The sequence below is a fragment of the Mytilus trossulus genome, chromosome 5 (genome assembly GCF_036588685.1).
Source record: "Mytilus trossulus isolate FHL-02 chromosome 5, PNRI_Mtr1.1.1.hap1, whole genome shotgun sequence".
NCBI classification, from domain to species: domain Eukaryota; kingdom Metazoa; phylum Mollusca; class Bivalvia; order Mytilida; family Mytilidae; genus Mytilus; species Mytilus trossulus.
The window spans coordinates 81,266,115-81,410,293 of NC_086377.1; the positions used below are offsets into that span (position 1 = coordinate 81,266,115).

At 33.6% G+C, this 144,179-nt stretch overlaps 3 protein-coding genes and 1 long non-coding RNA gene across 4 annotated transcripts; 1 reads left to right on the forward strand and 3 right to left on the reverse strand.

Moving 5' to 3' along the window:
- Positions 1-43,046: 43,046 nt before the first annotated feature.
- LOC134719204 (uncharacterized) lies at positions 43,047-64,405 on the reverse strand. Its single transcript, XM_063582213.1, has 10 exons — positions 64,135-64,405; positions 61,321-61,427; positions 57,934-58,387; positions 54,153-54,925; positions 53,108-53,138; positions 52,190-52,461; positions 51,568-51,595; positions 49,919-50,242; positions 48,756-49,049; positions 43,047-46,500 (listed from the first exon to the last, which is right to left on the reverse strand). Exons 1-10 carry the CDS (start codon positions 64,388-64,390, stop codon positions 46,166-46,168), a joined length of 2,874 nt encoding a protein of 957 aa, XP_063438283.1. The 5' UTR covers positions 64,391-64,405; the 3' UTR covers positions 43,047-46,165.
- A 2-nt stretch (positions 64,406-64,407) lies between these two features.
- On the reverse strand, positions 64,408-77,749 carry LOC134718364 (uncharacterized). The gene is made up of 6 exons (XM_063580861.1): positions 77,633-77,749; positions 72,054-72,278; positions 66,306-66,381; positions 65,085-65,327; positions 64,478-64,605; positions 64,408-64,422 (listed from the first exon to the last, which is right to left on the reverse strand). Exons 1-6 carry the CDS (start codon positions 77,747-77,749, stop codon positions 64,408-64,410), a joined length of 804 nt encoding a protein of 267 aa, XP_063436931.1.
- A 743-nt stretch (positions 77,750-78,492) lies between these two features.
- LOC134719202 (uncharacterized) lies at positions 78,493-81,143 on the forward strand. Its single transcript, XR_010107541.1, has 3 exons — positions 78,493-79,031; positions 79,784-79,852; positions 80,619-81,143. It is a non-coding gene; the product is annotated as an uncharacterized LOC134719202 (long non-coding RNA).
- Positions 81,144-94,738: 13,595 nt separating this feature from the next.
- Positions 94,739-103,946, reverse strand: LOC134718365 (serine/threonine-protein phosphatase 6 regulatory ankyrin repeat subunit B-like). The gene is made up of 7 exons (XM_063580862.1): positions 103,932-103,946; positions 103,447-103,470; positions 102,423-102,512; positions 97,717-97,815; positions 96,830-96,931; positions 95,961-96,062; positions 94,739-94,771 (listed from the first exon to the last, which is right to left on the reverse strand). Exons 1-7 carry the CDS (start codon positions 103,944-103,946, stop codon positions 94,739-94,741), a joined length of 465 nt encoding a protein of 154 aa, XP_063436932.1.
- Between the last annotated feature and the right edge of the window lie 40,233 nt (positions 103,947-144,179).

The window sequence follows — 144,179 nt, forward strand, 5'->3', positions numbered from 1 at the left end:
CTGAATTTTAATTTAAAACAAAATATTTACCGCTTAGACGGCAATTTGTGCAGGTTTGTATATAGGGATAAAATGTTAGGAAGACATACGAAATGAAAGTATATCAAACATTTTAATGATGCAACATTGTGGGTAAAGTTTTTTATTGGTTAACGTCACCAATTTTTGTGGCATCAATTAATAGTTGATGCTTCGAAAACGTTCGTCAAAATCAGACAACGTATGACATATTTTAAATGCGTCGTTTTACGTTGTTTTCCATCATTTTCTTAAGAATGTAGATAACAATATTGTGTTTTAAGCGCCGACGGCATCAATTAGTGATTTGATACTCCACTAACATGTCACCAATAAACTTAATTTGCGACCATAAAATTACTAAGAGGGACGAAAGATACCAACGGGAAATCACCAATTGATGCCGTCGAACTTAAAATACAATACAGCTATCTCCTAGTTACCAACACGCAACTGACACCGGTTGTCAATAGTAATGCTAGTCAGAACGAGGAATCCTTCATATGCCAGTTAACATCATCATAATCAAATATACAATAGGACAATTCGTTCTTATATAAGAAAACCTTGCCGTGGACAAAAAGAACAACTGGTCACTATGTATATAGTATTTCAAATTAATTTTGTACCGCCTCTTACATATGTAAATTCTATTCCATACACTTAAAATTATCTGCTGTGATAGCAATTTTGTTCATATCAAAAACATAATTGAAATAATAGTATTGTAATTTTTGCTTGTGTGTGTCTTCCAGATTCCACTGCAAACACAATTATGATTTTTTTTTAGGGGGGAGGCTGTCTCAATAAATTTTTTTTGCTTCTAATTATCATGATCATGTAATGATAGCGAATTTTTGTATTCAACTGAATTGTATAGAAAAGAGTTCAAAAAAATGCATCAGACACCAGCAATCTGAAATATCTCATCAGGACAATAAAAAAAAAATTGACTCACAGATGAATACAAGTAATGTTTACCAATGAAACACGACCAGTCTCCCAAATAAAAAGACCACACTCGGGAAATATATGTGATAAGTCAGACTGTACATTTACCAATGAAACACGACCAGTCTCCCAAATAAAAAGACCACACTCGGGAAATATATGTGATAAGTCAGACTATACATTTCTGTTATTGTTGTTCATTTAGTTCGACCTTGCAAATATGTATAAACAAGATAAGTACTACTTGGTCAAAGTATAAATTGAATGTAGACTCATCATAACAGGAAGATGAAGGGTGTGATTACTAACGATTTGAACTTGACATCTTCCGTATGTTACAAGTGGAAACATAATTTTCTCTACATCAGCTTGGTTCGACCTTATTCATTTATTATTCAATGCTTTCAATTTTGGTTTTGGTGTAGTATATATCGACTAAATTACGAATGGGGGAGGCTGATAATTTGAACACGTTTTATTTTAATCTTAAGTAATAACAGTATTTACGCAATGCGATAAACACAACACGTTTCGAAATCTTGAAAAAAAGCAAGGGATGCATACATGTATAATTTTCATGAGTAAAAATCAAGTTTAAAATCTTGTTTATTATGAGTAATAAGTTTTAACTTTTGGACCTAGTTGGAATTTCTTTCGTTGATTTTATATTGTAGTCGTGTGGTGTGTTGTCATTTTGATGTTATTTTTCTCATGGCTATCAACGAAGGAGGTGCATGCCACAAAACCAGGTTCAACCCACCTTTTTTCCTTAAAAAATGTCCTGTGCCAAGTCAGGAATGTGGCCATTGTAATATTATAGTTCGTTTATGTGTGTGTGACATTTTAACGTTGCGTCGTTTGTTTTCTCTAATTTTTTAATGTAAATTCACATCGCGATAAGACGTGTCCCGGTACTTGTTTATCCCAAATTCATGTATTTGGTTTTGATGTTACATTTGTTATTCTCGTGGGATTTTGTCTGATGCTTGGTCCGTTTCTGTGTGTGTTACATTTTAGTGTTGTGTCTTGTTCTCCTCTTTATTTAATGCGTTTCCCTCAGTTTTAGTTTGTTACTCCGATTTTGTTTTTTGTCCATTGATTTATGAGTTTTGAACAGCGGTATACTACTGTTGCCTTTTTTTTCTCGTCAGAATTTAGGTGTACTGTGTGTTTTTATGTCTTTACATACAGGTATTAAACTGGTTTTGTGGGGCATAAGTTTGACGAGTGGGTCTTTTTTTCAATTAGATTAAACTTTATGCATGTGAGGGACGAGTTGACATATCTTTATTTAGCAGCAGCAGATAAACTATTCTCCTTCAGTTCAGTTGTGAGATTTTTCAATGTTGCCAGTTGCATCGATTCGGCTGTATCGCACAGACAAGTAAGTTATTTAACGTGACACAATATGATGCAGTTATTAAATTTAATTTTATCATGACTTATTTGGTATTTAACAGTTATTTTGGTGAACAGTTAGTTCGACATAGCTTTATAACCTTGACATGTGACTAAATAAGTGGATTAGTACCAATAAACACTTTAATAAAATTGAGAATGGAAATGGGTAATGTATGAAAGAGACAGCAACCCGACCATAGAAAAAAAAACAACAGCAGAAGGTCACCAACAGGTCTTTAATGTAACGAGAAATTCCAGCACCCGGAGGCGTCCTTCAGCTGGCCCCTTAACAAATATATGCTAGTTCAGTGATAATGAACGCCATACTTATTTCCAAATTATACACTAGGTCCTAAATAAAATAATACAAGACTAACAAAGACCAGAGGCTCCTGACTTGGGACAGGCGCAAAAATGCGGTGGGGTTAAACATGTTTATGAGATCTCAACCCTCCCTCTATACCTCTAGCCAATGTAGAAAAGTAAACGCATACCAATACGTACATTTATAATTCAATTCAAGAGCCGTCCGACTCTGATGTCAGAAGATGTAACCAAAGAAAATAAACAAAATGACAATTATGCATAAATAACAACAGACTTCTAGCAGTTAACTGCCATGCCATCTCCAGACTTCAATTAAACTGATTGAAAGATTATGATTTCATCATATGAATATCAGGCACAATCCTTCCCGTTAGGGGGTTAGTATCATACCATCATAACATATATGAAAACATAAATTTACTGCAAGAATGTTTTTTTGTATAATTATTCAGAAGGTATATATAGGAAGATGTGGTATGAGTGCCAATAAGACAACTCTCCATCCAAGTAACAATTTACAAAAAGAAGGGTTTGTTTTTACTTAAGACTCTGAAAGTGTTTGAAATAAGCATTCAACGTGTGTATGCTCTGATAAATCTAGGAATCATATAATATTTTCAAAAAAAGTCAATAAGGCTACTTATTAAATGGTTGTTAAAAAAATCGGATGTTATGTAGAAAGTAAAATAACGAAAATACCGAACTCCAACGCAAATTCACAAATCGAAAAGTGATTTATCAAATAGCAAAATCAGAAACTCAAACACAGCTTACGAATGGAAAACAACTGTCATAATCCTGATTGTTTTTACAGGAATTTCCTACTGTACAAATAAGTGGATAAACCTGGTTTATAGGTCGCGTTATATGTATGACTATAAGGTTCTACTTGTGATAAAAGATACATTACCAAAGTATATGGGTAATCATTCTTAGGCAATGTTGCTTCTTTACGTTATCAACATAATTTGAAAAAATGTTCAAAGAAATGTTTAAGTGACATGTGTTTTTAACATTTAACAACATTTTGAAATTTTGTGCATGCGTCTTGAAAAAGATACCAAAGGGACAGTCAAACTCATAAATCGAAAATAAGCTGACAACGCCACTGCTAAAAATGAAAAAGATAAACAGACAAACATTAGTACACATGACACAACAAAGGAAACTAAAGATTAAACAACGCGAACCCCACCAAAAACTTGGGGTGATCTCAGGTGAAAACGTTACGTATATAAAATTGCGGAAACATATCTAAACATCATTTTGATTCATAATGTGTTAACCCAATTCTTTGAAAAATGTAGAAATGATTTAACAATATACTCAAATAACATATTGCTGTTATCCAGATTTACTGGTTTAGTGCCGACAGCGAATGTTACAAATTCAAGCTAAGGCTATTACCGACACTTTATAGACATGATGCTAACCAATTTTTGAACAAGTAACCAGCAGTTTGATAAACTGTTAAGATTTGAAAATATCTCACATTTTTACAACATATAAATGCGTCTGAAGATAATCAATACAAAATAAATGAGATGTGTTGAGGATTGCAAACAAACTAACTATCCACCAAGGTCAAGCTGATTTTTTTTGTGTGTAAGCAAATACAATTAAATAGAGAGAGGGGCATACTGATTTATATGGTGATATGCATGTCCAATGAGTATTATGATTTATATAGGAGGAATACCAGGTTATTTAGATAACATTTATCAAGTTTTAAACTTCAATTTGTATGGTCAATACTATAAGGTCCTGTGTAACCTTTCGTTATTCAAGCTTGGAATACTGTAAATTCATAAATTACTGCGTACATTTATTGTTGCAATTTTGTCATTTAACACTAAAATTCGATTTTAATTTCTACGATATTGAGAAAAATACTATTTTCTGCATATACAAATTTTCAAAATGGGAGTTTAAAGTGTTGCAATTATAACTCGGTTGCATATATCTCAGTAATAAAAACATCGGAATAAAATTCTTAATTTACAGTTACCAAATCATGCCAAATGATTAGGATTGCTTATTATCATTAATTTGTCAAGTGAGCATAAAAATATTAGTATCAATCGATGTAAAATACACATTCGACTTGATCGACATTAAAAATGAGTGAAAACTGAAGCGTGAAGTTTATTCCGAAATTTTGCAAAGATTACCTTAACTGGATTGCAAAACTTTTTGGAATTTTGGTCCTTAATGTTCTTCAACTTTGTACTTTATTTAGCCTTTTAACTTTTTTGGATTCGAGCGTCACTGATGAGTCTTTTGTAGACGAAACGCGCGTCTGGCGTATATACAAAATTTAGTCCTGGTATCTATGATGAGTTTATTGATAAGGTTTCAATGTTTAATCCATATATTTGTTGTTTTATGATTCGTAGGCAGTTCTTTTCTTTAGTTCTTCTTCATTTGTTCAAGGTCGGACTAGGCGCATTTATCTCTGGTCATATTTGAAACAATCGGTACAGAATCAATAAAATTGGGCAGATAATTGTATTCAATCGGATTTGTGACTCCTATTTTCACTTTTGTGAATCCATTTGGCTGTTTAATAAGCGTTTTTAGATACTCGTAACTTATATTACATAAAAGGGCAACATCTTTTGTCCAATATCAGATGAAAATATATCTAATTAATTTAGTTTTATTTAAGATATTGAATGGCCTTGAATTGATGATTCTCTACATAATATGATAACTAAAACAGTTTTAAAAGGTGCTTAAGGTTAAACGACATTTATAACAGCAATACACGTTTGACTGGTTTATACGACGTTAGATGGTCTAACTACTGACGCCTCTAATTTCGTCCTTAATATATACACTGTCTCCAATACATTTCGACTGGATAAAAAAAAACTACAAAGACTTGCTTTTCCTATATTACTGATTAAAAATTTTCTAGACTGGAACAAGATGTGAACAATTGCAAGTCAAAGTATGACCTTCAACATCGAGCATAAACATCTGGAAGATACTAGGTATTGTTTTACAGTTCAATTTATTGATCATAAAGGGAGATTGCATGGAGTTTAAGGGCATACGATACAGTAGAGATCCCTCGTTGATTTTTTCCTAAAATTTTGATAGTAGGTCAATTTGAATGTGTACTTTCCGAATATGAAAAGAAAAAGTACCTTTATGACTTATTGTTTGAGATTACTTGGCTCGAAATTTGCATATTTGAAAGAAAATTCCCGAAAATTCATAAATAATGACAATACTTTTAAACATAAAGTCATAACTTCACCGGTTTTTTTGTAAAACGTTCCCTTGATCCATGGCGTCAAGTTTAACAAGTTTAAGGTTAAACCAAATAATTTTTTCCCGGATTTAGATTGATAAATGCGAAATAATGAAATTGACCATATTTTTGCGTCTTTTCGGAAGTGCAGAAAAAAATTGATCGTTGATTTTTTCTTGACATTTGGGCGGAGTGTTCTTGAAACAGTACTTGATTGATTGCAAAAGAAAAAAAAATATGGGTTCATTTGCTGTTTTTTTTCAATAAAAGCCATATACCTGAATTTTTTACGATGTCTGTCAGTATGGCGCTAAATTACGTTATATAAAGTTTTAATCGCACCAACGTCTTGAAATCATTCCCGCCGTTCCCGACTATGCTGTCAAGTATATGAAGGTGTTTTCCAAAGTATTGATACTTATCATAAAAATTCATAAGATGGTTATTCGTAAAATCGCTAAACATTTGTGCTAAACATGAGGCTATACATTTACGAAACGGAATTTGGACAAGAACCTTTTCATAATAAAAAAAAGGATATAAAAAGGATCCCAGCAGATCACTTTATCAGATGTACGGCAAAACAGAAAAAATCTTATAGAAGTATACTGGTGCTGCTCCGTCCGACATTAGCTTTAAATTGCTTCATGTACCGAAAGATGATAGCCAACATTATTGCAAAGGCCCTAACATGGTAAAATGTGAACCAAAATTAAAAAATTAAGTGAGGTGATACCATTAATTAACAACCGTATAACCGCCAACAATGACAAAACCTGTCAGTTTTAAAAGGCCCCGACGTACTTGGATTTTTTTCTTTTTACATTCAAAACATATTCATCTTTCAAATTTAGAATATAAGGAGTACTGTTTGTCCTATAGTTTGAGTTGTTTTGTGCAATTTCATGTCATAATTGCCTCAGTGGACTGAAAATGAAGTTGTAGTATAACATTTAAAAGAAAGTACAACAGCTAGTATTAGAGAATAATATTCAAGGATGTCTTTATCAATAGATAAGTTGCATTACCTTTCATACGGCGTAACTGTATGAATATTGGCGTACTTGTTTGTCTAGAAATAGAGATATATTGAAAACACTTTATTCGTTCTTCTGTCCGATCGTCTAACTATAATTGTGTTACTTTTCTCAGAAACAACGCTACTGCATGACTTCATATTTGTTCATAAGCTTGACAGCGACGAGCTTGAACGTGTGTACACTTTCTGATCTGTATGTCTGTCTGCAATTAGTGTACATTTGTCGATACTTCAAATTATATCTCGCAATACCATGAAGTTCAAAAGGGAGATGCTTATACAAATAAGAAGACGTGGTATGATTACCAATGAGGCAAATCTCAACCAGTGACCAAATGACAAAGACGTTAACGACTATAGGACATCGGACAGCTTCAACAATGATTAAGACCCATACCACATAGTCAGCTATGAAAAGACCCTACATGACAAATGCAAAACAACTCAAACGGGAAACTTACAGCCTGAGTTAAGAACAAAACAATGAACGAAATTCAAATATGATATACAATAACAAACGACACCATTGAATTGCAAGCCCTTTTAACAGCATGTGAACGGACGTTTTCTTGTTTTGGTCTATAAAATCCAGATTGATATACACAAAAAATAAACCAAATGAACAAACTAACGTGTGACATTCTGCATCTATTTGCAACATTTTGCTTAAATTCAAAACAAAAACGACACCAATGTATTTTTTTAATCTTTTTAACGGACTTTTATTGACACCTTTTGTACATACAAATATACACATATAATATCATATATTTAAAAAAAAAATCAATTAAACTCTGCAATTTTTTTTATGAACCAAGGCAAGTCCAGAACAGGATGAGAGACTTCTTTATTTACAATTTTTATTTACGAATATGGGTGTTGTACGACCTTGCCAACCTATGAGGGTCTCGCATATGCAGTCGGTTTTGTTATTTTATTGGTTGTCTGTTAAATTCGGCCGTACAATAACAATTGACCATTCAATTTGCAGTCTGCCCAATGCTATACAAATAGAAAAAAATAAAGACACAAACTATTTTGATTCTGATTATCTTTCAATTCAAGATTGTATTATTGACTACATTATCAATGAGTGAAAATAAATGTTCTCGTAATGAAAAATATTGCACAGCTGTACCCCACGCCGTAGTAATTACTTGTTTGTATATGAATTTCAAATCTCCCAACACTAGACCCGATTCAGCCACCCTTCGCGCCATATATTTTGTTAAAATTTTCTAATTAATCACGGGTTCATATGTTTTCTTTTTTCTTTTTGTTTCATTAAAATGACATGTTGATATCATAAATGCTCAATTAAATATTTGCCGCTGGACGTTAAATAGCTTTTAATAGATATAGGAAGATGTGGTATGAGTGGCAATGAGACAACTCTCAATCAAGGTAACAATTTATAAAAGTAAACCATTATAGGTCGAGGTACGGCCTTCAACACGGATCCTTGGCTCACACCAAACAGCAAGCTATAAACGGCCCTAACATTACTAGAGTACAACCATTCAAACGGGAAAACCAACGATCCAATCTATATAAAATCTATACTCATAATTAGCTATTGCAGCTTTTGTCATGTTTGTGGTGATGTTAGAAATAGCAGGTCCTTTTGTTTTGTAATGTGTCTTATTTGTTAAAATGTTATTCAACATGTTACAGTTTAAGCAACGAATAGTAGGATAGCTCCGAAATCCTTGCAATTTTTCTTTCTCTTAGTACGTTGCGCAGATTCCGTTTGGCCGTACAGTTTCGGCAGTTATTCAGTGTTTTTGCCAGAATAAAAAGCTCAAAAATTCTTCTTCCGTCTTTCCATGTTATACTGTCAGAATTCTCTGCTGTGTCTTTTACCTTTTCTTCAATTCGTCATGCAAAGCTGTATTAGATTTATGTTTGTTCATATCCAGTATTTCCTTTGATCTCACTGCTCTATGGCAGATTTTGCAGTCTTTTAGAAACGACATAGGCGCTTTTTTAGCAGGTACTTTTTTGAGATTCGCGAAACCTGATTATGACGTCAGTGAATATTCCGCGAAAATATGACCTAATTTAAAGCGACGTCGCGAAATTTAACGTTCTTATTACAAACATCGCAAAATTACAACGATCTGGTTACCAACGTCGCGAAAACAACACCAACAGGTTTTAAAACATTATCATCTGCCCCTGCTACTGTATCGTGTTCCCTTAACATAGGAGAAGAAGAAATTGATAGTAATTTTTGGCGAAAGACTTTAAACCTACTTTGCATTAAATTCTGGAAGTTTTCTTGTTGCCTTAAATAGTATAATCCTCAGAAAATTCTCAATAATTTTTTGGAATGAATACAGGTTTTCAATCAAATTTTCATGGATCCACTTGTTAGCTCTCACCCTGACGAGCCATAAGAGCTGTCGGTATCCTGTTGCACCTACCGCCCGTAAACTTTCACATTTCCAGTTTTTTACCAAATTCATACGTGACAGGATTATTATGCTACTAACCGGTGTTTAAGTTAAAAAAAATTCCACAATACTATATTAATTTTGAGCGTCAATTTGTTTAGACAAAACAAAACTGCAAAAACTTCGAATACAAAAGAGTATCTTTTTTTAAATGTCATTATTTTAATTATGTCATCCAAACGACGTCACCCGATCGGCAATGTCGTGTGCCCTATTACTTTTCCTCTGTTTCTTTAATCTTATTCTTATTATTATTTTTTTTCAACCTACTTTTGTGTGGCAGTTTTCTCAGAGTCAATGGAACCAATCTTAATGATACTTTACTGTAACAAAGACCACTGACTTTAGAGTTTCAGTCCACCTTTTGAACTATAAAATGGGTGCCTTTACCATGGAAACAGCAAAAATGTGGAAAAAAATCAAAATAGCAAATCCATTCAATCTTTCATTAAAAGACCCAACCTGATGAAACTTTATGGGAATGTTGCCTGACATGCCAAGATGTGTTGACCATATTTATCAATTACAAAATGGCTGCCATTACCATGGAAACTTGATATACATTTACCATTAGACTCTATGGTAAATTCTAAAAAAGTTGCATTTACTCAATTATAATGGTAGGTCAAATCCATTGAAACTTTTATGGCATATTCTCTAACATGAACCAATGTTGCATCTGTAATTAAAAAAAATGGAATTGTCTCTGTTACCATGGAAATCAGCAAAAATGTAAAAATGCTCAAAAATTGATGAAACTTAATGTGATTGTCTGTCAAGTGTGCATGAGACTTTTGAAGTTTGAATTTCCAAAATGACCAACGTTGCCATGGAAACTACAAAAATGTCAAATACATGTATTGTCAAAATTCTCCGAACTTAATGAATCTTACTGTTAATTTTAACTGGCATGTATAGATGAGACTTTCGACTTTGGAATTTTCAAAATGATTGCCGTTGCCATGGAAACAGCAGAAATGTGAAACTTTTAACAAAGCTCTAAATGACTGAAAATTTACAGAAAGATATATATGAATAAGAAGATGTGGTATGAGACAACTCTCCATCATCACAATGAATAATTAGTTATCAAAGGAACCAGAATTATAAATTATTAAATGTGTATTAAATTAAATGTATAAAATTATTATTATAAAATTATAAACAATTATAGTTCAAAGCACGGCAAGAACGTCAAATTTGAATTGATCTTTGTTTATATTATCTGTCTCGTTTTGTCAAAAACAAAGATAATCAAAAGACATATAGAGGGCAGTATACAGACTCGAACAATAGAAACAATTAAAACATACAGCCAATTGTTGAGAAGTATTATTTTTTTTCAACAACTTTCTGTGTTTCAGGTTCAACCTAGTTGTGATTTCACTGTGACAACTCTATAAAACGGACGTCAATTAAAGAATCCAAAAATTGCACGTCGATTTGAGAACAACAAAAAAAGGATGTCGAATAGACGAGCAATTAGCCGTCGATTTGCAATGTTATTTTATTGTGATGTCAGATATGGACATCGATTCAATGAACGGACGTCGATTAGAGACCGGACGTCGATCTAAGTCTTACAAATATATACGGTAACACGTTGCCATTTGTAAAACAACCACGTAGGTTATATATTAGACTACACCCAAAATACAACAAAAAAATCCAGTCATGCAATATGTAAGATAACATTTGGCTGCTCGGTAAATGTATAAGTCAAACTTGGCAAATCTAGTACAATAATAACAATCGGCCAATTATAATCGCCTAATCTACACAATAACCACTTCGGTAATAAATAACATGAGCAGTGGCAAATCTGAAAAAAAAACACTTGTCCGAATGGGTAATGTAATATATAACACTTCCCAATCTCCATAATTACCACTTGGGTAATATGATAGACAATACTCTGTCATTCTAAAAATTACCCCTCTGGGAAAAAAATCAGATAACCCTCGGCAAATATACAAAAAAAAAATATTACTTAGGTAATACATTAGATAACATTCAACCAATCTTCACAACAACAAAAAAACACCACTCGAGCAATATAAGATAACAATTTGCAAATCTAAGGAATGACTACTCATGTTTTATAAAACTAGACCAATAACTCAACAATAAAGATGTTGACACTCGGCCAATGTACAAATGACTACTCGGGTAATTTATAAGTATATTTTCATATATTCTGTCACATTACATTAAGTTCGACTTTGAACACAAGGTTTTAAATATAAGCAGCATAAGTACTGCGTGATAACATTATAAGTTGACTCATCATAACAGGAAGACATTGGTTGTAAATATAGATATTTACACTTGACATCATCCGTAGGTTTTAAGTAGACACGTTATATTCTATACATTAACTAATTTCAACCTTATATATTGTACGTTTTAATACATTTTATTATGAGTGTAGTAAATATTTAGTATATTATGGGGTAATATGAAAATTAAAAGTTATCACCAGATGCAACACCTATAAACACAACTTGTTTCGAGAACCTATCAAACAAGAGGGTTGAATCAATTAATTTCATCTCATCAAACAAGTTCATCCAACAGCAAGCTATAAAGGGCCCCAAAAATTACTAATGTAAAACCATTCAAACGGCAAAGCCAACGGTCTAATATATATAAAAAACGAGAAACGAGAAACACGTATGAACTACATGAACAGACCACAACTACAGTACATCAGATTCCTGATTAAGGACAGGTGCAAACATTTGCTGCGAAATTAAACATTTTAACGGTACCAAACCTTCTCCCTTTTCTGGTACAATAGTATATACATTGTAATCACAACATAGAAAAGACATACTATAAAATATCAATTGACTTTTCGACGGAATATATCCTTTGCTGTCCTCCCTCTGTTGTTTTCAAAAATCATTGTTCTATTACATGTTGTCTGGTGTCATGGAGACAGACAACATAAGTAATCGATGGATTTTATTATATGTTTTCTGTTGATATTGAGACAGGCAACATACGTAATCGATGGATTTTATTATATGTTGTCTGTTGACATTGAGACAGACAACATATTCAATCGATGGATGTTATTATATGTTGTCTGTTGACATTCAGACAGACAACATATTCAATCGATGGATTTCATTATATTTTGTCTGGTGTAATTGAGACAAACAGCATATTCAATCAAATGATTTTATTTTATGTTGTCTGGTGTCATTGAGACAGAAAACATATTCAATAGACGGATTTTATTTTATGTTGTCTGGTGTCATTAAGACAAACAACATATCCAATGAAGGATTTTATTTTATGATGTCTGTTAACATTAAGACAGGCAACATATTCAATAGACGGATTTTATTTTATGTTGTCTGTTAACATTAAGACAGGCAACATATGCAATAGACGGATTTTATTTTATGTTGTCTGTTAACATTAAGACAGGCAACATATTCAATAGACGGATTTTATTTTATGTTGATTGTTAACATTAAGACAGACAGCATATTCAATCGATGGATTTCATTATATTTTGTCTGGTGTCATTGAGACAAACAGCATATTCAATCGAAGGATTTTATTTTATGTTGTCTGGTGTCATTGAGACAGAAAACATATTCAATAGACGGATTTTATTTTATGTTGTCTGGTGTCATTAAGACAAACAACATATCCAATGAAGGATTTTATTTTATGTTGTCTGTTAACATTAAGACAGGCAACATATTCAATAGACGGATTTTATTTTATGTTGTCTGTTAACATTAAGACAGGCAACATATGCAATAGACGGATTTTAATTTATGTTGTCTGTTAACATTAAGACAGGCAACATATTCAATAGACGGATTTTATTTTATGTTGATTGTTAACATTAAGACAGACAGCATATTCAATCGATGGATTTCATTATATTTTGTCTGGTGTCATTGAGACAAACAGCATATTCAATCGAAGGATTTTATTTTATGTTGTCTGGTGTCATTGAGACAGAAAACATATTCAATAGACGGATTTTATTTTATGTTGTCTGGTGTCATTAAGACAAACAACATATCCAATGAAGGATTTTATTTTATGTTGTCTGTTAACATTAAGACAGGCAACATATTCAATAGACGGATTTTATTTTATGTTGTCTGTTAACATTAAGACAGGCAACATATGCAATAGACGGATTTTATTTTATGTTGTCTGTTAACATTAAGACAGGCAACATATTCAATAGACGGATTTTATTTTATGTTGTCTGTTAACATTAAGACAGACAACATATTCAATAGACGGATTTTATTTTATGTTGTCTGGTGTAATTGAGACACACAGCATATTCAATTGCTGTGTTACATTGCATATAAGTCAAACTTGGCAAATCTACTATAATTTCAATCGGCCAATCTACACAATAACCATTTTGGTAATAAGTAAGATGAGCAGTGGTCAATCGGACAAAAGTAACCACTTGTCCGAATGGGTAATGTAATATATAACACTTTCTCTATCTACCTTTGATAACTATATCCATAATTACCACTTGGGAAATATAATAGATAATACTCGGTCAATCTACAAATTAACCACTAGGGAAAAAAATCAGATAACCCTCGCCAAATATACAAAAATAAATATTACTTAGGTAATACATTAGATAACATTCAACCAATCTACACAAAAAATAAGTATTTGCAAATATATGGAATGACTTCTCATGTTGTATATTTTATAAAACTGGAACAATAACTCGGACATATTTATGATGACACTCACCCAATCTATAAATGACTACTCGGGTAATTTATAAGTATATTTTCATATATTCTGTCATATTACATTAATTTCGACCTTGAAAACATTATTATTCATTATAAGTTGAATGTTGACTCATCATAAGAGGAAGACATAGGTTGTAAATATAGAGATTTACAGTTGACATCATCCGTAGGTTTTAAGTAGAGACGTTATATTCTATACATTAGCTAATTTTAACCTTATATATTGTACTTTTTAATATATTTTATTATGAGTGTAGTAAATATTTAGTACATTATGGGGTTAAATGAAAATAAAAAGGTATCACTAGATGCAACATCTATAAACACAACTTGTTTAGAGAACTTATCAAACAAGAGGGTTGAATCCATTAATTTCATTTGTTCAAAGAAGTTCATCGAACAGCCAGCTATAAAGAGCCCCAAAAATTACTAATGTAAAACCATTCAAACGAGAAAGCCAACTGTCTAAAATATATAAAACGAGAGACGAGAAAGACATAGGAAATACATGAACAGACAACAACTACTGTACATCAGATTCCTGACTTAGGACAGGTGCAAACATTTGCAGCGGGATTAAACGTTTAAACGGTACCAAACCTTCTCCCTTTTCTGAAACAATAATATATAATCACAACATAGAAAAGACACACTACAAAATATCAATTGACTTTTCGACGGAATAAATCCTTTGCTGTCCTTCCTCTGTTGTTTTAAAAAATCATTGGTCTAGTACAAGTTGTCTGGTGTCATTGAGAAAGACAACATAAGTAATCGATGGATTTTATTATATGTTGTCTGCTGACACTGAGACAGACAACATATTCAATCGATGGATGTTATTATATGTTGTCTGTTGACATTGAGACAGACAATATATTTAATTGATATGTTATATTGTCTGTTGTCTGACGTCAGTGAGACAGACATCATAATCCATTGGTGAAATATGTTGCATGTTGTCTGACGTCATTGAGACAGACAACATAAATAATCGGTGAATTATGTTGTATGGTGTGTGACGTCATTGAGACAAACATGATAATCAAACAGTGTATGTTATTGTAAGTTGTCCGGTGTCAATAGGAGGGACAACATAATCAACAGGGGGAAATTATCTGGTGTCATTGAGACATACATGATAATCAATCAGTGTATTTTATTGTATGTTGTCTGGTGTCAATGGGAGGAACAACATAATCAATGGGTGGTTATTATCTGGTGTCATTGGGACATACATGATAAGCCATCGTTTGATTATATTGCATGTTGCCTTGTGTCATTGAGACAGACATGCTAATCAATCGTTTGATAACATTGTATGTTGCCTGGTGTCATTGAGACACATATGATAATAATGGTCTGGTAAAACAGTCGCTGAACGTCAGAGTAATCTTGGACTAGTCTAATAAGTGATTATTAGGAACTTTTTGTATCAAATGATGTGATATAGCTCTAAACTTAAAAACCTTTACATCAATGTACTTTTCGCCATTTATCTAAGAACATAAAATATTAAAGACATGTTTATTCCTACTCTTGGTTAGCAAGTTGTATCATAGGTTCGATGGTCTAGGTTTAGAATTTAGCATCACATTTTGCAAAATGATTCACAGCCAGCTTGCCTTGTTTTATCCTAAAATGTTACCGAACAACAATATTTTAGTCTCATTTTAATTGATCAGTTAGTTGATAAACATTCTAACAAATATACAAGGTCCATGATAAAATTGAAATCCCATTAAAACTTTTAAAATAAATTAAAATGACTCATCTACATTTTACAAAATATGTTCACTGTTTATCAAATATAACATACATAGCTAACGAATCTATGCCGGATATTAAAAACCAACGTTATAAGAATGCAAGACTATGTAAATCTTTGCGTTGAAGCACAGTTGTTTTTCAAAGGCTACATTATAGAAGAAAACATATAATAGTATATCTTTTCTAGCAACATATAGAACAAAACAATCTTACTTACCTTCTTTGGCTATTAAATCTACATCACGCTAGTTGAAAATAATGTCGTCGCCTTTTAAACGTAATACCTTAAATTGAATAGAAGAGCAGGAAGCAAACAGTTATTCAAAACGAGGCAATGATGAACTGCTCTTCCATCAATTGTACATACATGTACTACACAAGTCATTTAAGTGTAATACAAAATCGTCACTCTAATTATCATAATAAATATTGACTAAAAATGACAAAATGAATATTGAAATTCAAAGATGGTTTGCAAACACATTTTTGTTCAAACAAATGAAAATAATAAAAACATAATTATATTAATGACTTGAGTCCAATGCCCGTTTCTAAATGTCATCATAAACACTCAAACGAAAAGATGGACTAATCAATCTTCCTGTAATAACTAAGGAATCAAAACACCCGTTTCAAGAGACACAATACTTTTGATAAAACATTTGGATAACACACCAGTGAACGATACGTACAACAAGAGATGTACGCGCAAGGACAACGTATTGTCAGAAGAATTAAAGTATTTATATAATGGATGGTCTAGTTCACGCATGGTTATCAATTTAATGGAATTTCATGTGACTGTTATACAAGTCAGAGGTCTAGCTAGCTATAACCAGGTTCAATCCACAATTATCTACATAAGAAAATGCCTGTACCAAGTTAGGAATATGACAGTTGTTCTTCATTCGTTTGATATTTTTGAGCTTTTGATTTTGCCATTAGATTAGGAACTTTCCTTTTTGAATTTTCCTCGGAGTTCAGTATTTTGTGATATTACTTTTTTCTATAAAATGTCCGATCTAGCATATACAACCTTAATTTATACCTAATGTTCTATGTCATAGACTGATATACTAGTAACAAATAAAATTATTCTTTCTAGTTCATTACATCCGACATTAAATAAACTCGTAGTTCGAACCCAAATTAATAAATTCCTTAATGTAAATTCTTCGATAATTCCGACATGAAATAGAATCTATAGACTATAATATAATATAATAGAATATAATCCTGGTACCTTTGATAACTAATTATACAACTATTTTCTGTTTAATTTTCAATTTTAAAGTTTAACTTAGGGTTTGGGCTTCTATCTATTATTTCTTAAGTCGCTTAGATATTAAGATACACATTGTTTCGGTGATTGATGGATGTATATTTTTTAATGTCCAGTGGCATATATTAAGGGTGAGGATTTGATTGTTCAAGACAAGCTGTAAACTAAATAAAAACATGATACATCTTGGTATTAAATTATTGTATTATATAACACTGGCAGGACGACGAAAAGGACTATTTCGAATATAATGTAAAAATATTTATCTATATATTTCAAAATACATGAGGTAATTAGAAAATATAGAAACGTAAACAACATAAGAAAATGGAAGCTTGTTAAACACATATCTATTTCAAATCTTAACTTATTGGACAAGTTTATAAGCCTGAACTCTCAGACGGATCCACACATGTTGAGGGGAATCAAAACATCCAAGTGAGTCTATTAAAGTTGTCGAAAAAAGCAAATTGTCCTGGTTAGTTTAAACATATTTATTTATAGTGGATTGGGAAACACGTTTTGCAACTTATATTAATTGGATATAGGAAGATGTGATGTGAGTGCCAATGAGACAACTCTCCATCCAAATAACAATTTAAAAATGCCTTTCCACTTTGCAGGTGCGAGTGCTGCCTTGTAGCAGTATTAGCCTACTCTTTTTCGAAATCTACAAGGGTGTCTTTAGCGTGCAAGAGATATGGCTCTCTTTTAACATGGGTCAGCCATTTATCGTCCCCTTCCGACGGACTATCATTGTTTCCTCAAGACCATACTCGCAAATGGCGTCAAGGGAGAGCCGAAAATTGAGTCCCTGAAATTTTCATCCCAGATGGGAATCGAACCAGGAACCTTTGTGTTAGTAGTCCAATGCACTAACCACTACACCACGGCTCTCTGCAAATTTTCCTAGTTGATGTAGGAATGCTAAAATTAGCTTTGATAAATCGATCAATTCTAGATTTAGCATTCTGTTTTTGTCATTGAACCCTATGATCTAATAATTCCGTAAATAGAATGAAGTTCTCTTCATAATGTGACGATAAGAAGAACGCATGTTCACAATCTAAATAATAATCTAATCAGATAATACAAACACACTTCTGTATAATATCGATTACAGTTGTTAAAATTATTACAACCATATTTCTAACTATGCATGTGATGTTGATTTAAAGGGGAATTAGTTAATATTTTGTCGTGATGAAATTGTTCGTTATACAAATGTTCGACGTTGAGAATACGTGATTGCATCAGGTTATCCGCTACAGTTTCGACTGGAGTTTCTGCTACTAATCTGACGAAATTCTCGGTCAGCTTCCTCTGATCACATGCGTCCATGTAGACAGTTTGTGTTGAAGTTTCAAATTTCTTTTATATAGTTATAAACAACTATATACGTGGTTGCAATGTATGCAGTGGTGCTGGTCCTTTTCCGCTAATTAGTCGTAATATATCGCAAAAACCTACATTCGTGATTGGTGGTTGGTGGGAGAGGTTTTCTGTTTCGATTCTTAGGTTACTATTAGTTGGGGATTCCCCTATGTACAGAAAACGGAAGATGGTGTACTTTTTATTTTGGGTAACGTAGCCGCTATCTAGGAATCTTAGAACCTTAGGCTTTGAGATATCTATGTTTTATCTGTTGGTCATGGGATATTCTGTATGATAATTGACTTTAATGTTCACTTTTTTTTGTCTTTGTTTTATGTTCTACACATTCCTTGACATCCGTTTCATATGTATGGTTTATATCGATGTTCTTCATAACGAAATTAATGGCGGCTGTTCATCTATAACGGACGATTGTATATCTATCAGATATAGCCTTAATATACGATGGTCTTATTGATGTGGTTCTCGCGTGCAATATATGTTTACATTCTTAAACATTATACGGATGTCTAGGGTTCATGTCAAACAAACGAAAACCAATCAATTTTGATAGTTCTCCAAAGGGTTCGTTCAAATAATGCATAAACGTACATTGACCCATAAAGGTTTACTTTTATAAATAGTTACTTGAATGGAGACTTGTCCTATTGGCATTTATACCACATCTTACTTCATTTAGAATGACTGAATGTTAATTTTATTGAAACATTGTGTAAAATTCATTGTTTTTATAATTAGATTTTCCTTTTTATCAAATATTAAATTTCTATTGTAAGAATACTAACTTGTATATGACGAGGGGGTGAAATTAAAAAAAAAGTGTCACCCGCTCAGCCATGTGATAGAGTAAATTAACACTCTCGTATTAGCCAATCAAAATATGGCATTTTAACGTGAAGTATAGATAAAGGCAACAGTAGTATACCGCTGTTCAAAACTCATAAATCCATCGGCAAAAAACAAAATCGGGGTAACACACTAAAACCGAGGGAAACGCATTAAATATAAGAGGAGAACAACGATACAAGTACATGGCATATTACAAATGTCACCATCCTATTAATGCTATTAATAGAACGCTAACAATCCCAATTTGCGTTTAAACTTTTAATTTGACCGGTGAAAGAAACTATCACTTATTACATTGTTAATACTGCATATTAATTTGATTAATATAAGAATGACTGAGCATTATTTATTACTGTTTTTTTTTCTTTTTTAATGTGACTATTACACTTTAGAAATTGACTGAATCACTATACGACTTAACGTTTCATTGTAAACAAGAAAATAACAATGGTAGCCTGAATAAAAGTTGCTTGATTATAATTATGTTTTCTGTTTGATTTTCTAATCAATACCAGGCAGTTTACTACATGTATAATTTCAGTCATTAGGAATAAATAAAATAGAGAAAGGAAATGGTCAATATGTCAATGTGACAACCACCCGACCATAGAGCAAACAACAGCCGAAGGCAACCAATGGGTCTTCAATGTAGCGAGAATTCCCGCACCCGTAGGTGTCCTTCAGCTGACCCCTAAAATATGCATAATAGTACAATATTTGTTTTCGATAATTGTGCTTTTCATCAAACATGCCGTTATTTTTTTGTTTCAATTGTTCTACACTTTTCCTTTCGGACCTTTTCTAATTTATGATACGGTATTGCTTTTTCTCATTTTTAAGGTCGTACCTTGAACTATAGTAGTAACTTTAACGACATTTGGTCTGATGGAGATATGTGCCATTAATAAAAATACAATATCTCCTCATTTTTATACTGATTGTAATATATGTCATAAACAGAAGAAAGCAAATCTGATTACAAGAACATGCATCTATTAAGTTTATTCTTTGTTTTGTTTTACTTCACTTTGAACAAACAAATGCTGAATCTTAATTCAATCTTTATTACAATGCATTTTAGTTTTGTTGGTACAAATTAAGTTGTTTCGCACGAGGACGGGGTTTATAATGAGCTTTTAATGAACAGACTGCCTTTATACTGATAGTTGTCGTAGGTTGTTTTAGGATATTATTACATTGGTTGTAATGAATTACATTGATTTCCCGATAAATAAAAACCGATAACTTCACATGTGAAATAATAGTTATCAAAGGTACCAGGATTATAATTTAATACGTCAGAAGCGTGGTTATTTTACTCCCCGGACATCATACAACAAGACGCTTGGTCAAGACGTTTTCAATAACGTCGCATCAAAACAAAATGTGAATGTGTATAAAAAGATATACTTCCTTACATGTTCTACTTTAATTTCCTGAAAACGCTATTTGCCAATGTTTAAAAATAATGATTTATTGAAGTATTTAAATATTGAAAAAGATTAACTCGTGACCAAAAAACACTGTTCAATAACTCGTGCGCTACGTGCATTTGTGAATTATTGTGTAGTTTAGTCACTCGTCGTTCAATATGTGTCTATATTTGAATTCTTCGATAAGTTATTCTATAATGATTATTCTCAGGTTGCAAAGGTTGGTCACACCACACAGTTAACGGCAGTTACCATGGTAACATCATATAATTTAAGACACACCCTTACTTGAAGTTTGACACATGCTGTATCTGTTTAAGTTTTCATTTATTGAGAAAATATATTGTATTATAGGGAAAACTGTCGTCGCCTTAATTCACCGTTTCAGAATCTAAAGCACCATGGGTAATTTTATTCTTCCTACCCCAAGATGAAATTAACGTCACGTCATTTGTTAAATTTCTATTGTTTATGCAATTTTAACCAATCACGACGGGGTGGTGTACACTTTTGAAATAATACACATGATGCATTAGATTCTGAAACGGCGAATTAGGCTACAGTTTCAACATTAGTTAAATCTTAAACAAAATGGCTTTGTGACAAAATAACAAGCTCGAGTTAGCGTATACTTCTATGATTATTTACATTATGACAGCATTGTGACGAGGGACAAGTAATGAAATTTCATTACTGCAAAAACAATTATAGAGCAAATCATTTATCTACTCGCATGACGTTGTCAACCCGTTCCTTTTTTATTTCAATCTTGACTTTCGTTTGCTATATAGTCTACCCATTGTTAAATAAATGAAATGAGTTTACCATGAACAAAACAAAAATACCAAGAAAAAAAGTGAAGATTTTTTATCATATTTTATCAAACATAATTTTTACTTTCAAAATCTAATAAATATATTAATGTTCACGCAAGGTCGAACATTGTAGGCACATTTTGCCATTTTTATTGTGAACGTGTTCTTAATAGACGTATGGAATAGTTATCAAGGTACCAGTATCATAATTTAGTACGCCAGGTGTGCGTTTCGTCTACAAAAGACTCATCAGTGACGCTGATATTTATTTACATAGAACATATGCAATAAAATTGTGAATCGAAATGGGGAATGTGTCAAAGAGCATGAAGAGACAACATTCCGACCATAGAACAGACAACAACAGAAGGTCGCGAATTGGTCTCCAATGCAACGAGAAAGTCCCGCAGCCGGAGGTGTCCACCAGCCAGCTCCTTAACAAATATATATACTATTTCTGTGATAATGAAAGCCATACTAAACTCAAAATTACACAAACAACTTAAATTAAAAATGATCTAAGACTAACAAAGGCCAGCGGCTTCTGACTTGGAACAGGCGCAAAAATACGGTGAGGTAAAAATGTTTTTGAGATCTCAACCCTCCTCCTTAATTATATCTACTAACAACATTTGTTTCAAGATATAATTAAGGAGGAGGGTTGAGATCTCAAAAACATTTTTACCTCACCGTATTTTTGCGCCTGTTGAGTTTCAAGATCAAATTTACAACAACCATCTGTAAATCGATTATAAAGGTCAATTCTACCAGCAGCATATGTATGTAATTTGTCAGGCGTATCAAGTAGAACATGTTTTATTGTTAGCCTGTATATAAACTGTCTGACAGCCTTCGAGGACCTTACAAGGTATGTACATACTAAATAAAGTCGCCTTAGTATGCATAATTAGAAAGAAAGTAACGTTTAAAAAAACAATTTCACGTAGTTACTGAACCATGAAAATAAAGTCAAGGACAATGGTCATATGGTACATGGAAACTTCATAACATAAGCCATACATGTATACAAAGTATAAGGCATCCAGGTTTTTCACCTTCTAAAATATAAAGCTTTTGAGAACTTACATTTGTAGTTGACGCCCCTGGATCACTATCTTCTTGTCAAGCTTTGTTTACATGTACAACAGAAGTGACAGGATCGACAATAAAACTTTTTTATTTATCAGATTGATAATTTAATTGAATGTTTATCGATTTATTTGTCAACTATATTGAAATTGTTCTCAGTTAATCAATGCAAATTTTAAGAGGGACTTTCTTGCAGGTTATTTTCATGTGGTCAAGATATAACTACTGATTTTTATATGATAACTATCAAACATGGATGAAGGTTTACACTCATCAAAACCGCTGATGAATTCAATGTTAGAGCCGATGTTTCACTAAAAACGAAACCACAGTGTCAAAATCAATACACATTTAAATAGGAGCTCTTTTTGGTAGAGCGGTCTTGTGAAACCATCTGTTCATGTCGGCATGATATTACTACCATGTTATATATGATCCCTATCATATGCAGATGGAGATTTACACTCATTAAAACCCCTGGTAAATTTAATTTTCAACCTCTACTGTCTAGAATGATTGTTTGATTAGGGAATTGTACAAATAACCAATGCATTTGATTCGCCGCAAAAGAACCTTTATTTTCATCAGGTCTTCTTTCTACTGATGAACATAAGGTTGAAGAAAAGTGCATCCCTTTCATTGTTCGAAAACAATCTTCCAGCTACCAGTTTTTGATGCTCAGTTTAGTTTTTTATGTTGCATTTTGTAAACTGTTGTTTGTCTTTTGGTCGCATTTATTTTTGCCATGGCGTTGTCAGCTCGTCTACAAATTATGAGTTTGAATATGACTTTGGCATCTTTCACCTCTGTGTGATTTTGTGGATGGTTGGACTGTCAGTCTCACAGTGTCGATGCTGCTTTGATTTCTTGGCACACAAATGAATAGAACATGCATGTAGTTTTGTTTTTACCTTTAAGGGTAGTAGAATGCACAAAAGTTTAGACATATCACAAGTATTATAAAGGGTAGTAGAATGCACAAAAGTTTAGACATATCACAAGTATTGTAAAGGGTAGTAGAATGCACAAAAGTTTAGACATATCACAAGTATTATAAAGGGTAGTAGAATGCACAAAAGTTTAGACATATCACAAGTATTGTAAAGAGTAGTAGAATGCACAAAAGTTTAGACATATCACAAGTATTATAAAGGGTAGTAGAATGCACAAAAGTTTAGACATATCACAAGTATTATAAAGGGTAGTAGAATGCACAAAAGTTTAGACATATCACAAGTATTATAAAGGGTAGTAGAATGCACAAAAGTTTAGACATATCACAAGTATTATAAAGGGTAGTAGAATGCACAACAGTTTAGACATATCACAAGTATTATAAAGGGTTGTAGAATGCACAAAAGTTTAGACATATCACAAGTATTATAAAGGGTAGTAGAATGCACAAAAGTTTAGACATATCACAAGTATTATAAAGGGTAGTAGAATGCACAAAAGTTTAGACATATCACAAGTATTATAAAGGGTAGTAGAATGCACAAAAGTTTAGACATATCACAAGTATTATAAAGGGTAGTAGAATGCACAACAGTTTAGACATATCACAAGTATTATAAAGGGTAGTAGAATGCACAAAAGTTTAGACATATCACAAGTATTATAAAGGGTAGTAGAATGCACAAAAGTTTAGACATATCACAAGTATTATAAAGGGTAGTAGAATGCACAAAAGTTTAGACATATCACAAGTATTATAAAGGGTAGTAGAATGCACAAAAGTTTAGACATATCACAAGTATTATAAAGGGTAGTAGAATGCACAAAAGTTTAGACATATCACAAGTATTATTAAGGGTAGTAGAATGTACAAAAGTTTAGACATATCACAAGTATTATTAAGGGTAGTAGAATGCACAAAAGTTTAGACATATCACAAGTATTATTAAGGGTAGTAGAATGCACAAAAAAGTTCATCGTAATGTACCACGACCTTGTTGATTAAGATTTCGTATCAACTTCACAAATAATGCATGATGATCTTGATAAATAGATTCTGCGTACTGACGTTGTTTATCAACGTTACAACGTGTTATATTGTTCTTTTATTTGTGTTTGTTCTTTTATTATTGTTTATTTCACTTTTTGGTCTGTTTTCTGTAATATCTATTTGACATGGCTCGGTACTTAAACATCCCGTCAATGTGTTGTTTGTATAATCTTTTGTTTTTGTTGGTTTGGACGTGTGACTTTTTGTGTTTCTTTGGTACATATAACGTGGCTCTGTACTTGTAAACATCCTGTCATTCTATCATAATGCCATGAAATTATTTTTCTATCATAATTTTGAAAGTACTTTCAACCAAATTTTTTACTTGCGTTGTGGTATTAACCATATGTGGATTTTTCAAAATTCTAAAGAACTTCCTGATAATTTTAAATGTCGGTGTATTTTGTGAAATTAGTTCTAACATTTTTTTTTTATTTTTCAACCCTGTATACCACCATTTCCCATGTAAAATTTTCATTTTGAAAATACTTAAATTATTTACTATTTCTTCCTGTGTGACATTTACATTCTGCCGTCAAACACGCGAATCTACCCTAGAGTTGATGTGAATCTAGTTACAGGACTTTAATTATTTCATTTCTTTATGAGTTGATTTAAAATACATATAGAAGTTTGCAATGAATGTGGTTGTTACATTTGATAGATGCTTTTTATGCTTCTTTGTTAAATATTTGTTTGCGTTTGTTTTAATTGAGATTGTGACACAGTGATGATTGCTGTAATCCTATTTTGACAAATACAGTTCCTGCATCGTTGTAAATATAATGAAATTTGATTCGAGGTCATACAAGTGTGAGGCTTAGCGCTATAAAACCAGGTTCAATCAACCATTTTTTACCTTTAAACATGTCTCTACCAAGTCAGGAATATGACAGTTGTCGTCCATTTCGTTTGATATGTTTTATCATCTGATTTTGCCATTTGATAAGGGACTCTCCGTTTTGAATTTTCCTCGGAGTTTTTTGTGATTTTACTTTCTTTGTACTATTATTTCTCTGTTTGTCATTTTATTTTTTTTTGCCTTGGTGTTTTCAGTTTATTATCGATTGATGAGTTTTACCGTCCCTCTGGTATATTTCGCCCCCCTTTTCAAAAGATTGTCGTTTGAAAATATTTTGGAAATCATTTTGTACATTTGCTTACGTTTTGACTGATGATTTTATACATGTGCTACCTGGAACGATTGTTTGATTAGTGACTGGTAAACATGTGCTACCTGGAACGATTGTTTGATTAGTGGCTTGTAAACATGTGCTACCTGGAACGATTGTTTGATTAGTGACTGGTAAACATGTGCTACCTGGAACGATTGTTTGATTAGTGACCTGTAAACATGTGCTACCTGGAACGATTGTTTGATTAGTGACTGGTAAACATGTTCTACCTGGAACGATTGTTTGATTAGTGACTGGTAAACATGTGCTACCTGGAACGATTGTTTGATTAGTGGCTTGTAAGCATGTGCTATATCGAACGATTGTTTGATTAGTGACTGGTAAACATGTGCTACCTGGTACGATTGTTTGATTAGTGACTTGTAAACATGTGCTACCTGAAACGATTGTTTGATTAGTGACTGGTAAACATGTGCTACTTAGAATGATTGTTTGATTAGTGACCTGTAAACATGTGCTACCTGGAACGATTGTTTGATTAGTGACTTGTAAACATGTGCTACCTGGTACGATTGTTTGATTAGTGACTGGTAAACATGTGCTACCTGGTACGATTGTTTGATTAGTGGCTTGTAAACATGTGCTACCTGGAACGATTGTTTGATTAGTGGCTTGTAAACATGTGCTACCTGGAACGATTGTTTGATTAGTGACTTGTAAACATGTGCTACCTGGTACGATTGTTTGATTAGTGACTGGTAAACATGTGCTACCTGGTACGATTGTTTGATTAGTGACTGGTAAACATGTGCTATCTGGAACGATTGTTTGATTAGTGGCTTGTAAACATGTGCTACCTGGAACGATTGTTTGATTAGTGACTTGTAAACATGTGCTACCTGGTACGATTGTTTGATTAGTGACTGGTAAAAATGTGCTACCTGGAACGATTGTTTGATTAGTGACTTGTAAACATGTGCTACCTGGAACGATTGTTTGATTAGTGGCTTGTAAACATGTGCTACCTGGAACGATTGTTTGATTAGTGACTTGTAAACATGTGCTACCTGGAACGATAGTTTTATTAGTGACTTGTAAACATGTGCTACCTGGAACGATTGTTTGATTAGTGACTTGTAAACATGTGCTACCTGGTACGATTGTTTGATTAGTGACTTGTAAACATGTGCTGCCTGGAACGATTGTTTGATTAGTGACTGGTAAACATATGCTACCTGGAACGATTGTTTGATTAGTGACTGGTAAACATGTGCTACCTGGAACGATTGTTTGATTAGTGACTGGTAAACATGTGCTACCTGGAACGATTGTTTGATTAGTGACTGGTAAACATGTGCTACCTGGTACGATTGTTTAATTAGTGACTTGTAAACATGTGCTACCTGGAACGATTGTTTGATTAGTGACTGGTAAACATGTGCTACCTGGTACGATTGTTTTATTAGTGGCTTGTAAACATGTGCTACCTGGAACAATTGTTTGATTAGTGACTTGTAAACATGTGCTACCTGGAATGATTGTTTGATTAGTGACTGGTAAACATGTGCTACCTGGAGCGATTGTTTGATAAGTGGCTTGTAAACATGTTCTACCTGGTACGATTGTTTGATTAGTGGCTTGTAAACATGTGCTACCTGGAACGATTGTTTGATTAGTGACTGGTAAACATGTGCTACCTGGTACGATTGTTTAATTAGTGACTTGTAAACATGTGCTACCTGGAACGATTGTTAGATTAGTGACTTGTAAACATGTGCTGCCTGGAACGATTGTTTGGTTAGTTACTGGTAAACATATGCTACCTGGAACGATTTTTGATTAGTGACTGGTAAACATGTGCTACCTGGAACGATTGTTTGATTAGTGACTGGTAAACATGTGCTACCTGGAACGATTGTTTGATTAGTGACTGGTAAACATGTGCTACCTGGTACGATTGTTTAATTAGTGACTTGTACACATGTGCTACCTGAAACGATTGTTTAATTAGTGACTTGTAAACATGTGCTACCTGAAACTATTGTTAGATTAGTGACTTGTAAACATGTGCTGCCTGGAAGGATTGTTTGATTAGTGACTGGTAAACATATGCTACCTGGAACGATTGTTTGATTAGTGACTGGTAAACATGTCCTACCTGGAACGATTGTTTGATTAGTGACTGGTAAACATGTGCTACCTGGAACGATTGTTTGATTAGTGACTGGTAAACATGTGCTACCTGGTACGATTGTTTGATTGGTGACTTGTAAACATGTGCTACCTGGTACGATTGTTTGATTAGTGACTGGTAACGTGTGCTACCTGGAACGATTGTTTGATTAGTGACTGGTAAACATGTGCTACCTGGAACGATTGTTTGATTAGTGACTGGTAAACATGTGCTACCTGGTACGATTGTTTGATTGGTGACTTGTAAACATGTGCTACCTGGTACGATTGTTTGATTAGTGACTGGTAACGTGTGCTACCTGGAACGATTGTTTGATTAGTGACTGGTAAACATGTGCTACCTGGTACGATTGTTTGATTAGTCACCTGTAAACATGTGCTACCTGGTACGATTGTTTAATTAGTGACTTGTAAACATGTGCTACCTGAAACGATTGTTTAATTAGTGATTTGTAAACATGTGCTACCTGAAACGATTGTTAGATTAGTGACTTGTAAACATGTGCTACCTGGAACGATTGTTTGATTAGTGACTTGTAAACATGTGCTACCTGGAACGATTGTTTGATTAGTGACTGGTAAACATGTGTTACCTGGAATGATTGTTTGATTAGTGACTTGTAAACATATGCTACATGGAACGATTGTTTGATTAGTAACTTGTAAACATGTGCTACCTGGAACGATTGTTTGATTAGTTACTTGTAAACATGTGCTACCTGGAACGATTGTTTGATTAGTGACTTGTAAACATGTGCTACCTGGAACGATTGTTTGATTAGTGACTTGTAAACATGTGCTACCTGGTACGATTGTTTGATTAGTGACTGGTAAACATGTGCTACCTGGTACGATTGTTTGCTTAGTGGCTTGTAAACATGTGCTACCTGGAACGATTGTTTGATTAGTGGCTTGTAAACATGTGCTACCTGGAACGATTGTTTGATTAGTGACTTGTAAACATGTGCTACCTGGTACGATTGTTTGATTAGTGACTGGTAAACATGTGCTACCTGGTACGATTGTTTGATTAGTGGCTTGTAAACATGTGCTACCTGGAACGATTGTTTGATTAGTGGCTTGTAAACATGTGCTACCTGGAACGATTGTTTGATTAGTGACTTGTAAACATGTGCTACCTGGTACGATTGTTTGATTAGTGACTGGTAAACATGTGCTACCTGGTACGATTGTTTGATTAGTGACTGGTAAACATGTGCTACCTGGAACGATTGTTTGATTAGTGGCTTGTAAACATGTGCTACCTGGAACGATTGTTTGATTAGTGACTTGTAAACATGTGCTACCTGGAACGATTGTTTGATTAGTGACTTGTAAACATGTGCTACCTGGAATGATTGTTTGATTAGTGACTGGTAAACATGTGCTACCTGGAACGATTGTTTGATAAGTGGCTTGTAAACATGTTCTACCTGGTACGATTGTTTGATTAGTGGCTTGTAAACATGTGCTACCTGGAACGATTGTTTGATTAGTGACTGGTAAACATGTGCTACCTGGAACGATTGTTTGATTAGTGACTGGTAAACATGTGCTACCTGGAACGATTGTTTGATTAGTGACTGGTAAACATGTGCTACCTGGAACGATTGTTTGATTAGTGACTGGTAAACATGTGCTACCTGGACCGATTGTTTGATTAGTGACTGGTAAACATGTGCTACCTGGTACGATTGTTTGATTGGTGACTTGTAAACATGTGCTACCTGGTACGATTGTTTGATTAGTGACTGGTAAACATGTGCTACCTGGAACGATTGTTTGATTAGTGACTGGTAAACATGTGCTACCTGGAACGATTGTTTGATTAGTGACTGGTAAACATGTGCTACCTGGAACGATTGTTTGATTAGTGACTGGTAAACATGTGCTACCTGGAACGATTGTTTGATTAGTGACTGGTAAACATGTTCTACCTGGAACGATTGTTTGATTAGTGACCTGTAAACATGTGCTACCTGGTACGATTGTTTAATTAGTGACTTGTAAACATGTGCTACCTGAAACGATTGTTTAATTAGTGACTTGTAAACATGTGCTACCTGAAACGATTGTTAGATTAGTGATTTGTAAACATGTGCTACCTGGAACGATTGTTTGATTAGTGACTTGTAAACATGTGCTACCTGGAACGATTGTTTGATTAGTGACTGGTAAACATGTGCTACCTGGAACGATTGTTTGATTAGTGACTGGTAAACATGTGCTACCTGGTACGATTGTTTGGTTGGTGACTTGTAAACATGTGCTACCTGGTACGATTGTTTGATTAGTGACCTGTAAACATGTTCTACCTGGTACGATTGTTTAATTAGTGACTTGTAAACATGTGCTTCCTGAAACGATTGTTTAATTAGTGACTTGTAAACATGTGCTACCTGGAACGATTGTTAGATTAGTGACTTGTAAACATGTGCTACCTGGAACGATTGTTTGATTAGTGACTTGTAAACATGTGCTACCTGGAACGATTGTTTGATTAGTGACTGGTAAACATGTGTTACCTGGAATGATTGTTTGATTAGTGACTTGTAAACATGTGCTACCTGAAACGATTGTTTGATTAGTAACTTGTAAACATGTGCTACCTGGAACGATTGTTTGATTAGTGACTTGTAAACATGTGCTACCTGGAACGATTGTTTGATTAGTGACTTGTAAACATGTGCTACCTGGAACGATTGTTTGATTAGTGACTTGTAAACATGTGCTACCTGGTACGATTGTTTGATTAGTGACTGGTAAACATGTGCTACCTGGTACGATTGTTTGATTAGTGGCTTGTAAACATGTGCTACCTGGAACGATTGTTTGATAAGTGGCTTGTAAACATGTGCTACCTGGAATGATTGTTTGATTAGTGACTTGTAAACATGTGCTACCTGGTACGATTGTTTGATTAGTGACTGGTAAACATGTGCTACCTGGTACGATTGTTTGATTAGTGGCTTGTAAACATGTGCTACCTGGAACGATTGTTTGATTAGTGACTGGTAAACATGTGCTACCTGGACCGATTGTTTGATTAGTGACTGGTAAACATGTGCTACCTGGTACGATTGTTTGATTGGTGACTTGTAAACATGTGCTACCTGGTACGATTGTTTGATTAGTGACTGGTAAACATGTGCTACCTGGAACGATTGTTTGATTAGTGACTGGTAAACATGTGCTACCTGGAACGATTGTTTGATTAGTGACTGGTAAACATGTGCTACCTGGAACGATTGTTTGATTAGTGACTGGTAAACATGTGCTACCTGGAACGATTGTTTGATTAGTGACTGGTAAACATGTTCTACCTGGAACGATTGTTTGATTAGTGACCTGTAAACATGTGCTACCTGGTACGATTGTTTAATTAGTGACTTGTAAACATGTGCTACCTGAAACGATTGTTTAATTAGTGACTTGTAAACATGTGCTACCTGAAACGATTGTTAGATTAGTGATTTGTAAACATGTGCTACCTGGAACGATTGTTTGATTAGTGACTTGTAAACATGTGCTACCTGGAACGATTGTTTGATTAGTGACTGGTAAACATGTGCTACCTGGAACGATTGTTTGATTAGTGACTGGTAAACATGTGCTACCTGGTACGATTGTTTGGTTGGTGACTTGTAAACATGTGCTACCTGGTACGATTGTTTGATTAGTGACCTGTAAACATGTTCTACCTGGTACGATTGTTTAATTAGTGACTTGTAAACATGTGCTTCCTGAAACGATTGTTTAATTAGTGACTTGTAAACATGTGCTACCTGGAACGATTGTTAGATTAGTGACTTGTAAACATGTGCTACCTGGAACGATTGTTTGATTAGTGACTTGTAAACATGTGCTACCTGGAACGATTGTTTGATTAGTGACTGGTAAACATGTGTTACCTGGAATGATTGTTTGATTAGTGACTTGTAAACATGTGCTACCTGAAACGATTGTTTGATTAGTAACTTGTAAACATGTGCTACCTGGAACGATTGTTTGATTAGTGACTTGTAAACATGTGCTACCTGGAACGATTGTTTGCTTAGTGACTTGTAAACATGTGCTACCTGGAACGATTGTTTGATTAGTGACTTGTAAACATGTGCTACCTGGTACGATTGTTTGATTAGTGACTGGTAAACATGTGCTACCTGGTACGATTGTTTGATTAGTGGCTTGTAAACATGTGCTACCTGGAACGATTGTTTGATAAGTGGCTTGTAAACATGTGCTACCTGGAATGATTGTTTGATTAGTGACTTGTAAACATGTGCTACCTGGTACGATTGTTTGATTAGTGACTGGTAAACATGTGCTACCTGGTACGATTGTTTGATTAGTGGCTTGTAAACATGTGCTACCTGGAACGATTGTTTGATTAGTGGCTTGTAAACATGTGCTACCTGGAACGATTGTTTGATTAGTGACTTGTAAACATGTGCTATCTGGTACGATTGTTTGATTAGTGACTGGTAAACATGTGCTACCTGGAACGATTGTTTGATTAGTGGCTTGTAAACATGTGCTACCTGGAACGATTGTTTGATTAGTGACTTGTAAACATGTGCTACCTGGTACGATTGTTTGATTAGTGACTGGTAAACATGTGCTACCTGGTACGATTGTTTGATTAGTGACATGTAAACATGTGCTAGCTGGTACGATTGTTTGATTAGTGACTGGTAAACATGTGCTACCTGGAACGATTGTTTGATTAGTGGCTTGTAAACATGTGCTACCTGGAACGATTGTTTGATTAGTGACTTGTAAACATGTGCTACCTGGAACGATTGTTTGATTAGTGACTGGTAAACATGTGCTACCTGGAACGATTGTTTGATTAGTGACTGGTAAACATGTGCTACCTGGAACGATTGTTTGATTAGTGACTGGTAAACATGTGCTACCTGGAACGATTGTTTGATTAGTGACTGGTAAACATGTGCTACCTGGAACGATTGTTTGATTAGTGACTGGTAAACATGTGCTACCTGGTACGATTGTTTGATTGGTGACTTGTAAACATGTGCTACCTGGTACGATTGTTTGATTAGTGACTGGTAAACATGTGCTACCTGGAACGATTGTTTGATTAGTGACTGGTAAACATGTGCTACCTGGAACGATTGTTTGATTAGTGACTGGTAAACATGTGCTACCTGGAACGATTGTTTGATTAGTGACTGGTAAACATGTGCTACCTGGAACGATTGTTTGATTAGTGACTGGTAAACATGTTCTACCTGGAACGATTGTTTGATTAGTGACCTGTAAACATGTGCTACCTGGTACGATTGTTTAATTAGTGATTTGTAAACATGTGCTACCTGAAACGATTGTTTAATTAGTGACTTGTAAACATGTGCTACCTGAAACGATTGTTAGATTAGTGATTTGTAAACATATGCTACCTGGAACGATTGTTTGATTAGTGACTTGTAAACATGTGCTACCTGGAACGATTGTGTTTGATTAGTGACTGGTAAACATGTGCTACCTGGAACGATTGTTTGATTAGTGACTGGTAAACATGTGCTACCTGGTACGATTGTTTGGTTGGTGACTTGTAAACATGTGCTACCTGGTACGATTGTTTGATTAGTGACCTGTAAACATGTGCTACCTGGTACGATTGTTTAATTAGTGACTTGTAAACATGTGCTACCTGAAACGATTGTTTAATTAGTGACTTGTAAACATGTGCTACCTGAAACGATTGTTAGATTAGTGACTTGTAAACATGTGCTACCTGGAACGATTGTTTGATTAGTGACTTGTAAACATGTGCTACCTGGAACGATTGTTTGATTAGTGACTGGTAAACATGTGTTACCTGGAATGATTGTTTGATTAGTGACTTGTAAACATATGCTACATGGAACGATTGTTTGATTAGTGACTTGTAAACATGTGCTACCTGGAACGATTGTGTTTGATTAGTGACTGGTAAACATGTGCTACCTGGTACGATTGTTTGGTTGGTGACTTGTAAACATGTGCTACCTGGTACGATTGTTTGATTAGTGACCTGTAAACATGTGCTACCTGGTACGATTGTTTAATTAGTGACTTGTAAACATGTGCTACCTGAAACGATTGTTTAATTAGTGACTTGTAAACATGTGCTACCTGAAACGATTGTTAGATTAGTGACTTGTAAACATGTGCTACCTGGAACGATTGTTTGATTAGTGACTTGTAAACATGTGCTACCTGGAACGATTGTTTGATTAGTGACTTGTAAACATGTGCTACCTGGTACGATTGTTTGATTAGTGACTGGTAAACATGTGCTACCTGGTACGATTGTTTGATTAGTGGCTTGTAAACATGTGCTACCTGGAACGATTGTTTGATTAGTGGCTTGTAAACATGTGCTACCTGGAACGATTGTTTGATTAGTGACTTGTAAACATGTGCTACCTGGTACGATTGTTTGATTAGTGACTGGTAAACATGTGCTACCTGGTACGATTGTTTGATTAGTGGCTTGTAAACATGTGCTACCTGGAACGATTGTTTGATTAGTGGCTTGTAAACATGTGCTACCTGGAACGATTGTTTGATTAGTGACTTGTAAACATGTGCTACCTGGTACGATTGTTTGATTAGTGACTGGTAAACATGTGCTACCTGGTACGATTGTTTGATTAGTGACTGGTAAACATGTGCTACCTGGAACGATTGTTTGATTAGTGACTGGTAAACATGTGCTACCTGGTACGATTGTTTGATTGGTGACTTGTAAACATGTGCTACCTGGTACGATTGTTTGATTAGTGACTGGTAAACATGTGCTACCTGGAACGATTGTTTGATTAGTGACTGGTAAACATGTGCTACCTGGAACGATTGTTTGATTAGTGACTGGTAAACATGTGCTACCTGGAACGATTGTTTGATTAGTGACTGGTAAACATGTGCTACCTGGAACGATTGTTTGATTAGTGACTGGTAAACATGTTCTACCTGGAACGATTGTTTGATTAGTGACCTGTAAACATGTGCTACCTGGTACGATTGTTTAATTAGTGATTTGTAAACATGTGCTACCTGAAACGATTGTTTAATTAGTGACTTGTAAACATGTGCTACCTGAAACGATTGTTAGATTAGTGATTTGTAAACATGTGCTACCTGGAACGATTGTTTGATTAGTGACTTGTAAACATGTGCTACCTGGAACGATTGTGTTTGATTAGTGACTGGTAAACATGTGCTACCTGGAACGATTGTTTGATAAGTGACTGGTAAACATGTGCTACCTGGTACGATTGTTTGGTTGGTGACTTGTAAACATGTGCTACCTGGTACGATTGTTTGATTAGTGACCTGTAAACATGTGCTACCTGGTACGATTGTTTAATTAGTGACTTGTAAACATGTGCTACCTGAAACGATTGTTTAATTAGTGACTTGTAAACATGTGCTACCTGAAACGATTGTTAGATTAGTGACTTGTAAACATGTGCTACCTGGAACGATTGTTTGATTAGTGACTTGTAAACATGTGCTACCTGGAACGATTGTTTGATTAGTGACTGGTAAACATGTGTTACCTGGAATGATTGTTTGATTAGTGACTTGTAAACATATGCTACATGGAACGATTGTTTGATTAGTAACTTGTAAACATGTGCTACCTGGAACGATTGTTTGATTAGTTACTTGTAAACATGTGCTACCTGGAACGATTGTTTGATTAGTGACTTGTAAACATGTGCTACCTGGAACGATTGTTTGATTAGTGACTTGTAAACATGTGCTACCTGGTACGATTGTTTGATTAGTGACTGGTAAACATGTGCTACCTGGTACGATTGTTTGATTAGTGGCTTGTAAACATGTGCTACCTGGAACGATTGTTTGATTAGTGGCTTGTAAACATGTGCTACCTGGAACGATTGTTTGATTAGTGACTTGTAAACATGTGCTACCTGGTACGATTGTTTGATTAGTGACTGGTAAACATGTGCTACCTGGTACGATTGTTTGATTAGTGGCTTGTAAACATGTGCTACCTGGAACGATTGTTTGATTAGTGGCTTGTAAACATGTGCTACCTGGAACGATTGTTTGATTAGTGACTTGTAAACATGTGCTACCTGGTACGATTGTTTGATTAGTGACTGGTAAACATGTGCTACCTGGTACGATTGTTTGATTAGTGACTGGTAAACATGTGCTACCTGGAACGATTGTTTGATTAGTGGCTTGTAAACATGTGCTACCTGGAACGATTGTTTGATTAGTGACTTGTAAACATGTGCTACCTGGAACGATTGTTTGATTAGTGACTTGTAAACATGTGCTACCTGGAATGATTGTTTGATTAGTGACTGGTAAACATGTGCTACCTGGAACGATTGTTTGATAAGTGGCTTGTAAACATGTTCTACCTGGTACGATTGTTTGATTAGTGGCTTGTAAACATGTGCTACCTGGAACGATTGTTTGATTAGTGACTGGTAAACATGTGCTACCTGGAACGATTGTTTGATTAGTGACTGGTAAACATGTGCTACCTGGAACGATTGTTTGATTAGTGACTGGTGAACATGTGCTACCTGGAACGATTGTTTGATTAGTGACTGGTAAACATGTGCTACCTGGAACGATTGTTTGATTAGTGACTGGTAAACATGTTCTACCTGGAACGATTGTTTGATTAGTGACCTGTAAACATGTGCTACCTGGTACGATTGTTTAATTAGTGACTTGTAAACATGTGCTACCTGAAACGATTGTTTAATTAGTGACTTGTAAACATGTGCTACCTGAAACGATTGTTAGATTAGTGATTTGTAAACATGTGCTACCTGGAACGATTGTTTGATTAGTGACTTGTAAACATGTGCTACCTGGAACGATTGTTTGATTAGTGACTGGTAAACATGTGCTACCTGGAACGATTGTTTGATTAGTGACTGGTAAACATGTGCTACCTGGTACGATTGTTTGGTTGGTGACTTGTAAACATGTGCTACCTGGTACGATTGTTTGATTAGTGACCTGTAAACATGTGCTACCTGGTACGATTGTTTAATTAGTGACTTGTAAACATGTGCTTCCTGAAACGATTGTTTAATTAGTGACTTGTAAACATGTGCTACCTGGAACGATTGTTAGATTAGTGACTTGTAAACATGTGCTACCTGGAACGATTGTTTGATTAGTGACTTGTAAACATGTGCTACCTGGAACGATTGTTTGATTAGTGACTGGTAAACATGTGTTACCTGGAATGATTGTTTGATTAGTGACTTGTAAACATGTGCTACCTGAAACGATTGTTTGATTAGTAACTTGTAAACATGTGCTACCTGGAACGATTGTTTGATTAGTGACTTGTAAACATGTGCTACCTGGAACGATTGTTTGATTAGTGACTTGTAAACATGTGCTACCTGGAACGATTGTTTGATTAGTGACTTGTAAACATGTGCTACCTGGTACGATTGTTTGATTAGTGACTGGTAAACATGTGCTACCTGGTACGATTGTTTGATTAGTGGCTTGTAAACATGTGCTACCTGGAACGATTGTTTGATAAGTGGCTTGTAAACATGTGCTACCTGGAATGATTGTTTGATTAGTGACTTGTAAACATGTGCTACCTGGTACGATTGTTTGATTAGTGACTGGTAAACATGTGCTACCTGGTACGATTGTTTGATTAGTGGCTTGTAAACATGTGCTACCTGGAACGATTGTTTGATTAGTGGCTTGTAAACATGTGCTACCTGGAACGATTGTTTGATTAGTGACTTGTAAACATGTGCTATCTGGTACGATTGTTTGATTAGTGACTGGTAAACATGTGCTACCTGGAACGATTGTTTGATTAGTGGCTTGTAAACATGTGCTACCTGGAACGATTGTTTGATTAGTGACTTGTAAACATGTGCTACCTGGTACGATTGTTTGATTAGTGACTGGTAAACATGTGCTACCTGGTACGATTGTTTGATTAGTGACTGGTAAACATGTGCTACCTGGTACGATTGTTTGATTAGTGACTGGTAAACATGTGCTACCTGGAACGATTGTTTGATTAGTGGCTTGTAAACATGTGCTACCTGGAACGATTGTTTGATTAGTGACTTGTAAACATGTGCTACCTGGAACGATTGTTTGATTAGTGACTTGTAAACATGTGCTACCTGGAATGATTGTTTGATTAGTGACTGGTAAACATGTGCTACCTGGAACGATTGTTTGATAAGTGGCTTGTAAACATGTTCTACCTGGTACGATTGTTTGATTAGTGGCTTGTAAACATGTGCTACCTGGAACGATTGTTTGATTAGTGACTGGTAAACATGTGCTACCTGGAACGATTGTTTGATTAGTGACTGGTAAACATGTGCTACCTGGAACGATTGTTTGATTAGTGACTGGTAAACATGTGCTACCTGGAACGATTGTTTGATTAGTGACTAGTAAACATGTGCTACCTGGAACGATTGTTTGATTAGTGACTGGTAAACATGTGCTACCTGGTACGATTGTTTGATTGGTGACTTGTAAACATGTGCTACCTGGTACGATTGTTTGATTAGTGACTGGTAAACATGTGCTACCTGGAACGATTGTTTGATTAGTGACTGGTAAACATGTGCTACCTGGAACGATTGTTTGATTAGTGACTGGTAAACATGTGCTACCTGGAACGATTGTTTGATTAGTGACTGGTAAACATGTGCTACCTGGAACGATTGTTTGATTAGTGACTGGTAAACATGTGCTACCTGGAACGATTGTTTGATTAGTGACTGGTAAACATGTGCTACCTGGAACGATTGTTTGATTAGTGACTGGTAAACATGTGCTACCTGAAACGATTGTTTAATTAGTGACTTGTAAACATGTGCTACCTGAAACGATTGTTAGATTAGTGATTTGTAAACATGTGCTACCTGGAACGATTGTTTGATTAGTGACTTGTAAACATGTGCTACCTGGAACGATTGTTTGATTAGTGACTGGTAAACATGTGCTACCTGGAACGATTGTTTGATTAGTGACTGGTAAACATGTGCTACCTGGTACGATTGTTTGGTTGGTGACTTGTAAACATGTGCTACCTGGTACGATTGTTTGATTAGTGACCTGTAAACATGTGCTACCTGGTACGATTGTTTAATTAGTGACTTGTAAACATGTGCTTCCTGAAACGATTGTTTAATTAGTGACTTGTAAACATGTGCTACCTGGAACGATTGTTAGATTAGTGACTTGTAAACATGTGCTACCTGGAACGATTGTTTAATTAGTGACTTGTAAACATGTGCTACCTGGAACGATTGTTAGATTAGTGACTTGTAAACATGTGCTTCCTGAAACGATTGTTTAATTAGTGACTTGTAAACATGTGCTACCTGGAACGATTGTTAGATTAGTGACTTGTAAACATGTGCTACCTGGAACGATTGTTTGATTAGTGACTTGTAAACATGTGCTACCTGGAACGATTGTTTGATTAGTGACTTGTAAACATGTGCTACCTGAAACGATTGTTTGATTAGTAACTTGTAAACATGTGCTACCTGGAACGATTGTTTGATTAGTGACTTGTAAACATGTGCTACCTGGAACGATTGTTTGATTAGTGACTTGTAAACATGTGCTACCTGGAACGATTGTTTGATTAGTGACTTGTAAACATGTGCTACCTGGTACGATTGTTTGATTAGTGACTGGTAAACATGTGCTACCTGGTACGATTGTTTGATTAGTGGCTTGTAAACATGTGCTACCTGGATCGATTGTTTGATAAGTGGCTTGTAAACATGTGCTACCTGGAATGATTGTTTGATTAGTGACTTGTAAACATGTGCTACCTGGTACGATTGTTTGATTAGTGACTGGTAAACATGTGCTACCTGGTACGATTGTTTGATTAGTGGCTTGTAAACATGTGCTACCTGGAACGATTGTTTGATTAGTGGCTTGTAAACATGTGCTACCTGGAACGATTGTTTGATTAGTGACTTGTAAACATGTGCTATCTGGTACGATTGTTTGATTAGTGACTGGTAAACATGTGCTACCTGGTACGATTGTTTGATTAGTGACTGGTAAACATGTGCTACCTGGAACGATTGTTTGATTAGTGACTGGTAAACATGTGCTACCTGGAACGATTGTTTGATTAGTGACTTGTAAACATGTGCTACCTGGTACGATTGTTTGATTAGTGACTGGTAAACATGTGCTACCTGGTACGATTGTTTGATTAGTGGCTTGTAAACATGTGCTACCTGGAACGATTGTTTGATTAGTGGCTTGTAAACATGTGCTACCTGGAACGATTGTTTGATTAGTGACTTGTAAACATGTGCTATCTGGTACGATTGTTTGATTAGTGACTGGTAAACATGTGCTACCTGGTACGATTGTTTGATTAGTGACTGGTAAACATGTGCTACCTGGAACGATTGTTTGATTAGTGACTGGTAAACATGTGCTACCTGGAACGATTGTTTGATTAGTGACTTGTAAACATGTGCTACCTGGTACGATTGTTTGATTAGTGACTGGTAAAAATGTGCTTCCTGGAACGATTGTTTGATTAGTGACTTGTAAACATGTGCTACCTGGAACGATTGTTTGATTAGTGGCTTGTAAATATGTGCTACCTGGAACGATTGTTTGATTAGTGACTTGTAAACATGTGCTACCTGGAACGATTGTTTGATTAGTGACTGGTAAAAATGTGCTTCCTGGAACGATTGTTTGATTAGTGACTTGTAAACATGTGCTACCTGGTACGATTGTTTGATTAGTGGCTTGTAAACATGTGCTACCTGGAACGATTGTTTGATTAGTGACTTGTAAACATGTGCTACCTGGAACGATTGTTTGATTAGTGACTGGTAAACATGTGCTACCTGGTACGATTGTTTAATTAGTGACTTGTAAACATGTGCTACCTGAAACGATTGTTTGATTAGTAACTGGTAAACATGTGCTACCTGGAACGATTGTTAGATTAGTGACTTGTAAGCATGTGCTGCCTGGAACGATTGTTTGATTAGTTACTGGTAAACATATGCTACCTGGAACGATTGTTTGATTAGTGACTGGTAAACATGTGCTTCCTGGAACGATTGTTTGATTAGTGACTGGTAAACATGTGCTACCTGGAACGATTGTTTGATTAGTGACTGGTAAAAATGTGCTACCTGGTACGATTGTTTAATTAGTGACTTGTAAACATGTGCTACCTGAAACGATTGTTTAATTAGTGAATTGTAAACATGTGCTACCTGGTACGATTGTTTAATTAGTGACTTGTAAACATGTGCTACCTGAAACGATTGTTTAATTAGTGACTTGTAAACATGTGCTACCTGAAACGATTGTTAGATTAGTGACTTGTAAACATGTGCTGCCTGGAACGATTGTTTGATTAGTGACTGGTAAACATATGCTACCTGGAACAATTGTTTGATTAGTGACTTGTAAACATGTGCTGCCTGGAACGATTGTTTGATTAGTGACTGGTAAACATATGCTACCTGGAACGATTGTTTGATTAGTGGCTTGTAAACATGTGCTACCTGGTACGATTGTTTGATTAGTGGCTTGTAAACATGTGCTACCTGGAATGATTGTTTGATTAGTGACTGGTAAACATGTGCTACTTGGAACGATTGTTTGATTAGTGACTGGTAAACATGTGCTACCTGGAACGATTGTTTGATTAGTGACTGGTAAACATGTGCTACCTGGTACGATTGTTTAATTAGTGACTTGTAAACATGTGCTACCTGGAACGATTGTTTGATTAGTGACTGGTAAACATGTGCTACCTGGAACGATTGTTTGATTAGTGGCTTGTAAACATGTGCTACCTGGAACGATTGTTTGATTAGTGACTTGTAAACATGTGCTACCTGGAACGATTGTTTGATTAGTGACTGGTAAACATGTGCTACCTGGAACGATTGTTAGATTAGTGACTTGTAAACATGTGCTACCTGGTACGATTGTTTGATTAGTGGCTTGTAAACATGTGCTACCTGGTACGATTGTTTGATTAGTGGCTTGTAAACATGTGCTACCTGGAACGATTGTTTGATTAGTGACTGGTAAACATGTGCTACCTGGAACGATTGTTTGATTAGTGACTTGTAAACATGTGCTACCTGGTACCATTGTTTGTTTAGTGGCTTGTAAACATGTGCTACCTGGAACGATTGTTTGATTAGTGACTGGTAAACATGTGCTACCTGGAACGATTGTTTGATTAGTGACTGGTAAACATGTGCTACCTGGAACGATTGTTTGATTAGTGACTGGTAAACATGTGCTACCTGGAACGATTGTTTGATTAGTGACTGGTAAACATGTGCTACCTGGAACGATTGTTTGATTAGTGACTGGTAAACATGTGCTACCTGGTACGATTGTTTAATTAGTGACTTGTTAACATGTGCTACCTGGAACGATTGTTTGATTAGTGACTTGTAAAAATAGACAATGATATTTAGTCACTGCAAATGATTATTTATTTACATCAGGTGTTATTCATCTTTAAAAGAATGTTTCTACTGATAAACATGGGCTATTCTAAGTATGTACCTTTCATTTTTCGAAAAAGGGTTTCCAGCTTCTAGTTTTTTTAAGTCTATGTGTTTCTCAATTTATTTTTTTATGTTGCATTTTGTAAACTGTTCTTTGTATTTTGGTCGCATTTAATTTTTGCCATGGCATTTTCAGCTTGTCTTCGACTTATGAGTTTGAATATGACTTTTGTATCTTTTAACTAGTTTCTGTGTTTATTTATGGTTGGACTGTCATGATCACTGCGTCGATGCTTCTTTCATTTTGTGACACAATAAATAAGAACAAGAACCTTTATTTACATTTGATTTTACCTTGAAGGGTAGTAGAATGCACAAACAGATTATACATATATACACATATAAGATTGTTCTTACACACATAAAGTGCTACAATAATCACATCAACAACAAAAACACAACTGTATCATATATCATATTAAATTTGTAAATAACAAAGTTTCTAAATATTTAAAATAAAACAGTTGTATTAATTTATAGTTAACTGTTTGAAGGCAAAATGTATAAGCATTGAAAAAGGCTGGCAAATTAATGACAAATCTGGTATAAGATTTTATAGTACACATTTGGGGTGATTGAGTGCAAGGAAAAAAATATGAAGCATGAAATCAAACTATTATTATTGTTGCAAAATCATATCTGACAAAAAGCCTCACCCTGGGGTTATTGAGTATTTCTTTATTCAGCTGTTTTTATAGTGATTATTTGGGTATTTGGTTACCAGACCAAATATTTTATGAATATTTAATTATTTGATAATCTAGAACTGTATTTTTTATTATTTGATTATCTTGTTTAGAAAAAAAAAATAAGGATTCTGTGATTAAATTTTTTAAAAAATTGTGATTATATGATCACTCGGACACCCCCATGAGGGGCCTCACAAAATCTAATCTCTATTGAATATAATTGAATATAATAAAAATGTTAAAAGGGCAAATCAAACAGAAAGTTGTATAGCATTGCGCTTAAACACAAACAAACAACACATGGTGAAGATAACCGTACTTGGTAGAGACACACAATTTGATTCGGTGTCCATAAATGTTGTGTGATATATATGTTCTCAAACACTTTCAAATATTTGATTATATAATATAATCAAACAATAATCACTGATTTATTTGGATTCAAAATCCGTGTTTCTGATGTATGAAAAATAATTTCATATGATAGAACAGATGCATTATGTCAAAAACATTGTTGTTTTTTTAGCAATAACTATATTTACATATTATGAGCATATCTTTGCATTTTTGTTCAAAACCTTATTGATGAAGAAACATTTGTATTTACAAGCTTACATTTAAAGTAGCAAGCTACTGTCAAGAATTTAGAAATGCATGAAGGACAAGATTGGGTCTCTGATTTAGTTATTTCATATGTGCATACTTTAGTATCCATTAGACTTAAATTTAGAACTAAATTAACTATTAAGGTATTATTGAACAGGTTTAAGTGATTGATATAAAAAGTTACGAATGAAATGAAACTCGTAATAACTCATTGCAGCTATGTAGGTTATTCAAAATTTATTAAAATAGCGTATAAAATATATTGTATCTAGGGGATATATATACTATTGATATATTTTTTGTGTTGTAAATTTACTGGTATGATCTCTAAAGTTCATCTAAAAGATAAACACCTTGGGAATTTAACTAGTATAAATACACATGAGAAGCGACCAATCTAAATTCTGAGTATGACCAAACGTGAAGGGTGAGAAAGTACATAATTTGTGTATCAGTTTAAAATCTTATAAGTTTGAGGTATATAATTGTTAAAAATATGCTGCACAGACTTACGTTTTGACCTTTGAAAAAAATAAAAGTGCTAATGAACTTTCCATTCTTGGACATGTTGGATACACATTCGTACGAAACTTCAGTGTAAAAATGGTACAGTTAAAGCTGTAAAAGAAGCTGAGAAATTACACTGTTTATATTTACAGAAATGCAACCTTTGTAAATGGGGAACTACAAATATAGATGGCTACTTGTATACACATCACAGAAAGAAAGAAATTATAATAGCCATGTATTTGCAAACAATTTCAATCTAGCAGTTTATCAGTTGATCTCTGTCCGACATGTAAATGGTATTATTTAACTTTACAAATATTGATAAGTTTAAATTTAATTGATTTCTAAACACAGCTAGTTTACCCACCAGCATGACAAATTAAGTATACTCTACTAGTTTTTACAATGAACGGGTTGATGCCACTGCTGGCGTTTGTTACGTTCTAACAGGTATAACCAGTGCAGAAGTTATGACATATCACATGTGCAAATTATCTGTTTACGACATTTTGTATTATAAAAAACACTAAGGTTGGTTCACCTAGACGTTTGTGGCCTTAATAAACTGTGGCAATTCGGGTTATCAATAATTCTAGTAAAATACTTAAAAAATATTTGCTTGAACAAACGTGTTATGACTGTTTTATAATTATCATATTTGTTTAGGAACGAACACTGGTAAAAAGTAAAATATCTCAAAATACAGACCTCGGAGAAATTTTCAAAATGAAAAGTCCGTAATCAAACACACTACATGAATGGATATCAACTTTCATATTCCTGATTTTGTACAAACATTTGCTTATGTCGAAAATGGGATATTGAACCTGCTTTATAGCTAGTTAAACCTCTAACTTGTATGAAAGTCGCATAAAATTCCATTATATTGACCCCAATGTGTGAACAAAGCAAATAGACATAATAGGTAAAATTGTCAAAAATAAGGATACAGTAGTATACATTGTGTTAAAGTCTAAATCACTATAAAAAAAAACAAAAAGGCATATAGACAAAGTATATTGGCAAAAACGAAAGCGATGATACAAAAATTTACCATAGCACAATAACACAATGACGGGCTGTATAATTACCGAGCCACGTCAAATGGATATTGGGATTGAAGTTTAGGAATCAACTCTCATAAAAGGGGTTAGTACATATTTTAGCTTTTTTCTTGCCATGCATGACACTCACACATGGAATATGTTTGAGATATAAGATTGTTATCACTTTTACATTGTGATTCATTCACATACTGTAAATTCAGAAACTATTTCCCAGGTTTTTATTAATGCGAATAATGCGACTGCGTGAGTATTGCAATAATAAGAACTCACATTTGTATATCTGATACATATATTGGTATAAAGATTCTCCTGACATCGCTATAATTAATATCGCATTTTTGTCCATTTAAAAAAGGCAATAATAAATGCACGCAATAATTTCTGAATTTTCAGTGGATCTTTTAAGTGACCAAATCGTGATGCATTGGATTGACAATATCTCCTTCTATTGATTGTTAACTGATGGTTTTCCTAGCTGTTTTTTTCTGAAAGAAATTACATTTATTTTATTTCAAGCATTTATGAAGGGTTGCCATATCTGTGCTAGTAACTTCTGTCTTTTCTATTTGCTCTGCTAGGTCTGCATAAATTGAGTCTTTTCGAAGTGCTTTGAGAAATTCATTGAATCCGTGTTCACTTTTACGCAACAGCATGTCCATCAAATTCCTGTTCTTTTCCTGTGGTGTTTTACCCGATTCTATCTTCTTCCCATCATCAACTGACACTACCTCTCTTGATATTAGATGATCTACTATGCTTTCATGTTGTATATTAGTGATAACATTAACGTAATTCTTTTGTAGACGAACTTTATACAATGGAACATTCCAAACTGAAAGGCCTACAAAATATAAAAAGACAGATTTTATTTTCTTAAGTGCTATAGAATGATAGAATGATGAAATTTCACAAAACACAATGTGTTCTACCTTTTTGTATCAACATCAAAGAAAAAGCAGAAAATTTACCCCAATTATACTATTCCTTCTACAGTAAAATATGGCCTTAACACATATTGTGATGAGATATATTCTACCCATGGTGTTAAGTAGATTCTCAACAATTCTAAAGATCTACTGCTTAATCTCGAATCACAATCTCTGAAATTCTGTAGCAACATTAAGACTTTTCATTTTTCTACGCTTTTCACTGCTATTTCCCATGGTCAATTGATGGATCGACTTTGCTATCTCATTAATCAGAGCTTTTTGTATATAAAAATTGGAATCGCAGATACAAATTTCTTGTTTTTGGTTATAATAATTCTTTTTTTGTAAAGAACCATACTGATTCTTCCAGAAAATATACCGAAAATGATACTACCAAAATGCTTGACTTTTTGATCGACAATATATTTGTTGAGTTTGGAAAATGAATATTCAACAGAAAGTCGGTATTCCAATGGGTACTTATTGTGCACCCTTACTGGACAATTAGTTTTTGTACTCGTATGAAGCAGAATTCATTTTGAATCTTCTAAAAGACAAAAAGAAAATCACCTTGCAAATTTCTTTAATTTTACTTTCAGATATGCTGATGATGTCCTATCACTGAATAACCCATATTTCAGCCAGTACTTACATCTGATATATCCCAGTGAAGTTGAAATTAAGAATACTACTGGCATTAGAAGGACTACTTCATATCTTAATCTTTTCTTCAATATTGACACAAATGATTGACAATGGTCAACTTCACACTAAAATCTATGAGAAACGGGTCGATTTAAAATTCCCAATTATCATTATACAGACTTCATATCCAGACGTGTGCTCCTACCCTAAAACTGCTCCAACAAAGTTATGGGGAGGATATATAATTAGTTGCATAGTGTGCTAGTGACCTTATACGATATATATGGGGTCAGTGAATTCCATATGGGGTGAGAGCGAAACCCCATATGGAATTTATTAACCCCATATATATTGTATTAGGACACTAGCACACTATGTAACGAATTTATCTCACCTACTTTCTTAACATGTGATATTTAGACAAGTGGCCTATAAAAATGATCAACTCTTCGATACCATTAGTATTAAGAATCTACTTCCATTATTCTATACAAAGAAAAATACCAACAATAACAATTTGTTAGCCTTAAATGTGTTTTATTAATTTATTTCAAATACATGAAAATATGAGAGAGGAACAAGTATGTGTCCATTATACACAGATGCTCCACTTGGATTATTATTTTCTATGTTCAGTGAACAGTGAACTTGGGGTAAAAAATATAATTTGGAATTAAATACAAAATATAATATCATCGGGAACATGTACTTCGTTTCACATTAATTGGATTTCAATTTCACCAAACACAATCTTGACCCAGGAACGAGAGACGGACGACCTGACGGAGAAATGTACAGACAAATGAACAGATGTACGAACGAACGGACACACAGACCGAAATAACATAATGCTCATGATTTGGGCAAACACACAGTTAACAATACTTCATAATTATCATTCGTCAATAAACATTTTTTTTCTTTCTATAAGCTGTATCACTATTGAATAAAGAATTACAGGTAATACCAAGAACTTCAACTTTTATTGCCTTTTTTGTCAGCAACTAACGGATATTTTAGACATTATATTATCTATCAAACGAGTTGATACGGATAGAGATGTTTAGTGTATTAACAGAGATGGCTTTAATTTTACATTATAACTATTTTAATGCATTATTTACTTTAATTTTATTTAATTGATACGTATTAATCCACAGATGGTTTGAAAGTTCATATGTTTCATTAATACAAATATATTAATACACAGCTATTGTATATATAAAGTTTATTCTTGATGCAGTGTAGATGTGTTTAGCTTAATGTGGGAAACTATTGACGAACAATATATTTCTCATATATATGCAGTGATATTGATTTTCGCATCATGCAGTGAAATTTGATTTTCTATTGTTTCAAAATGTATCAAGCCAAAAAGAAATCAAACCCATCTGAGGAACTTTTTTATCAAATCAAATACACTATGTGTTGTATGTTACACTAACATGCGCAGAGGTACCATAATATTTTATGTTTCAGTATAAACATTCGTTGCTTGTGTTCATGACCCCTTTAGACATACCTTTATTTTCAGCAGATATTAATGTTGTACTTGTTTCCTGTGCAAAACATTTCAAATCATTAGCGATATCTTCGTATCCATAATTACGTAATCCATCAACAAACACACTGTAAACAGGCTCTCTCCTTTTAATAACAATATCCAGCAATGCTTTGTTCTGGTCATCATGTCGAGGATAATGTTCAATATCAAGTCTGTCGTCTGCTGATATCACCAGATGTGTCATCATATGGTCTAAAATTTGACTGATTTGTATGTCCTGTATGATTCTGTCTGCATTATCTCTGATTTTATCTGTAATTGTAGTAATACAAAATTTCGGTTAGCATGTAAGTTGACTGAAAATATCAAAATGATTATATTTTGTATTCAGTTAGCATACTGCATGTACTGATTTCTTTTCAAAATATGTATTGTCAAGCAAACGAAAAGTCTGAACTTTAATTCAAGTTTTGAAATTGCACGCATACAAAATATGGATTATAAAAGCAACTATATGAGGAAAACAATGGAACAACAGAAACACTGAAATGCTGAAAAAACAAATGCCTCCATACATAGAAACAGATTATTTGGTATCAATCTGACGAGTTAAGGACAAAGTGCCTTTTATATTTGGTTTTTATATGTTTCTTTTACACAACTGTCACAGGTTAAAGAAAGGTTATTTTCAAGATTGGTTCTAAATATATAACTTAAAATAGCCAAAAATTTCTGACACATATATTTGCATTGAATTGACATACACTTAGACTTAACAAAGGAAACGCAGGTCATAACAAATGAAAAAAATGGAGTGCATTACTTCACAAGAATAGTTTACCAAAACTACTATACCATTTCAAAGAAATTAAATTCAAAACAAAAAAAACCTTAACAACTAGAAGCAAATATATACAAATAGTTTTAAAAAGATTCCTAGATCGATTCCAGATGCCACCTGTATACAAATTGTCTGACAAGCTACTGAGTTGACAGCAAGTGAATTGTTTTAACATAACTGAATCAACCGCAGTGGATATGGCTGAAACTTTTCAGGGAGACTGAACATATCAGAATAATCAAATCTCAGATTAAAATTCATTTACGAATGCTACCTATTCCGTAAATAAAAAGCTACTGAAAAGTTTCCATGCCTGTTTTCCGTCGCAGCATATTATTACCTGTAACTATTTCCACAGCTCTTAATGTTTTTGCATCTACGTTCCTCACAACCTCCTCTAAACAACGTACACCTTTTCTTATATTAACTAAAGCTTGTGTAATGACCCGTATTGTAGGCTTTACTGATCTGTCTTTTCTCCAAGTAAATAACACTTCCTTATTTTGGGCTGTCAAATCGGGACTACATTTGTCGATGTTTTCTAAATCCGCTATGGACAATCCGAGTTCTGTTCCAAGTTGAAAAACCATTTTTCCAATCTGTGGTGCTAGCTTGTCTAAAATTTCATCTGTAGGGATACAATCTAATATATCGTCTGGAATTCCTATAAGAGAATTTATATTTAAATAATACATGTAAGTGAATAATTTTACATGGACTCATGGACATTAGTCTAAAAGGAACTTTTTCAACACCTTGTCCTTGCTTTATTTAAATGACAAGATTTTCTGAATATCGATCAACTTTTAATGTCAAATGTTATTCACCATGTTTATTGACTCGATTCTGAACATATGTTTTTCTTGTATTCGCATCCAAACGTTTTGCAAATTATACATTAACCACTATTCAATCAGGCCGTTACTCACACTGCCAAAAATCCAGAAAAAATCTTTTCCTGCAAATGATGTTTTAAACAATCATTATATTATCTAGGACTGGATTTAGCTGACATGAACAACACGATTGGTGCCTCATGAGGAACAGGTTCTGCGTACCCTTCTGGCGCACCTTAGATCACACACAATGGTAGGTAGTGTTCATGTGGCTTAGTCTTTAGAATGTTTAGTTTTCTGTGTTTTGTTTTGTATACTATTGTGTTTCTGTTTGTCCTTGTCTTTTTTAGCCCCGACATTGTCAGTTTATTTTCGACCGATGAGTTTGAATGTCCCTCTGGTATCTGTAGCCCCTCTTTCTGAAAGTGCTGGTTGTAAAATGCTTATCACAGAATACACAATTATTATCAGCTCAGTTAACTTTTTAGCTGGCATGATTCAAATCAAACGTTTTTTCTATTACAAGTATTTGTTGATATGTTTAGAAATTATTACAGAAATAAAGTTCCCTCAGGCAAAACGGACCTTTCAAGGATTTTTCTAGGTCCTTTTTAGTCATCTTACTTCCCTTGTAAACAGTCTCTGAAAATTTACTTTCTTCACAAACACACTTACAAGTGCACACTACAATGTGTTATCTCAGTGAATGACAAGAAATCAAAGGGGCATATATGATCACTAGCCAAGTCATTGGTCTAGTAAGAGTAAAAAATAATGACAAAGTGATTATAAGAAAAAAATGCCCATTAATTGACAAAACATCACTTTCAATATCAACCCTGTTTGTGTTTTTTCCTAAACACAACAATTAACAAACACAATTCATGTTTATGCTTCTGTCGACTTTATTTCTATGAGAATATGTGCATTACTTGACAATATATGCAGTTTCTATGATTGTAAACTGAATGAAAGACATTAGTTAATAAGAAGAATGAATAAACGGACACAGCACTATAGCCTAGCCCACACTAAGTTTGACCATGGGTTAATAAAGTCACTGTTAAGCATCATTTCTGTTGACAGTACAGTAAAACAAAAATACTAGATTTCGTTTTAAGTTCATGAATATCTTAAGATACAGTTTACTTACTAGATTTCACTTGTTTTCTTCTCCTGACCTGAAAATAAAGTCGTAAAAAACTGTATTGTAACTATTTAATATTATTCTTCCGGTGTATCTTAAATGATTGCCGCAATTCAATTCACGAATACGTATCATCAGCATTGTTTTATCATACAGATGTAAAAACATGTGTATAATATCGCCATTGTTTTAGGACCATTTTCGAATAATATGGAGGTATTTGTTGTATTTTGTTATGTTTACATAATTTGATAAATAGTGTCAAGTATGACTGTTTATTTAAAAAAAAAGTTATCCAATAATTAAGAAAACAAATAGCACATGTTCATATCTTATATATCTGGGTCATTTCTCCTGCTATGTCGGCAAGGCTTGGGAAATAAACCCGATGCATATTTAATGAAATATTATTAACAGTTATGTAACAAGATATCAATTATTGACACTTCTGTATTTATGTAAGCATTCCAGTGATCTAATTGTGAAATTTAAGTACATATCTTTGATGTAAGCGGCTCTTAAACTTCGATTTGATGTTTTCAAAATCGTAGCTAATTTACTTCGAAGTGACCATTATTGAAAGGGAGATCTGCAAATGCAAAAAACACTTTATCTCTATATAGCTTACCATGCATAATGTGTGTGTTGTTAATTTCATCTCTTTCAAACTTTTATCTAGATCTCCAAAACATATTGAATAATTCTCTTTCAAGTGAATAAGTGTCAAAAACTTGACCATCTGTGTATTTCCTGTGTAATTCTTGACAATATCTCTCCAATCTATCTCTTCCATTCCAAGACGAAGTGCTAATTCATGTATCAAGTCTTCCTCACAAGTACCAGAAAGACGAAGCAACTCGGGGTTACTTGGAATTTGATCTAAAGAATATTCACTCAAACCTACAAGTTGTATAAAACGTAAACATTGTAAAAAGATAGTAATAATTATGTAAATGTGATGATACATTACTAGAACACTATTAGTCAATATTAGTAAACATTGATAATAGATAGTAATAATTATGTAAATGTGATGATACATTACTAGAACACTATTAGTCAATATTGGCAACACATATGAATAAACATCCTAACAATATTGGTAAGCAAGCCAACCAACTTTAGACTATAGCTAACATGGAGTAGTGAAACATGACAAAAACAGGAAGGGTTTATATGCTAGTCAACTCTTATATATATCATGCATATAAATTCATCATAGATACCAGGATTATTTTGGGATTTACGCCAGACGTGCGTTTCGTCTACAAAAGATTGACTTGCTGTCTCATCATTAACGCTTGAATAATTGCTGAGATTTTTTTGTGCTAATGGAACAAAAAGTTAGCCGATACACATTTCAATTCCACAAATGTTTAGAACTGGATTATTGTGAATCTTACTAATGTTTTGTATTTATGTTATCTGCTCACAATATAACTTAAATGGAAATGACATATACTCCTAAGAAACATATTTAACTTGAGAAGGAATTATGATATTTTTGAGATCTTTTAACCGAAAAAGAAATAGTCGATACATTTACCTGGACAACTAGGATCACACTGCATTTGTTCCTATAAGGAAAAAAAAACTTTTTTTTATCCTACAAGTATTCGTAGCTAACGTTATCCGGCTAACATACCAAGAAACCAAGAAATCTGCTTCTAAGTTATATGTTATTATAATGTTAGACTAGAAATGATTTACATCTGTCTTTTCAGGGCCCTTTATAGTTGAATATATGGTATGTCTTTTTCTGATTAGTGAAAGCCATACCACGACCTAGCATTACGACTTTGTCAATTGATCTCTGGTGGAGAGCTTCCTCATTGGCAATCATACAACATCTTCTTGTTTTCATATTAATCATAATATTTGGAATTACAAAGTTACACCAATGAGACTACCACAAATACCTTTATCTGACTTTTTTGGAGGGATTGTATGGTTTGTTGTGCGACCTTTTAATACACTGATCGTGTTGTCCTACCTATTATGACATTTTGAGTAAGTGTAAATTTGCATAGTGGTTGAAGCAGGCACAAGAAAAGAACATCATCATGCATAGCAACTGGTCTCTTTTTGTAGTTCGAAAGATTCTCTCAGTTTTGTGTTTTTTACTTCAGTTTGTAAGTTGTAAATGAATTTTCGAGATTTAAACATCATTCTACTCAAAAAAAATGTCTGCGCCTAATGTATACTATTCATTACACTGTGTCTGTGAATTGCAGCACATTGATTAGGGGTTTTATCAAATAATTGCTACACTGGCATTGCTGTTAATTATACTCCAAAAAGTTACGAAAAATATTAGATGGAAAGCTAGAGTTGAAAAAAAAAATGATTGTTATCATACTGATGAATAAAATTGTCCTTGTATTTTTTTTCTTTTATGTTTCAGCTTTAAATTTTGCGATTTGATAGGGGACTTTCCATTCCGAATTTTCCTTAGAGTTCCGTATTTTTGTATTTGTTTTTTTTTATTTATTTCTTTATAAAGAAACAAACCAACTATATCATGTTCATAAATATCTGTCTTTTATGCATCATAAGAAAATATTCAATATGAAAATAATTAAAGTACATACCAGTTTCTGATTCCAAACTCTCCAGTTGTGTTTAATGTTTTCACCATGTTCGCAAAGAAATTCCTCTGTATCTACAACCATATATTCTTCTGGAGTAAAACAGTTTAATTTTGAGCAGGAATACTCAGTGTGGAATGGTAACTTGTTGTTGGCTTTACAATGGATAGTTGACTGATAAAATTCAGATATTCTCTCCAAAGTGACAAACAAACAATCCCGGACACTGGTGGCTATATCAGGTATTATCAGGCCCTTGGAGCGCTTGTGGACAAGGTGCAGTAAGATCTTATTTCCTTCTACACAGACAACAATATCATGCTCTTTATCAAATGATAACCCAACAAACCCAGAAAACATAAGTTTCCGTCCTTGGTATTCTTTTAATGTCCACATACTCAGACATGCACATATTAGACGGTTTGGTAAGGCTGGAGGTATGATGGTTCCTTTGAAAACAAAGGCCAAACTTAGTGTCCTCTCTGGTGTACATTCTTGTTTCAAGAAATCTGTATCATTTCTTTGGGTAAGCATACAGGGTACAAAGAAGTTTTCTATTGGTAGACGACTTCCTGTTTTTGTATCATATCTCCGTTGTTCGGATACGATATCTAGATGTATTAGCATATCAAATATGTACTCTTTAAATGTTAAAATCTGACGGAATTCTTCTTGTTCCCAAATCTGGTAGAGGTCTACTTTTTGTATCATTCCATTTTCAGACATCTTTTGAAAGGTTTTCCTTGTTTTATTTTCTTTGGGCCAAAATGCAACATCTATAAATATGAAATAAAGAAGATGTTATCAGACTTAATATATAGTTTATATTATGAGGTAATACCGGTCTATAAAAGCTAAATGATCAAACAATTGGTATCGCTCACTTAGATCATCACTGGAAAAAAACAAATTATTCTAATATTTAAATTGAATGTCTTTTATGTCAGGATTTGATGATCAAAGTTGAATTATTTACCATTTGGAAGAAAATAATCTGAAACAAGGCTTGCATGTGCTGTGGGAAAACTGCAAGTTTTCAAATGTTTGCATGGTTTCTACATGTTTTATTAGTTTTGAGGTAAGTTCCCAAGCTGTGATCCTTTTCGGTGGGTAATTTATTAATTTTGAGGTAAGTTCCCAAGCTGTGATCGTATATATAAAGAAGACAACTATGTTAAACACACTGAATGTGTTTTTTTTTCCTTGACAAATTCATGAAATATGATATTTATAAAATAGAAAAAAGACAGACAAAATATACCAGAGGGATATTTAAACTCATAAACTGAAAATGCCATGGCTAAAAAAGAAAAAGACAAACAGACAAATATGATATTATAAAATAGGGGCAAAATATTACAGAGGGACATTCATACTCATAAACTGACGTTGCCATAAATACGACATAATCCGTTATCATCTGTGAAACGAATATTTAATTAGACTATTTACCGGATTTGTAATCACATAAGCAACACGACAGGTGCCACATGTGGAGCAGGATCAGCTTACCCTTCTGGAGCACCTGAGATCACCCCTAGTTTTTGGTGGGGTTCGTGTTGTTTATTCTTTAGTTTTCTATGTTGTGTCATGTGTACTATTGTTTTTCTGTTTGTCTTTTTCATTTTTAGCCATGGCGTTGTCAGTTTGTTTTAGATTTATGAGTTTGACTGTCCCTTTGGTATCTTTCGTCCCTCTTTCATAACAGTCAACCAACTCGTGATGGTGTCCGTAAAAATTACTTTCAACTTCACCGTTTGGAACTATTGGTTTAATTTAGCAGGAATTTCTGCTCTATTGGTGAGGTCTCACATTTCTGGATGAAATTTGTTCCCTTATATAAATAGAAAGTGACACAGATACAACATGATGGGAGAACTAAGTATTAATAGTTGATATTTCATGATTATGAAGAATAAATGTCTGCAGACTTTCAGACAATTGATTAATCCAGGATATCTTCCATTAAAATACAAGTTTCATTTAAATCTGTGTATAAAACTTGTTGTATCTTTTGACAAATATTTCAAAAATGGGAACCAATGAATAATTTTTAACACTAGGCATCAATATGGGCACTTATACCATTTTGCAATTGTGTTTCATTTGTGGTCAAAATGCATTGATCCTGCAACAAAATTGAAAATACAAACATGGAATGCCCTTAAGAGACAACTACCTGACCAAAATGCAGAAAGCAGTCAAAGGCCACCAACACATCGAAAAAATCTCGTAACCCTAGGGGTGCATCAGCTGGTCCCTAAACAATAATATATGTTAGTTTAGTGAAACTGAATGTCACACTAAGCATGTCTACATTCACCTTCTATAAAAAGCCTAGTATAAGAGTTTCAGTTTAAATATATAAAAACTACACATTGTTTTCTTAAAACATAATTGTGTTGGAAATCAACTCATAACGAGATAGAACTACTTGCATTCTCAAAGTTTTTTAGCATTGTTCAAATATATCTTATATTTTGAAACCATGTAGTTCTATAGTCATACCGATACCTTAATACTAAATAAATATCAGTTTCAGTTTAAATTGAAAAAAAATATATTATATTTAAGTTTCATAAAATTTTGATGAAGTAAACTTAAGAAAGAGAACAGAAACGAAAAATTCTGCATGCTTCCATTTCTAAGAAGTATAACTCTAGAATGGTAAAAGGGAAGGCACCAAAATTCAAACTTGATTTTTGTTTAGTGGTAATAAGCATTTTGTATAGAATTCATAAAGTTTGGTTGAGGCAGGGACTTTCTATACTAACCGGACTAGTCACTTATAACGATATCTATACACATTATCAGACTGATCTCGGCTGTAGCTGATGTCACTTGACTTTATAGCAAATCATTTCACATTTACGAAGTATTTTACATGAATACAAATAAACTATATATTCAAGTTTAACAAAAAAATCGTTTTTATGAAATTTTATACATTTTGTCATTGCAAACTGCTTTTCATGTTTTTCAAAAGATTTCTCGTCTTTTAAATATTGATCTTTAAACTTTGAGGAATTTGTTCGTTGAATTTTCAGTGGCTGCCATCTTGTGTGATATGTTAACCATTTTACACAACTGGGGTGTGCTTCAAAACGATACGTCTCAGTTAAATAATTCATCATTCTTTCAAAATCTTATATTTTTTGTCATCTTAAATCGCCATTAATCAGATTTTATATATACAACTAATAATAATTATACAATTACAATGTACTGTGAAGTACGCAAATATATACTAGCATTGTATATCAGAACTAAGTTTATTGTTGGATGGTAGCTTTAAGCAGGAGGCTGAGTAATCAGTTAAAATCAATAAAGACGAGTCCCGTTAGTATAGAAAGTCCCTGGTTGAGGCAAACTTAAGTAAGAAAATGGAAAAAAAAAATCAGCAATTTTCCCATTTATAAATTAAAGAGACATAACTCTAGTATAATAAAAGTGACGCCACACAATTCAAATCTGATCTAAGTATCTAAGTAAACTCCTCGGTTGCCTCCTGCCGTACATTACCAATTAAAAAACAACATTTTCATTCAGAAATCTGTTAAAAAATTGCATGCATTTCACAATTTTTAACAATGTGGATAAAAAAAGATTAATCATTTTACTAATCATATTACATAAAAGTTCTCACATACCAACATAAATATTAGTATAAGATATTATCAAACAGTCTGTCACGCTCTAATAAAAGGTAGGTAAACTCTTTTTGGATATTGGAACATTTTTACATGCAATATTTATATTCTCTACACAATGAAAATACACACACCTGTGATAAAAGATCTCATAACTTCCACCATAAGAAGAGGGTTGATCATTACATTATCTCTCAGCTGGGGGGTATCGAAATAAACAATCTTCCCCAGGGAATGATGAAAATGTAGGAAATCAGCCAACTGCTCAGGGGACAGGACAGACACCTCGCTGATAGCATTTAATTCTTTAACTTCAGCCAATGACATTATTTGTTTTCCTTCTGCCACTAGTTCAGCGATCTCTAGCTCTAGTGGAACACAAGCATTGGGCATTCTTTCACCCCAGCATGGGTGGTCGAATGTAAGTTCTGTTATTGTTTTCTTCAGAACTTCTATTTCTGGGTCGGCTTGATCTTTGGCATTGACAAATATTAGAGGTCTAAGGACCAGATGATGTTTTCCCTCGTGGTCTTTAAACAACTCCTCAATTCCTCTGTAAAGCTCTTCACGTCTGGTCTCAATATTCTCCTGTTAAACATAAAAAGTTGACAGATTAATACACTGTAAAGATACTGTATCGCTCACCTGGTGATGTAAATGCATCTTCAATGGTGGAATAACAACAACAACAACAATACTTTATTTTAATAGAGTTCTTTGTCTAATACGTACTCCTATTTATTTGTATTGTAGTCCTGTAATATTATGTTGTCATTTCAATGTTATATTTAACATTGCCATTAAAGTGCGAGGTTTGGCATGTCACAAAACCAGGTTCAACCCACCATTTTTTCCTTTAAAAATGTCCTGTACCAAGTCAGGAATATGGCCATTGTTATATTATAGTTCACTTCTGTGTGTGTTACAATTTAACGTTGCGTCGTTTGTTTACTCTTATTTTTGAGTGTAAATTGACATTGCGATAAGATGTGTCACGGTACTTGTCTATCCCAAATTCTTGTATTTGGTTTTGATGTTATATTTGTTATTCTCGTGGGATTTTGTCTGATGCTTGGTCCGTTTCTGTTTGTGTTACATTGTAGTGTTGTGTCGTTATTCTCCTCTTATTTTTATGTGTTTCCCTCAGTTTTAGTTTGTTACCCCGATTTTGTTTTTTGTCCATGGATTTATGAGTTTGAAAAGCGGTATACTACTGTTGCCTTAATTACACAATAAGCTAATCTTCCCTGAGGTCCTCATCATGAAAAAGCGAACAAAATGCAAACATATACATTGCATACATTAGTATAAAAAGTCAAGTATGATAAATATGTTCAATACAACTTGATAAAATGTGATGAAAAAATAAACATGATGACATAATTAGTTTTTATTAGTATTTATACAGCTAGGTTGATTCCAATAAATGATCTGTTATAAATGTTGTATTTGAAAGAATTAACATTTGTAATATTTCTTCACGGTATTGGCAAAGTATTCCACATGAACGGTCTAGAATACATAACATTTTTTTTGAACAATTCTGTTTTTGGTTTAGTGAGTATGATGTTTCCTTGAACAGCATTTCTCAAGGGGTATGTATTTCTGTCTGAAACATAATTATACTTGTCAGTTAGATATGATGGGGCATCATTTTTAATGCACTTAAATGTCATCACAAACTTGTGATATTTTATTCTGTGTTCAACTGTCAACCAGTTTAAGTGTTTGAATAAGGGCGAAGAAGGAGCGAAAGGGTCGGTTTCTAGTACTAATCTAGCTGCTCTCTTTTGTAATTTTAATATCCTTTTTAAATCCTCACTGCTACAACTAATCCACACTAAACAACAATAATCAATTGGTGGCAAGATAAAACCATTATAGAATATTTTTCTGCATTTTAGATTTAGAAATGTTTTAATCTTTAATAGTAGATATAGTCTAGAGGATATTTTTGAGCACATCACATCAATTTGGTTTGTCCATGTGAGGGAAGGGTCAATTTTAATGCCTAAAAGACTTTCGCATGTGGAAGATTGTATCACTTGATTTTTAATAGTTAATCAACTCTCATTGTAATGTGGCTTTGCTCTTTGCTTCGTTCCAATAATCATATATTTTGTTTTATTTTTATTGATGAACATATTGTCATCATTGCACCATTCCTCAACACCATGTAAATCTTTTTGTACCTTTGAGTGTAGAGTTTGATAACAATTACCAGACAGATGTAAAGTTGAATCATCTGCATATAACAGTGAAACAATTTTTCATATAAAAATGAAGGTCGTTTATGTATAATATAAACAGAAGGGGGTCTAATATGGAGCCTTGGGGGACACCATACTTGATATAATTTTTTTCAGAATGAGCATTACCAATTTGTACTTCTTGAGTTCTTTCATTCAAATATGATTTTAAAAAAGAAACAGCAGTATTATTAAATCCATAAATTTCAATTTTTTTACAGAGAATATCATGATCTACTAGTACTACATCAAAAGCTTTCTTAAAATCCAACAGGACTGCTAAGTTGATATCACCATCATTCATAACGCGTTCTACAATTAGATTTATCTGAAATTTTCAAGTGACATACATCTTCTCTCAAAGGTCAATTTTACACTTTTAACCTAGATCTTATACTTTCAAAGATAACAGACAGAAACTGTCATCAGTTGTTAAATCTTACATTCCAAGGGAAATAAAATGAAAAGGGTATTTTGAAAGAAAAACTTGCTATTGATATTTTTGTTTTGTAATTCATTTTACCTACCTAGTAAAGAAACACAAGTAAACAAAATAAGACACAATTAATAAGTCGGCAATAAATCTAAAACAGGTCAAGAGGGTATTTGCATGAACATAAAGATATTGTTTAATTTCCGTTTTTTGTTGATAAAAATTGTACTCATTTTAAAACAAATCATGAATCGTCCGTCCTCATGCATTCCCTGTCACAATCTTTAATTTCACAAACTCATCAACATTTGTATTACGTTTTGGAATTTCAAATAGTTTGGCCTCTAACATCACTGAAGAGACATTTATTGTTAAGATGTGCATCTGGTGCAGTACCACTAAATTCTAAACTTTCATATTGTCAACATATTTGTTGAAATAAAACTGACTTAAAAAGAAAATACAAACTTTAACATTTAAACTGAGCAACTGTTTAAACTCAATAGACCATGACCGAGAGTGACACGGTAAAGAATCTCCATGACAATGAGATATATCAAATTGAATATTAATACAAATGCTAACCAATATCATTTTCTTATCTATAAGTGTTTCTTCATATATTCTACTCTAGTTATAGGCCCTGTAATCTGATCTTAATATTCTATTACCCACAAATCAATTAGGATCTTGTTCTTTCGAAAGTGTAGCTTTATACGAAGTTTGGTCAAGTTAAGACATATGGGCATATTATCATTATGTAAGCAGTTTTTACACATTATTCAAGTGTTTCAAATGGCAATGACTTACTACTATATTTCTAACATAAGATCACTCACCATTGGTACTTTGTCCTTGTGAGTGGCAACAAACAAGATTTTTGGAATGCCTGCATATACAACCTTACAATAGGTCAGGATGGAATTGACCCAATATTGCAAGAATACTACAAAATAAAATCAGAATCTGTCATAAAAAAAGTATAAACTAGAGGTTCTAAAGAGCCTGTGTCTCTCACCTTGGTCTAAGTGAATATTAAACAAAGGAAGCAGATGGAATACAAATTAATGACCAAATTTAAATATAGTCGAACTATTGCTTATAGTATCTAACAAACAAATTTAACCATGAAAACTAAACATTGATAAATGATCCATGACAATAAGGTCAAGGTCAGATGATACATGGAGACTGACATGTACATCATAAAATATTACCATACACCAAATATAGTTGACCTATTACATATAGTATTAGAAAAATTCGTGAGGGTTCCGAGGAACCCAGTGTCTAGCCTACTTTTGCTGTTAATCGCAGACTCAACAAAATGAGGAAAAACATCAATAAAAATTTCCCTCTCGATACTGTCTTTTGATTGAAAGAAGATTCCAAGTTTGGTAAAACAATCCAGGATAGTTTATGAATCTAATAAATGTTGTATAAACTTTAACTGCAGACTGTATGTAATGTTAACTAGAAGAAAAACTAAGTCCATTGATAAGTAAAATACGGAAAAAGTGAATTTTGTTTTACAAAAATTACTTCTGAATAATATCTTATGATCAGAAACAAGCTTCTGTCTAAGTTTGGTAGAAATCGAGGATAGTTTAAGAACATTATAAAAAAAATTATAAAAATTTTAAAAACTTAAACCACAGAGTGAATGTTTTGTTTCTGGCAAAAAAACTAAGTCCATTTATAAGTAAAATACGGAAAAGTGGAAATTTATTTTTACAAAATATTCTTCTTGATACTATCTTATGATCATAAACAAGCTTCTGTCTAAGTTTGGTACAAATCAAGGATAGTTTATGAAAGTTATTAAAATTTTTAAAACTTTAACCACAGAGTGAATGTAATGTTTCCTCGCAGAAAAACTAAGTCCATTTATAAGTAAAATACGGAAAAGTGGAAATTTATTTTTACAAAATATTCTTCTTGATACTATCTTATGATCATAAACAAGCTTCTGTCTAAGTTTGGTACAAATCAAGGATAGTTTATGAAAGTTATTAAAATTTTTAAAACTTTAACCACAGAGTGAATGTAATGTTTCCTCGCAGAAAAACAAAGTCCATTTATAAATAAAATACGGAAAAAATGGATTTTTTTTTTTACAAAATTTACTTCTGGATACTTTCTTATGATCATAAACAACCTTCTGTCCAAGTTTGGTAGAAATTCAGTATAGTTTAAGAAATTTCAAAAACTCTAACCACAGAGTGAATATTTGTGGACACCGCCGCCGCCGACGACGCCGACGGAATGTAGGATCGCTTAGTCTCGCTTTTTCGACTCAAGTCGAAGGCTCGACAAAAATACTAAAACTCAATGAAATGAAAATGAGGTTAAGGTCAGATCACACCTACAATACTGTGCAATTGAAGATTTCTTGCTATTGTGCAATACTGTGCAATTGAAGATTTCTTGCTATAGCGCAATACTGTGCAATTGAAAATTTCTTGCTATTGCACAATACTTAATATAATAATTCACATACATGTATTTTGTTTGGTGTGTATCTCCTGCCATATCATTATTATTTGCTTTTATATATATATATATCAGATATAAACAAATTAAAATTAAAAAAAATAAAGAAAAAAAAACCAGAAAAAAAAATCCCCCCCAACTTTTTTGAACCCCTTATGATTCATCACCCCAAACTCAATCCCAGCCTTCCCTTCGTGGTATAATACCTTGCAGTACAATTTCAGAGAGATCCATACACTTGAACACAAGTTATTGTCTGGAAACTAGAAAAAAAGCTTTTTTGTGTCCTTTTTGGTCCCAAATTCCTAAATATTTAGGGCAACTGCCCCAAAACTCAAACCCAGCATTCCCTTTGTGATATGGAACCTTGTAGTATGATTTCAGAAAGATTCATACATTTACACAAAAGTTGTTGTCCTGAAACTAGAAAAATGCATGTTTTTTTTACCCTTTTTGGCCGCTAATTCCAAAAATTTTGAGGCAATTACCTTCAACATCAATCCCAGCATTTCCTTTGTGATATGGAACCTTGTGGTACAATGTCAGAGAGATCCATACACTAACACACAAGTTATTGTCTGGAAGTTACAAAAATGCTTATTTTTGGCCCCTATTTCCTTAAATGTTGGTACCATAACCCCCAAAATCAAACCCAACCTTCCTTTTGTGGTATTGAACCTTATGGTAATATTTCATAGAGATCCATTTCTTAAACTTAAGTTATTGTGCAAAAACCAATATGTCTTCCGACGACGACAACGACGCCAACTTCATACCAATATATGACCGCAAAAATATAATGTTGTCTGTCAATAAATGCAACACTCTGTTCATGCTTATGATAACATCATCAGCTCCTTTTTTGTAAGAATTTACTCATTCAAAAATCTAAAGCACTTTCCGACGTACAAAAATTCAAACCTGGTATCTTTGATAAATATTATTGTCTTACCTCATATCAATGTTTCAAAATGTGAGACATATTGAGGTTAATATTGTAGTTTGTAACAAGCTCAAAGTGGCAATGTAAACAAGTTACGTAAACATTTAGAGTGGCTTAAATATTTAGACAATTTCAATTGTTTTTTTGAATTATCACCTTGCTGTTATAGAAATGTATCCTGTTTGCATTATCTGAGTGTAAATAACATGCACATTACCTGCTGGCGTTGGCGTCATGTGCTGCCCTGGAAAACACATCACATCAGGGACCTGTTCATGCAAATCTTTGCTCCCATCAAATACTACAAGAAACAATGCCCGGAACGTCATGAAGGTCTGATGTGTTGTTAGATAAACATATTGTCCACCAAAATCCCAGAAGATAAGACGTCCAACTTTCATCTTATACTTTCCACTTTTGAGGAACTTTTCCATTTTCTTTCTTATTTCTTCTTTTGTCATTCTTGTTCTCATTTTCTTTTCCGTCTGTTTTACCGTGTGGGGCACTTTTAGAGATTGTGCTGCTGCAGACTGTTCTGAGTGCAAAGGGGAAAGTGTAGCTTTGGCATAACCAGTTGGGCTTGTATCTGAAGCTTTGATGAACTTTTTGGTTAGTTCACTCTCCTCCTCTTCTTCCAGAGAGGTCATTAAAACCTTATGGTACACAACATCCAGGGCATTAAAAGAGTCTGAAATTATATTTAATACATCAGGCAAATCAAATCAAAATCAGCTGCAGGCTGTCAAAACGAAGTGAAGAATGTAAGAAAAATCAGTAATTAAGATTAGAATGAAATTGTATCAGGTGTAACATTCACATAATGCTATTAACACATTTTAAAGAGAGTCATATTTTAACTGATTGATTGATGAAATTATTGATTATGGAAAATAATGTTAATTCATTGATTAATTTTAACATTTAAATTCAATTTCAAAATATAAAAACCTTAACATCGTTCTAATAAGATTAGTAAATTGTTAAGATTTTCATACACAAATCAGATTTGATATTGAATTAATATGGTGCGTGAATAGAAGGCACAAAAAATGGCTACAATGTGAAACTATTTAAATCAGTGCTATAACATGTCTGCTGAAAGCGCAGTCCATGCAATAGAGTATATTTTTAATGTGGTCAGATATTTGTACTTGTCCTCTTTCTCACCTGGATCAACAAGAATCCACTCTTTTGACTGAATGTCGAGGCCACAGCGACCTTCTACCAGAGAAATCCCATCAGTTGGATGTCGTCCTTCTGGTAGGACATCCCCAGCTAACAGCTTCACAAGAGTCGTTTTCCCAACAGAAAATTGACCGGTTACCATGCATCTCATATCAAATGATTCATAGCTGCCCTTCCCTAATAAACGATTTAACATGGCAGACTGTTGCCCTTTTCCGATGGAATCTAAAAAAAAATAAAAAATTGGAAAGTTTTGATGTGTTCATGTTGAGAAAAAAAATGTATCCATACACAAACTCATAGATAATTTTTCCTCATTTGTTGGTTAATATGTTGATATGTCATTTTTCGATATGTCAATGTGTTAAATATGTCAGAATGTCTTTATGTCTTTGTGTTGATGTATTAGCCTGTTTGTGTATTGATCTGTCAGTGTAATGATGTATGTTTGCTAAAGTGTTGATCTGTCAATGTTTCAATATGTCAATGTGTTGATGTACGAGTCTGTTAATGTATTCAGCTGTCAGTGTGTCTATATGTCAATGTGTTGATGTTTGAATCTGGTTATATGTTGATATGTTAGTGTTTCAATATGTCAATGTGTTGATCTATCAGTGTGATGACAAATGTGTGTTAAAGAGTTGATCTGTCAGTGTGTCGATATGTCAATTTGTTGAAGTTTGAGTCTTGTAATATGTTGATCTGTCAGTGTGTCAATATGTCTGTTAATGTGTTGATCTATCATCCTGATGATGTATGAGTGTAAAAATGTTGATCTGTCAGTGTTTCAATATGTTACTGTGTTGACGTTTGAGTCTAGTGATATGTTAATCTGAAAGTGTGCCAATATGTCAATGTGTTGATGTAGGAGTCTATTATTATGTCGATCTGTAAATGCATCGATATGCCAATGTGTTGATATATAAATCTGTTAATGTGTTAAATCTGTCAGTGTGTCAATATGTCTACGTGCTGATGTATGAGTCTGTTTATTTGTTTATTTACGGACATGCACAGATTAAACAAAATTATGTGATCTGTAATCAATCAATCTTCATCAATAGCCTATTTCACTTTTCCCATCAATTTGCTGGGTTTTTTCATTATAACATTATAAGCAGATATCAAGGTTTCCTTATATTAGAAACAAGTAATTATAAATCATTTCAGCCAGTATCTGAATAATTAACATTAGAGCATTACCTTCAACTACTGGTGCTGCAGGTTCCTGTAAATGGGTGTCAGGAGTTACTTCTGGTGATGTCTTTGACATGACAGTCTACAAAAGAAAAATATGCTATAAACTATCATGCCCCATGTGAAAACTTGTCAAATAGTTTAATACATATATAAATTCTAATAGCCTTTCTATCTGCCAGTAGATTTAAAGAGGGTTTCATATAGTCGAGTTACAAGTTGCGAGTTAAGATAGTCGAGTTGCGAGTTAAAAAAGTCGAGTTGCGAGTTAAACAAGTCTAGTTGCGAGTTACGAAAGTTGAGTTGCGAGTTACAAAAGTTGAGTTGCGAGTTAAGAAAGCCGAGTCGCGAGTTAAGAAAGTCGAGTTGCGAGTTAAGAAAGTCGAGTTGCGAGTTACGAAAGTCGAGTTGCGAGTTCAAAAAGTCGAGTTGCGAGTTACAAAAGTCAAGTTGCGAGTTACAAAAATATTTTTGAGGATCGATTCACATTTGATAAACAAAGCATGCGTGTGTAAGTGATAAATTTGTCCTGGTAAAATATGTCTGGGGGGACAAATATATAAAAAGTCCATGGTTACAGAATTTACTAGTATATTTAGTCCGATGTTATTAATATATGTCCTCAGACTAATTTTCCTAGGTAATCATGTCCTATAAAATCCTATAATATTTAATTACATTTAAACCATGGAAATTTAGATGTTATGTTTTAGTAATGTTTAAGAGTTGCATAGTGTTATATTTTTGATAAAATTTATGTCCCCAGGCTAATTTTCCTATGGAATCATGTCCATGCCATTAATAGTCTTAGGTTAAAATGTCCATGCCCTTAATTTTAAAAGGTGAATATGAATGTAATATGTTTTAATATTGTTAAAGACAAAACGAAAGAGTTGTGTATCAATCTGTTTAAGAAAATTTGTCTCCAGACTAATTTTCCTAGGAAATCATGTCCATGTCATTAACTATTCTAGGTTAAAATGTCCAAGCCCTTAGTTTTAAAGGTAACTATAAATGTAATATGTTTTAATATTGTTCAATAGTTGTGTATCAATTTTTTTATTTTTTTATATAAATAAGGCCGTTAGTTTTCTCGTTTGATTTGTTTTACATTGTCATTTCGGGGCCTTTTATAGCTGACTATGGGGTATGGGCTTTGCTCATTTATGAAGGCCGTATGGTGACCTATAGTTGTTAATTTCTATGTCATTTTGGTTTCTTGTGGACAGTTGTCTCATTGGCAATCATACCACATCTTCTTTTTCATATAATACGAATAATATACAGTTACTGTCTTTTGATGAGGTAAATAAGCGGTTTTCTTGACCCTTGAAAAACATGATATTCACTGAGGCCGACAGCCGAAGTGAATATCAGTTATTCCAAAGTCAATTAAACCCCATATTTACCGAAACAAAAGACAGTTAACTGTTTTGTTCCATATTCCGAGAAAAGAAAATGTATTTAATGACAAACATATACCAAAACAAATTTTACATGAAACATTTTACCATACATTACGTTGCATGTAAAAGTGTGTGACGTTTAGCGCGGTGAATAACACTTTCTGAAGTGAATATGCTTTTTTATTCAAAATCCAATTCATATAGAGAAATTTACTAAAATGATACCAATATGGAATAACGCCGTTTATTTGGACCAAACTTATGATGACACTGAACAATATAGAAAGCAAATGGCAAATGGCACGCAATAAATCGGGCCTTCTTTATCATGTTTATATACTAGCATTTCAGAGTCAAACGTACGAGTGACACACGACTGTTGTGCGACAGTCGTTCGACAGTGACACAACGGTAACACGCATATTTCCATGACATGAAAATCTGAAAAATAGAACCAAAAACTCACGATTGTTATACGACAGTCGCACGGCTTTCACAAGACTCATTTGCGACAAACCCACAACAGTATAATTACAATTCTTTTTTCCTGTACTGTACCCATCGTGGAACCATCGTAGACATGTCGTAGCTGATGTGACCTCTCTACAAATTTTTTTGACATTTGATTTTGCAGGACAACTTTTTTATCGATTTTCCACGACAAAAAATCGTACGATCTGTTGTGATCGGGGCTTTACATTTCGAACATCTCTATGGACGTCATGGCAGTATAACAGTTACCTCCTGCATCAGATGTTATTACCATAGTATCATCTTTAGTTTCCCGAATATGGAACAATCCAAATTGAATTCTTAGAAAACTAACTGAAACCGTTTTACTAATTAATTCATAATTGACAATCTCAAACGTGTGAACACTATATAATTTTAAACCTAAGTGACTCAGTTTTATAAGTTACCCAATACCCAGGAGGAATACTTTACAAAAAATCTTATTCACGATGTAGCACTAAACATTTTAAATTTTCCAATTAAACCTTACCTGTAAAATGGCGCAAATGTAGTTTTTACAATAGTATCTTTGATGGCTACATGCATAGACCAAAGAATAAAATCGGGGAATGAGTCAAAGAGACAGCAACCCAACCAAAATATGCAATTCAACCGAAGGCCATTTGGTCTTCAACACAACGAGAAATCACACACCTAGAGGGAGCCCCAAGCAGGCCCCGAAACACAGTGTTATATATCTTTAGATCAAGAATATTTACGCCATTCTATGCTCCTAAATATAAAGATGAACCAAAATAAAAAAAATATACAAGAGCAACAAAGGCTAAAGGTTCCTGACTAAGGTCAGACACAAAAATGCAGCGGGTTTAAAGTTTTAAACTTGTTTTATGCACGCACATCATTTCCCCTGTATCTCTAGCCAATGTAGACATATATAATTTTAACGTCCAGAATTTTGAGTGTCTGACTGCCAAAGAATAAATTTTGCGGTCCCTAACGATTATTGCCAGGCTCGGCAACTCGACTTTCGTAACTCCCAACTCGACTTTCTTAACTCGCAACTAGACTTTTGTAACACGCAACTCGACTTTTTTTAAACTCGCAACTCGACTTTCTGAACTCGCAACTCCTCTTTCGTAACTCGCAACTCGACTTTCTTAACTCGCAACTCGACTTTTGTAACTTGCAACTGGATACTCGACAACAAGTGAATCTCAGATTTAAAGGACAATAACTTTATATTTTACAGGAAGTTGAAATGCGCAATGCAATCACAACTTATTTTAACTAGACACAGACAATTATCTTGAATGAACCGTAATCCTTTGCTTATTTCCATCTTTGATTCAGTTGTTTGCATCTATTTGTTATAATAGGTACGTACAGTCATTGTATTGAACAAAATAATTTCTCTTCGCCACATAATTTATAGATAATGCATAGTGATGCACGTTGACTAAATATGAAAGTGCATATGTAGTTGTCTCCCTTACTAGTATAATCGGTTTCAGAATGTTCATTGTTATTTCCCTTTTTTAAAACTATAAATTTCATGTTTCTTTATTTAATGATTTACATGATGTTTATTCAGTACCTATTTGTGAATTTGAATAGATATTAGTATTTTGAATTCATTGGTTAACGTTATTCATTTATATTCTAAAATCTAGTATTTGCATTGTCACAAATCATTTATAACCTCCTTTGACAGACGTTAGGCCTATATATTTTATATGACTGGTTTGGTGTAATTGCATTGAATTGTCTGATGTCTGAAGTATACAGTCCAACCAATGAAAGCTGTACTGAATGCAAATCTTCCTTTAACTTATTGGAAATCCGAAATAAACTTTTTTATAATTGAATCAGTGTTTATAATGTACAGATTGAAAATATATTATTGATATTGAATAAATACTGTATCATATGCAGTTTATACATGTATTTCAACCAAAAACGAGGATATTTTTTTGGTCAGGTAAATTAATCAATGAACGATTGATTTCTCCAAGAAGAAATTTAAGGTCTCAAATGAATAAACTACACAGAGAGCAATTGCTATAGTATTGATTCAATGGGACAGGTAAACTTACAAAAGTTTAAATACCTTGGTCAAGAGCAGACAACTCTGTGGTTCGCAATAACACATAATAAACTGGTATATAATCTGTTTATTGATGGCATTGTAAAATCAAAGCCTGAAAGGCTGTAAAAGCAATTGCTGCCATGTTTATGTTTTGGGGACTTTTTTTTCATCCACATATATTTAAGAATTAAACATGACAGGAGTGTTGTCTAGTGAGAATTAAGAAGGTTTTAACTTAATATCAATTAAAGACTTTAGCAGAAAGTCATTTTTAATATGTTTTATATTTCACAAGGAGACAACACGTTTACCAGGCTAAAGTTGGGGTCAAATATACATGTGCTGAAACATATAAACTCCAAGAGAAATTATTATGGATTATCCCCTAGTAGTGTTTGTAACTGGGCAATAATTTCCTTTATTGATTTAATTTTCATAATTAATTTAAATTTAACACTTCAGTTAAAATATTTCAACTTTCCAGACGCAAATGTTGAAAAACGGGAAAGAAACAAAATATTTTATAAGACATAAACATGTAAAAAAAAAAATATATATTTCAGCTGACTAAAAATATTTTCATAATGTTACTTTGTCATCATTTCTTAAAAACTAAGTCCCAAACATTATTGCTCAGTTGATATGTGTCATCCTCATGCGGTACGAGATAACTATAATTCGCATGCAATCCCGAAAAGAGGGGCCATCAGAGACAAACATGACATTAAATCGTCATTATACGAACAAGAACAAACAGCTCTAAGTTGCTTTGATATTTATCCAATTTTCAGGAAACATTGTGAAAAGGATCTTCAATATTTCGAAAACATGTGAAATAAAATTGCAAACACGGTGGACCGTCGAGGGTCAACAAACGTAGTAGACTCGTCCATTGGAAAGACGAGGATAATGGTTTCATCAATTGTCATGCATACCCAGTTTTGAATATGATATCCAAAAAGGATGTACTTTTTTTAATCTATGAAACTAGAAAATTCAAAATTGTAAATATCTCTTCATCTGGACTTGGCATCTGTCACGTTTGGACGGGTCCGTTTCATTAGTAAGGTGATCGATAAATCTTACGGAGTTATGACAAAAAAGGAAAACAAACTTATTGTTATGTGTTTCAACAAGGGTTTCGTTCCTCCGAATTATTTGCGCAAACAAATCAACAAAATAGGTCAGTTAACTTTGTCTATTTTTAGATTACAGGTAATCATTTGACACTACGTATAACCTGATAACCTGTGTAGTGATTTTGATTTTACGATAAATTTATGAATGAACGACAATTTTATGAATGAACAAGAGCACCTGACCTCTTTCTTAAAAGAACACCAATTAAACATATAAAACCGTATATTATAAAAGATAATTCAGTCAAATTTTCAATACTAAATCAACAACTGAAATGATTCCATATTTTGTTGAAACATCGTACGAACGGAAAACGAAATCGCAGGTATAAAAATGCATTTTTTCACTCGGACGTCTATGTTTTTTTGATAGTCAAACGGTTGTCCCCCTAAATACAAAAATACATCTACAAGAACGTATGCTGAACTTTCTTAAATCCACTAACGTTTTTCAAAAGTTTCAAGCTATGTATTGCATTAGAAAACATACATAGGTGTTTAAGAATGACAGACCAGGAGCCTGTTTAACAAAATACTATGGCTTGATCTGGGCGGAGTCTCTGATCTGGGTCACAAAGATGGCCATACGTGACGGCATGAAAGCAATTGCTTTAAAAACAATCTAAATAAAAATTTATTATATTTAAACTTGCCAAAGTTTATCAAGGGCAATGCCTCCAACTACACCACAATCATCAATACTGGGACCAACTACCGTATCCCCAGGACCAACAAATTTCACCTCTGGACCAACAACCTCAGGGCCGACAACAAATTCCACCTCTAGACGAACAACCTCAGGGCGGACAACAAATTCCACCTCTAGACCAACAATTTCTGGACCGACAACAAGTTTCACATCTAGACCAACAACCTCTGGACCAACAACAAATTAATAATTATATATTCATTTAGAACGCCGGAATAATTGCTTGCTAATTCTGTTTCAGGTCTTCATATTTAGAATTTAAAATAAAAATTAAGTCACGGTTATATATGATGAACTAATTTATTTGAATAAATAATTTGTTATATATATGCATAGATAATCTATAATTATAGTTAATATTTAAAGAAAAATATTCAAAAACTAGCCAGGGTCGTTTCTACAAAAGCGTATTAGGGATGTAGTAAAAATGAAATCGGATTACTGATAGTATGTTGACATCTCATATCTTAAAATCTCTGTGAATTATATTTTTGTTTCACTTATTTTGATAATTTACCAGTTTAATACACAATTATCTCTATCCAATAATATATGAATATTTGGGGGTTACGTGTACCCTAAGAAGTCCAATTATGCCACGCGTACCTGCATGACGCAGACACTGCCTTTATTATAAGCTGAATTTCACTCGTTTCATTTTCTTAAAAGAAATGATAGTTTTCGCGATAGCTCTTAGCCTGGGTAAAAGAATAACACTTAAAATCGATCAAAATGTATTTCAAGCTTAAATTGTATAATAAGAACATTTGAACCTCTGGAAATGGTTGCATAAGTTTTTGGTTTTTTTTGGAACGTTTTAAAAATCTAAAATATGTTCCCAAACATTTTCAGTTTGTCATAACCAGGCGTGGTGTTCTCGGAAGTATCCTTTCGTTTGAAAAAAGTAAAATCACAAAAATACTGAACTCAGAGGAAAATCAATTCGGAAAGTCCTTAATCACATGGCAAAATCAAATAACAAAACGCATCAAAAACGAATGGACAAGCACTGTCATATTCCTGACTTGGTACAGGTATTTTCAAATGTAGAAAATGGTGGATTGAACCTGGTTTTATAGCTAGCTAAACCTCTCACTTGTATGACAGTCGCAAATTCCATTATATTGTCACCGATGCGTGAACAAAACAAACAGACATAATAGGTAAAAATGTCAAAAATAGGGGTACAGCAGTCAACATTGTGTTATCATCTTAATCACTATAAAAACAACAAATGTAACAAAGAAGCACAAAAAGGCATACATCAAATTAACATCCTCAGTTTGATTATATTATACGATTATATTTGTCTATGTAAAATGCACCCATCAAGGAAGGAGGGTATGGGTACTGGTGTAAAATTGTGCGTTTGAAATTCGCACAGGTAGACATGAAATAATTTTGTCGTTCAAAGTATGACGAGATGCATAAATACAGTCACGCAAAATAGATATAACAAACACTGACTTAACAGTTAAAGTAATAATAATAAATAAAATAATAGTGTGGTTCAAAGTATGAATTGATACATAAGTACAGAGTCACGTAAAATGTATATCACAAAAAAAGTTGGTTAACAGTAAAAGTAATATTAATAAATAAAATAATTTTGTCATTCAAAGTATGACAAGATACATAGGTACAGAGTCACATCATAAAATAATTTTGTCGTTCAAAGTATGATGGGATACATAAGCACAGAGTTACGTCAAAAGGATATCTAAAAAAACAGACAACAGTAAAAGTAACATTAATAAAGACAAATGAAAGAATAATATAACACGTAATTAAGACGATAAACAACGTCAGTACGCAAAATCTATACTTCAAGACCATCGTGTATTATTTGTGAAGTTGATACGAAATATTTATCAACAAGTTCTGGGTACCTTCCGATGAACTTTTTTAGAAAAAGGACGAGAAGTTCTTTGACATACCCCTGGTTCATCAACTTTCTGCTCAGACACTGGTGACGTTTTACAAAGTCTGAGTAGGAGCTGCAAGCTCTTGAATACCGAATAAGTTGGGAAATGTATATTCCATATGCAGGTGAAGTTGGTATGTTGCTACTAAGGTGGGGGAAATTGACAATTTCAAAATCAAAATCGTCTCGTTTGTCATAGATTCTGGTACTAAGATGACTGTGTATGTCAAACTCGAGGTATAAGTCTAAAAATGAGGCGGATGAAGCCGTGTCTGTTGTCTCTTTAATTTCTAGTTCTGGTGGATATATTAATGGAACCCAATCAGAAAAGTTTGGATTGTTAATGGAAAGAACATCATCAATATATCTGAAAGTGAAATTAAATAACCTGGCTTCTTTGATCTTCTTGTTTTTGACAAGTGTCTGAAGGAACTCCGATTCATATGAAAACAAGAAGAGGTCCTCAAGGAGAGGCGCGCAGTTCGTTCCCATAGGAATGCTGACAGTTTGTTGAAAAAGTCTACCTCCAAACTCAACAAATATGTTGTCGATAAGAAACTCCAGCATAATGACCACTTGTTCTGTTGTGTAGAGGTTTTACCTTTTTGTTTGTTTTTGAAGACACACTATAAGACAGATTTTGGGATGGACTTAAGATCATTTTAGAGCAATGATGCATCTCAAGTTTGAACGTTCTGATCATATCTTCCATTTGTTTTTAATTGATTGAATTAATGATTCAGGGGCAGCAACCCAACAACGGGTTGTCCGATTCAAATTTAAAAACTTCGCCCCTCTTTTCCAAAATCCTGGATCCGCCCCTGAGCAATGCATATATCACATAGCCATCTATAAATAAATTCATCATAGATAAAAGACCCCACAATGACAAATGCAAAACAATTCAAATAAGAAAGCTAACGGTATAATTAACGTACAAAATCATGAACAGAAATCAAATATGTTAAATAGCAACAAAAGACAGCCACCAAATTACAAACTAATGATATGGGACCAGCACATACATAATTTGACAGAAAGCACACGTGTACAGTACTTTTATTTTACAGTATTTGAATAGCCTTATCTTTAGAAAATTTAGAATCTTTACGGATCATTCTTTAAATGCTTTAAAGGACTTATTATTTTGTATCTTGAAAAAAAAATCTCAAGTCTACACAAGGTTAAAAGAAAGCGTCTGTAACAGAAAATAGCATTTCTCGTAAAGGATGTATTTAGATTTTCATACATTTTTTGTAGTTCCCAACCCTTGTCCCTCTCCGTTGGAAAATCACATATCATCCTACAAGTACAAATGTACATGTACATGTACCTGACAATGAGAATAACTGATACAGATTTTTGTAATACCAGTTGTAATTCATTACAAAGTATTTATCAAACAAAGAAAGAACATGTTAGAAAGAACGACACGTTAAACAATATGAATACACTAGTTATATCGAATCTCTGATAGATTCTCCGTAGAATTGATTTGAAATCAATTCATTAAATATTATTGCACATTTTTTAAATCGTAAAACGAACTTGCAATTCGCCGACATATTTTCCGTATGCAAGTAACCTTAGCGTGACCTTTCTTGTAATTGATCGCAATTCGCATCATTATGTCATTTAAATAAACCATATTTTGATTGTACATGTGGAAGTGCATGGTGGTCATTCTTTTGAAATAATTAGTTTCAGTGAACTGGTAAAGGTTACCAGTGGCGGATCCAGAGGGGGGGGGGGGTTCCGGGGGTGCGCACCCCCCCTTTATTTTTGCCGATCAATGCATTTGTATCGGGACATGTTTTGCACCCCCCCCTTTTGCCCTGGGTTAGCACCCCCCCCCCCTTTCAAAAATTCCTGCATCCGCTCCTGGTTACGACCCTTAAACGTCTCTTACAAAGATGAAAAGTGCATGAAATATTGCAAAAATATAACTACTATACAAAAAGATTATATTGGAATAAATCCCTTAAAAAGCATCTAACGTATACGAAAATCACGAGGAATATCCAGAATTGTGCACACTTCTTTCCACCATATACCGTGGGCATAGTATGTCTATGGCTGTCCTCAATATAGGGTGGACACCACGCCCACGGCTGTCCTCGGTATAGGGTTGGCACTACGCCCATGGATGTCCACGGCATAGGGTGGGCTCCACGCCCACGGTGGACAGAGAGTGGACGGCATTGGTTTGTCCACAGTGGGCGAGTGGAAAACAAAGTTCACCTGGACTGTAGTGTATATACCTAGGAGATACCAAGCTGCAGGGGTTAAAAATTGTTGTTACAGCTAACTAGCCCAGGACTTATTGGCAGCAGGATTTTACTAGCCCTGTTGGAAGAACTGCTAGTCCATCAAAACTGAGCTGCTAGCCCTAGCATGCCTTAAAAATCAAGAGCTTGCTGCAAAATACAAAGTGGGTGTCCTTTGTTTTGAAGGAGACATTATACACTGGTATCTAATAATTTTTGTTGATCTGTTATTTATTCTTTTGGTGGTTAACCTAACTTATTTGTTCCCATATTCAAAGCAGACTTTTTTTTGCGTGTTTGGGGCAACTAACGGCATATTCACAGAGCATTGTCTGTTTTTTTCCTCAGCAACAGCCAACCTTGCCAGGGGAATCATTGTGTCCCAGTTCTGCCAACTTTTCAGGAAGTGAATTCGTGATTTGTTGGCCAAATTGTAAAGATCAAAGAGAAAAAACAACTAAGTTTAAAGACTAAAGACTTTGCAGCCCTTCTGTCCTGGACACTATTAATTTTTTTCCGCGGCTTTTCCATGTCGTATTTAGCATTTTCGGGGGTGAATTTTCAGCCTCGTTACTCCTTTCATCTACCGTTTTTCGTTTTGAAACTGACGAAGTTCCTGGGGTTCCCACACTAAAATATTAAGAAATATTTTGTTGCATGGTTTTGTGCTCAACAGCTGTGCAACAAGACAGGTCAATACAACATACCCCCAAATACCATTAATTGAAAATCTCGGCTCGATAAGCAATGTACAATACCCCAAGCCATGGTATGAGAAATCGATATTTAAAGTACGAGAATTGCGATCAACACATGATACCAGACAACCCAGACATGCCAGAGTTATTTGTTCTAGTTTTAAAATATGTACAACAGGACCTGTACAAACCAGTTCCAATTCTTGGAATCCCAGATGATTTAATTGAATCGAATTGGCTAACATAGAATTGTGATGAAGGGATTTTTCACTTTCTATTTTGGAAACATCAAGATTTTTTTGTTACTAGTCAGTTGGGCATATCGGATTACACATTTTAATTGCCCGAGGCGTCGGGCTAGTGGATTTTAACCCCTGCAGCTGATGACACAAAAAATAAGAGACATCCAACAGATGAGAACACATATTTAAAACATTTGTCTTTCACATATGCCAACATGTATATTAGGCAACAAGCTTGGAATTGTCAACTTACATTGTTAACTGACAACAAATACTACAATGACATTGAAAACTACAGGCAACCGTTTTATTGTAATTTCTTTGTACCAAATCTGTTTTGTCTCTCATAATCTGTAAATATCTTTTAAAGTAAGACAAGACTATTTACCTTAAGGAAGTCCATCACTTCTTTCTTCTCCCTTTTTTCCTCTTCATCATCAACGCTGTATATTTTTACCAGATCATAAGGAGTCTTACCCTGAAATACAATCAAATAATCTTTCATTAATTATACACATATATGTCTTTTATTTCAAAAACTGTAAAACAGTAAATAATAGGTAACTGTTGCATTAATTTTACCTATGCAATGCAGAATGTTGTCTTATTTATATATACTTGAAATAAAAACCAGTGAACCTAAACCAACAACAAATATGAAGTAACATTATAAAGAGATCAATGAATAATTTTTGAGATTTTGCTGTTAAAAAAGTTATTGAGTGATTGGTGTAGGGTGTGTTGGTGAAATGTGATAAAATGGTAGTTGTGATGGTAGTGTAAGATGTATTGCTGGAGTATAATTAAATGGTAGTTGTGTTAAAAGTGTATGAAGATGTGTTGGTGGAATGTGATTATATGGTAGTTTTGTTAATATTGTATGATTGGTGTAAGATGTGTTGCTGGAGTATAATTGAATGGTAGTTGTGTTAATAGTGTATGATTGATGTAAGATGTGTTGGTGGAATGTGATTAGATGGTAGTTTTGTTAATAGTGTTTGATTGGTGTAGGGTGTATTGGTGGAGTATGATTAGATGGTAGTTTTGTTAATAATGTATGATTGGTGTAAGGTTTATTGGTGGAATGTCATTAAATGATAGTTTTGTTAATAGTTTATGATAAGTGTAAGGTGGTTAGTTAAATGTGATTAGATGGTATTAAGATGTGTTGCTGGAGTATAATTAGATGGTAGTTTTGTTAGTAGTGTATGATTGGTGTAAGGTGTATTGGTGGAATGTGATTAGATGGGACAACATCCCTAATGCGCCTTGAAATGAGGAACTCAAAAGTCACGTGTAAAGAAAAAATCTCTGTGTAGTGATATTGGACATGTTTCTATTTTTAACAAATGACTGAACTTAATTATTTGTGGTGATTAAGAAAGTAGAGGAACATAGAATAAATGTGTAAAAACTATGGAGATATTGAACGTGTTCAAAGTATTAAATTTTCAAAGAACTTATTGTGTTAAAAAGGGGATATTTTACCACAAGGAGCCGCATCACAAAAGGATGTTCGGGGTTTGCTAATTTACGGAAAAAGTAATCTCACTTCGTACCCCGAAAATTTAACTACATATGTGAAAATGTCACAGCTTCGAAACGAGCTATCATACATATCCAAGTTTACGATATGGACTGAGCTACAGGAAAAAACGTTACCATTATCGCCTATGGAAAAACAATTAAAGATATTGAGCCAATTTACAAAAAGATAAATCAGAAGTTTCCAGAGTGATCTATGGATGATTTCACCTTGTACACCCGGGAAAATTGTGAAAATGATGGTAAGTATTTTTTTATTTATACCTAGATATCCCAGATGATTTCAGATAACCATTATAGATAAATACCAGCAGATACTCAATGAATTTTTCGCTTTTAGAAAGCATTGCAGGCACGGGGCTGAACACTTTTTTTAGGCACAATTCTAACTTTGTTTACACCCCCGAGAGATCCGAAAGGAATTTGTTTATGAATTGAAAAAGGCATGAACTAACATACTAGTTTTATCTGTAAGTAAACATGACACAATACAGTCTTTGTTATGTAATTATCACTCCGGTTTACAGGAATAACTGATAATCAAGGGAGATAACACACTCCATACGAGTAAAGTGAAATACATCATCATCATGTGCTTTTATCCAATAATTTGACCCATGGTCAGTCAGTAGATATCATATGCAGTTAATAAACAGACAAACATGTACATGTATTAAAGAAATCATGAATTATTATTTGTAATGCACACTAGCAAATCACAAGATATTGTCTTTTCTCAGTGAAAAAGGGGGAGGGTCAACAAACCTTTCGAAAACAATATTGCTGCAACTTTTCAACTATTAAGCTAGTTAGCTACCACTCGTTGCTTCTAATATAAAAGATTTAAATGAAGGTTGATAAGCCACAAGGGAGAAGCATTTTTCTTTCTTTGCGATATAACGTTCAAGAATTTGATTTTTGCTCTCTCAATAATACTTATGTATTTAAACCAAATAATAACACAGCCTGAGTATTTTTTTTTGTCTTATTTCAGTTCCAGACATATCATTACTTTTTAACCTGAGATGACAAACTAGAGGTTTTAAAAGGTCCTGAATAACTGGTAAGCATTTTGTTTTATTTGGCAAGCTCTAAATTGTTTATTTATGGTATTTATGCAATTCAAATTACAGTCGGTATGTTAAAAATATACTGATATGAAAACTGTTGCTATGGTCTTGACATTAAATGAAAATGCTTGGTTACTGATCTTTTCGACTCCATATTTCAAGTTAAACCTTGCGGCAACTGTTCCTCATGTAACACTGCAAACTATAATTAGCATTATTTTGATATGTCGTTATTTAATGACGCCATATTACGTGTGATGTCACAACGTTTCCTTTAAAACCTCATGCCGATATCTCACTGATAAAAGATTTTCACTGAAATACATGTAAAAAACATTTTTTTCTCCAATACAATTATGTGAAAGAACAAGTTTTGAAAATTTGCACTTCATTGCACTCTAATTATATGATTCAAATGACTTTTACAGTAGTTTATAGTGGTTTCTACAGTATAAAATACCAGGTTTCCACTGGCTAGAATAATTAAGTATTTTGGTGTTTTTTCTTTATGAAATCTTCATTTTTGCATAATTTCTCTGTCAAAATGCACTTTTAGGCACCAGAAAATTTTATTGAATGCTTTAACAGGGTCTGTGTGTTGTAATTTCAGGTTACATTCAGATGTTTTGTCCTTCTTTTGACTAGTGAAGGTATACTGTAAGAAATTAATTATGCATACACTTTGTATTCAAAATAAATAAATATAGCGATAAATGTGTCATTGCCTTATAGTGCTGAAACAACTTTATTTTTTTTCAGAAATGGACAAAAATACACAGATTTATTCAGAATGTCATACCGATGAAGATCACATAAAAATATTTGGAAAAATCAGAACTTTGGATTGCAATATGGGACAACATCCCTAATGCGCCTTGAAATGAGGAACTCAAAAGTCACGTGTAAAGAAAAAATCTCTGTGTAGTGATATTGGACATGTTTCTATTTTTAACAAATGACTGAACTTAATTATTTGTGGTGATTAAGAAAGTAGAGGAACATAGAATAAATGTGTAAAAACTATGGAGATATTGAACGTGTTCAAAGTATTAAATTTTCAAAGAACTTATTGTGTTAAAAAGGGGATATTTTACCACAAGGAGCCGCATCACAAAAGGATGTTCGGGGTTTGCTAATTTACGGAAAAAGTAATCTCACTTCGTACCCCGAAAATTTAACTACATATGTGAGAAAATGTCACAGCTTCGAAACGAGCTATCATACATATCCAAGTTTACGATATGGACTGAGCTACAGGAAAAAACGTTACCATTATCGCCTATGGAAAAACAATTAAAGATATTGAGCCAGATGGTAGTTGTGATGGTAGTGTATGATTGGTGTAAGGTGTATTGGTGGAATGTCATTGATTGGTTGAAAGTATGTTGGTAGTGTATGATTGGTTGCAGGTATGTTGGTAGTGTATGATTGGTGGGAGGTATGTTGGTGGTGTATGATTAATTGCAGGTATGTTGGTAGTGTATGATTGGTGGGAGGTGGGTTAGTGGAATGTGATTAGATGGTAGTAAGATGTGTTGCTGGAGTATAATTAGATGGTTGTTTTATTAATAGTGTATGATTGGTGTAAGATCTGTTGATGGAATGTGATGAGATGGTAGTTGTGTCAGTAGTGTTCGATTGGTGTTAGCTGTGTTGGTTGAGTATAATGATATTGGAGTTTTGTCAGTAGTGTATGATTGGTGTTAGGTGTGTTGGTGGAGTATGATGAGATGCTAGTTGTGTCAGTAGTGTAGGATTGGTGTTAGGTGTGTTGGTGATTATAATGAGATGGTTGTTGTGTCAGTAGTGTATGATTGGTGTAGGGTGTGTTGGTAGAGTATGATGAGATGGTAGTTGTGCCAGTAGTGTAGGATTGGTGTTAGGTGTGTTGGTGGAGTATGATGAGATGGTAGTTGTGTCAGTAGTGTAGGATTGGTGTTAGGTGTGTTGGTGATTATAATGAGATGGTTGTTGTGTCAGTAGTAAATGATTGGTGTAGGGTGTGTTGGTAGAGTATGATGAGATGGTAGTTGTGCTAGTAGTGTTTGATTGGTGTTAGCTATGTTGGTTGAGTATAATGAGATTGGAGTTTGATCAGTAATGTAGGATTGGTGTTAGGTGTGTTGGTGATTATAATGAGATGGTTGTTGTGTCAGTAGTGTATGATTGGTGTAGGGTGTGTTGGTAGAGTATGATGAGATGGTAGTTGTGCCAGTAGTGTAGGATTGGTGTGGGTGTGTTGGTGGAGTATGATGAGATGGTTGTTGTGTCAGTAGTGTAGGATTGGTGTTAGGTGTGTTGGCGGAGTATGATGAGATGGTAATTGTGTTAGTAGTGTATGATTGGTGTAGGGTGTGTTGGTCGAGTATGATGAGATGGTAGTTGTGTCAGTAGTGTATGATTGGTGTTAGTTGTGTTGGTAGATTATAAGATGGTAGTTGTGTCAGTAATGTACGATTGGTGTTAAGTGTGTTGGCAGAGAATGATGAGATGGTAGTTGTGTCAGTAATGTAGGATTGGTGTTAAGTATGTTGGTGGAGTATGATGAGATGGTTGTTGTGTCAGTAGTGTAGGATTGGTGTTAGGTGTGTTGGTGGAGTATGATGAGATGGTAGTTGTGTCAGTAGTGTATGATTGGTGAAGGGTGTGTTGGCGGAGTATGAGATGGTAGTTGTGTCAGTAGTGAAGGATTGGTGTTAGGTCTGTTAGTGATGTATGATGAGATGGTAGTTGTGTCAGTAGTGTAGGATTGGTGTAGGGTGTGTTGGTGGAGTATGATGAGATGGTAGTTGTGTCAGTAATGTAGAATTGGTGTTAGGTGTGTTGGTGATGTATGATGATATGGTAGTTGTGTCAGTAGTGTAGGATTGGTGTTAGGTGTGTTAGTGATGTATGATGAGATGGTAGTTTTGTTAGTAGTGTGTGATTGGTGGAATGTGATTAGATGGTAGTCGTGATGGTAGTGTATGATTGGTGTAAGGTGTATTGGTGGAATGTCATTGATTGGTTGAAAGTATGTTGGTAGTGTATGATTGGTTGCAGGTATGTTGGTAGTGTATGATTGGTGGGAGGTATGTTGGTGGTGTATGATTAATTGCAGGTATGTTGGTAGTGTATGATTGGTGGGAGGTGGGTTAGTGGAATGTGATTAGATGGTTGTTTTATTAATAGTGTATGATTGGTGTAAGATATGTTGATGGAATGTGATGAGATGGTAGTTGTGTCAGTAGTGTTCGATTGGTCTTAGCTTTGTTGGTTGAGTATAATGAGATTGGAGTTTTGTCAGTAGTGTATGATTGGTGTTAGGTGTGTTGGCGGAGTATGATGAGATGGTAGTTGTGTCAGTAGTGAAGGATTGGTGTGGGTGTGTTGGTGGAGTATGATGAGATGGTTGTTGTGTCAGTAGTGTTTGATTGGTGTTAGCTGTGTTGGTTGAGTATAATGAGATTGGAGCTTGATCAGTAATGTAGGATTGGTGTTAGGTGTGTTGGTGATTATAATGAGATGGTAGTTGTGTCAGTAGTGTATGATTGGTGTAGGGTGTGTTGGTAGAGTATGATGAGATGGTAGTTGTGCCAGTAGTGTAGGATTGGTGTGGGTGTGTTGGTGGAGTATGATGAGATGGTTGTTGTGTCAGTAGTGTATGATTGGTGTTAGGTGTGTTGGCGGAGTATGATGAGATGGTAATTGTGTTAGTAGTGTATGATTGGTGTAGGGTGTGTTTGTGGAGTATGATGAGATGGTAGTTGTGTCAGTAGTGTATGCTTGGTGTTAGTTGTTTTGGTAGATTATAAGATGGTAGTTGTGTCAGTAATGTACGATTGGTGTTAAGTGTGTTGGCAGAGAATGATGAGATGGTTGTTATGTCAGTAATGTAGGATTGGTGTTAAGTATGTTGGTGGAGTATGATGAGATGGTTGTTGTGTCAGTAGTGTAGGATTGGTGTTAGGTGTGTTGGTGGAGTATGATGAGATGGTAGTTGTGTCAGTAGTGTATGATTGGTGAAGGGTGTGTTAGCGGAGTATGAGATGGTAGTTGTGTCAGTAGTGAATGATTGGTGTTAGGTGTGTTGGTGATGTATGATGAGATGGTAGTTGTGTCAGTAGTGTAGGATTGGTGTAGGGTGTGTTGGTGGAGTATGATGAGATGGTAGTTGTATCAGTAATGTAGAATTGGTGTTAGATGTGTTGGTGATGTATGATGATATGGTAGTTGTGTCAGTAGTGTATGATTGGTGTTAGGTGTGATAGTGATGTATGATGAGATGGTAGTTTTGTTAGTAGTGTATGATTGGTGGAATGTGATTAGATGGTAGTTGTGATGGTAGTGTATGATTGGTGTAAGGTGTATTGATGGAATGTCATTGATTGGTTGAAAGTATGTTGGTCGTGTATGATTGGTTGCAGGTATGTTGGTAGTGTATGATTGGTGGGAGGTATGTTGGTGGTGTATGATTAATTGCAGGTATGTTGGTAGTGTATGATTGGTGGGAGGTGGGTTAGTGGAATGTGATTAGATGGTAGTAAGATGTGTTGCTGGAGTATAATTAGATGGTTGTTTTATTAATAGTGTATGATTGGTGTAAGATCTGTTGATGGAATGTGATGAGATGGTAGTTGTGTCAGTAGTGTTCGTTTGGTGTTAGCTGTGTTGGTTGAGTATAATAAGATTGGAGTTTTGTCAGTAATATAGGATTGGTGTTAGGTGTGTTGGCGGAGTATAATGAGATTGGAGTTTTGTCAGTAGTGTAGGATTGGTGATAGGTGTGTTGGTGGAGTATGATGAGATGTTAGTTGTGTCATTAGTGTAGGATTGTTGTTAGGTGTGTTGGTGATTATAATGAGATGGTTGTTGTGTCAGTAGTGTAGGATTGGTGATAGGTGTGTTGGTGGAGTATGATGAGATGTTAGTTGTGTCATTAGTGTAGGATTGGTGTTAGGTGTGTTGGTGATTATAATGAGATGGTTGTTGTGTCAGTAGTGTAGGATTGGTGATAGGTGTGTTGGTGGAGTATGATGAGATGTTAGTTGTGTCATTAGTGTAGGATTGGTGTTAGGTGTGTTGGTGATTATAATGAGATGGTTGTTGTGTCAGTAGTGTATGATTGGTATAGGGTGTGTTGGTAGAGTGTGATGAGATGGTAGTTGTGCCAGTAGTGTAGGATTGGTGTTAGGTGTGTTGGTGGAGTATGATGATATGGTAGTTGTGTCAGTTGTGTAGGATTAGTGTTAGGGGTGTTGGTGATTATAATGAGATGGTTGTTTTGTCAGTAGTGTATGATTGGTGTAGGGTGTATTGGTGGAGTATGATGAGATGGTAGTTCTGTCAGTAGTGTAGGATTGGTGTTAGGTGTGTTGGTGGAGTATGATGAGATAGTAGTTGTGTCAGTAGTGTAGGATTGGTGTTAGGTGTGTTGGTAGAGTATGATGAGATGGTAGTTGTATCAGTAGTGTAGGATTGGTGTTAGGTGTGTTGGTGGAGTATAATGAGATGGTTGTTGTGTCAGTGATGTAGGATTGGTGTTAGATGTGTTGGTGATGTATGATGAGATGGTTTTGTGAAAGGTGTGTTGGAGTATGATGAGATGGTTGTTGTGTCAGTAATGTAGGATGGTGTTAGGTGTGTTGGTGGAGTATGATGAGATGGTAGTTATGTCAGTAGTGTAGGATTGTGTCAGTAGTGTAGGATTGGTGTTAGGTGTGTTAGTAGTGTATGATGAAAGTATGTTGGTAGTGTATGATTGGTGGAAGTTATGTTGGTAGTGTATGATTGGTGGAAGTTATGTTGGCAGCATATGATTGATAGAAGGTATGTTGGTAGAGTATGATTGGTGGAAGGTATGTTGGTGGTGTATGATTGGTGAAAGGTATGTTAGCAGTGTATGATTGGTGGACGGTATTTTAGCAGTGTTAGGTATGATTGGTGTAGTGTGTGTTGGTGGAAGGTATGTTGGTGGTGTATGATTGGTGAGAGGTATGTTGGTAGTGTATATTTGGTTGAAGGTGTGTAAGTAGTATATGATTGGTGGAAGGCATGTTTGTAAATATGGTGTATGGTATGGTAGTAGTACATGCTTGGTGGTAATGTTTTATGTTTGAAGGTTTGTGAGCAGTATTTGATTGGCGAAAGGCATGTTGGTAGTGTCTGATTGGTGGTAGGTTTTTAGATAGTGTATGATATGTTAAAGATATGTTGGTAGTGTTATATTGGTTGAAGGTCTGTTGATAGTGTTTAATTGGTGGAAGGTAAGTTGGTAGTATATGATTGGTGGACGGTATGTTGGTAGTTTATGATTGGTGGAAAGTATTTTGGCAGATTATGATTGATTGTAGGTATGTTGGCAGTATGTGATTGGTGGGAGGTATGTTGGTAGTGTATGATTGGTGGAAAGTCTGTTGGCAGATTATAATTGGAAGAAAGTATTTTGGCAGTGTATGATTGGTGGAAGGTATGTTGGTTGTTTATGATTGATGGGAGGTAGTTTGGTAGTGTTTAATTGGTGGAAGGTATGTTGGTAGTGTGTGATTAGTGGAAGGTATGTTGGTAGTGTATAATAGGTAAATGGTAGGTTGGTAGTGTATGATTGGTTGATGGTATGTTGATAAGTTGGTATTGTTGGTGGAAGGTATGTTGGTAGTGTATGATTGGTGGAAGGTATGTTGGTAGTGTATGATTGGTGGAAGGTATATTTGTAGAGTATGATTGATGGATGGTATGTTGGTAGTGTCTGATAGGTGGAAGGTATGTTGGTAGTGTATGATTGGTTGAAGGTATGTTGGTAGTGTATGATTGGTGGACGGTATGTTGGTAATGTATGATTGGTGGATGGTATGTTGGTAGTGTATGATTGGTGGAAAGTATGTTGGTAGTGTATGATTGGTGGAGGTATATTTGTAGAGTATGATTGGTGGATGGTATGTTGGTAGTGTATGATAGGTGGAAGGTATGTTGGTAGTGTATGATTGGTGGAAGGTATGTTGGTAATGTATGATTGGTGGATGGTATGTTGGTAGTGTATGATTGGTGGAAAGTATGTTGGTAGTGTATGATTAGTGGATGGTATGTTGGTAGTGTATGATAGGTGGAAGGTATGTTGGTAGTGTATGGTTGGTGGAAGGTATGTTGGTAGTGTATGCTTGGTCGAAGGTATGCTGGTAGTTGATGATTGGTGAAAGGTGTGTTGGTAGTGTATGATTGGTGGAAGGTATGTTGGTAGTCTATGATTGGTGGAAGGTATGTTGGTGGTGTATGATTGGTGGAAGGAGTGTTGGTAGTTTATGATTGGTGGAACGTATATTTGTAGTGTATGATTGGTGGAAGGTATGTTGGTAGTGTATGATTGGTGGAAGGTATGTTGGTAATGTATAATTGGTTGAAGGTATGTTGGTAGAGTATGATTGTTGGAAAGTTTGTTAGAAGTGTATGATTGGTGGAAGGTATGTTGGTGGTGTATGATTGGTGGAAGGTATGTTGGTGGTGTATGATTGGTGGAAGGTATGTTGGTGGTGTATGATTGGTGGAAGGTATATTGGTGGTGTATGATTGGTGGGAGCATGTTAGCAGTGTATGATTGGTGAGAGATGTGTTGGTAGTGTATGATTGGTGGAAGGTATGTTGGAAGGTATGTTGGTGGTGTATGATTGGTGGAAGGAGTGTTGGTAGTTTATGATTGGTGGAACGTATATTTGTAGTGTATGATTGGTGGAAGGTATGTTGGCAGTGTATGATTGGTGGAAGGTATGTTGGTAATGTATAATTGGTTGAAGGTATGTTATTAGAGTATGATTGTTGGAAAGTTTGTTAGTAGTGTATGATTTGTGGAAGGTATGTTGGTGGTGTATGATTGGTGGAAGGTATGTTGGTGGTGTATGATTGGTGGAAGGTATGTTGGTGGTGTATGATTAGTGGAAGGTATATTGGTGGTGTATGATTGGTGGGAGCATGTTAGCAGTGTATGATTGGTGAGAGATGTGTTGGTAGTGTATGATTTGTGGAAGGTATGTTGGTAGTGTATGATTTGTGGAAAGTATGTTGGCAGATAATGATTTATTGAAGGCATGTTGGTAGTATATAAATGGTGAAAGGTATGTTGATGGTTTATGCTTGGTGGAAGGTTTGTTGGTAGTGTATGATTGGTGGAATGTATCTTGGTAGTGTACGATTGGTTGAAAGTATGTTGGTAGTTTATGATTGGTGGAAGGTATGTTGGTAGTGTATGATTGGGGGAAGGTATGCTGGTGAAATATAATTGGTGGAAGGCATGTTGGTGGTGTATGATTGGTGGAAGGTTTGTTAGCAGTGTATGATTGGTGGAAGGCATGTTGGTGGTGTATGATTGGTGGAAAGTATGTTACCAGTGTATGATTGGTGGAAGTTATGTTAGCGGTGTATGATTGATGGAAGGTATATTGGTAGTTTATGATTGGTGGAACCTATATTTGTAGTGTATCATTGGTTGAAGGTATGTTGGTAGTGTAGGATTGGTTGAAGGTATGTTGGTAGTGTATGATTGGTGGAAGGTTTGTTGGTTGTGTATGATTGGTGGAAGGTATGTTGGTAGTGTATGATTGGTGGAAGGAATGTTAGCAGTATATGATTGGTGGAAGGTCTGGTGAAATGTATGTTGGCAGTGAATGATTGGTAAGAGGTGTGCTGGTAGTGTATGATTGGTGGAAGGTATGTTGGTAGTGTATGATTGGTGGAAGGTATGTTGGTAGTGTAGGATTGGTTGAAGGTATGTTGGTAGTGTATGTCTGGTGGAAGGTATGTTGGTAGTGTATGATTGGGGGAAGGTATGTGTGTAGAGTATGATTGGTGGAAGGTATGTTAGTAGTGTATGATTGGTGGAAGGTATGTTGGTAGTGTAGGATTGGTTGAAGGTATGTTGGTAGTGTATGATTGGTGGAAGGTATGTTGGTAGTGTATGATTGGTGGAAGGTATGTTGGTGGTGTATGATTGGTGGAAGGCATGTTGATAGTGTATGATTGGTGGAAGGTATGTTAGCAGTGTATGATTGGTGGAAGGAATGCTAGCAGTGTATGATTGGTGGACGGAATGTTAGCAGTGTATGATTGGTGGTTGGTCTGGTGAAAGGTATGTTGGCAGTGAAGGATTGGTGAGTGGTGTGTTGGTAGTGTATGATTGGTGGAAGGTATGTCGGTAGTGTATGATTGGTGGAAGGAATGTTAGCAGTGTATGATTGGTGGAAGGTCTGGTGAAAGGTATGTTGGCAGTGAAGGATTGGTGGAATGTATGTTGGTAGTGTATGATTGGTGGAAGGTATGTTGGTGGTGTATGATTGGTGGAAGGTATGTTGGTGGTGTATGATTGGTGGAAGGTATGTTGGTCCACATACCTTCTACCAATCTTACACTACCAACAAACCTTCCACCGTTCATAAACCACCAACATACCTTTCACCAATTATATACTGCCAACATGCCTTCAATAATTCATAATCTGCCAACATACTTTCCACAAATCAAACACTACCAACATACCTTCCACTAATCATACACTACCAGCACACCTCTTACCAATCATTCACTGCCAAGTTCTGCATTTGGATTGTGATCAAATTTTTGACATAATATAGTTTTTTGTCACGAAATTAATGTGGTCAAAGATCTAACAAATCTATTGCACAATACTGTGCAATGGAAGCTTTCTTCTTGAAACTTTTCAAAATTAGAAATTTGAAAAATTTTGAAAAAAAAGGAAGCCCTTCAAAAAATCCCCCCTCCCCCAACTTTTGGAAACCCCCTTGGAGCAATAACCCTTAAACTCAATCCCATGCTTTCCATTGCAATATTGAACCTTGTAGTACAATTTCAGAGAGATCCATACACTGAAACACAAGTTATTGTCATGATTGTTTGGAAGCTAGAAACATGCTTCTTTTTGGCCATTTTTTGGCCCCTAATTCCTACATATTTTGGGCAATTAACCCAAAACTTAATCCCAGCCTCCCCTTTGTTATATGGTACATTGTGGTACAATTTCAGAGAGATCCATACAATTACACATAAGTTATTGTCTTGAAACTAGAAAAATGCTTGTTTTGACCCCTTTTTGGCCCTTTATTCCTAAACTTTGGCCCAATAACCCCTAAAATGAATCCAAACCTTCTACTTGTGGTTTTAAACATTGAGGTATGATTTCAGAGCAATTGAAATACTTCTACACAAGTTATTTTCCTGAAACTAGAAAAATGCTTGTTTTGGGCCCCTTTTGGGCACCTAATTCCTAATCGATTGGGACCATCATCCTCAAAATCAATCCCAACCTTCCTTTTGTGGTATTGAACTTTCTGAAAAAATTTCATGAAGATCTATTCACTTAAACTAAAGTTATTATCCGGAAACCAATGTGTCTTCGGACGACGATGACGCAGACGACGACATCTTATTGTATACGATCCCAAAAAATTTTGGGGGTCGTATTAAAACAATCAGTTTTAAGAAAACTGTGTTCGTTCATTAAGTGTATTAATAAAAAGGTTCGTCCCTCCATGTAAACGTTAAGCACAGACTGATTTCTTCATATTTAGTTTAACCTGTTTATTATACAGGTATTTCATCATAAAGTCGTGCTTTATTATATTTCTTTATTTGAAAAGCACTTTACGCCCATATGGACCAATGGCTTAAAACATTATACATAATATACAGTTTACATAAAACAATGGACACACTTTGAACTATAATTTGTCTTTTTTTTTTTTAAATCAATATATATATACATAACATCTTCATGCCTTATATATCATGTACTGTAGTACGCCGCTAGATTAAAACTGACGTGGAAAGGTAACATATGGCCACCGAAAGCTCTTTTTTTGAGAGCCCAGGTGGTCGTGTGGTCTAGCGGGACGGCTGCAGTGCAGGCGATTCGGTGTCACGATATCACAGTAGCATGGGTTCGAATCCCGGCGAGGGAAGAACCAAAAATTTGCGAAAGCAAATTTACAGATCTAACATTGTTGGGTTGATGTTTAGACGAGTTGTATATACATTATGTACACAGCCATGTATCACCATCATTGATGGCGATCCGATGGATACATCTGTTGTAGGGTTGTCACTGACTCAGACGTACTTATGAATATAATTATTTTCTGTGACTGTATCTTACATTAATTTGTAGGATCCTTTACTATAGATAATTTAGCTGATCTGTAACAATAACATCTTCATGCCTTATATATCATGTACTGTAGTACGCCGCTAGATTAAAACTGACGTGGAAAGGTAACATATGGCCACCGAAAGCTCTTTTTTTGAGAGCCCAGGTGGTCGTGTGGTCTAGCGGGACGGCTGCAGTGCAGGCGATTCGGTGTCACGATATCACAGTAGCATGGGTTCGAATCCCGGCGAGGGAAGAACCAAAAATTTGCGAAAGCAAATTTACAGATCTAACATTGTTGGGTTGATGTTTAGACGAGTTGTATATACATTATGTACACAGCCATGTATCACCATCATTGATGGCGATCCGATGGATACATCTGTTGTAGGGTTGTCACTGACTCAGACGTACTTATGAATATAATTATTTTCTGTGACTGTATCTTACATTAATTTGTAGGATCCTTTACTATAGATAATTTAGCTGATCTGTAACAATAACATCTTCATGCCTTATATATCATGTACTGTAGTACGCCGCTAGATTAAAACTGACGTGGAAAGGTAACATATGGCCACCGAAAGCTCTTTTTTTGAGAGCCCAGGTGGTCGTGTGGTCTAGCGGGACGGCTGCAGTGCAGGCGATTCGGTGTCACGATATCACAGTAGCATGGGTTCGAATCCCGGCGAGGGAAGAACCAAAAATTTGCGAAAGCAAATTTACAGATCTAACATTGTTGGGTTGATGTTTAGACGAGTTGTATATATATATATATATATATATAAGAGATTCAAATTATATCAAGGACTCCCTGCCCTCAGTCTTAGTGACTTTTTTAAAAAGGAGCCTAATTTGCAAGTGTCCTGTTTTGTTTCAGGATTGAGAATATGTTTTAATTTATCTATATCATTTAAGTTATTATATTTATTTTCATTTAAAATTTTTTTTCTTAATTGTTCATTTATTTTACATTTAAAAAAGAAATGAAACTCATCATCTAGTACATCACAATGTGTACATAGTCTTAAATCTCTGGGAATTTTCCTGTATCTTCCAGTTTCTATTAATAAGCAGTGGTCACTTATTCGAAATTTAGAAATTAGTTGTCTATATTCAAAGTTTTGAGAAAGTAGGTATGGTTCAAAGTTATAGCTTTTCTTTATTTTTTTTAAAAAGTTGGAGTTTGCTATTCTCTTGTAAATTTAATATTTTATCATTATATAAATTTTCATAGGAGTTTTCTAGATTTTGTTTGTATATTAGCCTATTATTTTTATCCTTATTTTGGTTAACAATTTCTAAATCATTTTGACTTCTGACATGATTTACATAGGAGTACCAAGAATAAATACCTGCATTATGTAAAGTTTTTGCCAAATTTAGTGTCTCTTTTAGTAAGGGACTAGTTTCTTCCCTTAATAGTCTATCATGAAAAAGAAGAGTTTGTCTTTTTATAAAGCAATCAATAGGGTAGCTGCCTAATTCAGATCGAGCAGCTATATTGCAAGAGCATTTTTTTTACTCCTAAAGTTAACTTATTAAATTTATTTAGTACTTTATCAGGTGGACTTTTGTCAATGAATTTTAGAGTATCTACTTTTTTGTTATTTTTATCTCCTTTAATTGAAGCTTTATAAAAGGATGAGTATGCATCCACATACCATATTTCACTGTTATAAGTTAATATTGGTCTGACGAGAGAGTTAAATAAATGGTTTGACAAATTTACAGGAGTCTGATGAATCGAATTACAATATGTTTTTATAGAATACATTACTTTCATAGATTTTTTGGCTAATTCTTGTGCTGAATGAATAAGATTTCCATTCTGACTAATGATATTACCAAGAAATTTAAACTTTTCCATTTGCTCTAATTTATCACCATTATAATTAAAAGAATGGTTAAGATTTTTCCTATTGTTACTTGTGCTTAAAATCATAGTTTTAGTTTTTTTACAATTTACAGTTAACTGCCATTTATCACAGTATTGAGACAAATGGTTTAAACTTGACTGAAGACCCTCTTTAGTTTCAGACATTATCAAAATATCATCAGCAAATAGGAGGCTTCCAATATTTGTCTGTTCTATTTTCAAGGGATCACAGTCATCCTGTTTAAAAATTTGAGGTAGATCATTTATGAAAATATTGAATAGGGTGGGACTTACAGAATCCCCTTGTCTTACCCCTCTAGTTACTTCAAACCAGTTAGTGAGTTTATTATTAATCTTTATTGAAGATTTAGTGGTTGAATACATATTTTTTATTACTTGATACATTTTACTGCCGATACCCTGGGACAAAATTTTATATAATAAAGCTGTTCTCCAAATGGAGTCAAATGCTTTACGTAAGTCAACAAAACAAATATATAATGGTTTCTTTTTTAAATTTAAATATTTATTAATCAAAGTTTTAAATACAAATAGACTATCTGTAGTTCTTAATTTAGGAAGAAATCCAAATTGTTCCTGGCTAAATTTGTTTTCCATATATTTAATTATTCTGTTATTTAAAATTGAGCTAAATATTTTGGCAATACCATTTATAAGAGATATTCCTCTGTAGTTATTTGGGTCTTTGGAATCTCCCGACTTAAATATTGGCACTAATAGAGAATATTGCCATGTTTCAGGGGAACATCCTGAATCAAGAACAAGGTTATATAATTTTGTGTAGCATTTAATAGTTACTGGACTACAATATTTAATCACCTCATTTACAATGGAGTCTGGTCCAGGGGATTTTTTCATTTTAAGGGATTTTATAACTTTATTTACTTCTGATATAGTTATTGGGCTATCAGTTATTTCATTAAATCTATTTTCACTCTCTTTGTTTTTCAAAAAAAGGTTTATCTCATCTTCTGCTTTGTCGCAAGGTTTGTTCCAAAGACCTTGCTTTTGAAAATGGTTTGTTAGGTTATCTGATTTCATATTAATTTCTGTGGTATTCATATTATTTCTTAGAGATTTAAGTAGTTTCCAAAATTGTTGAGGGTCTTTAGTTTGAAGATTTGATAGTTTTTCAATCATTTGTTGTTGATATTGGATTTTTTTCTTTTACTTGCTTTTTTTAAATATTTTGCAGTTTCAAAAAATTGCTGTTTTAAATTTCTATCAAATGTTTTATGTTTTAGTTTTTTACCTAAATTATTGACTTTACTTTTTAAATCTTTTAATTCATTGTCTGACCAAGGGTTCTTTTTTATTTTACTTTTCTTTTGCTTTATTGGAACTTTTATTATACACACATGTACATGTTTTAGAGGCTACATTATCTAGAATTTCTGTTAATGATTTTGAAGCTTCATTTATGCCTTTTTCATTTCTTACAAAGTGGGTGATTTCAAAATTTTAAATCTTATTTTTCACTTCATCAGAGTTTAATGTTTCATACATCTTACCATGTGACACATCAGTCCATCTGTATGTTGTGAATTTTTTCATATTATTATTATTAAAGTCCTTTTTATTTATAATTTTTTTTATATCACATTTAAGTTTAAATGAGATCTGTACATGGTCCGATAAAAAATTCAGATCAGAGGTACAAAAATATTCTACTGAGGGCAGGAGATCCTTGCTCAATATTGCATAGTCAACTGTGCTACAGCCATTTTTAGAAAAATATGTGTGATAACCCAACGAATCTCCTAAATATCTACCATTTAAGATCCTAAGTCTTGAGGATAAACACATGTTCAGTAGATTATTACCTTGTTGGTTTAAAATATCTAAATTATTTCTTTAATCTAGATCATAGTCTTGAGGTAACATATCCTGTAAAAATTGGATACTATTATTTTCATTTTCAATGTAGTCAGCTTGTTCCCCAGTTCTGGCATTAAAGTCCCCAATTAGGGCTATATCCCCATATTTTGAATAATTTGCTATCTCAGCCTCTAAATTAAGTAAATCATCTGCAGTGTGTGTTGAATTTAATGGGGGGATGTACACCGCACAGAGATAGATATGTGTTCCTGTCCCAAAAAATGTTTTATTCAGTTTAAGCCACATTCTATTTGGTGATTGAGAGCCATCCTTTAGATATTCTATTCCTGGTTATATTTGTTTTTTTATATAAACTATAATGCCCCCGCTATGTCTCTTAGACCTTTTATTTTTTTTCCTAGATTTTGAGATTGATACAAATCCATTTATTTGTGTATCTGCACTTTCTCCTTTCCATGTTTCAAGAATTACATTTATATCAGATTTAATATTTTCAATAAAACTAGGGTCCATGTATTTATCCCCAAGACCATGAATATTCCAAGACGCTACTGATAAATGCTTTTGTTGAAAAGTCATAATTACAAAAAAAGTGAAACAAGTTTTAAATTCTGGTGGGATAGTTCCAAGAGTTTTACTAAAGTATAACAGTTATCTCCCTTTGTACATAATGTGAATATATTACACACTTAATGTTATTCAATAGTATACATACAAGTGAAAAATATTTTCATTTAAATATATATGTCAATTATATATAAATATTCTTAAAGTTTCAGAAAAAATTTCAAGCTGTAACTATTTTCAATTAAAACTTTCTAGATGTACTTGTACATTCAAATGTATTATTTAAATTTTAGTGTAAATATTGTTCTCTAAGTGCTTAGCTTATATATATCTATGTAAACCGAACAATGTAAATAAATTCTTATAAAATACAGCAAATGTATTTCTTTGTCCTTATGAACCATAAAATATGAATAATTTGAAAGGGATCCTATTGATCCTATATACATGTAGATGAAGGAATTACTACTATAAGCTACCAATATCAAGATAATACAATGTATTGTCTTTGGTTTTTTTTGTTTCAACAAACGTGAAGGAATATTATCTGTATCTGTTTACCCTCAACTATTTGTATTTATATTGTAATTGTACTTTCTCTGTTGGCTTGTATTTAGTTTTTAGAGAATAAAAAAACTATCTATCTAATAAGAATAAAACTGAATGTTACCTGTTTTGATTTCACCCAAGGACTGCATCCTTGATCTATTAAACATTTTGTTATATCAATCCGTCCATTCCTAGCAGCATAATGTAAAGCTGTTTCTCCATGCTATAACAATATAAAAATATAAACATGTTAATGGTGTGTGATAACAAAATCATGAGAGGAGTAAACAATTTACCAAATGTAAGAAATATAACATTGGGTAAGAAAATATCCAATTATACTTGTGTAAAAACTATAAAATGGTAGATTAAGATATATAAATTCAATGCATATTTTCTAATTCAGTGAAACAAAACAGGTAAAAAATAGTAAACTCTTAATTATATAAGTGTAACAAGTTAAATAATAGCAACCCTCACTTTATATAAGTTTCAAAAGTATTTGTTATCCATTTAACATGTATGATAAACAACATGATTTTATGTTGATTCAGTAGAATGATCAAAGTTGAAAAAAAAAACTTTTTTCAAGAAACATTAAAACGAGTAATATTTTCTGATTCAGTACGAAGAGACAAGAAAAATAAGACCCCACTTTATATAATTCTGTCAAGTATTTGTTATTTTTAAAAGGCATTTTACATTAAATCTGTAGAATTAACATTATCTAACTGAAGATGTTAACACAACTTGTTCTCATCAACTTCTCATTAAAATCAGATGTTTACAAAATAATTTTTTGTCAGGAAACAAAATAAAACCTCAACTATCTGATTCAGTTCTGTGTTACGAATAAAATGAGACCCCACTTTATATAATTCTAACAAATATTTGTTGTCCATTAAATCTGTCTGATTAACAACATGATTTTGTGTAGATTCTGTATAAATTGATGTTTGGTCAGAGTAAGGTGATTATATCCATCATTACCCTGGTTTCTGAAGTGTCTAACTGACTGCCGTGAGTGACCAGGTAAGTCACCACCTCCAGTTGTCCGTACATAGCCGCCAACATAAATGGTGTCATTCCTCCCTGTAATATCAACATATAACAGACATCAAAACTTGTGTCATAAACTGGACAATGTTGTGTAATAAATATAAACAAAATATATATCACATGAATCAGTGGTCAAAACTGAATAAAATGACCAGTTACACTTTTATTTATATTCTACATAAACAACAAATAAACAACATGTTTTATTGTGAGATGTCAGAACTTCCATCAGAACTGTCAGGTTAAAAATAACTTTTTTCTAGAAACATAAACAATATTTATATCAATGGACTCAGCTGGACAAGACAATTAAAATGATACCCCACTTTATATAATTCTATCAAATATTTGTTGTCCATTAAATCTGTCTGATTAACAATGATTAACATGATTAAGAAGAATGACAAAAGTGAGAAAAAAATATTTTTTTCAAGAAACATTAAAACGAGTTATATTTTCTGATTCAGTGCGAAGAGACAAGAAAAATAAGACCCCACTTTATATAATTCTGTCAAGTATTTGTTATTTTTAAAAGATGTTTCACATAAGATTTATCTGACTAAAGAAGTTAACACAACTTTTTCTCATCAACTTCTCATTAAAATCAAATGTTTACAAAATAATTTTTCGTCAAGAAACAAAATAAAACCTTAGCTATCTGATTCAGTTCTGTGTTACGAATAAAATGTGACCCCACTTTATATAATTCTAACAAATATGTGTTGTCCATCAAACTTGTCTGATTAACAACATGATTTTGTGTAGATTCTGTATAAAGTGATGTTTGGTCAGAGTAAGGTGATTATATCTATCATTACCATAGATGTAGCTTCTAAATGACTGCCGTGAGTGACCAGGTAAGTCACCACCTCCAGGTGTCCTCTCCCAGCCGCCCACATTAATGGTGTCCTTCCAACCTGTAATATCAACATATAACAGACATCAAAACTTGTGTCATAAACTGGACAATGTTGTGTAATAAATATAAACAAAAAATATATCACATGAATCAGTGGTCAAAACTGAATAAAATGATCAGTCACACTTTTATTTATATTCTACATAAACAACAAATAAACAACATGTTTTATTGTGAGATGTCAGAACTTCCATCAGAACTGTCAGGTTAAAAAAAAAATGTTTTCTAGAAACATAAACAATATTTATATCAATGGACTCAGCTGGACAAGACAATTAAAATGAGACCCCACTTTATCTAATTCTATCAATTATTTGTTTTCCATTAAATCTGTCTGATTAACAATGATTACATAGAATGATCAACAGTCTTTAAATAAAATATTTTTTTCAAGAAACATCAAAACGAGTTATATTTTCTGATTCAGTACAAAGAGACAAGAAAAATGAGACCCCACTTTATATAATTCTGTCAAGTATTTGTTATTTTTAAAAGATGTTTTACATTAGATCTGTAGAATTAGTATTATCTAACTAAAGATGTTAACACAACTTGTTCTCATCAACTTCTCATTAAAATCAGATGTTTACAAAATAATTTTTCATCAGGAAACAAAATAAAACCTTAGCTATCTGATTCAGTTCTGTGTTACGAATAAAATGAGACCCCACTTTATATAATTCTAACAAATATGTGTTGTCCATTAAACTTGTCTGATTAACAGTATTTTGTGTTGATTCAAAATAATGATCAAAGCTTAGAAAATATTTAGTGGTATGACCGTGTAAAATGTTGTGTCTACCAGCTGCTACACATCATATGTGTTGTTGTATATAAGGGTAATATAGCAATGGTGTATGTTTGTTGTGAGTATAAGGGTGATATAGCAATGGTGTATTTTTGTGGTGTGTATAAGGGTAATATAGCAATGGTGAATGTTTGTGGTGAGTATAAGGGTAATATAGCAATGGTGAATGTTTGTTGTGAGTATAAGGGTAATATAGCAATGGTGTATGTTTGTGATGTGTATAAGGGTAATATAGCAATGGTGTATGTTTGTTGTGAGTATAAGGGTAATATAGCAATGGTGTATGTTTGTGCTGTGTATAAGGGTAATATAGCAATGGTGTATGTTTGTGGTGAGTATAAGGGTAATATAGCAATGGTGTATGTTTGTGGTGAGTATAAGGGTAATATAGCAATGGTGTATGTTTGTGATGTGTATAAGGGTAATATAGCAATGGTGTATGTTTGTGGTGAGTATAAGGGTGATATAGCAATGGTGCATGTTTGTGGTGAGTATAAGGGTGATATAGCAATGGTGTATGTTTGTGGTGAGTATAAGGGTAATATAGCAATGGTGTATGTTTGTGGTGAGTATAAGGGTAATATAGCAATGGTGTATGTTTGTGGTGAGTATAAGGGTAATCTAGCAATGGTGTATGTTTGTGGTGAGTATAAGGGTTATATAGCAATGGTGTATGTTTGTGGTGAGTATAAGGGGAATATAGCAATGGCGTATGTTTGTGGTGAGTATAAGGGTAATATAGCAATGGTGTATGTTTGTGGTGAGTATAAGGGTAATATAGCAATGGTGTATGTTTGTGGTGAGTATAAGTAAAGAACTGCAATATGCCATGTTTATTTTTGTCAAGTTTGCATTGCATATTAGTGTGATAGTCACTTGTTTGTGATGAGTGTAATAATGCCATTGCTATGTCACATGTTGGTGTTGAGTATAATAGTGTCAATGCAATGTCACATGTTGGTGTTGAGTAGAAGAGTGTCATTGCTATGTCACATGTTGGTGTTGAGTATACGAGTGTCACTGCTATGTCACATACACATGTGTGTTGAGTATAAGAGTGTCACTGCTACGTCACATGCTGGTGTTGAGTATAAGAGTGTCACTGCTACGCCACATGTTGGTGTTGAGGTAAAGGGTGTCAGTGATATGTGACGTCACATGTTGGTGTTGTCTATAAGAGTGTCATTGCTATGTCACATGTTGGTGTTGAGTATAAGAGTGTCATTGCTATGTCACATGTTGGTGTTGAGTATAAGAGTGTCACTGCTACGCCACATGTTGGTGTTGAGGTAAAGGGTGTCAGTGATATGTGACGTCACATGTTGATGTTGTCTATAAGAGTGTCATTGCTATGTCACATGTTGGTGTTGAGTATAAGAGTGTCATTGCTATGTCACATGTTGGTGTTGAGTATAATAGTGTCATTGTTATGTCACATGTTGGTGTTGACTATAAGAGTGTTATTGCTATGTCACATGTTAGTGTTGACTATAAGAGTGTCATTGCTAAGTGACATGTTGGTGTTGACTATAAGAGTGTCATTGCTATGTCACATGTTGGTGGTGACTATAAGAGTGTCATTGATATGTCAAAAGTTAGTTTTCAAGTTTGCATTGCCTATAAGTGTGATCTGTAACTTGTTTGTGATGAGTGTAATAATGTCATTGTTATGTCACATGTTGGTGTTGAGTATAAGAGTGTCACTGCTACGTCACATGCTGGTGTTGAGTATAAGAATGTCATTGCTATGTCACATGTTGGTGTTGACTATAAGAGTGTTGTTGCTATGTCACATGTTGGTGTTGAGGTAAAGAGTGTCATTGCTATGTCACATGTTGGTGTTGACTATAAGAGTGTCATTGCTTTGTCACATGTTGGTGTTGACTATAAGAGTGTCATTGCTTTGTCACATGTTGGTGTTGACTATAAGAGTGTCATTGCCATGTCACATGTTAATGTTGAATACAAGAGTGTCACTGCTATGTCACATGTTGTTGTTGAGGTAAACAGTGTCATTGATATGTCACATGTTGGTGTTAACTATAAGAGTGTCATTGATATGTCACATGTTGGTGTTGAGTATAAGAGTGTCATTGTTATGTCACATGTTGGTGTTGAGGTAAAGAGTGTCATTGCTATGTCACATGTTGGTGTTGACTATAAGAGTGTCATTGCTATGTCACATGTTGGTGTTGACTAAAAGAGTGTCATTGCTTTGTCACATATTGGTGTTGACTATAAGAGTGTCATTGCTTTGTCACATGTTGGTGTTGACTATAAGAGTGTCATTGCCATGTCACATGTTGGTGTTGAATACAAGAGTGTCACTGCTATGTCACATGTTGGTGTTGAGGTAAACAGTGTCATTGCTATGTCACATGTTGGTGTTGACTATAAGAGTGTCATTGCTATGTCACATGTTGGTGTTGAGTATAAGAGTGTCATTGCTATGTCACATGTTGGTGTTGAGGTAAAGAGTGTCATTGCTATGTCACATGTTGGTGTTGACTATAAGAGTGTCATTGCTATGTCACATGTTGGTGTTGACTATAAGAGTGTCATTGCTATGTCACATGTTGGTGTTGACTATAACAGTGTCATTGCTATGTCACATGTTGGTGTTGATTATAAGAGTGTCATTGCTATGTCACATGTTGGTTTTGACTATAAGAGTGTCATTGCTATGTCACATGTTGTATGATCAGGTGTCACATGTCATGTTCAGTACAGGAGTAGTAAAGGCATGTTGTATGATCAGGTGTCACATGTCATGTTCAGTACAGGAGTGGTAAATGAATGTTGTATGATGTGGTGTCACATGTCATGTTCAGTACAGTGGTGGTAAATGCATGTTGTATAATCAGGTGTCACATGTCATGTTCAGTACAAGAGTGGTAAATAAATGTTGTATGACCAGGTGTCACATGTCATGTTTAATACAGAAGTGGTAAATGATTGTTGTATGATCATGTGTCATGTCTTGTGTCATGATGATGCAATATTTATGTATTTTTTTGTAGAATACCATGAAAGTGTATCTAGAGTGTCATAAAAAATAATAAAATAAATCTCAATATTTCATTTGTATACAGTAAGAAAGTATCAGACAGCAACCCTTTAACATACAAACTGGAGTGGTATTCATCATTGTAATGAAGTAAATCACAATATTTCAGTTGTATACAGTAAGAAAGTATCAGACAGCAACTCTTTGACATACAAACTGGAGTGGTATTCATCAGTGTAATGAAGTAAATCACAATATTTCAGTTGTAAACAGTAAGGAAGTATCAGACAGCAACCCTTTGACATACAAACTGGAGTGGTAATCATAAGTGTAATGAAGTAAATCACAATATTTCAGTTGTATACAGTAAGAAAGTATCAGACAGCAACCCTTTGACATACAAATTGGAGTGGTATTCATTGGTGTTATGAAGTATGTCATGTTTGTTTGTGGCTGTTGTGTGTCTTTTCGTCTGGCCATGGCATTCTTCTACTACTTCATGTACTTAATGTGGTTTTTCACTTTTTTACTTGGGTATTGGTGTTGAATACAGGAGCTGTATATTTTGGTGGTGTGTAACGATGTTTCACACTGTTTTTGTTGAATACAAGAGTTCTATCTACATTCAGGTTGTGTGATGATGTTTCTTAATATTTTGAGACAAGATTATTTGCAATAACCAAAAATTAACATTGAATCGCTGAACATAAACAAGAGTTTTGACTGATTCATATAATGTGTACTATATAATAAATAACTTTATATGTGCTAAACAGTTTACTTCACTTACTCTACGATCTCTACATTCCAAGTTAGCTCCCTTCTTTATACATAATTCTACCTCTTTTATATTCCCATTCTCTGCAGCTGTAAGAAGATTCTGTAAGCAAAACAAATCTTTTACATTTTCCTCTAGAACATACAAATGTATCATAAATGTAATAATTGAATTTAACAAGCTACATTTTTACAGTTTCAACAGTTTATACCAATACAGTGATTACCAAGAAGGAGTGAAATTGTTGTGTATAATTTCAGATTTTTTTTTTTTAGAAAAGTCTGTAGACAATTGAATTATGCATCAGTTTGGAGATCAGCCTAAGTTTTTGTTGAGGTTTGTGTTGCTCAGTCTTTAGTTTTTTATGTAATGTTTTGAATATAAAAAGAAGATGTGGTATGATTGCCAATGAGACAATTCTACAAAATAGACAAAATGACACAGAAAATAACAACTATAGGTCACTGTACAGCCTTCAACAGCTATAAAAGGCCCTGAAATGACTAATGTAGAAGTCGAATTTTGATTGTTTTTCATTTTTTTCCATGGCGTTGCCAGATTCTCTTCGACTTAAAGAGTTGTGAATGTCCTACAATATCTTACGTTTCTTTTTTTTTGTCTCCTGGAATTTTGTATACTGAAATTCTGTTCACTGTAGTCAATTTGATTTCTCCTGTTCTCGCCCCTGAGAAAACTGCACGCCTGTATCTTTATAACATAGGTCACATGACATAGGTCACATGACACTGACTGACTCTGAGAATATTACACACCTGTATCTTTATGTACATTTTATAGACAACATAAGTCACATGACATAGATCACATGACACTGACTGACTCTGAGAATACTGCACACCTGTATCTTTATGTACAGTTTGTAGACAACATAGATCACATGACATACATTTTGCAGGTCACATGACACTGACTTACTGAGAATACTACACACCTGTATCTTTATGTACAGTTTATAGACAACATAAGACACATGACATAGGTCACATGACAATGACTTTTAAGAAGAAAAACTTACCTCATCCCAACTTGTCATTATATCCTGGAAAAGAAAATGAAATCATTGTATATATTTATAAAAATAAGGAGATATGATAACCAATGAGACAACTATCCACTTAAGTTCAAATGAAGTGGATGTAAGCAATTATAGGCAACGGTACGGCCTTCAACAATAAGAACAAGCGGCTGTCAAGTGACAGCAAACTGGATTTTCCTGCATAGGTCGAACCCTGAACAGTTGAACAAGTATGGACACAACATTTAAGCTTAAAACAGCTCTGAATTTGGATTCTGATTGAATATTTATAATAGATTATTTTCTAATTAAGAGGGAATGCCACGAACCATCAAGCTTCCTCCCTAAAATTTATTGAAAGTACATTTTTTATTAATTATGAAAATGATATTTGCAAATCTGAAACACAAACAGGATCGTGTAAAAAAATAAACATTAACACACACAGCAAAAATGAATTACCACATAACAACTGTGACATCTACCTTCATAACACTCATGACTTTAAAAAAAAGTTAAAAAGAAATGTTGATGTTATCATTACTCAGGTCAGGAACACTACCTTATATGGAAATGCATGAATAAGCATACTTATGTTCTCGCATGTGTAATTGTTTATTTACATGTGACGCAATTTATTGTTACCTGGTTTTTTTACCAATCCACTAAATGAGCAACAATGCATTATGGACTACTTCGTGTTTACTATCAACCAAGAACACGTACACATGCTATTTATTTAAATACAACACATTTTGTCGTGCAATGCAGGATTAACAATTTCGCTTAGTTTTTAATTTTTTGTATCCACATTTATAGTATGTGATATAAAGTATTCAGGGGTTAAAAAATGCACTAGCCCGACGCCCGGGACTACAGCATTTAGGCCTCGGGCAACCAAATTTGTAACCCAATATGCCCGACGGACTAGTGACAAAAAATTCTTGGCGTTTCTAAAAGAAAACGGGGAAACTCCCCTCATCACTTTTCTATCTAAGCCAATCAGATTCGACTACGTCATCAGAATGTAAACATATTTTGTACAAGTTTTAAAATAGACCAAATAACTCTGAATGGATCCCTAACTTTCAATATCGATGTATCAGTACAGGATTTATATTAAACCTGATTGCACCTCCTTCTGAATAATTTATTGCAATATAAATGTGAATCCTTTGCAGCAGAAACATGACTTTTGTCAGATATAACTTTTGAAACATGTTATGGACGCCATTTTGTTATTGTTTACATACTGTAAAGAAGCCCCCAGAACCATGATCTAATCATTCACAGTCTCGGAAAACTTAAATAAAGACAACAGTAATATACCGCTGTTCAAAACTCATAAATCCATGGACAAAAAACAAAATAGGGGTAAAAAACTAAAACCGAGGGAAACGCATTAAATATAAGAGGAGAACAAGTACACAACACTAAAAATGAAACACACACAAAAACGGACTAAGCATCAGACAAAATCTCACGAGAATAACAAATATAACATCATAACCAAAAACATGAATTTGGGATAGACAAGTACCGTGACACGTATTGTCGCAATGTAAACTTACACTAAAAATAAGAGAAAACAAACGACGCAACGTTAAAATGTAACACACACTTAAACAAACAATGATGTAACAATGGCCATCTTCCTGACTTGGTACAGGACATTTTAAAGGGAAAAATGGTGGGTTGAACCTGGTTTTGAGGCATGCCAAGCCTTACACTTTAATGGCAATGTTAAATATAACATTGAAATGACAACATACAGGACTACAATACAAATAAATAGGAGAACATATTAGACATATAAACACATGATTAAAAGATAACAAAAAGCAAGTCCAAGTGTTCCCGAGCATAATCCCAGATAACCTCTATTGTATCAACCTACCTATTGTATTTATTGTGAACTTGTTCTCGTCCTGATTATGCATGAAGTATTTGCCACTGGACGTTAAGCAACCAACAATCAATCGATGTTTTAAGTAATAATTTTTTTTACAAATACAATTTCAGTTCAGTTAAAAGGCCGTGCTTAGGTTGTAATATATTAAAGGCCACAATTAGCTTACCTGTAATAAATGTAAATATGGACATTTCTGAACTTTGTTTATAAAACAATTATAAAAGATAAAAGCTATTGATGGTGATATTTATTCACATAAATATTAGTGGTTATAATTTTGTAAACTGATAACAAATATGAGCATTACATTATTAATCAGCTGATAATTCTTTTAAACAAACGCGATAATGTATCTGGTAAAAACCTTCCAGTATTTGAAGACTTGTATCATGTCGGGATTTGGGCAACTCTTTATTTAAGAATATTCAGTGAATATTCAATTATCAATTACTTATATATATATATATTCTTATGCCAGTAATTGGAAAGTTTTGAGTATCCAATTTGCACAAATCTACTGTAAAATGGATAACAATTGTTAACTTTATATAATTCATTTTTTTGCAGAAAACTCTGAATTTGTGAGGCATACTAGGGCTAGCGGGTCAGTTTTGCTGGGCTAGTAGTTCTTTCAACAGGGCTAGTAAAATCATGCTATCAATTAGCCATGGGCTAGTGAGCTAATACAAAATTTATTAACCCCTGAGTATTGGTTCCATGCTTAGATTAATGAAGAGTTCTTTCAATGCGAAGAAAAAGTGTTTGATTTACCAGATATATAGCTATTCACGTGTTTGATGATGACATGCAGAATTCATGTATTTGTCCATGGCCACCAGACAGCAACGAAACAACAGTGAAAAACACAATTACACATCAGACAAACATACAAGTGTAAAGTTAGCCGTCGATTACAGCCGATGCTAATATTCATGAGTGCAGAAACTTTCGTATAGATAGTTAAAGAGAAATGTGTGATCCATGAATTTTGTGTTCATACAAAAGACGAAGACTAAGAGTTTGTCAAGGATCTGATCACGCTGATGGGGTCACTAAACTTTTTGAGTTTAAAAATATATATTGCACCTACTTTTATGTTTAAAAAGTAATTTAAATCGAGGACATAATGTGTTTATATATTTGTCTTTAAGAGACAATAGGGTATAATCATCAATCGTGGCCATTATTAGCCGACTTATAATACAGTATGGGGTTTTCTCATTGTTGAAGGAGTTACAGTTGCCTATCATTACTTACATCCACTTTATTTGTGCTTAAGTGGATAGTTGTCCCATTTGGCAATCATACCCCATCTCCTTATTTTTGTATATAAACATCCCTCAGAAGTTCGTGTTTCCATTATAAAGTATTTACATACATGACAGTGTTTACAAAAAAGTATTGATTTTTGACATATTTCAGTATTTGGCACTTTCAAACTGTTCCCTTTGCTCTGACGGTAGTGGAAAACAACTGTTGTTTCATATGGTTTTTGTCTTTGCTAAGATTTTTTTCAAATGGAGATGTTAGATTTTTTTTTAATTTTTAACAGACTCGGACTCGAACATTTGTCAATCTTAATAAAATCATTAATGATGTTATCCATGTTTATGTTCGACAAAGTGGGAAATTTGATATGTTTTTATATGTTTTGTGAAATTTGCACCGTTACACCTAAACCTACTATATTTCTTTTATGCATTGGATATAAAAATTTCTATTTTTGTATATAAAATAAGGCCGTTTTTTTTAAAGTTATTTTACACAAATAATTTTTGGTCCCTTTATAGCTTACTTTTCAGCAACGAACCTATGATTGCTTACTTTACTAGATTGTGTATTGAATGGAAAGATGTCTCAATTGGCACTCATACCTCATCGTCGTATTTCTAACTTAATAGGTAATATTGCACCCACTATGATCCAGAGGATTTATATAATCGGAGATATTGCACAGGACAGCAGCCGAAAGATAAAAATACCTATGACAGACTCTGCTGTTGTCTGTTCTATAGTCGGGTTGTTCTCTTTGACACATTCCGAATTTCCATTCTCAATTTTATGCATCGAGTGATGAAACTATACAAAATATGTTAAGCTATTTACCGTCCGAGCTTTAATAACACTTATTTTTAGCATACTGAATATTATGATGTTCAGATCCTGATAAAAAGTTTACACATCCAGTACATATAGAAGTGTTTCTGTGCTAGTTTTCCTGTTTTTCGAGGCAGAAATGTTTTTGGAATGACATTATATGTGTTTTAAAGAGATTACAAAATTTTTCATACGAAATTTCACGGCTTCAAGTCGTGAAATTATTGCACAGGTACAATGCATAACAATGGAAAAAAACCTGTTTAACTACTTTTACAAGGCGAGAAAGAAAGTCGAACAGTGAAGCTCGTAAGCAATACTTTTTCAATCTGAGCATGCAAACTGAAGATTATGTGATTTTAAAGAAACGTGTTAAAGTCACGAAGTCCCTTACTTATTACATGTATTACAATACAATTAAATACCCAAAATAAAATCTGTTGGTACGAGTTCTACAACCGTCAATATGGGATTACATGTGGGTCTTCGTCAAACTGTTATTGCAACTTCAGCATGTTACTGTTAAGCCTTTCTGCAAGGCCTTAATGCCACTTTATATTCATACCCTTTCTGCCACCAGTCAATCAGAATCTGAAAAAAAGTTTTAAAATTTGTAAACAGATTAAACAGAATAGAGAATGGAAACAAGGAATGTGTCAAAGAGACAACAACCCAACCAGAGAGCAGAGACAGCCAAAAGCCAACAATGGGTCATCAACACAGCGAGAAAATTCCGCACCCAGAGGCACACTTGATCTGGCCCCTAAAGGCTAAACAATAATGATTCCTAGTTCAGCAAAGTAAAGGCAAATATGTTTGTCATTTGTAAAATAAATCATAACTATTTTAATTTTTAGTGGCCTCTAGGGAACTCTTGAAACTGTGCGCAGACACTACATTGCACTAAATGCATAGCCATGATATCTAATTTTTTAATCAAATTAATACATTTTTCATTAACCATGGTAAATCAATGAGACGAGGCTTTTAAGGGATAAACTTAGCTGTTATAACAAGGCTTAGTTATTTAAGGCATGTAACTTACTATATGAGAAACTTGGGAATTACTGGGAAGCTTGCGCAGAACCTCATTACATGCTCTGATCATATTTCTTACAATAAATTAAAATACATTGTAATTAAGCATGTACAATGATGTACATATAACAGGCTATTATTTGAACTTGGAATAATTTTTACTATGGAATTTGCATAATTTCTTGTGTTTAAAATTTTCAGTAAATTCTATGTTTATTTGGTATAATAATCTTTTGAGCGGTAAAATAACTCTTTCCATTAAATGTATTTTGGTTAGATAGTGTTGTGCGCGGCACAGTACATTCTATTGAAAATAAACTATTTTCTTTGTAATGGTAAGTGTTGAGCGCAGCACAGAACATTTCAGTATAGAATAAACATGGAATTTATTAAAAATTTCAATAACAAGAAAACAAGCAAATTCCATAATTAAAAATAATTCCAAGTTCAAATATTAGCCTGTTACATGTATATGTCTGAGCAAATGCTTTGGAGTGATGAAGAGAAGCTGTAATAACACCCTTTAGTTATTACAGACATACATGTACTTTTTCTGTTATAACATAGGTGTACTATCTGACTATGCATGATGGGAAAACTATGAACTGTTATATCTTTCTATACGGCCTAGCCAAGATCAGATGTGCATTTCATAGTGGGTCTATGTTATAGGTTTGTAAAGACAAGAAGATAATGTTTACATAAGTAATACATGTTTGAACTGAAGGAGGGAATGTAGGGCTTCACAATGAATATCAAATATCATGTATAGGTGTTACCGTTTTTAAATAAAACACTAAAATACACGCTGAAAATGGGCAAAATTTCACGTTATGTTGTTTCATTTAAAATTTCGCTGTTTTTAACAATTGATAGTTAATAAGTGAAATTAATTTGAACTACATTATTGGTTCACTGTTATAGACAATTTATTCATTTTTCTTTTACTGGTTGTTGCAACAAAAAATCTCCAGTGGTTACAAAGTTATGATCAAAAGTTGAATACTATGGGTTTGTTATGAAATTTTGTACTTTTGTTTTTAGCTTGCTCAGTGTAGTGATTTAAGAGAAAAATGAATCAAATGTATGCTATTATGTGTTTTGTTTTCTCTTTTAGTATATACTTTATCAAAAACTACCTCATTTATCAAAATTGCAGTACCCTAGCTGAAGATATATGCCATCAAAGTTGGATATACAAATAAAGTGAAAAATTGTCTTGTCCGTAGACATGCATTCCTTAGTAAACTGGAAGTATAATAACATTAATGTTGCATTGCTAAGTTCCTGTTCTTTTGTAGATATGAAAACACTACAAACATTTTTTTCTACCATCTATTAATAGAGGAAAAATTTCAAAAATATGTCAGAATGTCTTGTCCGTAGACACATGTCTTGTCCGTAGACATGTCTTTTTATCAATATTGCTTGGCTGTATGGGTCTAAATTAGTCCTATGTGTTGTTTAAACTTAAACATATCTTACTTTTAATAAATAAATGGTAATTTAAGTGTTCTCAATTTTTGTCAAATTACTTTACAGGAGTGGATTTTAAAAAGTGGCAGATCATCAGTCATAAAAAGCCTACCTTATTTTACTTCAATATTGTTTATTCCAGTTGCTGCATACCTTAAAAGGTTAACGAAATCAAATTAAGAAAAAGTATTTCTCTCTCTCTTACTTTATCTTTTGTATTTCAGTATAAACAGCAGATGAGGAAGTGTCTACGGACAAGACACTTGTACATAACAAGTATTAAATTCAATTATTTGTCTGCTTTGGAACTTAAATCTTATTTTTAGGTGAAGAAAGTTATCTATTCAAATTAAGACTCAGTATTTTCAACATGAATATAGTCACAATTCATTCTAACAGATTGTTTTTTTAACTGAAATTGTCTTGTCCGTAGACATTACCACAATATATTTTAGCCTATTTCCTCGAGTTCAGCCTAATTTGATAGGCAACATGTATGTTATTTTTTCAAGAGAACACATTTAACTATGTCAAAAATGAGTTATAATAAAAGTTTGATTGTTGTAAACAGTCAGATATATGGATTTCAGTTAAAAAAAAGTGTCTTCATTTTGGCTCAATCAATAAATTTTTGAGATGTGTAAAGAATTATGGGTACATTTTTATATTTTCCAAAATTTAAAAAACACAATTTAAAATTTAATTGGTAACTTTTAATCTTAACTTTAACAATCATCTTTGAAAGCATTTAATTGAATATCAATAAAATGTCTTGTCCGTAGACATTATCAAAATGTATTTGTTTCCATTTTCCTCCCAGTTAAGCTAATTTTGATAGATAAACCTGATAAAATGTATGGGTTTTTTTTCAAGAGAGTTAACACTTTCAGCTATATCAGAATTAGGTTTTAATAATGCATTTCATTAAATATAAATACAATGTCTTGTCCGTAGACAAAATATATAAATTGTATTGCTATGTTTGATTGTTTATTGTAAGAACATGCATCAAGTTATTTTAAGGTTCAATACACCAAAAGAAAGGTTTTTTTGGAAGTTTTGTTATTTATAGATAAATTTAGATACAGTTTTATCAGATAAGATAAATAATCAAAGAAAGCTACTGTTGCTTGAAATAACTGTGAGTTAAACATGTTCTTGTCATTTTTTTTTCAATTAAAATGTTTGATATTCAATAATTCTAAACATATTTTGTTGTCTTTGTCATTGACCAAAAATCTGACACTCAGGTGACCATGTCTTGAAGGCAACCATTAAAGAGAATTAAACAGTTTTTAAACACCATTTATTTCATAAAAATATGAAATATTTCTAACAAAAACTGCATGTATTATATAAATGCTTCCAGTGTTAGCCTAACAATGGCAATTTTTCATAATTTAAACCATTTTTTAATCAAAATACCAAGAGTTTTGTCCTGAGGTGATGCTCATTTTTGACTTCATGTGAAACACAAAATGCACATCTGATCTTGGCTAGGCCGATAGTTGAGTATACCGGTACATAAAGACAATAGTATTAATATCAATAGAACTTGTATACATTTTAACAAAACTAATGATGTATTGTTCCTTTGAAACATGTAACATACATATGTTATCACAGCTAGTTCTTTGATTTTTTAGTCCACAATAACAAATGTATGTTATTTTTCTGTAATAACTCTATAGAGTTATATCCTTGACTGACTGAACCATGAAAATGAGGTCAACGTCGGGTGACAGCTGCCAGTTGGACATGTACATCTTATAATGATTCCATATACAAATAAATTGGGAATGTTTCCATGGGACACAGAAGTTGCCCCCGTTTGCATATCATATAAAGTTATAAAGGGACATAACTGAAGAACGGTAAAGGTAACTATCAAAATTTGGTTGAGGCTAACTTAAGGCCCAAGACCACAATTAATGACCCCGCTTTTCGTTGTTCACGAATATAGTTCCCTTTAATTATAGTGTATTTTTTCTTTATTTTGTTTCTTTCCCTTTCTCATTCATTTCTTAGCTTTTCTGGGGTGGGAATGAAAGAAGAGAGCTGAAATAAACTTTTGGATGTTTTATTTTAACTGATTTTAATAAGGAAAGAGTGATTAGGCCAGGTGCAAAAAGGTTATATTTACACTTTTCGGAACATCTCTTGACTTGCCTATAGGGGTATGGATGTGTATTGGCCAAATTTGTATGATGTAAACATGCAATTTTTCTGAAAATTGCATATGTTTTGGGACTTGAACTGTACATTACTCACACAAAAAATTAGACAAAAAGAACAATTCATTTTTTTTTAATGCGACAAAACGTTATAAAGAAATGATAGAAGAATTAATTGTGGTCTCGGGCCTAAGAGGTGCATTTCAGCAAATTTTGAATTTATACTTTGACAACTTCTCTGAATGATCTATTGGTATTTATTTGTCAAACTATATGAGAAGAAATGGTTTCCACTTTTATTTGATAGAAATTTGTAAAAAAAGTCACTTTTCAGCTAATATGCCCAAAAAGTAGCTTTTTCACTTTTTTCAATATTTTTGCAAAAGCAGCATTCTTAATTTTTCTGACATTTTTTTTCTGATATCTATTTGTGTTTGTGGTATTTATTTCATGTGTTTTACTCATTTGTGAACTCAGAACACAAAGAAAGGTGGATAAAAGCATAAAAAGAGTGCAAAATGTGCTGTTTTAATAGTCTAGGTCTAGCGGTCCGTACGAAGCAAGTGAAATATGAAGTTCTATGCACTTAAAAATTGTATTTCTTTAAACAGATTGCACTGAATCTATATCAAAAGCACTTATTACTGGTTGTTTAAACTTGTCTGTTTCACAGAATACCTTTATTTTCTTCTTTTGGATGGCTGGTGGTTAAAATATTGGCATTTTAAGACTGAAATTTCATGCAGGTTTTAAACAGTAAATTGAAAAAACTTTGCATCAGACCATACTGTCTACATATATAGTTAATAGCAACAGTCTTGTTACATCCAGGCTTCATATTTGATCATATCTTAGCAAGGATTTGGGCAAAAAGAAGCATATTTCCATCTCCAATATCATTTATATGCAATTAAATATGAAAATACAGGGAACGGCCTAAATTGACAACTTGTTATTTTAAGCTTGACATTGCTTAAGACCAAGTAAAACTCATGTGTTATACTATTTGAAACTTATATTTACATGAAAAGAATATTTATGATATGTTAAATGTTTTGTTTTAACTTAACAACTTCAGAAAATTGTTGTAAGTTGAAAATATTACATTTCATATAAGGCCTCGCTTCATTTGAAAACCTCTATTTTTTGGCATAGGCACATATAAAATTAACTTTTGTCAAATTTTTATAAGTCTCATACATTAAGTATGCTATCCTTTACTTTGAATAGATAATATCTTATACATTGAGACATAAAAAAGTGCAATTTGGTGTTTTGGGGGGATTTTTGAAGCCAAAATTTGAAAGTTGAAATTTTTCTATCTATACGTCATAATTCAGCAACCAAAGTTGAGATATAAAAAATATCACATTTTCTAAAATATATATCATATGGCTATGAAACTTTGTAAACTGACTCATAAAACACTAAGCTTAAATCATGCCAAGTTTTATTGGAATTGGTCAAGTTTTTGGCCCCTAATAGGCCCAAGACCACAATTAATGACCCCGCTTTTCGTTGTGCACGAATATAGTTCCCTTTAATTATAGTGTATTTTTTCTTTATTTTTTTTCTTTCCCTTTCTCATTCATTTCTTAGCTTTTCTGGGGTGGGAATGAAAGAAGAGAGCTGAAATAAACTTTTGGATGTTTTATTTTAACTGATTTTAATAAGGAAAGAGTGATTAGGCCAGGTGCAAAAAGGTTATATTTACACTTTTCGGAACATCTCTTGACTTGCCTATAGGGGTATGGATGTGTATTGGCCAAATTTGTATGATGTAAACATGCAATTTTTCTGAAAATTGCATATGTTTTGGGACTTGAACTGTACATTACTCACACAAAAAATTAGACAAAAAGAACAATTCATTTTTTTTTTATGCGACAAAACGTTATAAAGAAATGATAGAAGAATTAATTGTGTTCTCGGGCCTTAAGTAAGAGAACGGAAACGAAAAATTCTGCACCTTTACCATTTGTAAAGGGGCATAACTCTAGAATGGTTTAAGTGAAGCACCAAAATTCAAACTTGATCTGTCCTTTGTGGAAATAAGCATTGTGTATAAGTTTCATAACATTTGGTTGAGGCAAACTAAAGTTAGAGAACGGATACCAACTTTGGGACGCATGGACATAAATTATGTAGGGACAGACGGATGCACAGACCAACAAGGGCATAAATATAGTAGACCTATTGATTACAGTATTTGAGATATGATAGATAGTTTATTTTCATAAAACCATGAAGTACATGAGGTTACAGAGAAGTTAAAAACATGCATATGGACTCGACCCATACAAATTTAACCTTGCATGTTCAGTGATCCATGAATAGAAAACTGTCTGACGGGCACTAGGACCCTGCAAGGTACGCACATACCAAATATAGTTATCCAACTACTCATAATAAGAGAGAAATTAAGAATACTAATAATCTTAACTTTTTTTCAAGTAGTCACTGAACCATGAAAATGAGGTCAAGGACAACATTTGGACATATGACAGACTGAAACTTCATAACATAAGGCATCTATATCCAAAGTACGAAGTATGAAGGATCCAGGTCTTCTTTATACAAATGTAGGTAAATAAAATTCACTTGTATAAGTATCCTACAAATTTACTTTTATAAGTAAATTTTTTTTTACTTCTTTAAGTAAATAACTAGAGGCTCTAAAGAGCCTGTGTCGCTCACCTTGGTCTATGTGCATATTAAACAAAGGACACAAATGGATTCATGACAAAATTGTATTTTGGTGATGGTGATGTGTTTGAAGTTCTTACTTTACTGAACGATTTTGCTTCTTACAATTATATCTATCATGAACTTTGCCCATTAGTAACAGAGAACTATATTTGGTAAAAATTTACATAAATTTACCAAATTAATGAAAATTGTTAAAAATTGACTATAAAGGGCAATAACTTAAGGGGTCAATTGACCATTTAGGTCATGTTGACTTATTTGTAGATCTTACTTTGCTGAACATTATTGCTGTTTACAGTTTATCGCTATCTATAATAGTATTCAAGATAACCAAAAACGGCAAAATTTCTTTAAAAATTACCAATTGGAGGGCAGCAACCCAACAACCAGTTGTCCAATTCATCTGAAAAATTCAGGGCAGATAGATATTGACTTGATTAACAATTTAACTTCTTGTCAGATTTGCTCTAGATGCTTTGGTTTCATAGTTATAAGCAAAAAACTGCATTTTACCCCTATGTTCTATTTTAAGCCGTGGTGGCCATCTTGGTTGAATGGCCAGGTCATCGGACACATTTTTCAAACTAGATACCCCAAAGATGATTGTGGCCTAGTAGTTTCAGTAGAGATTTTGTAAAAGATTACTTAGATTTATGAAAAATGGTTAAAGATTGACTATAAAGGGCAATAACTCCTAAAGGGGTCAACTGACTATTTTGGTCATGTTGACTTATATGTAGATCTTACTTTGCTGAACATTATTGCTGTTTACAATTTATCTCTATCTATAATAATATTCAAGATAATAACCAAAAACAGCAAAATTTCCTCAAAATTACCAATTCAGGGGCAGCAACCCAACAACCGATTGACCGATTCATCTGAAAATTTCAGGGCAGATAGTTCTTGACCTGATAAACATTTTTATCCCATGTCAGATTTCCTCAAAATGCTTTGGTTTTTGAGTTATAAGCCAAAAACTGCATTTTACCCCTATGTTCTATTTTTAGCGGTGGCAGCCATCTTGGTTGGTTGACCAGGTCACGCCACACATTTTTTAAACTAGATACCCCAAGGATTAATTTGGCCAAGTAGTTTCAGAGGAGAAGATTTTTGTAAAAGATTACTTTAATTTACGAAAAATGGTTAAAAATTGACTATAAAGGGCAATAACTCCTAAACGGATCAACTGACCATTTTGGTCATGTTTGACTTATTTGTAGATCTTACTTTGCTGAACATTATTGCTGTTTACAGTTTATCTCTATCTATAATAATATTCAAGATAATAACCAAAAACAGCAAAATTTCCTCAAAATTACCAATTCAGGGGCAGCAACCCAACAACCGATTGACCGCTTCATTTGAAAATTTTAGGGCAGATAGATCTTGACCTGATAAACATTTTTATCCCTGTCAGATTTCCTCAAAATGCTTTGGTTTTTGAGTTATAAGCCAAAAACTGCATTTTACACCTTTGTTCTATTTTTAGCCATGGCGGCCATCTTGGTTGGTTGACCAGGTCACGCCACACATTTTTTAAACTAGATACCCCAAAGATGATTGTGGCCAAGTTTGGATTAATTTGGCCAAGTAGTTTCAGAGGAGAAGATTTTTGTAAAAGATTACTTTAATTAACGAAAAATTGTTAAAAATTGACTATAAAGGGCAATAACTCCTAAACGGGTCAACTGACCATTTTGGTCATGTTGACTTATTTGTAGATCTTACTTTGCTGAACATTATCGCTGTTTACAGTTTATCTCTAACTATAATAATATTCAAGATAATAACCAAAAACAGCAAAATTTCTTCAAAATTACCAATTCAGGGGCAGCAACCCAACAACAAATTGACCGATTCATCTGAAAATTTCAGGGCAGATAGATCTTGACCTGATAAACATTTTTACCACATGTCAGATTTGCTCTAAATGCTTTGGTTTTTGAGTTATAAGCCAAAAACTGCATTTTACCCCTATGTTCTATTTTTAGCCGTGGCGGCCATCTTGGTTGGTTGACCGGGTCACGCCACACATTTTTTAAACTAGATACCCCAATGATGATTGTGGCCAAGTTTGGTTTGATTTGGCCCAGTAGTTTCAGAGGAGAAGATTTTTGTAAAAGTTAACGACGACGGACGACGACGGACGACGACGGACGACGACGGACGACGGACGCCAAGTGATGAGAAAAGCTCACTTGGCCCTTCAGGCCAGGTGAGCTAAAAAGTGTGTGTACAAAAAAAAAGTAAAAACACAAAAATACTGAACTCCGAGGAAAATTCAAAAAGGAAAATCAAAAATCAAAAGGCAAAATCAAATGTCCAAACACATCAAACGAATGGATAACAACTGTCATATTCCTGACTTGGTACAGGCATTTTCTAATGTAGAAAATGGTGGATTGAACCTGGTTTTATAGCTAGCTAAACCTCTCACTTGTATGACAGTCGCATCAAATTCCATTACATTGTCAACGATGTATGAACAAAACAAACATACTCAAAGAGTAAAAATGTCAAAAATAGGGGTACAACAGTCAATATTGTGTTATCATCTTAATATCACTACATAAACAACAAATGTGACAAAGTAGCACAAAAGGCATACATCAAATTTAACATTCTCATTTTGCTTTTCTTATACGGCTGAATTTATCTATGTAAAGTCTACCCATAAATGAAAGTAGTACCCCTGACTGTACGTTATACAGGGAATTATTTGTACCGATTAATTCTCATCGAACTATTTTCAACAAATTCGGCGGGGTCATCATATGATTTGCTTTATACAATAGTGAATACAGAGTTTATTCTTAGTATTGGATATTGTCAAAATGGCCAACTCCAATCCGCCACTGTAAGGATTAGGTGCCTTAACCAATGAATGGTAGACAAACCAAGAGAGAGTCCAGGAGAAGGGAAATCATTTGACAAAGACAGATATAGGCTTTGAGCTATCTGTCAATAACTGAGAATACTCTCAGATCTGCACAATGTGTTTTTGTTGTGAGGGATGTGTAAATACGCTGTCAGGGTCGGTATGTATATATGGCTAAGTATTCAGTAAAGTGCTGTTTCAATGGGTGTCCCAGAAAAATGCATTTTTTTCATATTTTAAATTATTTTGAGTTTTAATGCAGGTAGCTAATCAATCCACTGTATAATGAAGAGATAATATAAACAGTCTCATATGAAAAGTTTATTGTTGAATAAAGTATTTTATAAACATGATAAATGAAGTGTTGAATTCCCTGTTTTGTGCATGCTTATTTTGTGACAACATGGACAAGACCCAAAATCAAAATCAAAATTGTTTAATAAACCTTTTTTTATGAATGGCAACTAGGTAAAAAGGATTTTCAGGTAATACAATAGGTTTGGCAAGGTTTAGGACACTAAAACATGAAAAATCTTCAAAAAATAAGGATTAAAAACAATTTTAAATGGTCATGTTGTCGGACTAACATTTTCTGTCTTCTTACTAAGTAAAAATGAAATATAAGTTATGTAACAATAGAGTGCAATTAAATGCACAAAATATCTTGAGGCTTGAGCTTATTAACTAAAATATGATAATTCATCATGAAGATACAGCAGAAAGTTTATTTTTTTTCAGGAATTGTCATTAAAGTTTACTCTTGAAAAATCTGTCCAACCGTTACAGGCGAAAATTTCAATTTTCATTTGCAAGTTGCCAACTCAATTTAATTTTTTTTTAATGTTTATGACAACATATTTTAAGACAATTGCAATGTGCATACGGTATTGCTGTCAACTGTTCCTTTTTACTTGAGGTCAACGACATTGAAGGGGTGAACACTCTTTCTGTCCAACCAAGAGATTGAAGTTACATCCGAATTAATGTTACGTCCAACATCCAAGATATTCTCTACAATGGCTACCACAAGTCACAGAATCAATTTCACTTCCACTTTGACAATAACTTTAACCTTAAATACTACTGTATATATGAAAAATTAAGAGGTTTTAAAGTGTTGACAGTGTAAATTGCACATTATTTTGAAAATTAGGATGTAACAAGAGTCCTATAATGTTCTGTTAGACGAACCTTAGGACAAATTCTTCTAATGTCGGACGTAACAGCATTTTCAAAGTAAAAAGAAACTTGTTAACAACTAGCAAGTCCACATAAATTTAAAAATAGTTCTCAGACCCTTCCTCGTCTCTTCTGAAGAGGTCCCCATTTTTAAATTGCCATTAGGAATAGTAAAATAATGAATTCTGTCCTATATTTGTCCGACAGGGAATATAATCTGTCCTATGTTTGTCCTACAATAAATGAATTCTGTACGCTGCTCATTGTTGAAGGCGGTACAATGACCTACAGTTGTTAATGTCTGTGTCATTTTGGTCTCTTGTGGACAGTTGTCTCATTGACCAATCAAAATTGAGAAGAAAAAAATACCTATTGAAATTGCAGTAATATGTTTAACTTTAAAAGCATCTAACATGCATTACCAACATTTATCACTGATAAAGAAAATGTATACTGTATATATTGTTAGGTATACTGTTCCCAGCTGTCACATTGTATTGGATTTTGACATTAAAATTTGTCAAAAAGTAATTTTGAGTTTGTGTACAAAATATTTTCTGCTTTTTCTTTCTTTTACATATATCTTTTGGTTTTCAATTCTAGTGTTTATATTTATTTACCATGCATAGATGTAGTTTGTCACCTGTCAGGGTTTTTTCGCCAAAACCCAGGATTCCCCTTATCCGCATCCGGAATCAGATCCGATATTGTAATTGTTTGCAGCCATTTTGTTTTCAATGTTGTTTTTGACAGATATTGAGATACGATTTTACTTGGATTTACACATTATTTGTCGGCGATTTTCTGTATAAAGCTAGCGGTTGAACAAAATGAACATCGCTGTCATGAATAATAATGATGAAAATAAGTTTTGAGATCGTTTATTATGAGACACTGGGAAATCTAAACTACTTGTCTTTAGAGATTTTCCGCGATTAAATATTTCATACATTTGTTCTTTGACATCTTAGCCAAAAGCTCAGGGGATAATAAACTACATAAGGATTCCTAATGTGCTCTACTTCCTATGTGCAACTTTAAAACTTTTGGGAAAATCGACGATCATTTAAGGTTTTTCTGGTCATATTTTTTGTAAATCAGAATTAAAAGCATGAAAAAACTGTCCAATAAGTTATAAATAACATAATATCCAGCTAGATAATAACAATGGCACATATTTCAGCATTTATTGGGTAGAACACAAATCCAGGGTGCTCGCATAAGGCAGCTTAACTGCCTAAAAATATTTGCTTGGTATAAGTGCTCTTAACCAACAAAATTTCATTCAAAAAACTTCTTAAAGCATTAATACTAGACCATGCAGCTTGGACACTTTAATTCTTTGAAATTTAAAATATTTATATAGAATGGTAGACTTAAGTTTTAATTCTCCATGGTAAAAAGGGGGAGGGGGTCAAATTACCATGGCTCAGTTAATCTAAAAAGTAAAATTTTCAAAACATCTTTTCAAGCTAATAAAATAAATACAAACTTCTTATTGGAGTATAATAAATATATAAAGGAGTTACAGTAGCAAGATATTTTAACATTAAAGGTCTTTAGATGTATATTAGGGGGTCCAATATATACCATGGTAGGGGGGTCAAAATAACATGACTAAGGCCACACCAATTTAATTTCTTGTTCTACGGATTTTTGGACTCCAAAAATTGGGGCGAGCGAGCTATTTGAAAATTTTAATAAAAAAATATCTAATTTGCAAATTTTTGAGGCGAAGCTTAAAAAGTAAAGGCGAGCGATTATAATTTTTTTTTGTAAACATAAAATAGTAGGTTTTGACTATATTAAAACTTGATTTATCACTTGTACCTTGACATTTCTTTAATTTATGTATTTTTTCCCAGTTCAACAAGAAATAATTGAATAATTAAATCTGGTCTATGTATGTGTGACTGACAATGAGACAATTTTCCATCCAAGTCATAATCAGGTTCAGAACAACCCCTTAATGTTATGAATATCCCTTTTCTGAAGGGTCAAAATATTAAGTTATAATATTTTTGTTGTTGTAAAAACACTTTAAGTACAAAAGGGCTTATATTTTCCCAAAGAACTATAATATTTGGTATTAAATGGTCAAAACATGTCCAAGAATTTTGTAATATTCCTGGACTTTAACCATGTTAACACATTTACTTTAACAGTTTAATATTATTCAAAATAAGTGGACCCATCCCTCTTTTAGAAAAGTTGTTTAAAATATAATGTATTTCTCCTCTTTTTGAGTAAAAAAATCTAAGTTGTCAAAGGTTTTATATAGTAGCACTGTACAAATCCTTAGTATTTCTATTTTCTTTTCTACAACAGACTGAACAGTAAACATGGTAAAATTACCCCTTCAAGGCCCTTGTCTGAGGGAGGGTTGGTCCCAACCTGTTAATAACAAACATAGGTCAAAGTACGGCCTTTTACACAGTGCTTTGATCAAGACCAACCAGCAAGCTATAAGGGACCACAACTTAGTATTGTACACAATTCGAACAGGAAAACCAACGATCTAAATTATATTTCCAAACGGGGAAATACCAATGAACCACATCAACAACCGATAACTGCTGAGCGACAGGTCTCTGAATCAACCAGGACAGGTGCACAAACCTGCAGCGGGTATGACCGTCACCATACATTATAATTGCAGTTGAAGGCAAATCCTTCAGAAGTTCTTTGTACTTTATTTTTACAACGAACATTTTTTTATAGGGAATATAAGTGAGGGGGAGAGAAACCAACGTTTTGTTCTGTACTGGTATTTCTATTTATATCGGAGCACTCCCGCTTGAAATAAATTGGTTTCATGCTGAAACAAATATTCTCGCAGATATTTACAGTGTTGTGGAGTGCTGATAGGTTTAAAATCGTTATATAAAGGCTAGACTGTGATTTTTAAAAAACAACTGTTGCGATCTTTATATAATAATAATAGTAGTGGATGGAGAGAGCTCATCACATATTGATGTAGAATCTGGGGTACCCCAAGGCTCAGTCCTTGGGCCCTCGCTATTCCTGTTTTACATCAACGACATGCCTGATGGAATTAAATCTACTATTCGCCTATTTGCTGATGACACCATAGCCTACCTTACAATATCAAACGACAAAGATTCCAACGACCTACAAAAAGATCTAGATAAACTGGCAATATGGGAAACCAAATGGAAAATGGCCTTCCACCCAGACAAGTGCAATGTACTCACCATCAGCCGGAAAAACAACACCATTGCAACATCATACAAACTACATGGTCACACTTTAGAACCTGTCAAAAGCGCAAAATACCTGGGCTGCACATTCACGTCAGAAATGAAATGGAAAGACCATGTTAACAACATCTGCAACAAAGCCAATAGAACAATCGGCTTCCTAAAACGAAACCTGAACATCGGATCAACGTCTGTAAAGGAAAGAGCGTACAAAACACTTGTTAGACCGATAACAGAATACGCCAGTCCTGTATGGGATCCATACAACAAAACAGAAATAGACCGACTAGAGATGGTCCAGAGACGTGCAGCACGTTATGTGATGAATAAACACCAAAATCACTCAAGTGTAAGCAAGATGCTAAACCACCTAGAATGGAGATCACTAGAACAAAGACGAAAAGATGCAAGACTAACCATGCTCTTTAAAATAGTAAACGAGAAAGTTGCTGTGACAAAGGAAGACCGTTTGATTCCACCTAAACGATTGTCAAGAAATATGCATGATAGAAGCTTCCAAATTCCAGCAGCATCAAATGATTACCGGAAATTTTCATTCTTTCCACGAACCATCAAAGATTGGAACAGTCTCCCTCCTGGGGTAGTGTCAGCGCCGTCAGTCGAGGCTTTTAAAGCCTCGGTGACAAAGCTGAACTAAATTCAAAAAATATGGGGGGAGGGGGAGGGTCCGTATGCGCACCGAAGACATGGCAAAATATTCAGTTTGTTGATTGTGGCCATTATCCGGTAGAAGTAGAAGTAATATTTACAATAAAACGGTGCGGGAAATGGACATAATTTGATTTCCGGATGCGGGAAGCGGGAATATAATAAAAATAAAAAAAATCTGTTTTGAAAAAAATAGGTGCGGGCGGGTCCGTCGAACAAGGAATCAAATTGGTGTGGCCTAAGTAAAATTTTCAAAATATCTTTTCCAGCATGTTAAATACATACAAACTACTTAATGGAGTATTAAAACTATGTTGAGGAGTAAGAAAAACTTGGATTTTTAAAATCCAAGGTCTATAGGAGGGGGTTCAATATACCGTTGAAAGGGGGGTCAAAATACAGTACTACCTGTGACTTTATCTTATTAATGGTGGCCATAAAAAATATGTTCACCATGGTGGCCCTATATGTTCACCATCATACCCCTTGTTACTTTTTTAATACACAAGGTATTAATCAAAAACTAGTCAAGGATAAAGGGGAATCTTGAATGCATTGAAGTGTTAAAATTATGTAACTTACAGGTCATGTGTCTCAGGTAAAATATACATGTATGTGTTTGTCAAATTTATTAACTGTGATTATAACAAGAAATTCAAAAATTAAATGAAATAATAAAACTAGTTGAACAAATAGCTTAATGAAAAAAAAATGTCTCATGACTATTAGTTTTAATATTATCCCTTTTACACATGTTTTATATGATTTTTTAAACAATTAAAGTTATTTTTTTATATGTATTAAGTCTATTTTTTGGTAAGTGAAGAATAAATGAATATCATTTTCAAATATAACTGAAAACATTTACAGTGCCTGCCTTTTTCTATTGAAAAGATGTTTCTGAAATTAATTTTCTAAAATTAAAATGGTTTATTATTGTAGATAGACTGATCTGCATTCAAGATTGTCTTTAGGCCATTCTATCTTTTCTACGAATTTTATATTGTCAACTATTTCCTATTTCTAAATAATGACCATTTATTCTCTACCTATTGACACAATCAAGTTTACAGTTTTTATCATAATAAAGTTTTTATTCTTAGATTTTTCTTTAAATTATTATTTTTATCAATGACTTCAAAAGTCTTATATTAATTCATTCAAGTCCCTGCAATTATTAACTTTATCTAAAAGGCCTAGGTCGAGTGACATATTCTTTGCAAATGTATACCAAGAATATCTATCATGCCAGTCCAGCACTTTAGACAATATAATACACCAAAAAATATGATTTAATTGATAGACCATAAAAGTGTCACCATCTTTAGAACTGTACTTTATTTTTTCTGCAAACGAATTTTGACAGAAATTAACTAAACTGAAAATAATATATTTGATAAGTTTCAAGACAATTTCTTTAAATTTCTTTTCATAAGATTCACTTTATTCAGATATAAGAACATTTTTCATTATGATTAGCATTTTTAATGAACATCATAAACATTTATCAAATTTTGATGATAACTAGGTGGGCATTTGGAAAATAAGTCTTTTCAGTGATTGTTTGTGCACAACTCTTGTTTTGAGATTTTAAAAAAAAATAGATAAACAAATTATTTTTTTCCTAAACCATATACATTTGTACATGTAATGCAATGTAATGATACTTGTAGTTTTCCAGAATAATATTACATGTATTAGATGTTATAAAAATTTATTGCAAAAGGATTGATATTGATCATCTTTTTTTGTTAAGAAACTGACTTCCTTTCACAATTTTATTGTTTAATTACTTTCATTTTTTTTTTAAATGTGACATGATTATAAGTTATTATTAATAGGAATAATTCATTTGATAACAATTCAATACAATGTACATCATATACACTAATCTTTTACTAAAAAAAATACTTAAGTCTTACCAAGAAGAAATTAAAAGAATAAGAAACAAAAAAGTAATCAGCATGATCAGTAATGAAAAAAACAAACATAAATGAAAAAAAAAAAAAATTAAAAAATAGAAATTTAATAAAATTCAAGACAAAAAATTTAATAATAAATTGAGTAAAACAATATTTTATTCTACATTTTCAATAAAAGGTGAAATGTCAATTTTAATAGAAACCTGAGTTACCTGTACAGGTAAATTTTAATGAAACATGCCAACTAAAAACGTCAACCCTGATTGATTTTTAACAGGTAACATAATCAGATAACACATCTACCTATGTTTTATGACCCCCAATAAATGGCCAACATCTCAAGATTAAATACCCCAATAAATGTTCACCATTGGATGTTGACCATGCAAGAGGGTGGACATTACTAAGAGGATGTCACAGGCTGTACTGTACAATGGATTTTTTTTTCTTTAAAATATCTTTTCAAGCATGTTAAATGCATTCAAACTACAAATTGGAGTATTACAACTATGTTACTGAGTTAGAATAGCTAGAATTTTTTAAATTGAATGTCTATGGTAGGGGGTTCAATATACCGCAGGGGGGTCAAAATACCATGGCTAAGTAAAATTATCAAAATATCTTGTCCAGTATGTTAAATACATACAAACTACTTTTTAAAGTATTATTTCTATGTTAAGGAGTTAGAATAGCTTGAATTTTTGAAATTCAAGGTCTATAGTAGGGGGTTCAATATAGCGCAGGGGGTCAAAATACCATGGCTAAGTAAAATTTTCAAAATATCTTTTCCAGTATGTAAAATACATACAAACTACTTGTTGGAGTATTATAACTATGTTAAGGAGTTTGAATAGCAAGAATTTTTGAAATTTAAGGTCTATAGTAGGGGTTCAATATACCGCAAGGGGTCAAAATACCATGGAAATTAATTTTTTTCAAAATATCTTTTCCAGCATGTTAAATGCATACAAACTACTCATTGAAGTATTATTACTATGATAAGGAGTTAGAATAGCAAGAATTTTTTAAATTGAAGGTCTATAGTAAAAAAATTACATAGTATTTTGACCCCCCTGCGGTATATTCAATATGGCGGTGCACGGTCGGGCCTACTTTTGTAGATCTAATTGTGGAACCTAGTGTACATATTTTTTACGAAGTCATATGCTAAAAATGAGTTGTACCATGAGAGACAAGAAAAGTTTTGAAATATGTCATCTGTCTAAAAGTCTTTGTATAGTCATGATAGTTTTAGAATGTTCCCTTTTCATTAACATTCTACGTAATGAAATATTCTTATCCTCATATAGCATGTATAGTGAATGCTTATAAATAAAAAATAAACAACAACCTTCTAACAATTATTCTACAGGACTAAAATACCTGTTGCTATGAAAAACAATGAAAATAATATAACATTATTTTTATTCGAGAAATTTCAAACAGAATAATTATGTCAGCTCACTGTAAATACTTGTATGTATATAATAAAAGTAAAGTAAATTCAAATCTGTATATATCAGTTACAATATTTATACCATGAAATCTGTAAACCAATCTCATTCAGGACTGAAGTTCAAAATGCATTGAATGTGAATAGCATTAGAAGTGAACTGCCTCTTCTGCATGGATTAATCCTATCTATGTTTTTAGTTGAACATGTTGAAAATACATATATTGATTGTTGTTTTAAAAACCACATTATTCAGTATCCTTTACTATCTTGTGTGCAGAGTTTGTGAAAAGTGTCAGTCCTCAGGATTTCACCACCAAAATTTTGCATAGGACTGACACATTTTTAGTATTTTTCAATAGATTAATAGTGAGAACCAGCAGATTTTCTTCAAGGACCACCAGGGGAAAAAGATTTCGCGAACTCTGCGTGTGCAATGGCAAGTGGTTGAACTATCTTTAAATTGCAATAAACTGGCTGTATACATGCAAAAAAAAACTATCACCGCTGATTTCCAATCAAAACTTAACCAAAAGTTGTCCATGCAAGGGAAATAACTCTGTATACACAATTAATTTTGATATGAACACAGCTATCTAGATTTATTTATTGGACCTTATTATTTAATTAATACATTAAACTTAATAAAAAAAAGTACATTTTATGACTGTATAACGTTCCCTTGTATTTTTTTGAAACGAATGTAACTTTCAAACCCTTGTTTGTAACTCAAATATTTCATCGTATTCCCGAAAATTATAATACAGAATCATGAATATTCATATAATATCTATCAAAGGCAATCAGAACCTTCTGAGACTTAACAAGATCAGGTCACCTAAAGATTTTATTTTTACACACATCTGGGAACAATTTTTTAGGGTAATTTGGAGTTATCTCCCATTGGTTTGCCATACCTACAAAATGTAAATAATATTTTTAAAATGAGATAAAATGAGTAGAGCCTTTGTCATTTCTTCACGTGAGTCAAATTTAACAGAAATATTTAAGACTTACCCTTTAAAGTCATTGAAATGATTATGATTGATGATTTCTTGGTTAAAAAGTTTGTAGAACACGTTGTCAAAACAAAAAACAAACCAAAACGTAACCCGAATAATGCAGTCGTTATATACGATCACTTCGATCACTCCATTAACTGGAGGACAATGACCGATAGAGGGCGCTGAATTATTCGAGTTAACTAAAACGAGACACTGAATGACGGGATTGGGGCAAGTCGGACCAGGAAAACTCGGACCAGTTTAAAAGAAACTCGGATTGGATTGAAAGATATGACCAGTTTGAAACACTGATTGGGCCCATTTAAGGTCGATTCTAAACAATTTCAAAGACACCTCGGAACAATGTGAAACACTGATTGGGCCCATTTTTAGAACGCTTCTCAGTGGTTGATTCTAAGGAAAAAAGGGGGCGTAGAGGACGTAATTGACGCGGCCTCCCGTTTGATCGCCAAATAAATATTAAATAATTTTTCACGGTGTATATAGATTTTTAGTATTAAAATGTCCAAACATTTTTTTTATTTAATTGTCTTAAAAACTGGTCCGAGTTGTCTTAAAATGATTTTGACAAAAAGTTTCCGAACGGTTGTTTTATTCATGAATGTCTATAAAAAAATTAAGTCAAATGGAGCCATTGATTCACATAAATTTGCCAATGAATATTGACTGAATGCTACCATTTCCCCAACAGGAGGATCTTTTCCTTTGTCACATCAGTGAGGGTCTGGAATTGGGGAGGGGTGTCAGGGGCGGATTTAGGCGGGGGCGTGGCGGGCGTGTGCACCCCCTAAAATTTGCAAAGCATGGGTTGTTTTCTAACTTATTTAAGTATCAGAAGACACCATTCCATTTTTTTTTTTACATTGACAGTATATAAAACAGTCAGTTTAACAGAATCAACGTGATTATCAATCAACTGACCTACGATTTATTTAAGTTCTATAAATATTATATACCTACTGAAAAGGAAGGTGTCAAACGCGGAGCTGCGTTTGATAACAAATAAAATAGGTTTTTAGCAGTTCAAGTACAAACAATTGTTACATTGTATTTGCGGTTTTTATAATCAATTTCTTTGATAATCGAATTTCCGAAGCATCCCTATAACGGCCTTACTCACTTTCACAATTTCATCATGACACGGCCAAGAAAACAGTCCAGATGAGATTCTTTCTTAATGTTTAAATACTGTTTCAAGTGAAAGGTTAGCTTATTATTTGTATCTCTGTGTCTTTATATATTTCTTACTTGTAACCTGGAAATTTTTCCGAATTGTGTACCGCATTATTACATGCATGGTACCCTCAGAAAATAAACATAACTACGTAAATGCATCTCATTCTGATTTTATGTGGTTTGTGGCGAACACGGTATATATAAAGTCTGGCACGACCTCCGAAAATTAAAAAAGTAAAAACAGATATATGATGAAAGGACAATTCAAAATCACGGAGAAAAGTAGAAATTTTCGTTAGCAAAATCTAATACTAGTATTGGTCAGGTGAGCTGTTGTGATATGTCTCGTCTCACCTTGCTTCCGTCGGTCCACCCGTCAATCTGTCAACTCATCACATTTCCATCGTCTTAACCAAGTTTGTCGGGGCTGGTGTTATGGAGTGTTAAAGTAATTCTTAATTTCATTTCACATTATTGAAACCGTGTACAATCGGCTTTGACACATTGACGACGTGCAAACAAGGGTTATTTCTTTTTGTGATGTTTCTGTATTTCTTTTTGTCACAACTACCAGCACCATGTCTTTCAAGTATTAGTTCAGATATTTATTACCTGATATAGCTATATAGATCATTTTACAATAAGTGCTGGTGTCTTGATAGTAGATTGGTTTGCATAGGAACACATAATCAAAATAAAATGTTCGCATGCTCCTCAGATTCTGTTTTTAGAGCTGCAGCTTTATAACTGTAGCTTTATAAAATCATATATGCAATATGAATCTCTTAGTGCGTAGGTTAGGGGTATTAGGAGATTGTTGTAGATTTTTCTAATTTGTAGGAGACCTTGCCATCATAACTTGAAGTTCTTCGCGGAACAGGAACATATATGTATATATATTGTTCTAAATCTGTCCGTCCATCCGTTAGTCAGTCAATAGTGATTGTAGATTGTTGACAGGGTGGATTTAGGCGGTTTCTGCTAGAAACTTAATTTCTCGCTAATTTTACCTCACAATAATTCGGAATACCTACATTGCACCCCTTTAGAAGAATATTTCATTAATTTTACCTCAAAAAATGTTTCGCCTACGCTCCGCTCGGCGAATATATAAAACTTTGCACCCCCCCTAATCTCAAATCCTGGATCCACTCCTGGGTGTCGTATTTACAAACTGATTCACCTCAGTGACACATGCAACAGTGGCGGATCCAGGGGGAGGGGGGGTCCGGGTGTTGGAACCCCCCTTTTTTTAGACGATCAATGTATTTGAATGGGGACATATAGTTTGTACAAGTTCAACTTGTATGCGAAGACAGACTCAGTCATGTGAACTTTTCTTGGTGGCTTTATTTCAAGAAAAAATAACTAACCTGTTCCCTTTGGAAGTGCAGAAATTTTCACTTCCGCATACAAAAGTCTTAACACTTTCTGATACGTCAAATCCTCTGTTTGCTAAGAAATTATCTCCCGAATTTTTAGCCTTATTTTCTTGTAACATGATCATCCACCCTCGCGTGCACCCAACCATTAGACAGTATATTTAACTGCGGAGGGTCACCGACTGATATTAATAAACAAAACATACATGTAATAACATCAGATACACATACAACACAAACAGACAGACAGACAGACAGCACATATATGTATTAATACATAGATAGCACATGCAGAATAAAAGCTAAGCAAGTTATATATTAAAACAAATGTCAAATATCAGCACATAGTAGCACATAGTATTAATATCGGAGTAGCACATGCAAAATAAAACACTATAATCACAAACAAAAGACTGCATGCAGCAATAGGAAAGGTAGCGCATATATAAGCAAAAGAAATAAATAGCTAAATAAAAAAAGTAAAAATAACTGCAAAAAGATAAAACAGAAAACAAACAGCAGGCTTCGAGATCAAGTTATTGGGCAGCAAGTAAGTACATTATTTACAAAAACTGCATGTACATTTTCTCTGAAAAACACCAGGTGGAGATAAAAAAATTTAACTGGCCAAACTGGTTGATAAGCTCCTTGCCTCATTTGGCAAGGAATTCCAGAGTTCTGCTGCCTCATAACTAAAGCTTTTCTTACCATACCTTGTTGTTTTTGGCCGTGGTATATCTGCTATGCCTTTGTACCTGAAGTTATATGAATTTTCTTTAATATTTACTAAATTATGTAGGAATTCTGGACTTGATTTATTAATAATTTTATATGTCTCTAATGCCATGGTTCTCAATCTTCTGATTTTTAGTGCTGGTAGCTTACATAATTAGACTGTGCAAGAAGTGTATCGTAAGAATTTGTGTAGTCGTCATAAATAAATCTGAGTGCTCTTTCTTGAATTTTTTCTATTTTCTTTGTGTTTTGTTCACTGCAGAAGTGCCATGTAAGAGGACAGTAGCTGAGGTTTGACATGATAAATGAGTGGTATATTGTGAGTTTAGAAAGTCTGGTGAGATGAGTGCCAATTCTTTTTAGAACGTTTAGTTGTCGTGCAGCTTTTTTGCAAATATTTGAAATGTGAGTGTTGAAATCCAGTTTAAAGTCTATTGTTACACCGAGAAGTTTCACTTCGTCGTCCCATTTTATATTGAATCCATTTAGGTTTAAAACAATATTTTGAGTGTGTGTTTTTTTACCTATGGAAATTGCTTGGAATTTTTCTGGGTTTGCTTGCATTTTGTTGAAAGAGAACCATGATATTAGGGAATTACTATCTTCCTCTAAGAGTTTAATAACTGATTCAAAAGTAGTACCTGTTTTTTGAGAGGGTGTCATCATCAGCATAGTTAAATAAATCACAGTGTTTGACCAAAAAAAAAATCATTTATGAATACATTAAATAATACAGGGCCTAGTATAGATCCCTGAGGACAACTTTATATGTATATATATCTTGCATTTGACTGATACTCTGGCCTATTTTTACCCACTGTTTTCTTGCAGTCAGATAGCTTTTGAGTAATTCCAGAGCAGATGGACTAAGACCATATTTTTCCAATTTAAAAAGAATGAAATCATGGTATTACATGTATGTTTTGTTTATTAATATCAGTCGGTTTAAACAGCTCTTCAGAGCTCATGTTCATTGTTATTGTGTATATATGCAACCCTTAATTTAGATTACTTTACTTTTACTTTTTCCAGTGTTGATGGGGTATATAGAATATAGAATAATTTGGGGAGCAACATTGTGTCCGGGGATGCAGAGGAACGTACTGATCTGAACACAATATTATATCTATATATAAAAATTAGATAAATAGTGAACAGAACTGGATTCCGTGCTATATTAAACTTATAGAAATAGGGGATACAGGCGGGCACAACTGGACACAGTGCTATTTCTATATAAAAAATACAGAAGCAGGGGGCTACAGGCGGACACAAATGGATACAATGTTATTTCTATATAAAACTTATAAAAACTTGTGGCTACAGGCAGACACAGCTGGACCCAGTGCTATATATAAAACTTTAAAAAAACAGGGGGCTACAGGCGGACACAACTGGACACAATGTTATTTCTATTTAAAACTTAAAGAAACAGGGGATTCAGGCGGACACAACTGGACACAGTGCCATTTCTATATAAAAAACTGAATTCAGAACTTGTGACTGTTACAGGGGGCTTCAGGCGGACACAAGTGGACACAACGTTATTTCTATATAAAACTTATAAAAACCGGTGGCTACAGCTGGACACAGCTGGACACAGCCGGACACAGTGTTTTCTCTATAAAACAAAAAACACGTAAAGAAACAGGGGGCTACAGGAGGACACAGCTGAACAATCTAATTAAAATATAGATCTCTGATTTCGATATACTACATCTATGTAAAATATAGATCTCTGATTTCGTTATACTACATATGAGATCTAACAACTACCGTAATCTCTTTCACTTTTGTGACCTTTTATTGCGTAATATTAAAGGGGGCGAACAGGGGGTACCTTTCTCCTTTTTCCCGACCCTTCTCTCATTTCTCCCGCCCCTTTCTCCTTTCTCCCGCCCCTTTTCTCCTTCATCCCACCCCTTTTCTCATGTCTCCCGACCTCAATCATAAAAATCTAATGTATATAAAGCTCGTTTTAGTAGAAATCGATCAAATGTTTTGCTTTTTATGGCTAGTCATTTAGCAAGATATATTAAAGTGTTGTTTCTTCTGCTTCAAGAACCTCAATATTGTTTTCGCTGACTGTTAAGCTGTCTGTTCACAGTGAGTCTGATGCACGCCGTTTCCAGATGAGTTTTTTTTAAAGTAGAAATCCAAACGCTGTTAACAAAGAAGAATTGAAGTTGGTTATTTGGCCGCACAACTTTCCTTTTTACCAAGTGTAAACCAGTTTTTGAAAATTATTGGACTGTGCAGATGAAATGTATATGGTTTCGGAAGTATCCCCATAAGTGAAATCAAATTCGAATCATTCTATATATTAAAAGAAAGGTAACATGATGGATTGGTCCTGAACCTGATTGATTTTAATATAGGTTCACCTATGGGAGTACACCCAACCACGACAGTACCTGGTTTGTTTGTTTACATTGTGTCTCATTTGAAATTACTTTACATAGTCTTGTTAAAGATAAATACGATAGAGATTAATATTGAACTTTAAATGATGACTATGAAGAAGACGAAACCAAGCACAAAACGCAAGCTTATGGATTCGTCACAGAATACCGATTCTTCGTTCGATTTAACTTCCAAACATCCATACAAGAAATCAAATAAAAAACAAAATAAACAACAAAAGGCTAGTAATTCAGTCGATTATAGTGAACAAGGAAATATTTCGTCCCAGATGACACCTGACAATTTCATACAAAACCAAAAACAGCAAAGCAGCACACCATATCCGTATCCGTACCCTTCCCCTTTTTCTGGACCCCAACCTGTGCATGTTAGCCAATTGACACCGCCCGTTGCGGATAGTAGTATTCTCAGTCATATTATGTACAGCATCAGTTCTATTGATTCTAGATTGGGTAAACTTGAAAGTATGGATAAAAAACTGGATAAATTTGACGGTCTTTGTGAGGCAGTTGATAGTTTATTCACCAGGGTAAAACCATCCGAATCTGATGTGAAAAAACTCACTTCTCAAGTATCTGAATTAAATAATACGTGTGCCAGTTTTAATATCAAACTTGACGAATTAAATGCAGAAAAAGGATAGTTTGCGGATTGCACAGGAATCTGGGGGTTCTGGTAGTCCAGGAAAGTGGTCGAAATTCAAGAAAGAAATAGCTGAAATACATAAACAAAACAGCGAGTTAAAGTCTACCGTGTCTGATTTGCAATATGAGGCTATAAAAACAATCTAATATTCTACGGTATTGTGGACATGCCAGGTGAGGATGTCCAAAATCTGCTTAGTGGTTTCGTTCGCGATGAAATGGATGTTAAGACAAATATCAATTTCCGCAGCGTTCGACGTGTGCATAGCAAATACAAGCCAAGGCCAATAATTGCAACTTTTGACAATTTTAAACAGCGTGAGGTAGTGAAGTCATCTGCTTACAAATTGAAGAGCTCTCCGTTCGGTCTCAGTGAACAGTATACACCAGCTGTGCTCGCTAAAAGAAAACAATTGCTCCCAATTCAAAGAGAAGCTCGTGCTCAACAAGCTAAAGTAGTGATGATCAGAGATAAACTGTATATAAATAACGAGCTTTTCGATCAGATTAAGCACAAACAATTCTTACCGAAAACGGAAACTCAGATACCGAATGAGAAGATCGATGTAGATACATGTACTGACAAGACAACTCATAAAACTTACGTGAAGCAGGCTACTACCAAAGAAGACTAGGATAGCGTTGGAGGTTTTGTGTCTCATTAAAAAAACTGTGACAATTTGAAAGTAATTTCTTGGAACGTGAATGGTGGTATTCAAAATAAACTTGATAACATTGCATTTTTGAATTTTATTTGCACATATGATATAGTTTTTCTTACAGAATGTTGGTTTAAAAATGATTTTAGTTTTTCTATTCCTGGTTATGATTGTTTTTTGTATGCTAGACGCAAGTCTAAATCTACTCAAGGAGGAGGTATTGTAATTTTAATAAAAGAGTGTTTAATAAAAACATGTATTCATGATACAATTATATGGTTGAATATTGAAAAGGATATTGTTACAAGTGATAAAAACTTATTTATTGCCTGCGTTTATATACCCCTGTCAAATCGAATTTTTATAAACTTTATAATTGTGATTTATTTGTTGATTTAGAAAATAGTATTGAACTTTACTCTTCACTTGGTGATGTTATACTTTTGGGTGATACAAACAGCCGAACTGGGGCAATAGATGACTTTATGAGTAACGATAGTATTCATACTACTATAAGGAGTAGACTTGATGATATTTTTGATTATTCTGCTGATATAGAACTCAATGTAAGAAATAATCCTGACAACAATACGAACTGCTATGGTCCAAAACTTATCTCGCTATGTAAAGCCTCGGGTTTGAGAATATTGAATGGCCGGCATAAAAATGGTTTTGCGAATGATTTTACATTTTGTGGTGCGAATGGAATGAGCGTTATAGACTACCTATTAGTCCCAGTGTCACTTTCCCCGATAGTGCGTCAACTTATTGTGTCTAATTTTACAACTTTTTCCGACCACGCATTTCTACATATACAACTTTCATTACTGTGTAACAAACAAAATTCAACACTGTATCCGGATGATGAAACCAGAGAGAAACTGTCGCAGGACAAATTTAAATGGAATGATGAATTAAAAGAACAATGTAGAGATTGTTCACTGAATAATATGGAAAAGATAAATATGTGTCGTGAACGCATTGACTTTGATGGGCAGCAATTACTCGACAATTCGTTGGCCAAATTCACTAGTACGTTAAATGACATTATGGCACCATTTTAAAAAAAAAGGACAAACAATTATAAATCTGACAGATCTAACATTTGTGATGATAAACCTTGGTTTAACGTCCCGTGTAAAGACCTTCATCGCCGCTATTTTAAATGTTTAAATATATTTAATAGACTAAAATCACAACTGAACCATAGTAATTTAATCCGAGCGAAAAAGGACTATAAAACACTAGAACGTCGCCTGAAACGAGAGTATATGCGCACTGAAGGAAACATGTAAGACATAATGAGACTTACAAACCCAAAATTGTTTTACAAGAAATTTAAAAGGAAAGCGTCTCCTAAACATGCTGTACCATTACAGTTGTCCATGAACATTTTAAGTCATTGTGCTCATCAGACACAGATGCTGTACTGGATGACAGCCAATTTAATAACACTGATGGTGAATGCGTCTATGAGGAACTTGATAGAGAAATTACAGAAAATGACATTTTGAAAGCTATTCGTAACCTTAAACGTGATAAAAGTCATGGAGTTGATGGAATTATTAACGAATATTTTATTAAATACAAAGATGTGTTTATGCCTGTATTACTGTACATTTTTAATGGAATTTTACAGTCCGGAATTTTCCCTACGGACTGGGCTAAAGCCATACTTATACCTATATTTAAGAAGGGTAATGTGCTTGATCCGAACAACTACAGAGGGATTAGTTTAGTCAGTAATTTTGGAAAGTTATTTACGTCCGTTCTCAATCAACGTGTAATTGACTGGTCGGAAACGTTTGATATTGTGACCGATGCCTAGTTCGGCTTTCGCCCCGGTCTGGGTACAGTAGATGCTATTTTGCTCTTACATCATTAATTTTCAAATCTTTATCAGCCAAAAATCGTTTTTATTGTTGTTTTGTAGAGTACACAAAAGCTTTTGACACTATTCAAAGATATATGTTATGGTATAAACTATCAAAAATTGGAATACAAGGTAAATTTTTAATGGTTATCAAAGCAATGTATTCTAATGTAACTTCTTGTGTAAGTGTTGATGGATTCAATTCTGATTATTTTACTAATGAAGTAGGTTTGATTCAAGGTGAAGTCTTATCACCGATATTTTTTTCTATGTATGTCAATGATTGTGAAATGGCTTTTATAAATAGTGATTCTATTCCTTATGAGATGAAAGAACTAAATTTATTTTTACTAATGTACGCTGACGATATGGTTATTTTTTCAGAAACTGTATCTGGGTTACAAAATTACTTGATACTTTGTATGATTATACCTCCAAATGGTCACTTAGTGTGAATATAGCAAAAACGAAAATTGTTATTTTTAGAAAGGGTGGTAAAGTACATGACAATGAAAAATGGTATTATAATAACCAGGAAATAGAAGTTGTAGATAAGTTTAGTTATCTTGGTATTTTGTTAAATTGTAATGGTAAATATAATGTGTTACAGCAGAAACTCTCAGAACAGGGTAGAAAAGCTGTGTTTGCCTTAAGGAGAAATGTAAAAGATATATATTTGAATTTGTTTACTTTACTTTCACTTTTTGATACTTATATAAACAGTGTACTTGTTATGGTTGTGAAATTTGGGGTGCTCACAAGGCACCAGCTATAGAAAGGATACATCTGGGCTATTGTAAAAATATTATGAAAGTAAAAAGCTCTACTAGTAATGTCATGGTGTACTATGAGCTAGGTAGATTACCATTATTGCACACCAGAAAATGTCGAATGTTTAAATACTGGTTTAAGCTGTTATGTACTACAAACTGTATTTTGAAAAACTGTTACTTTTTTTATATGACGATTTACAAAAATGTCCAAATAATAAGACAAATTGGTTGTATTTTATTAAAAATGAGTTGCTCAGCATAGGTTTAGGTGATATTTGGTATAATCAAGGTTTATTTTTAGATAGTAAGCTCTCCAGTAGTTTTTACTTGATAATTAAACAACGCCTGTTTGATTGTCTGAAGCAAGATTTTGACAGCCAAATGAATAATTTAGTTAAATGTACAAGTTATAGATATATGGTTCAAAATTTTTGTTTACAAAATTATTTATGTAAACCAATACCAGTTAGTTATAAGACATGTATTACCAAAATAAGACTTAGTAGTCATGATTTAGCTATAGAATCTGGTCGCTATTCTGCAATTCCAAGAAGTAATAGAATATGTAGTTTTTGTAAAAACGACATTGAAGATGAGATGCATTTTATTTTAAAATGTCCTACTTATCAAGGTCTTAGATCTTATTTTATAAAACCATATTATTGGAGAAAACCTTCTATGTATACATATATACAATTAATGAGTTCTAATAATCTTAAAGAATTATGTAATTTGGGTAAATTTATATTTCGTGCACAAAAATTAAGATCTAACATGATGTTATATGTTTAACACATTACCTTCTGCTATCTATGCATACTTGTGTAGTTTATATGTTGTATGCCTATAGTTGTTATGACTTTGGTAAATAAAGATATACAATGTCAATTTATGTTTGGGTGTGAAGGGATGGTTGTATTTTTGGTTCGAGTTGGACTTGCTGTAAAGGTACAGATGATGTATTGTAAAATGCACCATTACATAAAAATGGTGAGCCAAAACAACTTACAAATGATCATCAAATGTGTCTTTAAGGAGGGACACATTGCTGACATCAGCGTCAGGAAAAGTTAAAGGGTATTCACGATCTTTAAAGGATATTTAATAAAAAAAAAAGTACATATACAAGTATGTATCCTATATACTATACAAAGTATAAAATCAATCAAATGATAACGTCACACGTTCACTACATTATAAGACAGTCAATTTGTTAAGTACATGATATTGGTTTGACTTTAAACTTCTCGTATTTCAGAAGAAAACTCAAACCATTATGAAACGAGCATTCCGGGGAGAAAACATGTAACGATGCAAGTGTTGTTGATCTTTATTTGTTTGTGTTGTTGTTATATGTCACAAACTGTAAAGTTTATATGGCAATAAAACTTTGAATTGAATTGAATTGAAATTATTTAATTATTTCATCAATGCTCTTCCCTATGATTTTTTATTTTGAAATTGATGATTTTATACCTTTATATTATGATTGTCATTCATTTATGCATTCACGGCCACTGTTATGAATAAACTGGACGAATTGTCCGTAAATAATGATGCAACTCAAAGTGATATAAACAATACAGTTTTAGATATCAGCAAAAAATTAAAAAATTGTGCGGCAGAAACTTTTGGGAAAACTAAAAAAGATAAACATTTTTACAAACATGAAAATTCTAAACCTTGGTTTAATAGAAAATGCTCGATGAGTAGAAAAAAATTTCATAAAGCTCGAAAGAGATATTGTTTTTTGAAAAATGCTGAAAACAGACGTAAAATGAGACAAGCTAGTAAAGAACATAAAATAACATTAAATAAAGCTTTTGCAAACTATCAACAGAGAGCTGCTGATGAGTTGCGTAACATTTCTAAAAAGGATACAAAAGCTCTATGGAAAATCCTGAATAATCTAAATGATAGTAAAAAAAAGGATGACCATGACGATAAATCTCTAAAAGCATTGTATGGTCATTTTAAAATCCTAAATGAAAATGTCGAGCCATAAAATTGCTTCGAACAAGATTTTGACTTTGATACTTTATCAGATGATGTTGAGTTATTTTTAAATTGTCCAGTAACCGAAGATGAAATTAAAGAGGTTGTTTCGAATTTTAAAAAATGGCAAAGCTTCAGGCAGTGATGAAAAATGAATATATAAAGAATACAATTGGCGATTTAATGCCAATTTACGTTAAGCTATTCAATCTAATTTTAGATACTGGAATTGTCCCAGACAGTTTGTCTAATGGAATCATGATTACTATATTTAAAAATAAAGGATCAAGAATTGATCCCGAAATGTACAGAGGAATCACATTGAATTCATGCTTTAGTAAAACCTTTTCTGCTATGTTGAATTACAGGTTAAATAATTATGCAGATCATCTAGACCTGATTTCAAAGTCACAAGCAGGTTTTCGTAGTGGTTTCACTACTGTTGATAATATATTTGTATTGTACTCTTTAATTACTATATATTTTTCATTTGGTAAAAAGCATGCATTATTATGTTTAGTGTAACTATATTGAGCCTAAACATGTGTATACTTGTATATATGATGTCCTCTTGTACACCTATGTGTCTGAGGTTTAATAATAAAGTATTGTCTATTGTCTATTGGAAAACAATACTTAGTCCCCTACCGATTCAAATTTCATTGTATTGGAACAAAATTCTAACTTGATCTATAACTTGTTATTGTAAAACCTATATTACAAATATCAAGTCAGTATATTCAATAAAATTGAGAATGGAAATGGGGAATGTGTCAAAGAGACAACAACCCGACCGTGGAAAAAAACAACAGCAGAAGGTCACCAACAGGTCTTCAATATAGCGAGAAAAAAAATGTTGAAAACTGTTAAAGTGAATTTAAGTCCAAGGGCCATACCTCTGCACAAAATCATCAGACCAGAAAAAAAACTTTGAACTTGATCTGTAAGTTGTCATGATTAAAACTATTTACTAATTTTCAAATCAATATTTTTAAGCATGACACAAAAAAAGTGCGAAAAATTGATTATTTGAGTGAATTTTCCAAGGACCATAACTTTGCACAATGTCATAAGACCAGAATATCATTCATAAAACTCAACTTGAACAGTAACTTGTCATGCTAAACCTGTATAACAGTTCGCCAGTAATACTAAATCAATATCTTCAAGAACGACAACAAAAAGTGTGGAAAACTGATTATTTTAGTGAATATTCTAAATCAAGGGACCATAACTCTGCACAAAATCACCAGACCGGACAAAATATTCGAAATTGATCTTTAACTTGTCATTGTGAAATAATACACCACATATCAAATCAATATCTTCAAGTATGAAGAACAAAAGTGTGGAAAACTGATATGCCGGACTGACGTATGGACATACAGACAGACGAACAGAGTGCAAACCTAAAGTTCCCTTCGACCTCGTCAGAAGGGGACTAATAAGGAGATGTAGTATAATTGCCTATGAAACATATTTCCATCAAAAAAAATACCTTATAAAATAGACCATCATACGCTTAATATATATCTTGGTCCCTAAAGCATACTGTTTTGATTGTGTCCGTATGACCGCCCGTCCCCGATTTTGAATATATAATTGAGTGTTCATTACACTTATTTCTTATTGCTCAGTTTTTAAGATTCAATTTTAAATAATGTATACTAGGTGTTAGTATATAAATCAAAAGTGCGAATATTGTCAGGAGTTTTGTTTTGTTTTTCTTTTAAATGTCAGGTTGCTTAATTTGGCATTTTGATAATAATGTGAATATCCTAAATCAAGGGACCATAACTCTGCCCAAAATCATCAGACCGGACAAATATTCGAAATTGATCTTTAACTTGTCATTATGAAATAATACACCACCTATCAAATCAATATCTAAAGCAGTAAAACAGTATGCTTTAGGGACCCTACGGGTCTCGAGGCCAATACAGCAAACCTTGAATCTATACCAGTGCCAATACAGAAACAACCAGCTAATAACACTATAATATGAGATACGAAATCTTGCATAATATATAATAATGAAAAGTCCGCCTTAGTTTTTTGTATTTGATATAGGAGTAAGTCAAGGGAGGATCTCTAATCTATCTCGTTTTCATTATTTTTAATTGACTTGCAAAACTTTTTAGAAACTACAAAATCTAAAGGGTTAGGAACTATTTTAAAGAGATACAGACAATTAATTAATGATTTATTTTACTGTATACTGATGATACAATGTTCATTTCAGAAACCTGTAGGATTTACAGATGATGCTAAACTTTTTTTTTTAATTAAACACAGGAAACTGACAATAAAAGTGAATAAAACAAAATATATGATGTTTTCAAAGGTCGATTCTTATTAATAATAATAACATTGTGAAAGTAAATGAATATCAAGATGCTGGACTTATATTTTCGAAGAAAAGGCTTATTTGTTGCAGGGACCTATAGCTGTAAAAGACCTTTTGGGTGCCCATAATTGCTTTCATTCTCTTTATTGGAACTTTATAGTCTTCTCATTGACAATCCTAGCACATCTTCTCATTGACAATCCTAGCACATCTTCTCATTGACAATCCTAGCACATCTTCTCATTGGCAATCCTAGCACATCTTCTCATTGGCAATCCTAGCACATCTTCTCATTGGCAATCCTAGCACATCTTCTCATTGGCAATCCTAGCACATCTTTTTATTGGCAATCCTAGCACATCTTCTCATTGGCAATCCTAGCACATCTTCTCATTGGCAATCCTAGCACATCTTCTCATTTGCAATCCTAGCACATCTTCTCATTGACAATCCTAGCACATCTTCTCATTGACAATCCTAGCACATCTTCTCATTGGCAATCCTAGCACATCTTCTCATTGACAATCCTAGCACATCTTCTCATTGACAATCCTAGCACATCTTCTCATTGACAATCCTAGCACATCTTCTCATTGACAATCCTAGCACATCTTCTTATTGGCAATCCTAGCACATCTTCTTATTGGCAATCCTAGCACATCTTCTCATTGACAATCCTAGCACATCTTCTCATTGACAATCCTAGCACATCTTCTCATTGACAATCCTAGCACATCTTCTCATTGGCAATCCTAGCACATCTTCTCATTGACAATCCTAGCACATCTTCTTATTTGTAAATTTAGAATCTTATGTATTTTTATTTTTTTCTTACTTCCCAACGTTTGTTTGTAATTATCAAGATTATATTCATAACCTCAGACACATACATGAGTTCAAGAGGACAATATAATTACAAACATAAGATAATACATAGCGAGACAGGACAGACGAAACACTGAAATACATAATACATCATAAAAGACATAAGATAACAAGTTCATAAGTAATTCATAATTTTCTTTACGAAAATTGATAATTTCGTTTGAACTTGTACGTTGCATATAGACAGCAAACCAGTAAATTTGTTCTTGCTTGGATTCATTACATAAATATTTGGTATAAACTTTGATCTAAGAGCAGAAATATCAGCATTTTTACAGATAAACAATAATTTTAAAACTCATCCCCTATTCCCTCATTACATAACTTGTGCATATTATATTTTCCCTCGCGATCCCCGCCCATCTCCCCGTCTCAATAGGTAACTTCAAATTCAAGCATCGAAGTTTAGATATAAAATATCTGTCGTTAGGTAATAATCGTAATAAATATGGTTCTTAACAGAACCCAAGTTTAAATAAAGAATAGTATTCCCCCCTGGATGCATTATGTATCTGTGAGAACCAATGCTGATAGTACTGATCTGTTAATCACTGTTTAACCATACTCTTTAACCAATCAATATTTACATAATGATATCGTTCCATATAAAACTAAGACTTGCATCATTAAATATAGATTTTACATATTGAATCCATTTAAATTTGGTAGGATTAGATTCATGTAATTTAATCATAAATCATAAGACTCGGACTTCTCTTGAACTGAATTTTAATGTACGTATTGTTATGCGTTTACTTTTCTGCATTGGCTAGAGGTATAGGGCGAGGGTTGAGATCTCACAAACATGTTTAACCCCGCCGCATTTCCCAAGTCAGGAGCCTCTTGCCTTTGTTAGTCTTGTATTATTTTAACTTTTAGTTTCATGAGTACAATTTGGAGTTTAGTATGGCGTTCATTATCACTGAACTAGTATATATATTTGTTTAGGGGCCAGCTGAAGGACGCCTCCGGGTGCGGGAATTTCTCGCTGCATTGAAGACCTGTTAGTGATCTTCTGCTGTTGTCTGCTCTATTAAGTATTCCAATACACAAATAATGCACGATTCAATTTATGGAAAAAACAATTATTCCATCATGGTTATTCATAAGACATAATTTTCATATTGTTTTCAAAATAATTAAATACATAAGTCAGAGTTTATATGCCTTAAACCTTAAAGCGCCAGTTTTAAATTGTAGGATATAATAAACAATGCATGTACATTGTCGGAAATACTATAAATGCATGTGTACTCGCTAAAAAACAGGAGAAAACCTCTTCGTTTTGTTTCTAAATCTTGATCCAAAAAGTTTAATTAATTACGGGTGACATGATTGTCAAAGCTTTACCTGTTATTTTGGTAATGTATATACAACTGCCTTCAATAAATGTTGACATAATAGGAAAAAAGTAATAAAAGGTTTTTTAAAGACTGTTCAAAACAATAAATAAAGGGTCTCTAAAACACCGCAAAGTACCTGCTATGTGCACAAAGGAGCACTAAGGACCCCAAATAAGTTTGGTAAGAGCACAAAGGACCTGATATTCCCTTTAAAGTATACAAACATTATAATTCCTGAAGAAAAAGGTAAAAAATATTAAACAATTTCAATAAAAATTGCGATTTTTATTATGTACGATTTGATGTTATCACCGGTATCGGTTCGGAAACGACTGTCTGTGATAGATTTAATTAAATACATATGTATGTTCATTTTTGAATAGTTATAATATAATATAAATGATAAGAACGTCAAATTTTATTCTTATATTTTGCTTTTGTAATATTTTTATAATTTTTGCGGTCGTATATTGGTATCACGTCGTCGTCGTCCAAAATCACTTAGTTTCCGGACAATGACTTTAGTTTTAGTGAATGGATCTCTATGAAATTTAAATACAAGGTTTGAAACCACAAAAGGAAGGTTGGGATTGATTTTCGGGATTTTGGTCGCAACATTTTAGGAATTAAAGGCCTAAAAAGGGGTCCAAATAAGCATTTTTCTAGTTTTACAGACAATAACTTGTGTGTAAGTGTATGGATCTTTCTGAAGTTGTACCACAATGTTCCATACCAAAAAAG

Coding starts and splice junctions, on each gene's coding strand:
- LOC134718365 (XM_063580862.1), bottom strand. Junction 96,932..97,716: donor ATTTAGAAGCTACATCTATG/GTAATGATAGAT, acceptor TTGATATTACAG/GGAGGAATGACACCATTTAT. Junction 94,772..95,960: donor CTTGGGTGAAATCAAAACAG/GTAACATTCAGT, acceptor CAATTTTTACAG/GATATGTTACCTCAAGACTA.
- LOC134718364 (XM_063580861.1), bottom strand. CDS start 77,749: ATGAAAGATTATTTGATTGTATTTCAGGGTAAGACTCCTTATGATCTG. Junction 66,382..72,053: donor CCCTTGATAAACTTTGGCAA/GTTTAAATATAA, acceptor TTTCTTTTGTAG/ACTGTCATGTCAAAGACATC. Junction 64,606..65,084: donor GTGGATTCTTGTTGATCCAG/GTGAGAAAGAGG, acceptor ATATAATTTCAG/ACTCTTTTAATGCCCTGGAT.
- LOC134719204 (XM_063582213.1), bottom strand. CDS start 64,390: ATGAGAACAAGAATGACAAAAGAAGAAATAAGAAAGAAAATGGAAAAG. Junction 58,388..61,320: donor ACAAGGACAAAGTACCAATG/GTGAGTGATCTT, acceptor TATGTTTAACAG/GAGAATATTGAGACCAGACG. Junction 50,243..51,567: donor AAGAAAACAAGTGAAATCTA/GTAAGTAAACTG, acceptor ATTCTCTTATAG/GAATTCCAGACGATATATTA.